Genomic DNA, 144,179 nt, shown 5'->3' with positions numbered 1-144,179 from the left:
CCGGAACACTAATTTAAACCTTCACGATTTTTATACATATGTATTTTAAATTGCAAACGAGACTAGAATCGTGTGTCTAAAATATATTAACACGCGATTAAGTCCCGTTTGCAATTTTAAATATTACATGACCGGTTAATCAAAATCGCTTCCGCTTATTACTTGCTCCACACCCGGTGTCGCGGGTATTTTTTCATATTCCCCACTAACTGGGGTAAGAGGGGTATAAAAATACATCGGGTCGGGTTTACAATTATGCCTGGTTTATGAGTACATTAAGAGCACAAGTGCTTATAACCGCTTTTATTGGAAAATATAAGTTTTTTGCGTTTTATTTTTGCCGTATTGCTGGTTATTATCTTATTAAAGCAAAAATGTTAGTCATTAGTCGCGGTATATAGGGACCCAGTCTGTCTGTCTTCAACCAGTGTGTCCTGCCCACCATGACATATGGTGCCGAGACATGGACGCTCACTAAAAAGGCTGTGCATAAGATACGGGTAGCACAGAGAGCGATGGAGCGCACCATGCTCGGCATTAAACTCCAAGATCGAGTGAGGAATGTCGAGATCCGACGCCGCACCAAGGTGCGGGACGTGGGTGACGTCATTTCCAAACTCAAATGGAATTGGGCGGGGCATGTTGCCAGGCAGAGTGATGGCAGGTGGACTAAAATGTTGACCGAATGGTGGCCGCTATCGGATGTAAGAAAGCGCCTGGCATCCGTTGGCTCGTTGGGTGGACGACATCCGAAAAACTGCGGGGCACTTCTGGATGAGATTAGCCCAGGACCGGGATAAGTGGCGTACACGAAGGGAGGCCTATGCTCAGCAGTGGGCGATTAATGGCTGAAATGATGATGATGATGATGTGATATAGGGACCGACACTGCTTTTGAATGATGCCACATCTTCTCATCATCACAGGTCATCTTCTCACAAAACGCATCAGCATTGCGAAACAGAGAGGATATATTTCCAGTATCTCGGTAAAATGTCTCAAGGGCCTATTTTAGGTAGAATATTATCACTTACCATCAGGTGTGATCGTGGTCAAACGTCTACCTATTCATACTGAAAAAAAAAAAAACATTTTTATGCTTAAGTAGGTAGTCGAAATTTCTTTAAGTTTTTTCTCATGTAAATAAATGAATTACCACCTATCATACATTTTCACAAATATGTGAAATGACAACCAAAGGAAAACAACGTACACTAGACGACAAACATGATCTATCGTGTGGATAGGATAGATGATTAATTGTTTTGTTTTGTGTTTATTGCAAGTCAAAGGGTTGTTCTACAAAAGGGCATATTTGCCAAGTGTGGGGATGACGGATTTGCTTTCGGCATGTGTTTGTTGTTCATGGCAAACAAGCGTGTAGAGCCGCCATTTTATATCAGCCTCTATCAATATGTCTAGCCCAGGAATATATCTAAAAATCTGTGAAAAGAGACTTATGAAAGTTGCATCCACATCGCAATCAAACTTTGTGAAACGATAAAAGCCGATTTATAATATAAAAAAAAAACTTCTATAGCTCGATAGCTCAATTTATACTGGACTTTTCAGAGTTAAGCATAGCTAAGCTAAGACGCTCCAGTATAAAATGAGCTAGAAGTGGATCAACAATTAAAGTCCGTGACTGTACAGCAACTTAAATAACTTTTTTCTATTCCCGTCTTGTTATTCGTAAGGTATAGCGGGATAATTTCGACTGGGAGGTAAATGAAACTGATCCATTTTTTCCATGTTTTACAATGTTTGCATTATTCATTACAGTGTCCACTGATTATTTATGGCACGCGTGTTCAGTGAATACATGTGGAACGCAACAAACGCATGTCGAATGGAAGAAATGGATCAGTTACAATTGGCCCCCCAGTCGGGATTTGCCTGCTGTACCTTAATTAGGATTGTGAAAGAACAAATAATTTATTATACAAAGTATCGCCCGGGAGGCGATTGATCATGGAAACCAGGTCGTGGCTCGGGTCTATTACTCGTTGGTCGACCCGGAAGCATTTTGCTGAACCCTAATCATCAAGCTACATTAGAAAAGGACAACCACTTTGTTTAATTCCCTAATTACACCTTGCTTGCCCATCTCATTCTGACCGCGTCCTATCATTATTTCGCTGGCTTTTGTTTTTCTTAATTAACTTCTAGCTTAAACAAAAGGCAAGGGTTGTGATATGATAACTTTCCGCTTGTGTCGCGGTTGAGAAATTATTTTCTTAAAAGAAATTAAAGACAGGGGAAGATAGTTGAATATTTTTTTTTTGTTTTTTGCTTTACTTGACTTAATGTCCTGTGTCCCCTAGATGGGGCAGAGCGCATCCACAGTGCGTCGCCATCCCGAGCGGTTTTGAGCTTCGCGCTTTACTTCGCTCCAGGTCATCCCTATTGTAACTAAACCTCCGCTCACCTTACTTATTTACTTACTTGACTAACCAACAGTATAGCTAACCCCCCTTTAAATATACCCCATAAATTTGGCCTTCGTCATCGTCTAGTGCGAGTATGTAGAACCCTTCGATGTGAACCGCGATAACCCAGATCCTTTAATGAGTAACGACTATATTTTGAACTCTAGTTATTTTTTAGTTTGTAAATATAAATAACCTGTTGTTAGAATATACTATAAATTGAAACGTTACAGAAAATAGGAAGTTATAATAAGAATAATGATGTAATGTAAATATTTTGGGTTTTTGAACTAGTTTATTGCAGCACTTGTGATATGAATCTTTAAAATATTTTTGTAATCATCCGCTACGCCTTATTAGTGGTCCCGGTTTGGGCAAGGGCTTGCGATACGGTATGGGACCCCTGACCTGATCAAACCACTTTATCAGGATCCTAAGCAAGTAAGCCTGAAGGGCTATCTATCTACGAACTAACCCCCCTTTTGTTTTGTTTCTTTTCCCTAGCTAAACCCCCCTTCCCCAATACTGCTAATAGACCATAACTTCTCGATCTTTCTAATGTTTCAACGAAACACCGAGTAGTCGCTAACTTTTATGAGAACTAAGTAAGTCTACTAACTTTTTTAAGCTTTTGACTTTCCATCAGTGGACGGCGCTCGCATGCCTCTGGACCCTATAACAAACAATCCTTTTATTCCAAAGACAGTTTGTTTCCCTAGCCAATTTGATAGAATTTACCTTGAATAACCAGTTAGCAACACTTAGCGTTCCGCAGCTACACCGAGAGATCAGAAATTGCTACCACAATTATTAATTACACTCAGATAAATTAAGTATTAAAAGATTTTATGAATTACCAGTTTACCACATATTTTAAGATAGTAAACACCACATTTAAAGTCCATTTAATCCATAGAAATACACGCCTATCAATTATACTTCAAGACCAATCGTAAAACAACCCTAATTTCATAGAAATAGTGTGTGACGTTACCCTAATCCTATCTATTTCCCTACTCTAGCATATCTGAACCACAGATCATCACTTACCATAGATCTTGAGTTCAGAATATGCACAAGTGTATCCCTACTAGAACTGTACAGTTCAGCCAGCGAAGCTGAGATAGGCAACCTATAGGCTTGTGTTCTGATCCCCCCCTCTGCGTCCGCAGACTAGGTAGCAGAGAGTAGACCGCCCTATCTGTGTATATATCCAGTATTCTAGGACACACCAACACCAGTCACTTGAGGAGACCCAGCTGCGATCAAAACTTTGTCGTTTAGGTATGGATCAATCACAACTGAAATTCCCCAGCAACCAGCACCATCGTGACCCAGAGCACCGAGTAAATAAATATATATAATACAAGACCTAGCCTCAATTACTGCTGACTTCAGTGAGCAAGGATTACTCCTAATGTCTTTCTTCAATCGCGAAAGTCCTCACTTCCATCTAGCAGCTGGACCTTGAGACCAGGGAGGAATGTTCGCCTTTTGTAAGTATAAAAAAGACGCCAAGCCTCCTCAGACTTGGAACAAAAGACTCCTAATCGCTCCTTTTTGGCACCGTTAGGTAAGAAGCGCTTAGTCGGGCAAACTGTCTGCCCAAGCAATGACCTGGCTTAGTAAAATAGCAAAATATCCCCACAGAAAACTAAATTCAATTTTACTAACACAACTCTTTGTAAAATCACATAAATAAACCGACAAGTGAAATTTCCTTTAATTACTATGATCTGGGCTTAACTTTACAAGAATCACTTCCTATAAAATCAAACACAGACGCTTTCCCAAATCTCAGCCATACATCGACCCAGTCTTTGTATTGCTTAATGACACTTAGGAAATCACAGCGTAGAAACTTCACTATACACGTTAAACTACAAATAACTCTACACTTAATTAAAATGTAACACTACACTATAAATAGAACACTAAAATAACCCCAACTGACAGTAAAGTAATTCCACTACAAGCCTAAGTTCAACTGTACAAAGATATTGTCTTCGCACAACCAAACAGAGACACAATTTCAAAGTTTACAATCACTTAGAATAATTTCCAAGTAAGTACAAACAGAGAAACAATAGCAGAATAACTTCACTCACCAGTATAATACACGATAGCCAGGGACACTGTTAGTCTCGTTGATATTTGAAGAATGACCTGCGACGGCCTGTTCCGACCCTTTTATAGCTCTTTAATCGTGACATACCGTCGACTATCGACGTACCATCGACATACCGTCGACTATCGACACAGTATCGACATAACATCGACACAACATCGACATACCATCGACTATCGACACAGTATCGACATAACATCGACATACTATCGACTATCGACACAATATCGACATAACATCGACATACTATCGACTATCGACACAGTATCGACATAACATCGACACAACATCGACACAACATCGACATACCATCGACTATCGACACAACATCGACATACTATCGACTATCGACACAATATCGACATAACATCGACACAATATCGACTATCGACACAGTATCGACATAACATCGACATAACATCGACACAACATCGACATACCATCGACTATCGACACAGTATCGACATAACATCGACATACTATCGACTATCGACACAGTATCGACATAACATCGACAAAAACCCATTATATCACTCACATAAGGAAAGGTCATAAGTGCTTTGTTTACTAAGTCTTACGCCCTACGCATTAAAGTCCATTTTCTCAGCAAAATAGATGTTTACTTATCAGAAGTAACACCTACATGATTGCACGTGTTTTAGAGAGAGATGGAGATGTCTTTTATTGATTTCTAGTACGTAATGAAACATTTTATGTTGTGGTAAATATAAATGTGCAAATATTACTTCATCATAGGTTTTTAACCAGCTCTGTAGATCAAACTAGAGGTAAAATATCAGATTTCTTTCTAAAAGTTACATTAAATACTGTTTTCTAAATATTTTCTAGAGAGTATGTTCACAATTAATCTTTACCAGTTTTCCTGACCTGTATTTGAACCCAAGATGTAATATTGGAACGCTACTCAGTTGACAGCTGTCAGTGTCAGCATTCCGTCCATGTGAACGTAGCTTGTTGGTAAATAAACTTTCCCAACCTGTTTTGCATCAAATAACAGTGAATTTTATGTGATATAATATGATAAGACATGCGGACAAGTACCACAGTGAATTAATTAAAATATCCAGTGAAATAACGTTGGATGAATGCTTTCCAAGGGTCGAGCAAAGAAGTCTCCAGTTGCCTTGACAATGTAAGTCTCATTTAAGAAAAAAAAACAAGAACAAGACCACGAATCAAATGCTTGTTCTGTCACACTATCGCCTTCGCTTCTGCAGTGATCGTCCGCCGCCAGGACTGCTTAGGGCGGGCACGTCTTCGCTTTCCTTGGGGATTCCAGTCTAGGGCTTGCCTCGGTATGTGGTCGGGGTCCCTTCGGAGCGTATGGCCAATCCAGTTCCATTTGCGGCGTTTGATCTGCTGGTTGATCGGAGTCTCACCGCAGCTGCTTTAGGTCGTCTCTAACCCCGCACGGAATGTTCGGAAAAATCCGTTCGGTCGATTTGGCTGAAAATTGGTAAAAATATAGCCTCTAATACTCTGATTAACTGTGTGAAGTTGCAAGTTTTTGTGTTAAGTGATTTTTAGTAACCTACATGTATGTAGCTCTGATTAGTTAACTAACACAGCAGAAGTAGTTTAATGGCTACATTTGTATTAAATAATTCTTAATTACAATATAGGCTCTCATTAGTAACTTGTCAGCAAGGAATACAGTAGCAACCTGTCCCTCCACCATGAGATTGTCAAATGAGATTCGATACTGAGAACGCGTGATACGCGTAGGTGACATTAGGATGATAATCATTCAAGGCATTAAGTATGGTATTAAGCATTATCAATAATGGATATCACTCTCTCTTCGTATCGGAAAAAACCTAAACCATAAGAATGCTGCAAAGTGACCGTATCTTTCTTGCTCCACTATTGCACGACCTAAGACAGGATCTTCGCCTATACTGTACTATTTATATATTCTGTGCCTATACATAAAAAAAACGTTGCGTTTCGATACTTTCACATAGCCCTTATTCTAAATAAACCCTGGCTCATTTAAGTTTGCATCTATTTCGAGAACTTCTTCGTCTTATTTCCGCGGATGACGCAATGTAATATCTGGAATATATCCTGGAAATAATATCACTTGATAAGTTCAGACGTGACCCCTCAGTACAACTACACCAGGTTTTACTATTGAAACAACGGTATTAACTACCTCGACATTAGGGTCCCCCACATCTAGAGTCTCGCGAGCGTAGCGTCGGGCAACTGTAGGTATGGCAAAGCCTGACGCTTCGTCGGCGCGTCTTTTTCCATGCAGTTGGCCCGACGGTAGCGTCGGCTCGCCAGACGCTAGATGTGGGAGGACCCTAATGTCGAGGTAGTTAGTGAAATGCATCAAGGTATAACGAATAGAAACTTACTGGGTTACGTCAAGATTCCTAAATGCAACGTTTTATTATGTATGGATTGCATTTGATGAAGAACATAATAATGAGAGAGGCGAAGAGAGGTGTAAAAGTGGACTTAGATACCAAGGGTTCAATGCTCTCTTCGCATACACGTTGCAGCAGTTTTTAGGTTTTATCCGATATGAAGAAAATGTAAAGTATCCATTATTGAAAACGTTTAATACCATTTAACGCATTAAATGATTAGCATCGTAATGTAACCTACGAGTTAGTTACTTCTCCACGCTCATGCTTGGACACAATTCAACATTTTCCGTAACGTTCTCAGTATCGAATCTCATTTGAAAATCTCATGGTACCTACTGTATTCCTTGCTAATAACTTACTGATGAGAGCCTACATTTTATTTAAGAAATGTTTATTTATTTATTTATTTATTTATTTATTTATACAAATGTAGCCATTAAACTACTTCTGCTGTGTTAGTTAACTAATCAGAACTACATACATGTAGGTTACTAAAAATCACTTAACACAAAAACTAGTCATTAATTAAACGTGCAACTTCACACAGTTAATCAGAGTATTAGAGGCTATATTTTTACCAATTTTCAGCCAAATCGACCGAACGGATTTTTCCGAACATTCCGTGCGGGGTTCTTTGACGGAGTGGAGCTTTAAGTATGGAGAAAAAAATGTTAATTTTTTTCTTATGTAAATTAGTTATAATCCACAGCTAGAAAGACATTATCATGTTTTTTTAGGTGGTAAAAGTCGAAACCACATTTTTTCTAAAAAGTGTTTGATTCAATTTCAAAGGAACAACCGTGCATAATTATAAAACCCTAGTTATAAGCTACATTGCTACAGCTCACCGGAGTCCATGTGAAACTTTTTATACCTTACTTGTTACCTATTTACCATGTTTCTCAATAAGTATTTACCTACTTACTTTAGCATTTATAGGTACATTTTACATCAATCCAACAGTACCTATCTATTTATAAATAAAATAAAATAAATAAATAAATAAATAAATATTATAGGACATTTTTACACAGATTGACTGAGGCCCACGGTAAGCTCAAGAAGGCTTGTGTTGTGGTTACTCAGACAACGATATATATAATATATAAATACTTATATACGTAGAAAACATCCATGACTCAGGAGCAAATATCTGTGCTCATCACACAAATAAATGCCCTTACCGGGATTCGAACCCGGGACCGCGGCGTAGCAGGCAGGGTGACCCGACTGCGCCAGACCGGTATATATCTTACATTATGTCAATGTAATTCCCTCCCACACCCGTTATAAGCCTCTGCTGCGGTATTTGCCTCTGACACGTAGTCAAATGTTAGTTTGTGGCAACCCTACCCTCAAGCACTAATGACAGGGCCGTAGTTAGGAGTAGGGTGCACTCTAGGTACAGACAGCTGCAAAAGTGGCCCTCCTATAGTTTGTATGCAAAGATTCAAAGGTAAGACGCACTCCAAACGTACAGTCAGATGCAAAAATGATGATGAATGATATAGAATAGAACCGAACAGGTTACAAACATGTCCTATTCCTTTTCTATTCAGGCAACTCGAGCTGTCCGAGCAGATTTACTTTTAAAAAAGCCCCAAGTAAATGAGTAGAATAGAATAGAATAAATAGTTATTTGTTATACAAGGGGGCAAAGTTGTATTTTAACGTCGAGTGTGGAATTAAAAAACGAGCAAGTGAAAGGATTCTATAGTTGAACCATGAGCGAAGCGAGTGGTTCGAGAATAGAATCCTGAACTTGCGAGTTTTTTAACACACGAGAAGTAAAATACATTTGCACCCGAGTGTAACACAAAACTTTTCCCCTCACTATAGCGAGGAAACTAAAACGCAAAAAATGCGTTTATCGCTGCTTCCAGTAGTTCCACAGGTGGTAAATCATCTTTATTACTAGATTCACCTACTTTTATCAATTTTAAAGCATTTAATTTGACTTTATTCAAGGTCAAATTACTTTACCCACTAGTGGATAAAATGCGTTTTTACCCGCTGGTATTAAAGGACAAAACACGTGTTTCCGAGCTAGTGAGGGGAAAATATATTTATTGCGAACCATGGTACACGTACAGTTGTTACATTTCATTAAAATAGAGCGACATGGCGCCCTGAGAGGGCATTGCAAAGCAGTCTTATATCTAGTTATCGTAAAACAAAACAAATACTTAATAAAAGTAGTGTTTCCATATTAGCGAATTATTTTGTCCTAGCCTATTTTTGTATTCAGTAAGTAGGAATACTTACTAATATTTAGGTAGAGTATTTTGCTGGCAGGTGATGAAAGTTGTTGTTGCTATTGATTCTTGAGTTTCATCTGATTTCATATTATGTATATGTATTTTACATGTATTTGTATTAATATTAAGTGTGTATTTTGTGTATGTTTATTTATTATGTATTATTTATGGGTGTATGTATTGTGTCCTAAAAGTACCTAATTGTCTTGTTTTAATTACGTTTTGCACCGCCTACAACTTTTCTGCTTTGGTTGGTTGACGGTGGAGAATGCCTTACGGCATTAAGTTCGCCTTTTGTACGATGTTTTTCTTTCTAAAGATTAAAAAAATAAATAGAATAGAAGTTAGTATGCAAAAATGAGACGCTAATAGAATTTTAACAAAATCAAGTTGAATTTTTATGTCATATGGCAAGATATTCGCAACCCCGATTTATATCTTATACTTTTAAACGAGCAATTCTTGTATATTTATTTACTTATACTTTTAAAGGAGCAATTCTTGTATATTTATTTATTTATATATACCGACGATCTCAGAAACCGCTCTAACGATTTCGCTGAAATTTGTTATGTGGGGGTTTTCGGAGGTGAAAAATCGATCTAGCGTAGCCTCAGATCCCGGAAAACGCGAATTTTCGAGTTTTCATGAGTTTTCTTTCGCGTTAGTAAACGTAAAATATGATCGATAATTTCGCCGCGCGCGCATCGATTCCGCTTAGCTCAGTCGTACGAGGTCGGTCTAATGTACGCAGATAGATCGTAGGTGTCAGGGTTTCGAATCCCGGCCAGAAATTAAGTTTTTGTTTTTTGTCCTTTTTTTTGTTTTTGTATTTATAAGAGTTTTTTTTTATTTAAAGACGTGATATATTAAAATAGAACCGAGCGAAGCTCGGTCACCCAGATATTAAAATAAAAAAAACGTTCAGGAACTTTGAAGCGATTCTTCAAAAATCTAATGCCAGCATCCTTAGTAAGTAGGTAACCTACAATGTCTCAACATATTTTAAACTTAATTCCGCTATTAAATAGTATGCTTATTTCAACGTATAAATTTTCTCATGTAACCAAAAGAATTTGCAATTTATGCTAGCATTCGTAACATATTTCAAAACCAGAGAATGCTTTGTCGACCTTAATTAAACCAGAAATATTCAGTTCGGTTTCACGGGTCCCGGAATAATTCGGGAATCATTGACTTACATGTTACTTCGTAAGGATATGGCATGCTGGGCATCAGAAAATTCAAAAATGGTTCTATCCTGAGAGCATAATAATACTAGAAAGCGAACACGATGATTCAGCATACAGTTGTCGTTCGCATGTACCCAAAGACATGGATGGTGCCACTAGAAGCGTTCATCTACAAGTGTGTGGGTTCAAGAACTTGCGACAGACGTATTCAATGCTAATCACCAGGCATGTCCGATTTCCTTCCTTCTTGTATCTGTGTTTTTTTTTAAATATATATGAGCTTAGTTTTGACTACAGACTACCCAAAGACGTGGCCTACGATGGAGTGAGCTCGACCAGTGGTTCTAGCACAGTGGTTTTACTGTCACATTGTGACATTGCTGTGCACGAATGCGAGTCAAGCGCGCAGTCTATGCGACCAAGTGTGTGTGTTGCGAAAGTTGCGAACTCACCAACCAATCGCGTTGCTGCTTTCCATCGAGGCGCATCAAACACAATAAATGTTTAGTCTAAATCATATGAGTTGCCATATCCTTACTTTTGAAATATTTGACCGGGATACATCAGCGGCCGGGTAATCCCGGTAATATTATTAGTTCCCTTTGTTTTTAGGGATTTTCGGCAACAAAATACCCTTATCGTAATTCAATGCGACGTGAACATCAGAATTGTTTTCCAATTTCTTAATATTGTTACATAGCCCCATTATAGCCATATTGTTACCCGTGTGGTGACGGGTTAAGAATTTCACCACCCCCTTTCTTCCCGCGGGTGTCGTAGAAGGCGACTGTGGGATATGGGTTAAATCGTGACGTAGGCGAGAGGCTGGCAACCTGTCACTGCAATGTCACATTTTCGATTCCTTTCAACCCCTTTTTGCCAAGAGTGGCACTGAAACTTGAGTAGTTTCATGTGCTCTGCTTACCCCTTCATGGGATACAGGCATGATAGTATGTATGTTACATAGGTAATGATTTAGGTGGATATAAATAGAGCTAGCAATTTAATTACAGACGTTTATGGAACTTCCCATACAATAAAATTTAACAGTGACAAACAGTTTGATGCAAGCGGCCCTAAATGAACCACCTAACAAAAACACAATTTACTATTAGGTATACCGGGTGGGCCCTGTAACAAAAGAAAAAAATTAAAATGTAGGATGTACTCCGTATGCTTTTTTCATAGGCCCTGCCCTGTATACAAGGTATCATTATTACTTTGTAATAAACTTTACGACAGTAGTTAACAGTGTCGAGGCAGTGAATTGAGTCGGCCATTATAGAGTGCCTACCGCGATCGACGAAGTTTGCACGGATATCTTTCTCTTTTACTCCAATTAAAGCATAATTGGAGTGACAGAGAAAGTTGCCCACAATTTGGCATTAGGTCAATATCTTTTGCCCCTGAGATCATTCACGTAAATCTCATTAATCGCACTTCTACATTGTCTAAATAATCTACCCTCATGAAATAAAACTATGGAAACGGATTAAATCGGTTTAAAATACATCCCGACGTTTCGAACTCTTTACAGCGTTCGTGGTCAACGGGTGACTAGACTGTGAGTGCGGCCTGTCATATGTGGGACAGACGAAACGAAGCATTTCCACACGGGTGAAGGAACACATAGCGGATGTCAAGCACCGTCGGCAAAGGTCTGCAGTCTCTGAACATGTCATGGATAAAGTCAATCATGCTATAAAGTTTGACAAGCCTCTGGTTCTTGCTAAGGAGAAGCGATATATACCCAGAATGTTGCGAGAGGCCATTGAGATCAAAAAATATCCAAACTTTAATAGAGAGGATGGCTTTACTTTACCACCGGCTTGGGATCCAGTAGTACATCTGATAATGGAACAAGCACGACGAAGTCTGTGAGGCATTTGTGTTGTATGGTGTTGGACATTTGCAGTTTGGTCTTTGTCAATTTTGTGTAGATTAATTGGTTAATTATTTTTTTAACATAGTAATGGTAAATTTTTTGAATATTGTATAACTAGCTTTATTAATAGTGTGTGAACCTGCCTTAGAAATCTATATTATTTGTGGTCATGATTCGTTAATATTTCTTGTATGTGGGTAGCTTTTGCACATTTTAATTTTTCCTCAGTCACCCGTTGACCACGAACGCTGTAAAGAGTTCGAAACGTCGGGATGTATTTTAAATTCATTATACGCGATTTAATCCGTTTCCATAGTTTTATTTCATGAGTAACTATCGCGGTAACCGAAGACAATATTAATCTACCCTCATTTTAGGGTTCCGTACCAAAAAGGTACAAAAGGAACCCTTATGGCGCCGCTCTGTCCGTCTGTCTGTCTGTCACATTACTAAATATCTCGAGAACTATTTATGCTATCGATATGTGAAAAACCCCCGACCGCGACACAGTGGACCGATTGACATCAAATATGGCTTAGAACACTCCCGATTAATTCAGCTTTCGAACAAAAATAACTAAATCTAAATCGGTTCATCCTTCGGGAGCTACGAGCCCATAGACACACACACACAAACAGACAGACAGACACGTCAAACTTATAACACCCAGTCGTTTTTGCGTGGGGTGTTAAAAATCAAAGACGGCGGCCTAAATATCACGGAATACAGGATGTAACATTAATGCTGGTGATCCATTTAAGAGCATAACCAGTATCGAATTAGCGGTTACGAATACCACTTCCTTTTTTTAAAATAAACACCATGAAAATTAAAGGTACTATAGAAGGTAATGTATAAGCCGTAGGATTTATCTTCGGCAATTATGTTACATAGATATATGTATACGTAGATGTAGATTGTAGGTATGTGTCGTAGTCGGCGTAGCACGCGCTAGCACTTATGTGTTTTATTAAACTGTAAAATAATATCCATATCCACAAGAGACGTACCTACACGAAACGTTTTTGAACCCTATATTTCTGATTACAATCATCAAAACATTAAGCCTGCCATTTCAAACATCTAAAATATTGCTCGTTTGCTCAGAAAGTTAAATGACATTTATACCCTAATTGTTTCATTAAAGAAACGGAACTCCCAGAAGTAATGGGTTAACAGATAAATAAATTACAATCAAAATATCTTGTATAACTTATTACGTAACCGTTATTGCTATTGAAGTATACCACACTTTTATAAAACCATAACCGAAAAATTGTCGACAATTGAGGGGGCAACCTACGTCGTGCTACGGATTCTGCAGTCTCGAAAACGACATGACGAGTTTTATAAGAAAATTCATGAACGCCATTTAATTCTAACTTGCGAAATTATCCTTGTAGGAGGGATTGTTGCATTGAGCATTGGTATACGGTACAAATATTAAAAACCTTCTAAAAGGTTTCGTTCTTACTTAGCTCAAATGGTTACTTGCTTAATAAAACAATAAATTAATTTTTTTTTACTGAATACATAGTATCCACACAGGTACTGTCTCAGCTTCTAGGATTAAAAAAAGTCATTCTTAGATTTTTTTTGTTTAAAGTTACAAACCAAATATTTCAAGATCTCCTACCACAGGTACTGAATATCTACTAGGAGGTCCTTATCAATGTTAATTGACCTACAGCACGGGAAGCATGGTCGCGCGATAGACGATAAAATAGCAGGCCGTCCCTATCGCACTATTTGTAAGTGCGATAGGGACGGCCTGATATTTTATCGTCTATCGCAAATGCTTCCCGTGCAATGTTTTAAAAGATGTAAACATTTTTCAAGTTGTTGTCTTCGGTTACCGAGATAGTCACTCATGAATCCACAGTTTTATTTTTCAAGTTCTTTATTTCTCACATTATATTTCAAAATCATTCCACCATCCCCCCATCTTCGTACCATCTCATAGAGTTTCCTTATCTTTGTCATAGCGTTCTCACTTACGAAATTAGTCAAGGCAGATGAAAAGAGGGCCGCCTCGCCTTCCGGTCAACGCCACCCGTGAGGGCAATTGAGTTAGCGACTATTTTATTGCTTTCAATTTGTTCGTGGTCGTATGAAAGACCTTCGTGGCCCCTGTGTTCTGGCACAACCTTGAACGTTATTTATTTTTTGGCAATTTATGATATGGAATGTCATTTGGCTATTGTCCCAGATTAGTAAGAACCTCTTTTTGACACATGACAGTGTCCACAATACGTAAACTCGCGCAACCTAATGAAATTTTAAATAAAATCCTGTAATAATATTTAAAAAAATCGAGTACCTAAAAACAATATTTCGTTTACTTTAAACATAATCTAGCACATCTTACATTTTTGCGGATCTTCGTTAGTGAGTATTTTACGATATTAATTTATCACGCAGGATTTACTTATTATGTTATTTATCATTGATTTTTATTTTTAAACTAGTGCTGTGGCAGTCTGTCATTTCGATTCAAATGACATTTCAGTAAGTTGACAGAAATCGTATATTTGTTTAAGCGCCTCCTTGTACATAGGGCCTAATCGATTCAGCCAATTCGAAATTAATCGTTAGATTTGGCAAACGATACGTCTAAGCCACATCGCAACATACTTCAAAACAAATGTGTCAAAAATGTGAACTTACAAATCCGGGACAATAGACACACAATCGCTTGAATCGCTCATGATTCGTCGTCAGCTTATCGGAGCTAGGTCTCCCTATCGCTCTTCTGGGGGGTTACCATGACGTGCTAAAGCCGTTCAGTTTAGGTTGAGAGAGAGGGACGGAGCTATGTAACTGCTATAGCTGTGTCCCTTTCTCTCAATCTAAACTGAACCTCTTTAGTACGTCATGGAAACCCCCCTGTAGGTATATAAGTGACAGAGTAAGGCTACGTTTCGATCGCCACATACCGTCAACGATTGTCACTTCGGCTAGGCTGGCAGCAGACCTTAAGTTTTTCAGTAACTTACCACTCTTATAAAACCTTTATGCTAGCTATGCATGCTAGCCCTGAATGTGTAAATTTTGTTATTGAACGTAAAAAATATTGCCCAAGCCTAATTACCCACTTAGGATTAAGGGTCCACACCACATCTAGCGTCTCGCGAGCGTAGCGTCGGGCCAACTGTATGGAAAAAGACGCCGAGTCGACGTCGCGCCGACACGGCGTCAGGCTTTGCCATACAGTTGGCCCGACGCTACGCTCGCGAGACGCTAGATTTGGGGGGACCCTAACGATAAGGCTAGGTTTATTCCGTATTCATGTAAATAGATAAACCTTGAGCTACGAACCCTAATAAATCCGTAAATGTTTAAGATTCGCTGCACGCTAATAAACTAAGTCGTCAATTACGTAAGATAAGAAATCTAGTGCCCCGTGTGGTGACGGCTTAAGAATTTCACCACCCCCTTTCTTCCCGTGGGTGTCGTAGAAGTCGACTGTGGGATATGGGTTAAATTGTGGCGGAGGCGAGAGGCTGGCAACCTGTCACTGCAATGCCACAATTTGGATTTCTTTCAACCCCTTTTTGCCAAGAGTGGCACTGAAACTTAGTAGTTCATGTGCTCTGCCTACCCCTTTATGAGATACAGGCGTGATTATATGTTACATGTTTATATGTAAGAAATCTAGTGAAATAATTATACAAGCTTTAAAAAGGGAAATTGTAATTTGTGGCACAAGAGAGCAAAGTTTATATTTGCTTTGACAAAAAATTTGAGTCCCGAGGAAGCGAACTCGCTACGCTCATGATTCTATTACAGTATCATAAGCTTAGTGAGGAACTCTAAAGTCACGAAATTTTATTTACGTTTCGTGACTTTGGTTGTCGCACATACAACTTTTAACCTCAGTAGGACCAACCCTACAAAGACCATAGAAATGTATGTATGGGCTTTGTCAGTCCTAGTATATGTTGTCCTTGGTAAAAAATATATCAGCACAATTACTACAGTCAGCCAGCTACGAGTATATGCGAACCCTGCGTTAGAATATTCGAGTCACGTCAGACTATAAAATCAAAGCGTTTTGGAAGCACGCGTTCCGATGCGTGACCTATGTATGAAACCGATAATGCGATTAACATCAGCTTGGGGTTCTTGTCATGTGGGAGATATACGCCAAAAACTCTGTTTAAAATGTTTTGGCAGTTGGAACTATGTGATATTGTCAAGAAACTTGCCATAGGCCAAAAACACGTATCGGAATACAGTTGGTACACAGAGGTACTGACCAGAAAATTATTATTTATTATTCAAATAAGTTACGTAGCATAACAGTAAAACCAAGGCACTGTGAAACTAAAAAATAAAAACAATAGGTATAGCACATAAATAGTGAAAAAAAAAACATTAAAAACAGACGAGAAAAAAAAAGTCTACACATACACATACATGACTATTGTCCAGAGGACACTGTTTTTATGATGAATGTGATGACAGTTCAGTATAGTATGAAGAAAATAGTGCTAATGAAATTCCACAATATGGCGCGTACTTAGTCATCTTTATGTTCATTATGCGCGATATAATCCGTTTCCCTAGTTTTATTTCATGAGTAACTATCCAAAGGTATCTAACAGAATTTAACATAAAATGAAGAATACATTTTATACAATATTTGTATTTTTATTGTTCGTGTAAAGTATAAGTACCGCTTTTTGCCATCAATATGAAAATGAAAAAACTTGAAGACACATTTCAAGGCCATAAATTTTGGGATAATGGCGAAGCAACCTATAAAAAGATATCCCAAGCAGTTGAAAAAGTTATACAGAATGCTTTATTTGTTTTGTTACAGCCAAAATTATTTTTATATGGCAAGATTGGCAAGTCCTAGTCAAGGTCACAGCGGCGGACACAGGATGTGACCAATTAAGACGACACAGGTGCTTACCTAAGTTTAATAACGGCAAAGACATATACATATAACTCCGTATAGACAGATAAAGTCTAAGAAAAAAACGTACCTCAGTACCATACAGAAAAAGGTACCGTGACTTAGATGGCATTACACCTTTGGGGTACGCTCAGCTAGATGGCGCTATTATTAATATTTGACATTTTAAAACATGTCAAGCTAAGAATATGGGCCAAATTGTCGAAACTGAGGTTCAAAAGTTTCAAGCCTGTGTCAAGAGATTGCAGTCTATGCACTATGCTTACACATTTTACTTCGACAGTAACTCTCTATAATACTCAATCCTCTTTGATAGGTAACGGCTAATATTGACAACTCTCTAACTTCTAAGTTTGTTGTTTTGTTTGAGCTCTTTACAAAGAATATGCCTAAATACCCGTAGCTCCAGTTTTTTCACTGATATTAAAAGTACAATATCCCACGGACTAGTGTTGGGAATGTTGGGATTCGATTCGTACGAGAGATTTTTTTTTTTTGGGTCTTTATCTTTACTTCCAGATGCCGTAGCCGAATAGCATTTCTGCGACGCGAAACGAAAACGAAACGCCGTGAAAGGTAGTCTGGCTCTGTCGCGCCAATCCGCAAGAGCGATAGAGATAGATATCTACGAACGTTTCGTTTCGTGAGCGTTTCGTGAGTGTTTGTGCCCACAGGTGGTTTGTGCCATTCGGCTATTTACTTGCCCAGGTATTCTGAATCGCGGGCAGAGATTTCGTTTCGGGTATATTTTTTATTATATTGGGGACACCTTACACAGATCAACTTAGCCCCAAACTAAGCAAAGCTTGTACTATGGGTGCTAAGCGACGATATACATACTTAAACAGATAAATACATACTTATATATATAGAAAACATCCATGACTCAGGAACAAATATCTGTGCTCATCACACAAATAAATGCCCTTACCGGGATTCGAACCCAGGACCGCGGCTTAGCAGGTACAGTCAACCAATTGGAACCCTAAGCCACTCTACAACCATGTCAAAATGACAAGCAGTAAGAGATTTCTTACAATCTGATTTATAACGTTACTATGACATAGTTCTAATTTTCCAATTGGTTGACTGTACAAAGTATTTGAATCATTTTAAAATCATTTTAAAATGTTAAATATAATAGCTTGATTTTAAAGTAACCTTTGAGAACTAAAAGGATTCCTCAATGATTAGTTGAAAGAGATCTCTGCAGAATCGTTGGAAATCCTTAGCAGATTACCTTTGGGAGCGTAGGATCGGATCCTACCGACTGCGCCATGTAGAATATGCATTGAGAGTATTGAAACGGAGGAACTACTGATCTAAAATAGACGTCACGAACATTCTTCTAAAGCTCAGAGTCTTAAAATTGAGGGGATTCTTTAAAGTAAAGTCTGACTTGAATCTTTACCAACACTAATACTGAGCCCTCAAAGTGTAAGCGCTGGTAGCCTAGCGGTAAGTACGTGCGACTTTCGTTCCAGAGGTCGCGGGTTCAAACCCCGACTCGCACCAACGAGTTTTTCGGAATTTATGTGCGAAATGACATTTGATATTTGCCAGTCGCTTTTCGGTGATAAGAAGGAATACAACATGAGGAAACCGGACTAATTCCAATAAGGTCTAGTTTACCCTTCGGGTTGGAAGGTCAGATGGCAGTCGCTTTCGTAAAAACTAGTGCTTACGCCAAATCTTGGGATTAGTTGTCAAAGCGGACCCCAGGCTCCCATGAGCCGTGGCAAATGCCGGGATAACGCAGGAGGAGATGATGATGATGATGATACTAGATGACTACTGAGCCCTCAAAATAGCGTAGTGACTGTGATATAATTATTTTATAAGCCCAAGAGCTGATTGATGCATTAATGGCTCAATTTTAAAATTGAGGTGAGTCTTTGAGGTAAAGTCTTGAATCTTCACCAACACTATTCAAAGCCCTCAAAATAGCGTAGTGACTGTGATATATTTGATAAGCCCAAGGGCTTATTGTTTGATACTCCATTGTTCCATTTTATGTCGAATTCCCTCAGTAAAATCCTTCGGACTAATAAACGCTGCTTAAAACGAATCACGCTCTTCTGGGTAGTTTCTATATGGTTTAGAATCGTCTGAATCCCTTTTGATATTGAGATAAATCTGTTTGACTGACGTTATTGCCCCTAGTCGAGATTTGCCCCGCTGTACCTTATATTTCAATAACTGTCATTACTCATTAATATATTATCTACCTAGAAGAGGCGAACCAGCCTACTTGGTCAACATTCCGACCTTGAATTTAGCCATATTTAGCTAAATTGTTAGATGATTGGTTGACTTTCAGTATCTAAACTTAATATTTGGGAATACTGTTGGTATTGAAAGGATTTATGTCTGCCTTAAGACTTTTTTATGAAATAAAGTTTTTACCGCTGTCAAATGACCTGCCCCAAAAGTTGTTAATTCAGACATTAAGATGAGAAAAGTTTTTATTTTATGGTTTGAAAGTCTTAAGTTATCATAGGTAAATATCTAATTTCTATGAACATAGGTACACATTCCAACATTTAGATGTATAAGAGCTAAGACATACGTAACTCCGTATAGACGGATAAAGTCTAAGAAAAAAACGTACTTCAAAGCCATAGAGAAAAAGCACAGAGAACCTCCTACAGAGTACCAATATTGTAAATTTTGTGCGCGGTACAAATCACCAGTGCTTGGGGCGCGAGGAGCGGGAGGGGAATGTGTTTAGCGCGCTGCGATTGGTCGTTTCAAGGACGGCGGGCAGTCGCGCCCACAGAATTATAATTAAACCAGAATGAGTAGTTAGGCCAAAAAGTTTGTCCACATGAGAGGTTAAAGTTGGGGCTGGTGTCCCTCTCGCACTTATTACCACTATCAAAATAATTTGAATGACGTCATCACTGTCATCATTTGGGGATACCAGTCAATATTCAAAGTTACTACCAAATCTACTAATACCCAATTAAAGGTTTTTAATAATTGCGCAATTTTTTGGTTTTATGGCTTCATAATAATGACTTACCAATTCGTTACAAGGTATTAATACCCTTGCCTCGATATAATACGAAAATAATTTAAGAAGTTTATAAACTTAGTTATCATACAGGTAAAAATACTACTACTATAGTAATTTTTTAACACTGGTCACACGTGCGAGAGGGACACCAGCCCCAACTTTGACCCTCTCATGTGGACACACTTTTGCTAGTCTGTCAAGAACGCCTTTATGCGCCGGTGATAAGGTTCAATTTAGTATGGCAAAAAAAGTGTGAGCTCAGTCCCTATTGTAAGTCGATGGTCGCGCCAGATAAAAAGGGACAGAAGTATGACTGTCCCTCTACTGTCGCGTAGTAGCCAGTGTAAGTTGACCTATGCCGGCTCTGAATAAATTATATTAAATATGACTTATTTGTGGAATGTAATGCCGTCTGTTTTTAAATTTGAGCTTCTTGTTACCTTTCCACACCATTTCACACTACAGGTGGACATCTTTAAGGCATCAAAATACCCTTTTTCAATTTTTTTATTGCGAAAAACACGCGCTGCTTTCGGATCGGTTACGTGGTCGCTACTGATCGGATCGGGCACGGCGAGCGCCCGCGCTTATATCATTGCAAATACTAGTAAGGCTGCGAGTCGTCTTGTAATGGATGTCTATAGGGGTTGGTCTGTGAGAAAAAGATAGCGTTACACGTTCGGGGGACGCTCGGCTAGATGGCGCTAATATTCATATTTGACATTTTAACATTTTTAACACATATCAAGCTAAGAATATGGGCCAACTTCTTAAATCTGACGTTCAAAAGTTTTAAGCCTGTGTCGAGAGATGGCAGTCTATGCACTGTGATTACACATTTTACTTTGACAGTAACTCGATCCTCTTTCATAAGAGTCAATGTAGCGTATTGTAAGGCCTAACGGCCCAGCCACGACATTGGTCTAAGCGCGACAGCGGTGAGCGGCAGCCATGCGTGCGAATGAAAAGTCCCATCGCTGTGTCTCGCTCCAATGTATGGCCGCCGCTCACCGCTGTCGCGCTTAGACCAATGTCGTGGCTGAGCCGTAAGTGGACGCTCGAAGCGGAGCGTTCAGCGGGGCGCTCATCGTCGTCTCAGGACACTTGTATGAGCTTTAAAGCTAGGAACATACTACGCGGACGTCCGTCGTAAATCGACCGCGACCGCGACCGATCAGTATGCACGGTCACAAAACATCCAGCGAGCCAGATTTCGATCGGACGTCCATGCGCTCAAGGTCACGTCCACGTCCGTCGACCGATAGTTTGCACGGTTATGTGTAATTTCATTGTCCAGATTCCCGTCCGCGGTCGATTTACGACGGACGTCCGCGTAGTATGTTCCTAGCTTAATTGTTTGACATGTACGCCGCACGCTTCACCCCGCTGCACGCCACATATGAGCGTGCACTTGAACTCAGACCTTCTTCTTCTTATAATGTTCGCGTCCCCTGCGAGCCAGATAGTCGGACGACATCAAAAAGACGGCAGGGCCGACCTGGGGGGTTACCATGACGTACTAAAGACGTTCAGTTTAGGTTGAGAGAAAGGGACACAGCTATAGCAGATACATAGCTCCGTCCCTCTCTCTCAACCTAAACTGAACGGCTTTAGCACGTCATGGTAACCCCCCTGGTATAGAACTATACTACTTATACATATATACTTACATTAATATTATAAATGGTAAAGTGTATGTGTCTGTTTGTTTGTCCGTCTTTCACGGCACGAGCGACGAATTGACGTGATTTATACTACTTATACATATATACTTACATTAATATTATAAATGGGAAAGTGTATGTGTCTGTTTGTTTGTCCGTCTTTCACGGCACGAGCGACGAATTGACGTGATTTTTTAAGTGGATATTGTTGAAAGGATGAAGACATAGGCTACTTTTGTCCCTTTCTAACGCGAGCGAAGCCGCGGGAAAAAGCTAGTAAAGTATATGTTCAGCAGGCCTTACAGGCAGAGCTTACACTTAGATCAATACAAAAATTAAACAAGAGTAAATATAGACAGTTTATTAAAATTACAGAGGCGAAATATCCTTCAGTCACAAGTCTGGCAGTGTCACCACCAAATCAGATTAATACAATACATGTCTATTTAGAATCGTTCATTGCTTGCTAGGTATATTAGTCTCAGACTAAATATAAGACCTTAGTTTATACAAGCACAGGCGTACTATCTACGCTGAAAGAGTTAAACTATGTCAAATCTGCAGTGATTGATTGAAAATCATTATGTGCCAATGAAAATCCCACAGAACGGAACACAAAATCGTTGACATCGAACCAAAATTCTACCCTCAAAAAATCCCCAAACATTTTTATCTAGTCAAATGCTCTTAACTATGGTTTATCATTGACCACTGCATCCCTGACGGATTATTTATACAACGTCGTATTAGGAGCGATTGAGCCGACCAACGCATTTCCTATGACTACAAACTATCGCTGCCCGACACTTCTTCATTCCGCAGTTGATAAGTCAAAATATTTTAATAAATTGTGAAAAAAATCCTTAGATTAGTTAAGAAATTAATATTCATAGTTGGGTTGTTACAGGGTTGTCCATTGTCCAGGGTTGTCACTAAACTACGATCCATAGCCCAGATTGACCCTAGGACGCCTGTAACATGTATAAACGAAGGCCTTAGAAATTATTTTTGAATTTATACTATATAATTCTACTATTCATTGGCTACTTAAGTTTCTACATATAAAGACAAGCTCACATATTATATTTAGTTGGCATATCATGGAATAATATTTTAAATTTAAGTAATTTTAACACATTCACTGTCCAGTAACGCGCATACGTTCTATTTCTATCGTACAAAATTACGCCCTCTGGCAGAAAATGCGCGGACCGATATACCATTCAATGTTGATAATCACTACTACATTATTTCTCTCATATTCTTACTCGTATCTTACAAGTAATCGCCTTGGTATAGGAAAATAGTACAGCGGAGTATAAATACACATCGAGAGGTTTAGAGAGGTTTCACACTAGCGTTTTATAGAGTACCTACGCACGGTAAACGCGCATAAAATACGCGTCTGGGATCTAACCTTTAATTATTGTTAACACAATTGTTAAGTACATTCAATGATTAATGGCAATTTCTGACACAAAATTTCTTACAGGATGGTTAATAATAAGTCATGTGTGAAAAAGAGGTTCTTACACTTCTTACAGCTCTGGGACAATAGTTACTCCATACTATACTAAACTGTCACCACATACAGTTTTAAGTTAGTGTCAAGTATTTGAGGATTCTGACGGCACATGTCAAAAAATAAACAATATTAAGACGTAACGTAACACAGGTTGACATTTACCATACAGGTATATAGATAGTGTAAGGCATCGGACAGTTTGCTAGTTTTAATTTCAATAAAATCGGAAACAGAATAACGCCGTAAATCACTTAATCTTCTCTTATAAAATAAACTCCCGGGGAGCCGCGTCTGTCTGTGTGTTCGTGATAAACTCAAAAACTGAACGGGTTTTCATATGGTTTTCACTTATGAATAGAGTAATTCTTGAGGAAAGTTCAGGTATATAATTTGTTAAAGTTTTGTTTGAATTGGTTGAAATATGACGATATTTTCTAATCGAGTTGGACAAAATCCCGCTGGCTGAGAGCTTTAATCGAAAACGCTGCCGAAACCGTTTGAGCTATATCAAAATAATGTATTGGAAAATTGTGTCTCTCTAATAGGTCTACAAAAAAGTCCGCGATGGCATATGTCTATCTTTTACGGATAACTTATTATAACAATTTTTATCATAATCCCCGTGCGTATATATACACCCTGTTTTTATTGAATTCCGTTAACTTCGGCATATAATTAGGTCCATTATAGGTATAACAGAATGGCATAGTTAGTTTTCTTAAATTTTATTTTTTTTTAAACCATACACCTGCGATAGATGTTACTTTAATTGCTGATTGAGAAACGGGCTTTACCATTAAAACTCACACTAAGTGCCAAAACTATGATATGTCAATCGCATATCGAACACACAAAGCCCATTTCTTAACAGCAATTATTGTAACATCTATCGCAGGTGTATGGTGTTTTTCAGAAACTACTTACAAATTAAAAAACACTATGCTATTCTGTTTCCTATTTAATAATGGGCCTAACTACATGCCGAAGTTAACGGAATTCAATAAAAACACGGTGTATAGACGGTCAATTTAATCTTGTCATTAAAAATAGGCGGCAAATTCGAAAAATGTAGTGCTCACCGGCCATTATAGGTATTCATAAAGCGCAACTTTGACGTTGGCGGAATTACCGACATCATCGGTGGAGCCATATAAAAAAATATATTGAAAATGTAGGAGTGAATACCATAGAGTACCCATTTGAATTTGCCATAGAGTAACTATTTGAAATTCGCGCCTTTTTTTAGTGACATGAGTTGCTTGACCGTCTATAACAATATAGGTACGCTTGCATTACGAAACACCCATTTTTCAGCGGGAAGAATGCCTTTTTACAATATTTTTTTAAGTAATAGTATTGTTTTATGAAACATCAATTAGAGATATAATTGTATAGGTAAATTAATTGACGGGTCACAAATATATTTATTTTATACAGTACGAGAATAGGTCCTTTGAGTTATTTTGGCACTAATCTAATTTTGTGAAAAGCCTAAAGATTAGGTACCTTAAGTTTTTAGATATTTCAAAAAATATACTTACTACTGTTTCTATCACAAGTACGTTTTACATGAAAATGCAGAAATATAAAAAATAATAAATATACATACATATAGGCAAATACCTACCTTAAAAACCCAGATGAGGACATTTCATTAAAATGGTCAACCTTCAATATAGGGTAAAATTATGACGTATAGGATTTTATCTAAAAATATACTTCACATAAATAGATTTACATTAGACAGATAAATAATATAAAATAGTAGATAGTATAAATTCAATTTATAAGCATATGTATCAAAATTGTTGAGTAGGTATCTTAATTAGTTTTAAACGTCGAATGATTTCATAAAATAATGTAAACATAAACAATATAAAGTTCTTATAAAAACGTTAAAATCATTAAATCAAAAGAAGTCATCCATTTATTATTATCACAGGAACAGGGGGCAAGCTACCATTTTGTCTATAAAAAAGTCTGACATGGGGGTTCGAAAAATCTTCATTTAACATAGCAACACTTACTTTTCACATACAGAAGTGTCAAAATAGTTGCCACATGCAAAGCGGTTTACATTCGGTGGCGCCCCTATTATTTATATCCATTTTTTTTGCTTGGCTGTAAATATTATATAATACTAGCGACCCGCCCCGGCTTCGCACGGGTACTATACCTACATGTAAACCTTCCTCTACAATCACTCTATCTATTAAAAAAAACCGCATCAAAATCCGTTGCGTAGTTTTAAAGATTTAAGCATACATAGGGACATAGGGACATATGGACAGAAAAAGTGACTTTGTTTTATACTATGTAGTGACAAGCAATTGTTAGTCAAAATATTTAAAACCTACAATATTTTTCGGGTTACATGTGTACCTAAACAACGTTATAATAGTTATATTATAAGTAAAGTAGGTATTATTGCGCAAGGCTTTTCTTCAGTTGCAGCTTGGGCAACTTATTCAAACTAAAGGAATAATGGAAAAATTCACTCGAACGTGCGTTAATTTAAAAATATGTAATATCACTCGCAAATGTTTCTGCATGACAAAAAAAAACAATTTTTTTCAAACTAGGCAATTGAACAGAAATAAAATATATGACAGTTGTCAAGAGGACGCTCAGTACAGTATGAAGAAAACAGTTCAACGGAAATTGCGCAACATGGCGCGTAGATGAATATTTCTGGTCGGCTATATGTAAAGCACGAGTACACCGACATATACAAGTATATATAGACAAACCCAATACAAAACCCATAACAAAATATTACACCAATACGTCGGAAAGGGACAAACGAACTTTATCGGCTTGATAACTTTAGTGAGCGTTTATGAAAGGGGGTAAGTGTATAGCGCACCGCGATTCGGTACAAAATTGTCACTGATTTTAAATTATGTTTACTTAGCGTTAAGTACCTATAAAGTTAAGCTATATACGCCCTCTAGTTAAGTAGTCAAAACTACAAAGATTATTACATATATTATTTAGCAATGTGTGCGTTTAGTTCTTCTGTCTATGCAGTTTATGGTACAGTCAACCACAGTCAAGGAGTTAGCTTTTTCCCGAGGGACTTGTGAAATTAACGAAGGATAATTAACTTTTTCTTTCTTTTTACATAATTACATCTTTTGCAAGTGGGATGAAAAGTATTGTGAGTAAGAATATTGCAAACTCGAATGTTTAAATCGCTCCGGCATTAGTCTCTATACTCTCGTTTGCAATATTTATGAAAAAATTATCTGACATTTTGGTCTCGAAATATGACTAGGAAATACGTTGTTAAAATTATTCGGCTACCTGATGTTACACCATTTATAATAGAAAGTTTAGTTTTAGTATAATTAGGGTTGCAAATAGAAAAAAAAACAAATGTTTTTTTTTTCAGAATTATGAAAAAAAACCAAGCACCATGGTTTTTTTTCTAAGTATGTTTTTTTTAGATGAACAAATAATACGACAATAACGGTTTTTCGTTATTTGTAACGTTTCAATAACAATAACGTACATTTAAATTCGATAAACATTCAGTATACAAACATTTATTGGGGAATCCCCGATGCAGCGTGGAGCGTGGAGAGGCGGTGGTGTTGCCAACAGTAAATAGCGATAACTACTAACTACAGATTGTAAATGTTAGTTTTATAAAACCAGAAATTAAAGTTATTAAATTAAATTTGTTTAATAGCTAACATAAAGTCTAAAAAACCGTATAAAAGTGTTCTAACTGTTCTGCAAATTTTGATATTTCGACCTTAAGAAAAAAAACATACTCCAGAACACAGAATTAGATTTACGTAGAAGAAACAAGTTCATCTATTTGTATGGCGGCCGAGCGTGTTAGATTTTGTACTGAAGTTGTTACTTGCCTGTGATTTTAAATATGTCTCAGGCCCTTGAGTGTTCATAATTTTTGTGTTGTATCAATTAAATATCACGTAACGAGGCATTTTTAATGTTTATATTGACTTCAACTTACAAAAATTTACGCCCGAAAGCTGCAAGCTGCGATCAAAGACGGACAACTCAGTGGATTTCACTGAGTTAATTTGACACGCTAAGTAGATACATTTGCTTGATCTATGGTATATATGACATCTATGCTCCAGAAAAAAACTGTTTTTTTTTCACGGATATTTTTTCAAGCCAGAAAAAAACCTGTTTTCTTTGCAACCCTAAGTATACTTGATCTATTTATTTTCTAAGTACAAGTATATTAATATTACACACAATTATGTAATGTTTCTAAAAAGGGCAAAGATTCTAAGGCATTATGTACTGGTTTATAAGGCTGTAAGGTTGATGGCACTAAGATTCAGTAACTAGGTAATGAGTGATTTTTTTACTTACTAATTTAGACCAGATTTTTCTTATTACTGCATTAATTTAAAAAGCTTTTTACAATAATACTTAAAGACTAGATTGAGTAAGCACCTACTTTTTAAATAATTAATCCTATTAAATGCTACTCTATCAGTTCTATTCTATCACACTACATTTTTCAGTTTATGACAAAGAATGTGATTATCCTTACATACTCGTATTATTACCAAATGTTAAAATATAAGAAACCTAAATTATACAAATATGCATATGAGATCAGTTAACAGTAAGTAACACATTTAACGAATGATTACGAAAATATTTGAAAGCTGCAATCACTTAAAAAAACAGATTAAAAAAATACTTACTTAACAATAAAAATAAATTATTTTATCTGGACTAGAATATTTTTAAATTACACCATCAATAAATTCTAGCATTTTACAAGATTGCTAAGCTAAAACGGGTTTTTATTAGCCTACATGTCTATCTCATCTTACAAGCCCTAGAACTCCAGTCTTTCTACTTATCAGACAAATCCTTTATTAATCTAAAGTACACTCTTGAATATATGTTTCATGTACTTTACTCAAACCCTTTGGCACAGAACAGCCATAAAAGTCCTCTCCAGAGAAGTCAATTATTCCCAATCCAGTTATTTGTCAGCGTGCTTGCACATTATACGTGGACACAAGGGTGCGTGGACGCAGGAAATATGGCTCGCCAGTTGTGGTTGTGGATGTTTGACTTGTCAATATTTTTTGTTAAAATTTGTATACATTTATTTTTATATTTGGCAGGAAACTTCGAAAATTATACCATCTTTTTCTTAGCACATTCATATATCGTTTTTGTACTTATAGATACAGATCTAGTACAGCAATACTGCAATACCAGTCAGGAACAGACAAAGATGTGGTTACCTGTTGCATTCATCCAATTCCCTGGAGTATGAGTTGTAAAAGTGATGTTGGCAACATTTCCACACAATACACATAAATCTTCTTTTCCTTGTTATACATCATATAAAGTTTGTGACCGCACTTAAGATACTTCTCCGCTAGTAGTATCCTGACAGCTTATCACACAAAACTGCATTCGTTCATCAAATCATAAGCTAAAGGACAACAACAACATCTGGTACAATAATTGTACAGTTTTCATCTGAATGTGAAGATTGAAATGCATATTTCGGGTCAAGTTTGTCCAGGTCTACCTCGATGCCTTTCTGGCTCGCCATTTCTAATATGTATCTCTTCATCCGGAGGTCACTGAAACATTTTGGGAAAAGATTGTTAATAAAATTGGTCGACCTGGCGTCGTTCGGTTCAGCAGGAGCTCAGGGTGCTAGGCATGGGGTGGGAGGAGGTTACCCAAACTGCCCAAGACTGGAGTAAATGGAAAAATATGATTCGAGCCCTACACCCCAGCAGAGGGTAAGAGGATGTAAAGAAGAGAGAGAAGGAGAATAAAATGGGTATGGGCAAATAAAATTAACCCCTCGATTGACTAGTCTCGTGTATGTCACTTTGGACACAATTTGGACTTCCCTAGAAAATTTTGGACATCTGCATTCCAGGGGTTAAGCATCATTGTTTTTCTCACAAGAACCCACCATTCTGGTTAATTTAGTGTTCAATCAAAAGCTTGCTACTGAATGTGTTGTCAGGGGCCATCTACATATTAATTATGTCACACAAAATTTCAAGTTTTTGGACCCCTCGTTTGAGATTTCTATATAAAACAAACTTTATATTAATTTTGAGCAATTACAGTTGATATTTGTGTCGCTTAACTTCAAACTTGGGTAAATCCATTCTGTTTTAAGGTTGAATATATAGTTTGATCTGAAAGATAATCAACCTTATAGCAGTATGGATTTACCCAGTTATGAAGTTAAGCAACAAATTTGAAGGTGCGTTTTTTTCTGACAGATGCACACATTTCTATGTAGTAATAGTGTGTGTAATTTTACTTTATTTGAATGCTACTTTTTTTGTGCAATAAGTGAATCACCGCCATCGCCATCCTTCACTTAGGGCCACTTGCACCAACGAAAATGGAGGGTTAACCCGACGGTTAACCCACGATTTTATATGGAATTTGACAGATGACAGCCCACTAACCCTGAGTTAATTAGTTGGTGCAACTGGGCCTAAGACTATTTACTAGACACACGCTAATTTGGGCATATTCTGGTGAGTTGTAATGCTAATCTAGGTGTTGATACTGAAATCTACTACTGGGTGAATCCACGTAAAAGTAACGTGAGTCACAACTTCATTGCGTGTTTATTTGGACTACAGCTGCAAATTAAAGGATCTATGCATATATCGGGAAAGTACCACTTATTTCGAGATAGATTGTCACTTGAACTTGCGTCATGAATAAATGTAACATGTCATAAACATACATCGGGGTTTTGGGAGCGGGAATGATTTACACTAGCCCAAAAATGGTGAAAACGATAAAAGATAAACATTACTTTAACATTTCTAGGTACATTTGGAGCCAGTTACATAGTTAAATATATATTTCAGTAATTCAAATCACTGTAAACAGAGTTACAAATACACGAATTCATTCCCTCTCTCAAAACCCCGATGTATGGTCATAAAATCGTGACTCATGTTACTTTTGCCGCGGATTGACCCAACTAGGTATTAAAAACTTATAATAATGACCATATTTATAAGTTTTTAATACCTTAACTTATAATAATGACCATATTTATAAGTTTATAATACCTAGTTGTAGTGTAGTGTGTAATCATCATTGAATGATTGTGAAAGTTTCATCAACTGCTCACACACAATATGTATTATTAAATAACCAAGCATTTTTTTTACAATTTTTATTTTCTTATTATGAATTTAAAATCTGATATTGCGATATTTACCTACTTTTTTTTTAATTGGAGAGATTGAGAGTCAAGAATATTGAACTTACGCCAAATTCTGGCAGATTGTGATGTTACAAAATACTAACCCTGCCATCATTTATAATCACTCACATTCAAAAAATACATAAATTGTATTGTATTGTAAGCAGTTGAATGTATTTTTATTTTAGAACTTAACTTACCTGATCTTTATAAATATGCAGTATAAGCAGCTACACAAAGCCAAGATCAAAAAAACACCAAAAGTCATTACAATATAGTCTAATATAGTAATTTCCATCATATTATTCTTACTAGCGCCCCAACTGAAAATAACAAAAACAAATGAACATTCGCATTTGTTTAGTAAACAAGAAATCAATACAAAGGTAATCAAGAGATTATACTCACGTTAACGTCGCTAACCATCAAAATATAAGTTACTGAGTATTTTAACGAATGTTTGCAGACAGACTTGTTCGATTTAGAATGAAATATACAAATTTCTCCCTTGTTTATAATTATTATCAGAAGACATGAATGGACGTAGAAAATATTTGTAAATGTAAATGTCAAACTACGGAATGAATGAAAGTTTATCTGTCAGATATCGGGTTGCCATGTACTAAAAACGTTCCGTTTGTCGAAAATACTTCTAACACAGTATTTTTTTAATGTTATTTAATTAATTGAACAGTGATTCCATACACAATAGATAAGATTTTTTTTTAAACACAGAAAATACCAGCATCTTCTACAATAACATTGCAACTCTGCGCTACTTGTTCTGTGGGGACTTTTACGGGTTTTTTCATTTGAGACTTTTTCCCCATCTTCTTCGCCAACACCTTGATACTTTTCTTGAGCTGATAATCTCTAGAAAACGAAAATAATATCAATAGATCTCATTTGGGGGACAATTGTTAGGGATGTTTCATAATTAGCCAAAATACGTTTAATTCCTTTACAAGATACAGAGGTGAATGACTAAAAGTCCAAAGTACTTATATCACAAAAATTGCAAGAGAACGTGAAGGCCGTGAAGTGATGTGTTTATCTTTTTTTTGTGTTTTTTAAAGTCTGGAAATCAAATAACCAAACTTAAAGTACTCCCTCCTAATTTGATTTTTATATTACAATATTTTCCATAATAATAAAACAATCTTACGTGTAATTAATTCGGCAACAATAAATACAGGCAGTCACTGTGCAGGCGCTGGCACACGCAATAAACAAAAATGCGGAAACAATAACGCCGTTAAATATTCTGTCAGCCTCTGCTCGAATCTTAGCTGCAAACAAAACAATATCAAAAATGATGAAATATATTTAAATGAGGACTAAAAACATCAGCGAAATTGATCTCATTTGCACAAATATTAATGAGTCAGATTTACACAACTTAAAGATATCAAACCATGAAAATGTTTGTCCTTAAACAACAATCTTTTAAAAAGCGAAGGTACGCATTAAAAAAATTCTCAAAGAAATCTTTGAAAATTGTCTGTCTGTTATGTTATCCGACTCGCTGACGAGAACATTATTTGTTCGCTTGTATTCAAATGATAACACTTTTAATGTGAATACTAGAAACATATTTATGTATATGAAAGGTATGTGTTATATGTATACATATATAATCCCAGTCATATATACAATACTACAAGGAGGATATTACAAGTCAAGTATGTACATAGCTCTGTATAAACCATTAAATGATGAAATAAATAATCGGGCACTTTATTACTGTTCAGGAAATACCAAATTACTAAGATCGAAAATAGAACAAAATATGGGACCCCTTTCTTTCCCATAAACTTTTTGGTCAGAATTTCGTTAGTCATAAGTTGTTATTCATATATTTTGTGGTCATAAACATCACTAGTCATAATTTTTGTTACGAATAATACTTAATGGTACGAACATTAACAACCCATAATATTGGATGCCATAACCTTAAAAGTCATAAAGTTGATGAGTATCAAATTGAAAGGCATAACAATAATTATCCAGAAATATTACTAGGCATATTTTTTGAAGCCCTACTGATTGTTCTGCATACAGTTTTAAGGCATAAACCTCATAAGTCATAATCTTTGTTACGAATAACGTTTAATAGTTCTAACGTTAACAACCCATATTATAGAATACTATAATCTTAGAATCAAGAAAGTTGATGAATATAACATTTAAAACGGATCCCTTTGTTAGCCAGATTATCATTAGTCATAATTCTGAAACGGTTTCATTAGGGTCACCTATAGATAGGTTAGGTTAGGTTTGTTTTATGGCAATCCTGAAAAGTTACGCGTTTTTGAGAAAAACCAAATTATGACTAACGAAAATGTGGACAATCGATACATTATACCTTATGACTTTATTGGTAGTCCGCATTTACCTCGCGTCCATTAGAACGGAAATAGGACCCCTGCCCCCCTTCTACTCGTTGACGAAGCCGAATACTACAAAAATCAGCATGCAAAGGAAGAAATGGCGGGAAAATCAGTGAGCTCATTGAGTATTTTAATCCTCATTTCTCAGCTAGGTTCGCTAGTTACCTTGTGTCATTCAGAGCAAAAATAGGAGCCCCGCATAGCGGGGCTCCGTCGAATCGCTGGCGGGGCCTAATACTTTTAAAAGCAACATGAAAAAATAAAACACATAACATGTAAAAGACGAAATGGCGGGAAAATCAGTGAGCCCAACGAGAAAATTTTCATTTCTCGGGTAGGTTCGTTAGTTACCTTGTGTGTACCAGACAGACAGACAGTTGACTACGGAACCCCAAAAAAGTATCTTCTGTGAAAAACTAAATTATGACTAACGATAGTGAACACGAACAAACATTATGACTTCAAACTTAATGAAAAATAATATAGATCCCATTGTATGTTATGATTAAAGTTAATGTGGACAGTAATCATTATTACTTGCGAAAATATACTTTACGACAATTATGACAAACATGTTTATTGCTTTCAACATTAAGTCCATAATACAATATGCAATTTGATTATTATGCCAAACAATGTTTATGACTGACAATAATGATGACTTGCAAAAATCTGACCTCCAATTTCTGACATTCAACTTTATGACTAATGATAATATGACTATTAAAAATTATGACTAACAACGTTATGGATTGTAAAAATCGGACTAAAAAAATTATGGGAACCAATAGAGACCCACAAAATATACATGGACGGGTACAACGTGCATTTGAGAGCTTATGTAACGTACTTGCCAAATCATCTTCCTCGGGAGGGATATCATTATCTGTAAACACGTAAACAGTTAAAATTTTAACTTTATACTAAAAACAAAACTGTTTGCTTAATATTTATTTTATTGGTTATTTTTCTTACCTTCTGTATTATACTTCTGTCGTAATGACGTGAATAACAAGTGTATGTTTATTACACATTCCTGAGTCGTGGTGTTAAAAGTAGTTGGGCTGAAGGAAGAAAGTATACTTATTAACAAAAAATATAATCAATATTTGTATAACAAACACACGCTGCGTAACATATGGAAAGTTGCACTAGTAGATACATACATACATAAGTACATACATATAATCACGCCTGCATCCCATAAAGGGGTAGGCAGAGCACATAAACTACTAAGTTTCAAATTTCAATGCCACTCTTGGCAAAAAGGGGTTGAAAGAAATCCAAATTGTGACATTGCAGTGACAGGTTGCCAGCCTCTCGCCTACGTCACAATAACCCATATCCACAGTCGACTTCTACGACACCCACGGTAAGAAAGGGGGTGGTGAAATTCTTAACCCGTCACCACACGGGGTACTTGTAGATACCTAGAAAAAGTCATTTAATTTTCATTTATGCCATCAATCTAGAATTTTTATTGGTTGTAAGGTACTTACATAATTTTATCACAGCCGCATTTTTCCTTACATTCTGTATCTATTGTTATGCAGTCACCAATGTCCATACAGGTCTTCTGAAAATAACAAACCCAATAAAACAGGACTACCGGTCTGGCCTAGTGGATAGTGGTTATCCGGTTCGGTCCCCGGTTTGAATCCTGGGTAAAGACATTTATTTGCCCTGATGATGCCCTGATAGCCACAGATATCTGTTCCTGGGTCATGGGTGTTTTCTATGTATTTAAGTAGGTATATATTATGTATATCGTTGTCAAAGTACCTACCCACAACACAAGCCTTCTTGAGCTTACCGTGGGGCTTAGTAAATTTGTGTAAAAATATCCTATAACACTATTTATTTATTATTTTTAAAACATACATACTCGTATCAGACCTGAATTTATTAGTAGGTTGGCCTATACAACATGGCAATTGGGACTTTGAAACTACAGGGGTAGCTTTTCTATTTGCTATCACACACAATACATTTCAAACTTCAATATTTAACGACATTAAAAATGAATATTCTTTACATACACTTTTATTTTCAGTCGTTGGCAACTCAGCTGCTGCAAAAATAAAAATAATAATGTGTTTGACAATATGTACAAATGGTAAATAATAGGAAAGTATTTACTTTACTTACATGTTAAAGAAAACCAACCACTAATGACAAATGTACAAAATAATATTTGACGACACATAATAAACGCCCGGCGTACAAATACCTACTACAAAAACGAAACTTCTTACTCTGTGATATAATGCTAATTAACTAATAGTGTTAAAAGCACTTTATTTTCACACACTAATATTTTGATAGTAGTATAGGCACATTGACACAAAACAGGCACACGATCGTATGAGTTAAAAGATACTTTTAAGTTTTAAAACGCGCAGTATGTGATATAATTTGCGAAATTTTAACGTTTAGTTAGGTCGGCGAACGAGAGCAAGGGATTCAGGAGAACTAAAATAGATTGGCCTCGAATCAAGACGCCGATTGTTCGAACTGTGTAATATGCGTATAATCTACCTAATATACAGTCCACATGAAACAATTTTAAGTATTTAGATTTTATTTCAATTTATACGTTAAAAAAAGTTTCGATAATGCGAAAAGTGGACTAAACAACAGAGACTTGAATTTCTTCAGGCACGGTGTTGCGTCTTTCTGGTTTTCCCGTTTCTTTATTTTCTTTGCTCCCAATTTTAAGCTTGCTTATGGTTTTTTGTTGCTCTTGTATCTTCTTTGCCACTACTTTCAGGCTTCTCTTCAGTTTATGATCTCTGCCAAAAAAGCAAACATTTTATTTACCCTCATCTTCAAGGCCTTAAATAAATATTCTTATATTACATATATTAATACTTACGAATATTGCACCCAGCAACAATAAAAACATCCTAGAAATACACAGAGGCTTGCAAATCCCACAAAAACTTTGCCCGCATTCATCACATTTTGGAAAATAATCTCACTGCGCATGCGGTTATTTTCTGAAAGTAATGTCAGATAGATTTAATATCAAAACAATAAAAAAATATTCATCAAAGGAGTTCTTGAGAGATATAAAAACTATGTGTTTACCCTCAACGACTGCTCCCAATCTATTGCTTAGAACTTTAAAGGATAGTAATAATCCAATCAAGTTCAATTCGCAAGTTCCAGTTGTACTGTTAAAACGATAAGGTCTGAAACAAGACGTAAATATAATATAACTACCTTTTGCCCGCGACTTCGCTCGCGTTAGAAAGAGACAAAAAGTAGCCTATGTCACTTTCCATCCTTTCAACTATATCCACTTAAAAAACCACGTCAATTCGTCGCTCCGTCATCAATATTGACAAAAACTTAAACTGGAAACGACACGTCGACGTAGTTTGTTCCAAACTTGACGGATTTGTATTTGCTCTAAGGAAACTTAGGAATACGGTATCTATAGAGGCTGCAACAACTGCGTATCATGGATATGTAGCGTCTGTACTTAATTATGGTCTTTTACTGTGGGGTAATTCCGTCGATATTGAGAAAGTGTTCGTTCGGCAGAAAAAATGTATTCGTGCTATAGCCAATGCCTGGATAATGGACACCTGTAAGCCACTGTTTGAAAAGTTTAATATTTTGCCTTTACCTTGTATTTATATAAAAAAGGCGTGCCTGTTTGTAAAAAAACATCCTGAACTTTTTAGGAAGAGGTGTGATGTGTTGCCAGGAAATCAGAGAGCGCAATATAAAGACTTATTATATCAGCCTCCATCACATTCTACTATATACCACAGGAATGCATACAATATGTGTATAGTTATATTTAACAGCCTTCCAGATGAACTTAAGAAAATCGATTGTAAACAATTTAATAGTAAAATTACCAAATGGCTCTCCGAAAACTGCTTCTATAGTGTAAAGGAATTTTTAGAACATAAGTTATTAAACAAATAGTGTAATATTTGACATTGTGCAGATTTCTTGACATTTAACTTTATATTTCATGTTCTATATATGTTGCTGAACTCTACAATTCTTAATCATTAATTCATTTAACGTACATATTGTATATTATTTTAAATTTATAGACTAGTATTAATAATTTTCTGTCAATTCTATTTTTGTATCATACCATTAATAAGTGGATGCCTTTTTATTATGTAAAAAAACCCACTGACTAAATTTAGTACTATTATTGTAAAATTGTGATCTTATATTGTTAACTATTTGCATGTCGTGTTTTCGACTGAATACTGAAACCTATAAAACTTGTTGTCATCCTGTACCATACGTATTCTGGCAAATAAAGAAATTCTATTCTATTCTATTCTATTCTATTCCGTTTTGTCGTGAAAGACAGACAGACAAACCGACACACACACTTTCCCATTTATAATACGTATTAGTATGGATAATCAATCTACAAATTTATATCCGGTACCTATCATATATCATAGGTACCCCAACTTAAACTTACATTGATATATCATCATGATCATATATGATAGGTACCCCAACTTAAACTTACATTGATTTATTGCTATGACATGTTTCTTCGCCAGGTATTTTATCACTGTAATAACATTCTATTTCATCGCACCACCAGTCCACAGAATGCTGAAAATAACGACAAACTAAACCTTAGCTAGTATTTAATTAAGGATACCATATTTTAAGAACACGTATTAGGTACCGTTAATGTTTACCTTATTGGAGTTATTGGTTACCCCGTCCGTCACTGAAAAAATGGTCAGTAACTTTATGCAGTAAAATAATAATATATTATTAAACTTATAATATATATATATTTTAATATAACTTTAAACTTACATACAACATGGGTCCAAAAACATATAAACGAAAAAATCCACATGACTTATGAAGTAGAAGTCAAAATTCAATAGGTATAATTATGTTTTGAAATGAACACGACTGCCTCGCAAATCTGTAGGTCACACAATAACTTGGGAGGAAACACTACATTAGGATCTATGCCTACGGATATGCATGTATATCTTTAGTAATCCACACAAATTGAACCAATTTATGAATGGAGTAGTTACGTTGACTTGTCAACTCGTTTGTGCGAGGTCGATTAACAACGCTTTATACGGTTACTGATTGTGTTTTTCAGGCTGCAGGGATATTTACATTCTTTTTTGGAGGTTTCAAAGTCATGTTAGTTCGGAAATATCATGGGCAATTAGTGATAGCCTTTAATGAGGCGGGACTGCACGGGAGGCCGGATTGTCAGGAAATTTCTAGACTAAAACGTAGTTCAGTACTGCTAGAGTGCTAATAAAATAATATATTATTTATTATTATATATATGTAATTGAGCAAGAGTGTTTAAAAGTTGCTAGAATTATTTTATGTCTATACAAAGAACCATTTAATGGCCAACCATACCTGTCGTTACAATGTTTTTTTATTTATTTCAAGTATCAGATAAACTCATGTTACCAATGGTAGTAAATATCACTAAATGAGCTCATTTGAATTAAAAAATGTGAACTAAATTTAAGTTAACCACTTTTTCGGGCATGTCTAAACGATATTGAAGTAAAACGGAACGTATTGCTTGACATATTTTTTTAGCTGGCAACATCAATAAAAAAAATATTTTAAATAGTATGCGAAATATTTTTGTACAAAATAAATAAAAATTCGAAATGTACCTAAAAATAAGCGTCAATTGTTTATACATATTTTATTGTATTCCATTTTCTATACTTCAATCGCATAGCCGCTACACTCATTCACTCACTTCACAGTAGCAATCTTATTTCTCTTTCTATTGCACGTGAACAGGTGAGTTAGCTGTACGTCTGGCTAATGAAAGTTGAACCCAGTATTTTTTTAAAACAGCAACTCTGGATGTCATATCATCGATAGTCATCTGTCAGTGTGACTGTCACTTTAACGAATTTCGGTAAAAGTTAACAGCGAAATCTATAAATAATAATGAATAACACCATAAAAATTAGTAAAGTAAGTGATGTAAATAAATTAGAAATAATAAAAAAGAAACCATGTTATCAATGTGTTGCCAGCTCCAATTTTTTTGAAATTGCCACGTTTTTTCGGGCTCAACTTTCATTAGCCAGACTCCTAGTAGGGATAGTCTGTCGTGGCAGCATGGCAACGTAGGTGGACCGGACCGTTTCACTGACTCAAGTCAAAAAACCAGTTTATTTACCGACTATATCCGTGGAGTGTCGCTTTGCAAACATACACAATACGCAGAGCTTTTTCGAAACAATTTATTTATTGCCGTCCGTGTTCTTATCAGAAATTAGTTTTTAAGCGTTTATATTTAAAGTTAAAACAAAAGTATTGTAACTTTAATTCAAACTAGTGTCTTTCATACATTTTTAAATAGTGATAGGTGTGTCGCAGCGTGAATTTTGAATCGTGAGTTAATTTGTGTGCACTCACGTGAAAATACAGGTGTCCAGTTGCATGTGTAGTTCAAACGTGTAAAAAAGAGATGTTGATAGATTGCGGAATACATCTTCAATTCGATTGCATACATCAGTGAACTTCGTGTGACGAATTCTTTGCGGACTTTATTGAAAACGTGAGTAAAAGTAACAATCAAATAACTGTATTTTGTAGCGTATAAAGCCGTTCTTAATGAGGGAGCATTAGCGGATTTTTGTATAGCAAATTCTTGTGAGATTTCAATTGGAATTGATTGTCCGAATAATTTTCTAATAGGATATTTTGACAACAACTCGGTTGTTTGGGATTGCGTCAGTGACATTGTGGATGTTTTGATTTCGGCATTCCTTTGTATGAATATCAACCAGTCTATTCTCTATATTATTAGACTGTTTTGGCTTCATTGAATTTCTTTATCTACATTAATTGCCAAAGTACTGCTCATAGCAAATGCCTTATTTATTTTGAAATTAGAATTTTAAGAAAGTTATAACTACTTATTGTATATACGTCAAAGTCAAAAACAAAGTCACTGTCACTAATGCAAATATTTTGTTTCATTTATTTTCCCTGATACCATACTTAAACGTTAAGTTAATGTTTTAAACAAATGAAATTATAAGACAACGAAACAAAAAATATAATGATAAGGTTCATATTATCATGTGGTTAAACCGGTTTTTGATTTACAACTTTTTAAAAGTTTTAGATAGGAAGCTTTTAGTAGCTTGCTGATATCAGAATAAAGTAACAAAGAACTTCAGATTTCAGTAGTTCAAGTTATTCAAGTATTAGCAAAGATTCATAATGATATTTCATTATAATAAAGTTATAGAATTTCAACTTAAGTTTATCGAAATCTGATCAAAGGCCATTATTATAGATTTTTATAGTTTAATCAAACAATTCTTGTAGTGAGCATGTATTATGAAATAATTTAAAAAGCAATTTAAACTGTATACCTATTTGCTGCATCAAAAAAAATCCCTTATGTTTCTGCCACACGTGCCGCTGCTTAGTTTTAAATCAAAATTCCTGGGAAAGTGTTTTAATATTACCTACCAAAACAGAAATTTGTGTGTTTGGTTTTCTGTGACAAACATATAAAAAAGCAATCACCAGATATCAAATTTACTGTCCATATGGCACTGGTCCCACAGCGAGCTAGTAAACTATGAGCTATCTGCTATAAAAACAAAAGATAATTACTCCCATGTCTCTTTTATTTGCACGGGAGTGCTTATCTTTTGTTCGATTTTATAGCCCATAAAGTCATAGCTTACTAGCTTGTGTTGGAACCAGTGCCTATAGGATCTTAAAACATGTTCTGTAAACCCAAAAGATTTAACTAAAATTATCTCTTTTGCTCGCAGATGTCCGTAAGCCCTAATCTGCACCAGTCATCCTGCCACCATTCCTGATGTTCTGGTGTGAGATTGGCTGAGATGCAGCCATGGCGAGCGGCAAGGCTATGTATTCAATAGCCGTTGTTGTGTTCGGCTTCATATGTTTCGTTGTTGGTGCCATAGCGGTGGGGCTGCCGACATGGGGCTATTATTACAGTTGTAAGTATTGACATAGTCATTAATATATCTAATCTTTAGACTGATTATTGGACCTTAGGATCACTTTAAAAAACATACTAAATACTGTGTTTTTTCAATGATTTTTTAAATTTTGGTAATCTTAGAATCTTGAATAATACATATAATGTAATTTTTCAGTCCCACTTTGTTGCTTGCCATAAGGGTATTTGACCAGTTACTTGTATAAAAATACAAGCACATATCATCCTTATGGTAACCAAATAGTGGGATGTTTCACTTAACATCTACACATATTTGAAGCACTGTCGGTGAAAAAAGGCACGTAATTCAAACATTCTATGGGAAAACAACTCTGCACCAATATTTATTAAGATTTACTATTTGGTTCCTATTGGCAGATTGGGTGTGCAAAGTTTTAATCTGGTAAGTATAAAATTGGAAATGCATGAATATGTTAGAATAAAAAAGTTCAAAGATTATGTTATTTAGAGTGGTCCATATGGCAATGGTACAAAAAAGGTAATAATCTTAAACTGATAATAGGTGTTTTGTGACTGAGGTGTTGTTACAAATAACTACCTACTTGTATATGCTTTTGCATAATCTTAAATGGATGTTGGAAATGAGTGTGTAAAATTATTAATACGGATGAGAGCATATAATTTTAATAAAAGGGATGTGCAACCTTAGTGATATTATGCATTATTTTGAAACTTAAAGTTCCATAAGATCTGTTTACATTGAAGATTTTAATTTGATTAAACTTATGAATTGCTAATATTTGCTATTAAGTATCACTCAGGTCTTTTCCCCCTAAAGATTTTTTAAAATATATTAGTGTAACTAATTTGTGTGTTAATTATGCACTGCTGAAGCATATTATGTTGCAGATTTTTAGTAAAGTACTTTTCATTATTATTTATTACTAGTTAGAATTACTTACACACACATTACAAATACACTACTAGGTATTTAAATTATACACGATGGTTACATTAATTCTTTTAAAATTGGTCATTATCATGAATTTTCATACATTACAACAATCTTTCCTATTTTTGCGTTATCCCGGCATTTCGCCGCTGCTCATGGGAACCTGCCCCTTTAGCACAACTTGCCTTGTCGCGCGCGAGTCCATACATCAATCAAGCGCGACTTCTGTGTGGACTGGCGCGCGATATGGCAAGTTGAGCTAAAGGCTCTGGGGCTGGGATTCACTTTTTCTGTTCACTTGTCACGTAATACTAAGAATTGACGTAGGCTTTTACGAAAGCGACTGCCATCTGACCTTCCAACCCATAGGGTATATATACTAGGCCTTATTGGGATTAGCCTGGTTTCCTCATATACATACCTACTTAAATCAGACAAAAAAGATACTATATCCTGCTTAAATGTTTGTTATAAATGTTTGGTTATAAGTGTAAGTTGGTTGATAATAAATGAAATAAATAGCATTCTGATAATGACCAAACTTGTAAATATGTACATTTTAAACTATTAGCCGCACAACTAGATATCCACTAATTCTTTCAGATGATTCTGGCATAGATATCACATTGCAGTGGCCCTCTTGTAAGTACACCCCCTTTAATAGAGATGCATGATCTAAACCTATGTTAAACTTCCTACAATCTTGGTCTGGTCTGGTATACATTGTTCCCAGTACATTATATTTTTTGCTAACATCTTTCTCTGCCATTGCAGCAAAAGAGAAAGATCTTAGCAAATTGCTTATTCGATTTTCGCGGTACACGCTTTGAGCTTTTTAGTGAATCAACTTTTCTTATCACTTGCAGCCGTGTTTATAGTCGAGTTCGTTTGAAACCCTGCCGGTATAGCCGAAATGACAATCGAAACGCAGTCTGACTCTGTCGAGCTAATAAGAAAGAGCGATAGAGATAGCTAGCCACGATATTATCGTAAATGTTTGTGCACTTGGCTACGTGCCCTGGTTTTTTGGTATTTAAACTAACCAAAAATACCATATTTTGACGCGGTAAAAGAGTTTTCCGAACACGATGTGCTGCTATTGTCTCTTGATTGAATAAGAAAAAGAAATAGTTGATTCAACTGTTTAAACCGAAAAACAACCTTTGAAAAACTTTAAAATATGTTATACCAAATATAAAAAAAAGAAACGGCCAATATAGTGGAAGTTTGACGTACTGCAAACACCTACACCCAGCTGCAAAAGTGCATTGTATGATTTGTATGGAATTCATTCATAAGGTGTGTCCGCACTTTTGTAGCTCGCTGTACGTCAAAGCGCAAAGGTGGTGGGTGCACGGCTGAAATGAGTTAAGTTAAATTTAAAATACGAGAATCTGCCGTATCTATATATCTCCATATCTACTTGTTATGATCTAGAAGGAGCGGCGAAACTTCTTCTCAACGGTCTCCATTTCTCTCTAATTAAAAAACTATACACACTTAATACGCTTAACCATTCACGTTCTTCCCAACCAAAATGTGTCTATAATACAAGTGTTCTCCACAAATTACCTTACCTAGGAAATGAAGGCTACGTCTTTGCATTTGGCTAGTCTGTGGCCAAGAGTAAGGTCGGCAACAGACAGTCTTAAAATTCATAATCTGAAAAAACCCCCGAAAAAGAGTTGTACTTTCAGATAAAAAAAACTAAATCAAAATCGGTTCATCCGTTCGGGAGCTACGATGCCACAGACAGACACACAAACAGACAGACAAACAGACAGACAGACAGACAGACAGACGGACAGACAGACAGACAGACAGACACGTCAAACTTATAACACCCCTTCGTTTTTGCGTCGGGGGTTAAAAAAAAGTTGTACCTATACCATCTGTCAGATCTATCTGAAAATTCATAATCTTAAAAAATAAGAGTGCGTGTAGACAGTTGCGAAATTTTATAGAAATCCGTGCACTCGATCTGATTTTTATAGAATGATGTTTATAATTTAAAAAAAAATAGAGATCAAATGTACCAATCTACCAATAGCCTGGTAAAAGGCTCTAAACATGTAAACTTGTTGATGTTTCTACGTAGGTGTCTTCATGCACATAATGCAGCATGTCACGTTAGCTAACGACGATCATTATATCCGATTGTTTACGGCGAAGACGCCATTAAACGTAAAGCAGTGTCCACCTTGACATGCCTTGGTAATCTTTGTATGTTTATAGCACGACTGTTTCAAAGGGCAGGATGTCACAAGTATATTTTTATTAAGTGAATATTATTTCTACTGATGTGTTTGAACAGGAACACTGACATTGAGCGGGGACAAAGTATTCAATGTTTTTTTACGTTTTAGTACGTAATAGGCCTAATAGTTGTCTGATAATGTATCAGAACCAGATGAGATAGCCAAACTGTCATTAAAAGGGTACGCCCTGTGAAGGGCAGTCGGTGATTGAATTATACTGTGCCACGACGCCAGACTGTCGCGATTATTGAGGCAAAATGGAACTTTACGGAGTCTGACGTGACTTTCCGATGACGTCCATATCCGTCTGTGGTGGTTAAAGGCACGCGTCGTGAAAAATAAGCCCCAAGACATTAGGAAGACCAATACGGTCTGTTATTTTAATTAAAATCTATCTGAACGTGTCAAAAAAAGCTAGGTAACGAAAAACGATCATTTTACATACCCAAAGCTGAAATTTGGGGTGCAATGCACAAAAAGAACTTTATAAATACTTTCAAGAACTTGATAGGTTTAGTAGTTTTTGAGAAAAATATTTGATACTTTACCCGTTTTTTCATTGTAAATTTCCATTTGAATACTTTTGTTAAAGGGTGATAGAAGCCTTAAAATGCACTGTTGTGAAACGGCTCACCGGATACCTTACACAAGCAATAACATAGTTAAACTTTGGCGTGGTGATGCCAAATGTTTTTATAAGCATATTAGGAAAGCGCGGCAGGCCTAGGGTTTTTTAAACCTTAAATTTTGCAATTTTTTTCATTATATCCAAAAATAATGTGTGTGTGTGAATTTTATTACGTTATTGGTTATCATCATGCGAGCCGTTTGCTTGTTTGCCACTGACGTGTCTTTACAATAACATGTCAGTTAGCAAACACGGTTATCGAATAAGTACTTACGGTTGACTAGTTAAGTGACCGGCCACACCAGAGCGTCGCGTGTCTCGGGGCGCGCAACGGACGTCCGCGCCACGCCACCTGAGTGTAATTCAAAAAACGTCTCCTCAGTACATTTTGTATAGGAAGGACGTAAGACAAAATGTACTGAGGAGACGCTTCGGTACCTAAGAGGCTTTTAAGCAAACCTACACATTTTTATACCCAATGCACTATTGACCTGACCCCACAAAACATTGCATTAATCTGCATACTTTAAACTCTCCGTTAAAAACATTATTTTTAACAAACCATAATGCACTAAACAAATACTGGTGATTTATGAAGTTAAGACGTTTTTCGTGTTAGGTTAGAGGCTTTGCGTATAGAGGTGAAATCACTTTCTTCACACTCACTAAAGGTAGTATGCTTGTAAAAACGGGTCAAAAGATCTAAGAGGTAACTTTATACTTAATGAGCAGTGGTAGAAAGTGGAAAATGGGTAACTGTATGAGACACTTAAGGTTCCGTAGGTTAAGAGCTTCTACCATGATTTTTAGAATTGGTACGTTACTCGAAAGACTGAAAGTCATGGAAAATAACACATATTGTATGGAGAAAGTAAACAGCTCCCCAAACGGCTGCTTACTAGAACCAAACATTTCCTAGATTTTCCGTGATGTTAACTCTATCTATTCCAGTAACGTATTCTAAGGCACCGGCCACATCAGACCGTCGCGTGTTCGCAGTCCGCGCCACGCCACCTGAGTGTAATTTCTCAGTACATTTTGTATAGGAAGGACGTAAGGCGCGCCGCCAAGCGGCGCGGCGCGCCCCGCCGCCGCCACGCCACCTGGGGCGCGTCTTACGTCTTTCCTATACAAAATGTACTGAGTACTCTGAAGCGGCGTTCTGGTGTGGCCGGTCACTAAAACGTCAATAACTCATGATTTGAGTACTCTTCTCTTAGTCCTGAGCGTAAGTCCGTTTTCACATTATCCGATCGGATGTCGGAAGGATTTCAAAGGAAAAATACAAGATGGCGCCTGTAATGTATGGGATATCGGTCCGACATCCGATATCGGATCGGATAATGTGAAAACGCACTAAGTGTAAGCGAGATGATTATTTTTGATTTCGAGAGATAGATTAGGTAAGCGTAGCGTACCCGGGATCGCTGCTATCATGACTTTTAATTTAATGGTAATTTTTACAAAAAAAGTGTAAAATTCATTTTTAGCAGTTTTAATGATTTTAAATTTTTGTGCATAAATCTGAAAAGTGCGTTTTAAATTTATGAACACAGGTAAAAATATGTTTGATTTTAATTCATCCACGTAAACACTTCGCACACACATTCCCAGCGGATGTCACTTTCCAGCCAGTTTTCTCCCCATCACACATCGTATGAATTAATTTAAAACCAGTGAGAAACGTGTACATTGTATTTAAATAAAAAATGACCTGTAGTAGTGTTAGTGCCCTCAGGCGAAAAGTAGGACACATCGCGAGACGGCGTGACTGTCAGTTAGTAGGTATTTCTTTTTTTCCTTGAGTCTGTCTAGAAATAGTTCTGGTGGATAATTACTACGTGACTGGCTTAGTTAATGACGTATAATTGGCATAAGAATCAGTAACTCAAGTTGTCAATGAAAAAGTACAATATAATTTTATAGTATAATAAACGATTAAACGAAGCTAATAATAATTGCTACATTTTTCCTTGCCTTGTTTTTAAATGCTTGTGTTTAGCCCGATTGTAGTGACGGGTAGAGATTGCCTCTCATAATGTCTACCATTTTTCTGTTCTGTGCAATAAAATGGACTTTTGTCATAACAAAGCAAAGCTACGATGAGTAAACGATATTAATTCATAGATTTGCGAATTGTTTATCAGAACAATTCAGTTTCGCGAAAAAAGAATAGTTTATGCTCATTCCTTCTCATATCAGAAACCGATTTGCTTGCAAAATTCGACCTCACTTAACTGTTAAGCAGCTAACAAAAGCTTCTAATTGTATAAAATGTATAAAATAAAAAGTAACTTGTAACTGCCTAAGTACTGTGCTAAAGTGCCCTCGCGCGGTAACTAGGGCAAACCGCGCGATATACACGGTGTACTGTTACTTACCTTTCTAGACCCTAAGACAAGTCGAAATGAAACCAGAGTAGTGTTTCAATAAGTAGCCCATCTTTAAAGCTACATGTTAGACTGCGCGTAGTGTTTCAATAAGTAGCCCATCTTCAAAGTACGTATGAAATTGTTAGGCTGCGCAATGGACTAATAAAATCAAATGACATTCACTCTCTGAGGCCCTGACAGGCAAGCACGGTCGCGTGATAAACGATATAACATCATGGCGTCCTTTTCGCACTATTTGAAGGTGCGATAGGGACGCACTGATGCGATAAAGTTTATCCAACTAGTGTGATGCGCCCGCTGGATTAAAATAATAAAGCTCGCCGGAATAAAGTTAATGATTAGTCGTCCATCAGCCTCGTAAGCCTAAAGCTATATGGCGGTTGCTCAAATGATGTTTTAAATGTAATTTTGTAAATAAGGTTACTTAATTAAAGTACCTGTTTCCATTAAATTTTCAATTGAGATTCTGCATGCTGCTGGCTAGCTCACGGTCTGAATGCTGATACTAGCAATAATATGAATAGCGACATAACCCCTTTAGTGTTTTTTTTGCTCCCACAATGTTGTAGATGACTTTTAACTTGCGTCTCTCCGTCCAAAACACATATAAGTAAAATTGAGACAAGCGTATTTTTTTTACTCTTAAGATACTTTACTGTAGCTTCTTCATGTACCAACTATGACGGAAAAACATTAACGCAATCGCGAATGATTTATTTGAACCAGGTTTTATAGGCTATTGTTTGAAGATTCAATTAAAAGACGAATTAAATCTATAATTGTAAAAATGGTACTTTAAGTAGAGTCTATATAACCCGGTAATGGAGAAGGTGGAGCATTCTTCCCACGATAGTTCGTTTTATGTTCAAGTTTTATTCTTTTATGATCTTCTTCAATAAATGATATCATTTTTATCTGTGGATATTTATCCAGAGGAGAATCTCATTTTCACTTATTTCGCATTTAACTGTCTCTAAGCATCTAAGCACAAGGTATCGGACCACAAATATGCTAAAACCATCATAATTTGCATGAAAATCACGAATCTCACTAACGTTCTTAAATTTGCACTATAAATCGAGTATTTAATTGAGCAATTATCTAATTATGTTACATTAAGTAGAAGCATTAAAAAACCCATAAGCAAGCGAAATACGCTTACGTCATTTAGTGTCCAGCGCTGGTAGCCAAATGCACAAACGCTCACGATAATATCGTTATTGTAGCTATCTTTATCACTCTTCCGTGTTGGTGCGATAGAGACAAACTACGTTTCGATCGCCACGTAACGTCAACGATGGCCTCATCGGCTAAGCCAGCAGATTATGAGCGCCTTCGCCTATAAGGTTGTTTTTTCTCGAGTTTCTCCAGTCTCATCTTCGTGCTAATCCTACTTACACCCACTTTTAAAATCTTAAATGCTTTAGTATTACAGTAGTTTTTTGAATGTATCAAGTATCCAAAGCACGATGCATTTTTAACATGGCACGCCTGCCGTCCCGCCAAACGGGTTATTGACCTCAGACCTTTGTCACAGAACTTGTAGCTTATGCCTTCAACTGGGTCTTTTACCGACTTCCGACGATGGAGGTAATGTTTTCCGTGTGTATGCTAGCAAATGCTAGTAAATATAATCATATATAAAACTCTTAATGTACCTAAAGTCAGCAGTTACCAGTTACAGACCATAAACTGGTCAACAAGGATATCCACACATTGCACAGACCACACATTGCACAGACCGCGATATTGACAATTGTGTGTCTTACAGCCGAAAATAGGCAATATTTTCGATTTTATAAACCCCCTGTAAAACCTAGGCTTAGAACAGAACGTATCCGATGGGTATTTAGTATGTTTTGCTGTTTTTGCTGCAACACCATTAGCAAAAAGCAAAGATTTTAAAATTCCGAATGTTTCGTGTATTTGAAGTTTCTAACTTTATTAACCCATTCGTAACTTTTATTTTAAAATTGCGACCGTATCTCATAGAATACAATTTATACAATACAATAGAACATCGGCTTTGAAAAGGCGGTCAAAGAAATCAATACCTATTTATTTTCAAATCTCTGCATCACTGCCTGATACGGCGTAATGAAGTTTAAACGCTTTCCAATAAGCCTTCTGTGTAAGAAAGCTATCATTATCTTACGATACGATGGAACATTATAAAGGTATTAAAAATGTATACTTTCTGAGACTCTTAATACCTTTTATCATCACGGAATCGTGATTTTTAATACGACAGTTCATTAAACGCCTACACTTAACCGGTTCTGTATATCATTTGGAATGTTATTGATTTGATTACTGGTATTCGCGCGATGTTTAAGAGTGAGTAAATGTCCATTTGTTAATATTGCCTTGGCTCATGAAATAAAAGTGGAAACGGATTATAACGGTCCTGCGTTGACCACGAATTCTGTAAATGTTCTAACGTCTGTTACATACTTACTTAATATACTTACAGAAGACCATTGGTAAAAATCATTGATGCTCCCCTGGCCTTGATTTTGAGGACTTGTCCTTTAAATCTAAAAGACAAAAAGGATAAAAAGATATATTTGAAGCTGAATAAGCTAAATTCAGTCATTATGACTACAATTTTAAGGTCTTCGACTGTCGGAAGGCCTACCATCAACTTAAAAATACATATACCTGTTCTAAGTAGTCATTGACTTCGTTGAAAAGAAATTCACAATCTTTTGAAGTCGTGGACTATTTTGTTAGGTAGGTAGGCAATACAAGTTTATATTGCATTTCGTACTCCAGTAAAACATCTCATTTCATTAACACAACTTCCAATATCCTCTATACGCGACAATACAAAAAGATATCTCATTAATTCAGGGGTAATGTACCATCCTCAACACTATACGTTTTCAAACTTATTGCCCCGGATTAAAGTAGACTTCAACCATGCTGCGAGCAAATATTTTGCGTGGGAGCCCCATGGTCCTAAATACACGAGCAAAGGTACAATGCACTGGAACAAAAAAAACTCAAGATTCATACGGCGACAGTGTACGTGCTTTGAGTTTCGTACATTTTAGGTGCATTAAAAATGGCGACTACGTTTGAAACGTTAGCTTTTTTTTTACTGTAACACATTATTACACTTATTACAAGACATACGAAATTTCTCCAATTAGATTTTATGTTCTGGCGTTAATTAATAATTTATTTACATGAGAAATTGTATATACCTACTTATATTGAAGCTAAGACTTAAACATACAACTTAATAACAAACTTAAATCTAAAGATAGGTTCTTTAGGTATTGTAATTGTAGTTGTACCAAAGATACTGGTGGCATTTCCTCGCTATATCGGAATATCCGCAATGCCGATACGCTGATCGGTAATGCTACCAGCTCTTTGATCAACAGATACATCAGCCAGTGCGATTTCTGCATAAGTTCTGACATAGTTTTAAGCACCATGTGGATGATGCCTATGGAAGTATGGAATGTTCGTGAAATTAGTAAATCCAGAGCATATATTCCATCTGTAGCTTCAATCACTATCTGCTTCGAGGAACCCTAAAACCAGATGGAACCGCTTATCTTTCATCGGAACTGAACCTTCGTAAACGAAATCCACCTGGTTATGTTATCTCGCATCCAAATTTTTCTCTCACAGTGCTATAATAGAGTAACTGTTGTTGATGTTTGCCAACGCGTATCGAGCCATCAATGGACAACATGACAATGCCATTTTTTGTGACTGCAGAGATTAGTTAATAATAAAGACTACTTCTCGGCGCGATAGGCGATTATGAAGCTTGCGCGGAATCCGTAGTGCTGTAGATAAAATTGTAGTAGGATTCACATTCCCTTGAACTTCGATATCTCGTGTACAAATCCCTTCTTCTTCTTTGTCGTATCCTCATGGCTGAGGGACGTGACGAATGTGGACACTCTTCACCAGTTGTCTCCACGCCACTCGATCCTGGGCCCAGTGCATGCTGGCCTGCAAAGTGGTCTTTGTCACAAACGTTATTCTGTCTGCCCAACGTGTGCCTATGCTTCCACTTCTTCGCTTCCTTGCCATGCGTCCCGTGATTGTGAGCTTCTCTAGACAACAAGTATTCCTCGTTATATTTTTCTTAAACTGTACGAGCAAAGAATAATCCATGCTTCTTGGCGTATTGCGCTAAAATATAACAACTTAAAGGAGCTTAGCTCTGCGAGGAAATTAAGGAGACAGTGGACGACCTTTTACTGTCTTTAAACTGTGGAAGCTGGATTGTTTTTAAAAGTGTATTTTATTTTAACCATAGCAATGGTTTTCAATTTTTCCGGTTGATTCCTTATTTTAGAAGGTAGGAGCGAAATACAAATTCCATACAAGTATATAAAAGCTTGTACCTTGTATAACAGCCAAAAACTCTAATAAAATTTAAAATCAAGCAGTTAGTATTCAGAAAAAAATAAAAGAAATTAAAATTGCAAAGCGGTCCTTCCTTTACAGTCCTTATTATGCACAAGTCTCTACCGGCAGCCATTGACCTTAGATGCCTCGCAATATGAAGGTCCAGCTTTTTCTTTATGCCTTTTTGTTCCGGAGTTAGATGGCGTCTTCATTGTTCGCGGCATTGATGCCAAATGAACTGTCAAGTGTCAATTTGTTACGTTTTGTTGGCCACGGGGACATTATGCACTATTGATTATAGCTGCATAATTACAGTTGTTTTAATTTTTAACAAGCAAAAACGTTACGTACGTACTATTAAGCTTAGAAACATTAGAATTAAAAAATCTCAAAAATACTGTCTCGAGTGAGACTTGAACTATCCGATGCCGTGTGTTCATATTTCACCCAAGTCAATAATTTTACTACTTTTAAATGTATTATGTACGTGCCTTAAGGAAATGAAAAGGAAATTAGCAATTACATAGAAGACAAGATTTATTATGCATTTCAATTGTCAACTAAACATTATTTTTACTACTAGTAGTTAGCTAACAAATATTATCCATAAAGAAACTTAATGTGGCCGTTAACTACCTGTGGCTCCCACTTCGTATGCAGGAAATCGCACTTTTTTCTCTAAGTCAAGAGAGTTCTCAACAGGGGTGCTTGTAAAAACCCACAGATAACATGTTTATATTGTTTATAAAGACACCTATGATATGGCAATTTTACCGCCTTGTGCTCAGAGCATTATATCTGTGGCCTTATTGCTATCAAGAAGGGAAAAAACCTGTCTCGCTTTATTTTCTGTTCATAAGCAAAAAAATTAGATACTATTGATAGAATACTTAAGAAGGCTTACAAGAGGACGGGTACAAGATCTCGCGAGTTACATTACAATGTGGCATTTGATCGGCTCGCTGAATTGGATTGGATAGAAACTTAAAGTCCGTAATTTTACTAAAAACAAATGAAAGTTCGCGCGCCGTGTAAATGGGCAAGGAAAGGATTAGGGAATCAATTTGGCTCTATAGTATCACCCTGATGTATTATCCATCCAAGAATAAACATTGTCTTCCCTTAAGTGCAGGCAATAACGTATACCAGAGTGCATTACACCGGGGCGTAACTAGGCTATCGGTTTACCGGGGCTCCTTGAAATCGTAAAAATTTATCGCGGAACTTAACGACTTATTGTTCCTACGACGCAACCTACTGTTATGTTATTAAAGCCCTAAGCTGTAAACTGAACGGCATTTTGCTCACGAGTAAATAAGTACAGTTTTACGGTTGCTAAAGAGAGTCAAACTGATGCGTCCGAGCCCAAACTCCCAACCCAAAGTCAATCTTCGAGTATTCGACATATTTTGAAATACCTACAGCATTGAAACTTGTTATTTAACTAGTTTTAAGCCTATTTTAATGTACATTATAAACAATAACCTAACCACAACATTTAAATTTTGAAAAACCCCCGACCGCGTAGTAGACCGATTTTCATGAAACATGGCTAAGAACACTCCCGACTTACTCAGCTTTCAGACAAAAAAAACTAAATCCAAATAGGTTTATCCGTTCGGGAGCTACAATGCCACAGACAGGCAGGCAAACAGACAGACAGACACACACACAGACAGACAGACACGTCGTTTTTGCGTCGGGGGTTAATAAAGCCTAATAAAATCATTATATCAGTAAAGAAAGATACACGATGATCCGACACGATAGGCCCATGGTCTTCAAAGGGTTTGCCAAAATGAAGCTGAAATATTGTTAATATTATGATAAAATTTAAAAAAAATCTCCGTTTTCTAATTCGTTGGAATAAGCTATTCCCACTTTAGGGAAGAGCCAAGTATTTTACGATTACTTTACCTACTGTTAAAATTATTGCCACACTTATATTTTTTGTATAGTTTATAGACTCTATTGTTTTCTTGCGCAATGGGTTTCAATTTCGTTGATTTTATATTTAGTTTGTAACGGACACCGTTAGTTAAGCTAGCGAAACGCAGTATTGTCTTTATCGCAAGCGACCAAAAAGCACTATTATATAGTGGCATCTAAAGCCATCCAGTTAGTGCTGATCCTCAGGTCAACTGACACTGGTTACCTTAAAGTGAATAGTACCTTACCGTCATCCTCCCATTCATCTGATCATTTGTAATCCTAACCATAGAAGGTGAATCCATGGTCAAGATGACAGTGTTATGTGTTGTAGAGTGTCAAGGGGTTTCATTCCATTGACAAGTAACCAAGAGCGACAAAGCTCAGGGTTATAACTGAGAAAATTATATCTGTCACTCTAATAGTTACTCGTTAGCTCAATTTGAATAAAAAATAAAGATTTTAACTTCTGATTAGCAGAAACGTCTGCAATCGATGCCGTTAGGCTTAGAATAAATTTAAAAGTGGAAAATGTCTGCAGATGTCGGCAGACATTTTCCACTTTAAAAAAAAATAAAGATGTCTGTGCACACAATTACGCTCTCCAATGAGAACGATTTGGATTATTTAGATTGATGTTTGATCCGTATCTCTCGTTTACTCTTTGACATTCTCGGTACAATACAACAATACGGTATTGAACAAGTAGGCACAATTTTTGTTACTTAGGTTTTAGGTATGACCTTAATTTTCTGCTCTGATTCAAAGAATTCAAAAGATTCAAAACCACCTGACCTGAAGTAATATTGGTTCCATACCATGAAAATCTTTAAAACAAACAACGGTCTGAATAATATGAATATCAAAATCATTTGAGCTAAAATACACCGTCTACGTTATATTGGTTGACTCAAGAACTCCGCGCGCCGACGCTCGCGCATTCATATTACGGCCAGGTCGGATCTAACACGACTTATCTGACAGATTGATCGTCGTGTACGGTACTAAACAAAGAACGAATCATACCTTCAGTAGGACGACTCTTATTATAAGCTTCATACTATACAACTATACAGTTTCAATGGCACGAATCGTATTGCTGTAACTGTATCAAACTGCTTTGGAAACTTCCAGATATCTAGTAGTTGTTCAAGTGTTTGTATTACGTAACTAAGGTCGAAGGTTTCGTAGTTACAGGGTCAAATAATATTTGCGTAGGTGTAGGAAGTAGTGTCGTCAGTGAGATAATCCTAATGTTAACAAAGCTTAATTGTGATTACAAGGCTCACTTTACAAAAACATTGTCTTTGATACAGCGCTATGGTAGATTAAAATCTGCATGAAACCTGGAATAGCTGTATGACCAACCTGACGACCAACTATGAAACGATTCACCCTTGAAGAGTCCAGTGACGCTAAATGAGCTAAATCTTGATGCCACTTTTACTAATGCCCGGTGTCTAGTATGTCTAGATCTACTGTTGCTTCTACTCGTGTGGGAAGTGTGTCTACAGCACAGTCCTCATCTCCCGTCCTTCATGAAGATACGACGAAGAAGAAGAAGAATTACATGACAATGGTTAGGATCGGAGGCCCATTTGCAACGTATCGATGGACTTTCAAAGATCGAACTTTGATGTCTTTCATATTGATCATAAAATGACTAAGCTCGAATGACGAAATAGCCAAATAACTAGCTATAAAAACGCATAATGGCATAATTGTCGGTCATCATGAAGGTAATTAACTCGTCGCATCACTTGAACTATTCTGACGTGAAAAGGTGACGGCAAAAGGTTGCGACCTCGAAAGGTCTCTAAATTAGTACGTTACGAGTTCAAGAGATAATAGAATGTAAGATAAGTAATAGTGGGGACGTTTATCGACAAAAAGAGGCCAAACCTTTTTTTTCTTGACCAAAGCATGAAACTTGGCACAGTTGTTCCTTATATCAAAATAAGCCGATTAAGATCGGGAGCCTTCGGGAGCCTCCCCCCTGGGGCTCGGGAGGGGGGGTCAAAGTACCGCTTCACCCGGCTTGCTTTGAAAAATTCTAACATACCCCGTTTAGTTCATAGGTATCGTTTTCGAGTAAATCAATAACGTAGAATTCATTTTTGGTACTAAAATTATAATTTAATGGTAAATAAAATAAAAAAAATGAAAAGTTTGAAATTTTCATCTATGACTTACAAATTCAAGTCATCATAAATGTCAAACTGTTAGCTTTTTCTACAAATAAAAAATATGATATGAAAGCCTATTTAATATAGATTATGAATAATATAACTTTTACCCACCTTTACTAAAGTTAAGTTTCATAAAAAAAACCTTTAAGCCGCGCGGCGTCGGGACGCCGCGAGCGTAATTTTAAAATGCCTTTATTTTAAAAAACTCTATTAGAACCCGTTTAGCTATTAGGTCATGTTTAGTATCATTTTCGAGTAAATAAATAACGTAGAATTTAGTTTTGGTACTAAAATTACCATTTAATGTTAAATGAAATAAAAAAAAATAAAAAATTCTGTGAGTTGCAAATTCAAGTCATCATAAATGTCAAACGGTTTGCTTTTTCTATAAATATAAAAATATGATATTAAAGCCTATTCACAAAGGATAGTACGCGTTCACTTTCATATATTTGATCGCCAGTATCAGAGGTGTGTTAATGCATAAATAGAAAAAGATTCATTATTATTGACTCCGGTGTCGACAACGGCAACACTCAGGTCGGACCACACGATCTAAAGACCGACTGTACCTGTTATTTATTCATTGTAGTGAATCCTGTAAGAAATTTAATTAATAGTATTTTATACAATCGTGATATAATACAAAACTTTTCAGTCGAGTACTATGTGTAGTACGGTACGAGAGTGAAAAGCTTAATTATATCACTATTGTATACAATACTTTTTCTACGAGTCATCACCTTCATCATCAATGGACGGAAATATCACCATTCATGCAAGTTAAAATTAATGTCAATAGAGTCGTTCACCGTTGTATCAACATCGAATTACCTATCAACCAATTGTTTGTAATAACCGTCTCTGATTGGCCGATAACGCGACAGATAAAAAAAATGTGTTTCAGATGCAGGAAAATTTGCCAGGTATCGCAAATTAGTATAGAAATTGTATGAAGTTCTATTTTTGAAATTATTATAGTTAACGAATGTCAATTATAATGAGCTTATTATAATTGAGTCGGAACTGCCATAGAGTATCCAACACTGAAAAGTTAGCACTAAGTTTAGTCTGTGGTGTCCTAATTAACAGATTACTCATACTCATACTATACATTCCCTTCACAGAGACATAGCTGGGTACATATGGAACTGCATAAGGAAGGCTCTACCCTCTTTATGCAGTTGCATCGGTTTTTGCAACCTGATTTACATTTACATCTTGTAACTTCTAAGCATATACTGGCCACTTCAGTGTTGCCTGACTGGGATGGAAGGAAGAAGGAGACGAATGGGTACCACACTACCCATTCGTCTCCTTCTTCCTTCCATCCCCAAGAAGACGGACTTGGCAAATTTTGGTGTGGCACCAACGCCTGACTCCAAACAAGAACGCCCTGAGTCCCATTTCTCAAAACTGAAAGTTACAAGTTACAAGCGGAAGTCTCTTTGCAACTTGTCATATTAGACATGGACAACCAGTTGAAAATTGTAACTTGTAGCTTCGAGAAATGGGCCCCTGGTACACTGTGCGCAGTATATGCTGATGCAAGGCAGCCTCTGAAGGAGGTATGTTCTCCAATTGTCGATCTTTTCTGGTACCTAAAGAGGTAGGTACTTCGACCACTCATTCACCGTTACGCAACGACTTGGTCTGAAACAATATGTGCATTATCATTTTAGAGTCTACAACTATCAAATTACAACTTTTTGGTGGATCACGTAACCTTCAGTATTACCCACTTACGTTACGTATCATACAAAATTATTACAAACTTTAGTAGAATCTGATTTGCCTCTGATATTGCTCCATCTTGTAATAGTTTGACACCTTGGGTGGCCTGGCTAAGTTTCAAAATCAAAAGAAAACGTTTCTAGATTAGACATAGTATGGGATAGGTACGATAAACGCAGCTTGAAACGATCAACAAGGGAGAAACATGGCCACTCAAGGCTTCAAACTATTACGAGATGGAGCAATATCATAGATAGGCTAATCATATTCTACTAAAGTTTGTAATTATTTTGTATGATAGGTAAGTGTGTAATAGTGAAGGTGATCCACCAAAATGTTGTAATTTGATTAGTTGCAGAATCTGTTTAAATAAAATGACAATGCACATATTGTTTCAGATCAAGGTCCTTACGGAGCAGTGAATGAGTGCCGGACACAGACCAACCCCTATAGACATCTATTACAAGACGACTCGCGGTGGCCAGCCTTCCTAGTATTTGCACTGATATAAGCGCGGGCGCTCGCCGTGCCCGATCAGTATCGACCAAGTAACAGACCCGAAAGCAGCGCGTGTTTTTCGCACAAAAAAATTGGAAAAGGGTATTTTGATGCCTTAAAGATGTCCACCTGTAGTGTGAAATGGTGTGGAAAGGTAACAAGAAGCTCAAATTTAAAAACAGACGGCATTACATTCCACAAATAAGTCATATTTATAATTTATTCAGAGCCGGCATAGGTCAACTTACATTGGCCACTTACGCGTCAGTAGAGGGACAGTCATACTTCTGTCCCTTTTCATCTGGCGCGACTGCCCGCCGTCCTTGAAACGGCCAATCACAGCGCGCTTAACACATTCCCCGCCCGCTCCTCGCACCCCAAACACTGGTGACTCGTATCGCGAACCAAATATACAAGACTGCCACTCTATAGGAGGTTCTCTGTGGTGCCGGAAGAACCTCTTTACTAGAAAAGATCGACACTTGGAGAACATACCTCCTTCCGAGGCTGCCTTACTTCATCATATACTGCCATTTGATTTGTCTAAGACTGGGGCTAAAGACATGCCAACCACACCCTTGCTGCCGACGCATTAGGACACCACGGACTCCACTGCCAGTCTAGTGCTGGCCGAATTTTGTGACACGCTGCACTTAACGATTTAATCCGCAAGGCTCTCGGCACAGCGAACATACCGACAACCCTCGAACCTGTCGGCTTGTCAGCAGCAGACGGAAAGCGGCCTGATGGTTGCTCGCTTTTGCCTTGGTTTCTGGGACGACCCTTGGCGTGGGGCGTGACCTGTGTGGATACCTTGGCTCCGTCCAACGTCTAACGTTCGGCCCAGAAACCAGGGACTGCTGCTGCAAAACGCCCAGTTTAAACGCGCAAATATGCATTTTTAAAAAACAACTACATATTTGCGGCAATTGCATTTGAAACATTTGGACCATGGTCATCAGACACCAACCAGTTCGTGAAGGAAGTTTCCACCAAACTTGTCTGGGTGTTTGGTGACATAGGCATAGGCTTTTACATCATATTTTTTATTAAAAGAAAAAGCAAACAGTTGACATTTTTGTTGACTTGAATTTGCAAATCATAGATGAATATTTTTTTTTATTTATTTACCATTAAATTATAATTGTAGTACCAAAAATAAATTCTTTGTTATTAATTTACTCGAAAACTATATCAAACATGACCTAATAGCTAAACCGGGTCTAATAGAGTTTTTAAAATAGAGGTATTTTAAAATTACGCTCACGGCGTCCCGACGCCGCGCGTTGTAAAGTAATTTTTTTGTGGAACTTAACGTTTGTGAAGGTGGATAAAGTTATATTTTTTATAATCTATATTAAATAGGCTTTCATATCATATTTTTTATTTTTAGAAAACGCAAACAGTTTGTCATTTATGATGACTTGAATTTGTAAATCATGGATGAAAATTTAAAATTTTTTAATTTTTTTAAATTTTACTTACCATTAAATTATAATTTTAGTACCAAAAATGAATTCTACGTTATTGATTAACTCGAAAACGATATCAAACATGACCTAATAGCTAAACGGGGTCTAATAGAGTTTCTAAAATAAAGGCATTTTAAAATTACGCTCGCGGCGTCCCGACGCCGCGCGTCTTAAAGTAATTTTTTTGTGGAACTTAACGTTAGTAAAGGTGGATAAAAGTTATATGTTTTATAATCTATATTAAATAGGCTATCATGTCATATTTTTTATTTATAGAAAAAGCAAACAGTTTGTCATTTATGATGACCTGAATTTGTAAATCATGGATGAAAATTTCAATTTTTTTACTTTTTTTTATTTTATTTACCATTAAATTATAATTTTAGTACTAAAAACTAATTCTACGTTATTGATTTACTCGAAAACGATACCAAACATGACCTATTAACTAAACGGGGTAAGTTAGAATTTTTCAAACCAAGCCGGGTGAAGCGGTACTTTGACCCCCCCTCCCGGGCCCCAGGGGGGAGGCTCCCGAAGGCTCCCGATCTTAATCGGCTTATTTTGATATAAGGAACAACTGTGCCAAGTTTCATGCTTTGGTCAAAAAATTTAAGGTTTTGCAATAAACTCCCCAGCTATAAGTATAGATGAGAGATTGTAAGATGTTTGACTTCGCTATGTTTTTTCTAGTCCAAGTTTTGGTAAAAGTTGTTCAGTATAACAATTGTAGGATATTATATTGACCGGGATATAGACCGCGATAACCTTTTTCATTTTTGTCGAGCTCCCAATATTTCGACGCAGTTGCGTGCATCATGATCACGGAAAACTGACGAAGGCGGGTGGATGTCCATGTTGATGCGTAGACCTACAGCTTCGCGCGCGTCGGCTGCGTTCACTTTCAGCGTTACCACTGGTCGCATTCAAACTCTTAATTGTAGGATACTAATAAAACATCATTTTTCTGTATTCATTTATGTCGTAAGTGATTAATTCAACATATACCTTTGTTTCTGTTATCCAACGCGATGTGCTCCAGTTAATTTAAAGCTTTACGATAAGAACTTTACAGCCTGTTTGAACGAATTCATTATTAAAATAACGAGATTTTCTTATCAGAACTTGATAACCTACTGAATTAACGAGAACTAATCTTGATTACTCTTGTGACTTCATCGCGTATGATTCCGTATAGTGTCCGTGACATCTTGCATTATGATATGATACAGAAGAGCGTGCAGATTAAAATATTCGTCATACGATTCTCGGGTTTATTTTTGACTTTTACGTCCGAACCACTATCTACTGTTTTGGACCCAGGGGGCCAGGGGCAACATTACAGTAGGTACATACAATCAAATGTTTTACATCCAGAATTTTGGAATAATTTCACTAACCTTAAGTGCGATGTGCATAAAAAAACTTGTTTCTCTCGAATTGCAGACTCCTTTTTGTAAAAAAAAATTCTATCGACGTAAAAAAAAAAACAAGAATTATCGACTGTACATATCTTGTTTTGAACTCTAATTCTGATATTTTATACATAATCCCATAGGCAGTTACTAAATAGTTACCTATCACATTCTGTGTAGATTATCCGACCATATTGACACCTATACAAGGTACTTAGTTACCATTAGCGTTCCGCAGAGAAGTAGTGCAAATTGAATTTGTGCGCACAGAAGAAGTCGTGACGATACCCCACTGTTTTCACTTAACAGACGACACGAGGGCACGAATTCGTAGAATATGTGTGTTCTTAATGATAAATCCAACTAACTAGCCTCCCGAGTAGGGCTGCCATCCGTCCGGGTTTCCCCGGATTTGTCCTAGTTTGGAAGCCGTCCGGGGTCCGTCCGGGCGGGGAAACAAGAAGTGTCCGGGGAAAACCCGGACACTTTTCACGTAAGGGGGCAACTCATTGAATTTAAGTATTTATCAGCGAATTTAAGTTGGCTGATTAACTAATATCCGTTTACATAATAAAAAACCGGCCAAATGCGACTCGGACTCGCCCACCGAGGGTTCCGTATTCGTACAAACGTTCAATGGTTAAAAAAAACTTAGTTCATATATGTAACTCTAATGATCTGTCTAGAAGTATAGGTACTAATGAGCATTATTGTGTACATACTATATATACCTCTCGGTGAATTCTCTAATTTGCGCGACCTGTATTGTGTGATGGTTTTTCAGGGATAATTCTTCTGATCTTAACCGATTTCGACAGTTTTTATTTTATTTGAAAGATAATATTTTAGGTAAAATCTCGTATAATTTTGAAATATGATATGGATGTATAATATGTATATGCAAGGGTGGTAAAATTGAAAGTTGAAATTGAAAAGTTTTTTGTCAATTAAAAAAACAGTTTCCAAGATACACACTCGATTTAATTTTTCCTGTAGGTAATATATAGCATAAAGCCAATGTTTCGTAAAATGTTTACAATTTTTCGTTGGTAAACTTCGGAGATAAGGGGGCCGGGGGAAAAACGGTACTTTTTAAACATTTTCCTTCAAAACTCTTTTTTTTTTCTTCAACAAAAAAATTATAAGAAATAGTTTTGATAATTATGTGCAATTTGAGCTCTTTCTAATTTGACCTAGTAACTTAGTAACTTAAAAAAAAGACAATTTTTTTTTTTTTGTAAGATTTTTTTTTTGTTATTGTTATTGCAAATGTGCATTTTCGCGAAAAAGATTCTAAAACTGTTTTTTGTAAAATAGGTAAATTTCACGTTTTCCCTACTCAGAATCAACGAGCCCTTTCGATCCTACTAGGTAAAAAAAAGCGTCCCAAATTTAATTCTTCCACTTCGTTACCATTTTTCAAATACTTTGTACAGCGATTACAAAGTGGAAAGTACGCAAAAGAATAGAAAATTTTGTGACTACTTTTTTTGTCTCCTGTTTTTTGCCCTAGATAGAAAGGGCTCGTTATTCTGAGTAGGAAAAACATAAAATTTACCTACCTTAAAAAAATTTTTTTGGTGTTTCTTCTCGCGAAAATGCCCAAATTACACATTGTGTGAAATTAAAAAAATAAATGGATGAAAATGAAAGGTCATGTTTTTTAAAAAAAAATTCTGACTCGTCCGGGGAAAAAATGCGATTTACGCCAAATGTCCGGGTTTTTTGTATCTTTGTCCGGGTTTGGCGAAATTCGAGATGGCAGCCCTACTCCCGAGTCTTGACGATTTCAAAATTTTCCGTCTCATTTTTATTTTTTGCTGATTTTGAAGCTGTTAAATTGACAAAGGGTCAAAAAAAGTGAAGATAATTGAGGCCTTTATATCTACAGTACCACCAGATCCAGTCCTCTGCAAAGCGGACTGGTTCTGGTGGTGCTGTAGATGTAAAGCGCGAGCGTACCTGTAGCCTGTAGCCCACCGTTAGAGAACAATAGCGGCAGATGGGGGGGTTGTTTTAGTGGGTAGACTTGGGGTCTCATTAGAAAAAAGGCCTTTATATATATAGAACAGCTATAATATAATAAGTAAGTAGGAGAGAGTTTTTAAGACCATACCTTGAAGTTGGGTGGTTTTGTGGTACCTACTTAACCTTAAAATATCTAGGCTAGACTAGCATGTCTAACAAAGGCAAATCTTAGTCGTGCTTTAAGATAATGTTAGGCATTAGGAAGAGAAATATAATGTCAATGTTGCACGTTGTTGTCCTTTCTAAATAGGCGAACCCACAACTTGGTTTATCATTCACTAAACGTAAATATATCTCCTGTTGTCTTTGCCAGTCGCTTTTCGGTTAATTCCAACAACTAGGCCTAGTAACCCCTCGGGTTGGAATGTCAGATGGCAGTCGCTTTCGTAAAAACTAGTGCCTACGCCAAATCTTGGGATTAGTTGTCAAAGCGGGCCCCAAGTTCCATCCATGAGCCGTGGCAAATGCCGGGATAACGCAAGGAGGATGATAATGATGATGATCTCATGTTGCCTTCGTACAACTTGCATGGGCTTCATTTATTAATGAAATAGATAGATATGCTAATTTGAATGCCTAAATTGTAGGTAGCGTACTAATCTAAAGTAAAATTCAGATTTTCTTACCAGCAGCAGTAGTATAAAAGATTTTTTTGAGTAAGAAAATGACAAATGAAAATGATTTTCTCGTCCTTATCTCCAATAAGAAGTAGAAAGCAGCGCTTGCTGCTAAGAGCGCCGATTCCAAGCAAAACGTCCCACTTTCTGACTAGCCATAAGGACAATTCGATGACAGATTATGAGGTTTTTATGGTAGTTAAGCTTCAAAGTGCGACCTTTGACTAGACTTCGACACATTTTGTTCTACCAGAAACGGCGAAGATATTGCCTTAGGTTTATACAGACTTGTTCTTTTATAACCCTCGCTAACCCTCGCCTAGAAAATACTCGCTTCATCATCGTTTTAAGCGCTCTCGAGATAATATTACACTGGTCTGGCCCTAACCCACTAGCCCCAAGTAGTCGGTGAGCCTTATGACTTGCCTACCTACAGCTATCGGTGAATGTCAGGTACCTTTGAACTATGCGGCGCTAAAAATAGATTGGTAGCCATTGATTGAGACAAATGAGCGGAAGAATGCGAATTAAAATCCCATCTTGATTTGATTTCATTGGGTCATACGGTCAACTCAAATTAATGGATACTTTGTCCCAGATACTCCTTACTATATAACACTTGCGAGCAGTTAGACTACTGTTCGCAACAATTCCTTTATTGCTTCTGCTGGTTAGATACTTCATACTTCTGTCTTTAAGTTACAAGACAAATCTTATAAGATAAATTACACCAAACCGTGTGTTACCATTGCCGACGTTGATCAGTCTGTTAATAAACTGTGGTTGGCATCACGCTTGGCCTTTAATTATAGGTAACTTGCTGAGTCAATAAGTAGCCTATCGTCACTACTTTTAAAAAAACTTGTATCTTCGTCTGTCAATGAAAAGAAAATTGTAGTAAGTATGTATGGAATGCATATAGACTTACTGCGTTTTAACTTTGAGGAACAGTGTGAGATACGAGATTTTTTAAAAGTAGTGACGCTATGTCACTCACTCTCCATCCCTTCAACTATCTCCACTTAAAAAATCACGTCAATACGTCGCTCCGTTTTGCCGTGACAGACGGACAAATAAACAGACACACACACTTTCCCATTTATAATATTAGTATGGATTTATACAGGCATTTTATATTTTCGCTTGTTCTTGAAAAACAGCTGTACGAGTATAGCGTTATGAGAAATATTTTCACATTACATCATTTACATCAATCATCAATTCATCAGATGCCTCTAGTCAAGACTGATGTTGTTTGTCCGACAAAAATATTTTAGGCTCCTGGCTTACCTCAAGGTTATTTCAGATGTAAACATATTTTGCATGATCTCTTAGACATGAAGGTGTTAAGATATACTTTATTCATAACATAACATGCGTAAGGAGTTTATGTAAGACCAGATCAGGTTACGAAGTACCTATACATGTTCTGAGCAAATAATAACGTCCTACATATTCCTTAAATTAGTAAACGTTAGGCAGATAATTGATAACGGGTTGAAAGAAGACGAAATTGAGATATTACATTGACATATAGCAAACAATATAAGTACTGCCACCAGCAAAACACAACAAAGTTCGGGAAAAATTCGGACACGATTTTATTTGTAGCCATAAGAGTGTATCACATATGTATTTGCGGCCTTCAGAGTAACAATCATATTGTTGTATTATTGAACTGTACCTATATACGAAAATCTCTTTGACCCGAATACATTACTAGATTTCGTAACGCTCATTTCAATGGGCTTTTAACGTGGAAAACACACTCGCTTTCTACTCACACATATCTATGAATGATGTAACGGTACTTTACCTTGACCGAAAAGGGCCTATTCTCAAATCGGTGACATCATACTGCCGAATACTACTGTTTGTTTACAGAGTTGACCGATCATAAAGCTCTATTCAAGATTTTTTAATTCGACGTCGTGATATTGATAATTGGTGACGCACTATTCTGCCCTGCTAAGCCGAGTGGCGCTATCTCAACCAAATGATTTTGAAAATGGAACTGTCAGCTATAGATGCTTAAGTATAAGTTAGCTATGGATTTTCGCTTGAGATAGCGCTTTTTAGCTTAGGAGTTCAGTATTATGATTGTCAGTCTGGCTAGGGAATGTTGACTGTTGAGTGTTGGCCCTAGTATCTCATTATAATAACCACAGATTTTTTTTAATCACTAAATCAAATGTCAATGTGACTATCACACCAATGATTTTTGATAGACAAACAGTACTTATGTGCTACAGGTTTTTAGAATATGCTGCGTTTTTGTAGGTTTACTTGTAGCTCCAGTTTTGAATCGTGGCTTTGGATTGTCATAGTGTAACGTAAAGTTCGCTTGATACCATGTATAGAAAATCTATTACAAAGGCAACAATATTTCTGGCTACCATTTTAACTACTTGAATAGACCCGTTATATCTTAGATGGCGTAATATGGTAATAATTGACAAGGTCGCCGATGATCCTTTATGGGTAAATTCAACTTTACATAACGAGGGATCTATAGTTATTTGTTATACAAGGGGGCAAAGTTGTATTTTAACGCCGAGTGTGGAATTGAAAAACGAGTAAGTGAAAGGATTCTATAGTTGAACCACGAGCGAAGCGAGTGGTTCGAGAATAGAATCCTGAATTTGCGAGTTTTTTAACACACGAGAAGTAAAATACATTTGCACCCGAGTGTAACACAAAACTTTTCCCCTCACTATAGCGAAGAAACTACAACGCAAAAAATGCGTTTATCACTGCTTCCAGTAGTTCCACAGGTGGTAAATCATCTATATTACTAGATTCACCTACTTTTATCAATTTTAAAGCAGTTAATTTGACTTTATTCAAGGTCAAATTACTTTACCCACTAGTGGATAAAATGCGTTTTTACCCGCTGGTATTAAAGGACAAAACACGTGTTTCCGAGCTAGTGAGGGGAAAATGTATTTACTTTATCTGTTATGATTTTAACCACGCACGTGAGACTTTGATTCTCAACTCAAGATACTAAACAAATAACAATGCTTTATTTAATGAAATAAGGTATACATTCAGTTAATAAAACCATTTTTGTGTGGGATAACGTAATCTATTGTGCTCTCGTATATGTCTTTTTGTTCGTCTTTGCTACAAAGGTACGAGTAAATCGTTTTTTTTAATGTGATCTCGACAATTTGTTTACTTAGATGAGGCACCATTGTAAAGGCTTCCATTTTAAACACATAAATTGAATAATAAATGGTTGTGTATCAAAGTAGGTACATCTGATGACTATGTATGGTTTGCTAATAAGACAATTAGCATTCCATGAGCAATAATTGTTTAGCTATCACAGTGTACTTTAATGAAGGTATAACGGTGTACATTATGAAAACTAGCCGTAATTTGTAAATAGTAGTGACTATTAATTAGATTTTCCGGTTTAATGGATTCGAGTTGGCAATATTTGCATGATTATCTCTAGCCCATTAAACATTTTTGCATGCTATTTATGGCATTTACATATGCCTTTGATGTGCCATCGGAATGCTTCCAAAAAAATTTGTAAGTTTGATATTGAAACTTAAGATAGGTAATTCTTATCGATTGAAATTTCAGAGAACTGTCCGCATCTTACAAATCTGCATCTGTAGTTTATGCTTTTTCAAAAATTAATACGCGAATGCTAGCATGAATGACATCCGGATGTGCACACTAGGCTTAAGATTTTTTTTTGCGTTTATCTAAGTCTCTATGAATATGTTACATGATAGCGAAAAATGTATGTAATTTTTTTAATAATCGTTTTACTACGCTGTTCAGTTTCTCCATACCAATAATATCATATTCCGCAAATTCTTCAAAAAAATTCTTACGTTAAACCTCTTTGTCCATAGTCGAGAACCCGAACTACGACAAAGGCTACTTCGGGCCATGGCGCATGTGCAAGAGTCTTCTCTACAACAGGGAGAAATGTGGCGACGATGTCTCCAAATTCCGGCCATCGAGTAAGTACTCTTTTCAGAATATCATATTAAGGTGTCACCAAAAGCGAGTTTGCGCTATGAACTATCGTATCGGCGATAGAAATAACAAAAGATAGTCACTCCCGTGTAAATGAAAGAGACGTGATGATAGCGCGAGCGAGTTATATTCGTCGCCCTGGTGGGACGTGGGACCAGTGCGTTTGGCAGGGATTGAAAACCGCTGTTTTCTTAAGGCTCGAATAGTTTCCCAAAAAGTTTTCCGATTCCTTGGTTAGAGCATATTCCCATTTATAATTCTCACTCTAGAAGCTGTGAAGGCTACTGTTGATGTTGCTTTTCACCGATTCGATGTCAAGCTAACGAAGAAACAAAATACAATTCAATTTAACGTTTTTTCCATGTCCAATATGTCCATTAGACCCATGGGAAATTGGGAATGGAGGAGCTAGGGATTAGCGGCTTAAACAGCCGTCTAAAAAACGAAAGTACTTCATTCCATCATAATGAAAAAATAACAACAGACCGGTTTTACCTCGAAAGGTATAATCATTTTGAAAATAGGGTGTCTTGAAACACGCTTTTTACGCGATCGTCTAGACTAGATGAAGTGGATTGCTTAATATCTACTGATCTCTTTATAATGGATTTTATAAACAAATCGTCATCCATAATCTATAGTTTCCGTCTTATTATTTTAAAACGGATTCTAGTATAAGTTCGTATAATCATATTTTTTAAACCAAAACAATAAAGTTCAAAAGGAACCGGGATACATTTTCTATAAGTTCTATTATTACATTCATGTATATTAGGCTGGGCCGTTTATGTATGAGAATTATTTTTTTTTCGAATTTCATGACGCAATACCTGTCAAAAGTTGCGGCTTGGAATGCACATTTTAATGATATAATTGGTTTTCAATAATTTTAATGTCTTGAGCCCTCTACCTGCCCTCGAAAAATGAAATTTTACCGATTTTTTCAGTAATTTTGAGTAAGTTGCTACTTTGACTAATGATGCGAAATAGAATACTTTTTGAAGCTACGAAATAAATAAAAGTCTGATTTATAATAAAAACATAACGTTTTTATTATAATTTTTAAGAAAAGATACAAAAATCGATGCCATACAACACAACAAATAAACAGAATTTCGTTAGTTTTTGACACTTATTTGAATCAAATTCGGTATGAGATACCAGTGTATTTTTAATTAATCCATCCCTGGCCAGTTCTCCTATAACACTTTCAGAGGCTTCAGTCACTAATTTAACCATTCTTTCAACCGCTTGCGTGTGGCAAGGGTACTCGTTTCTGATACTAAAGTTTTATCCGTTCTTCCGTCAAAGTAAATACTTTTTAGTGTAATACTGCTCGATTCTTCTTGTCTCCAATCTTGATTTATTAATTTCTCTATGGATTTTATTTTTATCAATTATTAAATTCCTGTACTCCATCTACTAAAACTGTTGTGGTGAGAGCTGCAGCTGTGCGTGATGACAATCGATATCGATCGCATAAGGTCGCAACAGTTGGAAGTGAGACCAGGTTGTAATTCTTCTGTTTTAGATCAGTGGGTACAGTTGCAGTGTCATTTTGAAGATCGGTATTCGATTCAGGAGTGTTTTTTGTGTCCTTTCGCTGAGCTCGGCTAGTCACTGGCTTTGGCAAAAGTACATTAGCGTCGATAGAACTTTGGCCTTGTTTTTCGTTCCTTAACATCCTATTTTGAATTTTCTGTGTCTCTATCTTATCTGTATTGCCAATAATCATTTTTCTTTCACCTCTTTGATCCACTAAAAATTGAATTTCTTTCACGGGTACTTTTCGTTCTTTCGGGCAACTGCATTTTTCCTTACACTTGCAAGAACTTATGTCAAACAACGTAGTCAGGCAATAATACTTATAGTTATCCCATTTTTGTTCGAATGAGTTAGTCTTTTTAGAAGTAGGATACCTTACTTGTCAAAGGTATTTTTGTCAAAATGGAGTTTCAGCAATTGCCTGATACGGTCTTGAGAAACTGTAGGGAGAGACGCGTTTTTCCAAATAAGGTGAATTTCTTCACTTACCAATTGGAAAATGTCGGAGTGAGCAGGTTGTTTCCCGTTATGTTTCATCTTCAATTCATGTCTCTTCAGTAATATACACTTAATTACCTAGTGAGGTAAATAAGCCTAGTGAGGTCTGAGCTAAATAATAAACAGATCCCTACAATAAGTGTATTGTAGGGATCTGTTTATTATTTAGCTCAGAGAACGTTCCAAACATAGGGCAAACAGTTTCACTCCGTCGTGCTCCGGCGAATCCAAATAAAGGATCGTCACTCATTTTTATATTAAATATAGAACTATTATAACTATAAAAAGTAAATATCAGGTTTAAAAATACTGTCTTCGTACATGAAATCCTATCGCAATACACCGTACAGTACTTATAGGTTTAGAGAAGTAGAGCAAATGACGCGTCGTTACTAGTGGTTTTAAGCCAAAAATCACGTTAGAACAAGTACTGTTGAAATGTTGTGAACAGGTGTAATCTTGCTAGAATGTTGTTAATTAGTGACAGTATCATATACCGCAATAAGAAAAAGTCTAAATATATTTAAAAAAAATAATTCTATTAAGTATATGAAATTAAATTTAAATCCAAAATTGCACTTTTTTTTTAAATACAAACGTCGGTAGAGGGCTAAATATACGACATGGGATTTTTTAAATTATTTTTACTGCAATGTGCTATTTTTTCTGCAACTTTTGAGGGGTCTTGCGTTGCGAAATTCGGAAAAAAATTCAAACGGCCCACCCTAATGTATATTGCCCTTGAGCTACTCTTGATTTAACATCAAAGTCGTTCAGTGTCTGCGGAATTATAGATATAAATATCTACATATGTGGTTAACCTTAAGGGATTTAATAGCGTGAGAATTAATTGAGTCAAGTCGTGGAATGATGTTTTAAGTTTTGAACTTGCTGAAAAGGCTGAGTGAGACAAAGCCTGTGATACACATGCCTGGAGCTTGCACAACTGCCAGTCGCATTTCTACAGCAGTTCCAAGTCCAATTGGATTGATTAAAAATTACCTTTATTTAGTTTTTGCACGTAGAAATATCAATCACAGTTATTGTACAAATTAATTTAGCATGACTGCCAAATAAATACGGCAACTGTATTCAGTATTCACACTTTCATTTTGGATTTACCGTTATAAAGTATATTATCTTTTTGTGAGAATAATTATTTTGCAGCGAAATCTGATTCGTTCTGCATTCATTCTTGCGTATGGCTTTTAGAACGTTTTTAGGTTCTTGTGAATAAGAATGCCTATAGAATATTTTCCAGAAAAAAATTTTTTTAGTTAAATTTGAATGAATTAAAAACAATTTTGTTGAAATAAAACATGGTTCTAACCTTCTAACATAATCAAATGTAACGCAAATCAAAATAAAGCAACCATAACGGATTGTTCTGTATGTCTAGACTAGCCGTGTAAACAATGATTTCATATCAAAGTAATCCTTACGGGTTTATATGTATACATATTTGTTGTTCTTTTTTAACATTTGACTGTTTTTAGAAAGCATAACATCGTGCAATGTAACCCGATCCAATCCCAGAACTCTATAATTAGGCTATTTTAGAAGACGTACTATCACCGTTCAGTTCCCAAGTTGCTGTTTCTGTTGTCATCCGTAAGCCCTTATCCCATTCATTTAGCGTCGGCATATCACGTTTCTTCCACACCTCTCTCGCCCATCGTCATGCATTCACATATTTTCATTTCTTGTCATCATCGTTCACACAACTATTCAAACTTCTCATTACTTTCCTCTTACATCCGGCCACATTTATTCCCACTTTTCCCTTCACATGATTGGATTTACTTGAAATAGATCCATACTAATATTATAAATAGGAAAGTGTGTGTGTCTGTGTGTTTGTCCGTCTTTCACGGCCAAACAGAGCAACGAATTGGCGTGATTCTTTAAGTGGAGTTAGTTGAAGGGATGGAGAGTGACATAGGCTACTTTTTGTCTCTTTCTGACGCGAGCGAAGCCGCTGGCAAAAGCTAGTACTTTATAAAACTGCAATGTCTTTGCGTAATCAATAGTGAACCGTATCGTACAGCTATACATTTTAAACTATAATACCTTATTCTAGTGTCTTTTCATTATAGACCGTACTGTCAACAAAATATAGTTGATATCTTGAAAGTAGTTGTCAAAGTGGATATGCTAATACTATTCCTGTTTCTTTAATCGATTCCTTCACAACCCCTCTGGGAGCACGCCATCGCCAGCTCCCTTAGGTTATGGGGGTGTAACACGTGGAAAACTGCGTTTTGTATTTAGGTCAAGCACTAAATACCACGATACAACCCTCCGTTTCCAAAATAGAAACAAATGTAAAATTTTCGTGTTGTTGTTTTATGAGTTTAAAGGCTATGCAGTGCAGCTCATCACTGACAGTGACAGGAATAGTGTCTTATCTTCTGAACTCGGAAAGGGTGACATATTTTCCTTATACGTAAGATGACGTCGGAGCAAAGCGTAAAAAAAACTCACCCTTGCCGATCTCTGCTTACTTGTCGCTAAGACAGCCGTATGGTTACTTGTCGCTGCTCTAACGTGGTATAGAAAAATCTTAAGGGCATCCACAGTTCACCAGTTCATCGAATAATGTCGGCCTGTCCGTTGTTCAGAATATTACTTTTTGACAACTACCTAACTGACAATTCGATATCCTGAGGGCCCATTGTTGTTTCAGAGATAGTCAACTCACCGACAATTTTTTTGGAAACATCTACGATACATAATCGTCAGTAGGTATACAACTAACTATACATACAGCGATGTCCTTGCCACATTTCATAGCAAAGTCTATTGAAGTGTTATCCAATTACAAAACGATTTACACACTTATGAATATTTGATTAGCAAGCTTGTAGTTCACAAAGCAAATGCCTAACGCTGGAGGCTAACGAATAACGTGTGTACCTAATCAGTTATGAAGCCATACTTCCTAGTTATCTTTTTAATATTTCGTATATTTGTGTCACTTAACTCCAAAATTGGGTAAATCCATTCTGCTATAAGGTTGATTATCTTTCAGATCATATTATATTTTTTATATATTCAACCTTAAAGCAGAATGGATTTACCCAGGTTTGAAGTTAAGCGACACATTTATTTTCTTAATAATCCCTTTAAATCAGCCGGAGAATTATTAGACATTTCAATATTACTGACAGAACAGACGGCCGACGATTGAGACGCAGTCTGGCTCTGTTGCGATACTATAGAAAAGCGATAGGGAGAGCTAGCCACGATACGCTTACGAAGCGTAAGCCATTGTGACGTTGGCTAGGTACCCTGATAAGACACAGACAGGTGTGTCAAGAATTTCGTATTGTTCATTCTTACATTTTCTAAGTTGTCTCCAGCTCATAGCTATTAACCAAATACGTAACAAATTCCACCATAGATGATGTTGTTTTTAAAAACAAAACACCATCAATTCGACTGACGGACGTGAAAGATAATCGTGAAATGGGTGCCTTAACAACAACAAAGGAAAGTATAGGGCGTTGTCTCCTAAAATAGGTCAGCGGTTACCGTTTAGTCAAATGTAGTATCACCGACCCATGACAGATGGGCCTCCGTTACTAAAAGATGAACAATACGTGTACACAATCCACAATCTAGTTGATTTTTATTTAATACACCTTCTGTGTTGCAGAGCACGCAAAGTAGCGTATTAGACTACGCATCACAGGATGATGGTACATTTTAAGCTTTACTAAGATATGCTATGTTATGTCACTATATGTACGAGTATAACAGATCAGACCCATGCCATTATTGCCTCTGTTACTAAAAAATGAACGTGTACTAAGCTAACCTTTATTGAAAGTCAGCGGGCCAACCAATGCATATATGTAAATACAATTTCAGTAATAAAACTAATAAAAACGGAACATCATCGTGGCGTTGCGTGGCTAGAAATGAATATAGCTCGTATTTGACATTAAGTAAGGATAAACAGACTATTGAGCGTTCAACAGTACACAGTTGCCAGAAAAAAATGCCCAAAACCATATCGACATCATCATCGACTCTTGTAAAAAACAGGTCTGCGAAAATTTTAAACCTGTCAAAGAAGTGTTTGAAGATGTTGTCATTCAACTAAAAGATAATTTAATGATGTTATATATTTAATACCGACTTACAAGTGGAAAAAAGACACACTATACAGAGCTAAATGAAAATTCTTACGATCAACCAAGACCAATTTTCACAGCCTGGATGATGTAGAGATACCCCAGATAATAGCCCAGAATTTCCTGGTTTACGGCGGCGCAGACAAAAATGATAAAATATTGGTATTTTCCACAGTAATGAGTAGTAGAACAATGGAAAATTCAATTGATCGACCTGTTCAATATTTCGGAGATGGCACTTTTAAGCGCACTTTTTTCATTACACATGGATATCGATAGCAGCGAAGAAACAACAAATGTAATTACTGTCTTATCCAGCCTACTACCGAATAAAGAGACGAATACAAGGAGCGGCGAAGAAATAGTTCGCCAAGCAGTAAATGCCGCTTTTATCCACGGCATATTATTAATGTAATGATGCATCATTAATATTTTAATAAATGCAGTAGACACACCTGAGCTAAGGCGGTTACAGAGATACATGAACCAGACCTGGTTTTGATGCCCTATACCCATATGCTGCACAGATGAAAGACTTCGAACCACGAATAGCGTGGAAGCGTGGCACCGTAGGTTGAATACCCAAACCCAACGCTTATTTTATTTCTGCAAAGAATGTGCAGAGAATCCATTGAATCCAAGCTGATCGATCTAAGATTAAAAAGAATTTGTTCAATTCGAACAAGAGGAAAGACAAAATATTTATTATGAAATATGGAGAACAATTAAAGAATTTGGAAGAGGGAAGAATATCACCGCACGAGTTCTTGTCAGCAATGTCTAGGCTTTTTTAAAATTGTATTTGTAACGTAACAGTTATTTTAGTTTTAGTTGTTTTCCCAGCAGTTGTGCTGCAGACTCCGTTATGAAAGAGGCTTCCGAGCATTGGTCGATTAAACATCTGAGAGTTATACCTGAACCAGTTTTCGACTGAGCTTGAACCAAAGCCGTTGGCAAGAAAACTTGACCACGACTGGTCGAAAAACAAGTTGTTACATTATTGGGCTCATCACACAATGATGATGGAGCTGTTGTTGCATGGGCAACAATATCGCCTTCAACCGATTGATTGGGTTTGACTTGAGAATCGGTTGCTTGAGTGTTCGTTTTTGGGTGCAATAAAGAATGATGTTTGCGCTTGCAAATTCGGCATCTAGTAGATTGGCGACAGGAATATACGTTGTGACCTGAACCTAAGCAATTAAAACAGAAATTACCAGACTGGATGAAATCACGTCGAGCATCAACATCGATTTTAGAAAATCCTTTACAATTACACAATTTGTGATTCTCAGAACAATAGCCACAAGAAACTTCGGTTACATGATGCACTTTTAAGTTAGTAGTACATGGTGCATTGGGTTTCTTTGGAACAAAGCTGGTCTTCGATGATTTCCCATCCAAACATTCTAATGCCCTAAATCGGGTTTCTAAAAAATCTCGAAGTTGGTTGAGTGCGGGCAAATCATCAGAAGACTCGCTAACCTTAAGTTCCCACTGTTTCCTAGACTCGTTGTCTAATTTCAGACAAATGATATGAATCACAATTATGTCCCATGTAGTTGTGTCGATGCCCAAGTTGCTTAATCCATTTAGACACTCATTCGTAGTATCCAGCAATTCTTTGAGTGCATTCGCGGACTCTGTCATAATATTCTTCTGACTCATGAAGCGTTTGAGAATGCAGTTGGAAAGATACTTCTTATTATTGTAGCGCTTTTCTAATTTCTCCCAACATGCGCTGTAATTATCTTGCGTGATCTGTACGTGACGCAGAAGCTGTTCAGCTTCACCAACCAAATAACCTTTCAGGTAGTGCAATTTTTGAACGTCGTCTAAATCTCTGTTCTTATGTATGAGCGACGTGAATAAATCTCTGAAGCTAGTCCACTCAGAATAATTGCCAGAAAACGTAGGAATTGAAATCTTCGGTAACTTGACCATCACTGACTTGCCTTGCCCAACATCCGACTTATTCTCAACAGTGGTAGGCTCAGTGCTCTTAACAGGAACGTAAATATTTAGTTTGCTTAAGGCAGCCTTTAGGTCCGACTTATAATCCGTGAATAACTCTTCCGCATTAGAATATATGTCTTCGGTTATATACTCGGTGAACTCAAGTGTACTAGAGTCTTTAATGATTTGAGTATGAGTTGTCATAAACTGATTCCATAAAGATTCTAAATTTTCTAATCTTGTTTTGAGGTAATCTGCAGAGTTAAGTCGTTCCTTGGGTGATTTTTTAAAGTTACTTTTTGCCTTATCAATTCTCAAGTACAAGTCCTGTTGCACTTTTATAAGAGCCTCCATAGTGAAATTTTCTAAGTGTTTGGAACTTAGTACAATCTAGGCAAAATTGGGCGTGGATTTCCCGTCGTTCCACTTTTTTCGAAACTATTCTAAGTCCAAACTTGCTAAGAATTTTCTAAGTCCAAACTTGATGAAATTTTTCTAAGTCCAAATTGCTTGAAATTTCACTAAGTTTTTGACAGTTGCACTACGTAATAATTTAAAGTACTCACGGTTGTCACTTCACTACGTCACACATATAATCCGCTTACGTCATACTGTTGCATCTCACCGCTGACGTCACACGTTGCTTATGTCACACGTTGCTCCGGGACATAGGCTCTTCTTCGCCTTAACACCACTGGTAGCAATCCACTACCCTGACCGGCGTCCGGTGGCCCGAAGATTACCGAATCCACTAGCCGAACTATCCGGCTCGAAGGACCATGTAAAAAGGCCCAAAAAGAAAACACTCACACTTGACTAAACAATAATGTATTAAATCAATAGAGGTATAACTGGTAGAAAAGCTTGACTATGGTTTGTTTCCTTCTAGACGTCATGTTTCTCGAAAAAATCTTAACACCGCGATCTAGCTTTTGTGACACTCGGTACAGCGACATCTAGATGGAAATTTGACAACTAAAAGTAACAGAATCCAAATGTACTACGAAATACATACAGAGGTTAGACACTATAAAGAAGATGTTTTTGTTTTAAGCTGTTAAGTCATTAAAAATAAAGTATTGCAATAAATGTCTGTACTATATATTCCTTTTTCTTTACCTACTTTTTGAGATCTTATATGTGCGCTACCTCGTCCCCCTAAAAGCTCAGATCACCTGGGTGAATTAGGTAAAACTATAAATATACTTAGTTCACTTCTTTAAATTAAACCAGAATTTAACAAACGAATACATGAATATGGTATGTCGTATAACTGTAACTAATGTAACTTATCGGAATCCAATGTTAAATGCTAAATAAACAACTTTTATGAAATTAGGAAGTTTACCTGCCAAGGCTGTCCATCAAATTCGCAGTCTAGTTTGATCTGCGTATAGTCAACTTCCTTAACATCAATGTTGCGTATGAAGTGTGGGACACTTTTCACTTAGGGCCACTTGCACCAACGAAAATGGAGGATTAACCCGAGGGTTAACCCACCATTTTATATGGAATTTGACAGATGACAGCCCACTAACCCCGAGTTAAGTGATTGGTGCAAGTGGGCCTTATCAGACTAAAGACAGTGCCTAGGCTGTCAGCGCAGTTCTGTCAGGTTGTTGAGTGTCATTCAACTGTCCCTTTGATTCAAATCGATATTGCAGAAGGGTGTTTCTAGCTATAACTTGGATTGTCGCAAAATTAAGTAGCCTTAAAGTGCTTGTTTATCAAAAACTTTATTTAGAATAGAGCTAATATAATAAGTATTCTACTAATGAATGAAACGTTGCATCTTTCCTATACCAGTGAGAAAACTGATGTATGGAGCGAGCTTACCTATACTTGCTTGTTTCCTTATGGTTGCATTTCATTTTATATCATGACTAATACTTTATATGAGTCAGATCATGTTTGTCGTTTTAATTGGCTAGAAAATTGCAAGAGTAGGGAAAAAGTAAGGGTTCTTCAATGAATTCAAATTAGCAAATGCGTGACCAGTTCATAATTTACCCTTGCTGTTTATAAAAACTATAAGTGCTGACTTTTCAGTGTTGGATAGTCTTTGACACTTAGTCAACTATAATATTTCATTACACTTCACTTTAGTTAACTGAAAAAATTTCAAAAATAGAACTTCATACAAGTTCTATACTAATTTGCGATACCTGGCAAATTTTTCTGCATCTGAAACACATTTTTTTTATCTATCGCGTTATCGACCAATCACAGACGGTTATTACAAACAATTGGTTGCCAAGTAATTCGATGTTGATACAACGGTGAACGACGCCATTAACATTAATTTTAACTTGAATGATGATATTTTTCGAAGATGATGACTCATAGAAAATGTATTGTATACAATAGTCATATAATTAAGCTTTTCACTCTCGTGCCGTACTATTAGGCCACTCAGCAAGCTTCGTGGCCTAAACATGGCACTCGACTGAAAAGCTTTGTATTATAATTATAAAATACTATTAAAGTCTATATATAATATCACGGTGCTCCTTATCATGTTTTATTCAATGAAATGTTCTTTGACACGGTTACCATTAAGAACCTTTAAACTATGCCAAGTATTTCGTTCTCTAATATTTGGAAAGCTGTTTAAACTGTGTAGTAAACATTGAACAGAACACCAGTTCAATACTCGCTGTATTATTCTTTTCAGAATGTAGTAAATAATGTAGCAACTATGTTATTAATATTAATTGCTATTATATTTCATATTAAAGGAATAGAATAAATAAAAGGATATTTACTTGTTTATCTGAACTTCCGATGCAATCTAAGTGCTATTAAAATTTATTTATTCATTCATTCATAAATTATTTCCGTTTAACTGTTCATTCGTTTAATGTTGCTTTTACACCTCGACATCTGAATTTATTGGAGAACTAATTTGCAATATCATGAAAGAGATTTTCACATCATAACCTTACCTTTAACACCAATAGATAGAAATTTATGATCGCTGTCTAATAAACATCTCCTACTTAATCGATGGAATCAGGCGTTACTTTGCGGAAATCCATGTTAATCGTAAACTAGAACTTTCCTTTGCTAATCCGCGAATAGATAACGTGCAAGTCAATCAGTGCTAACCTGTTATAATTACTTGCGTATTTTTTACATGCAATTAATTTTCCCACCCTCCCACCGCAAAAATAAAAATAAATACGCAAATAAATATAACAACCCACCACCAAAAATATAAAACAAAACACGTGTCGAGTTTTGTATTTTTGGTGGTGGGTTGTTATATTTATTTGCGTATTTATATTTATTTTTGCGGTCGGAGGGTGGGAAAATTAATTGCATGTAAAAAATACGCAAGTAATTATAACAGGTTAGCACTGATTGACTTGCACGTTATCTATTCGCGGATTAGCAAAGGAAAGTTCTAGTTTACGATCTCCTACTTAATTTTACTAATAAGTAATATTATAAATGCCAAGGTAGGTAGATCTTAATATCTTTATCTTGGTTGACTAAGTAATAAGTCTGACTATTTAAACTACCAGTTCATCTTAGCAAACGTACTTTGTCTGCAAATAGATTTCATGATAAATGTGACTCAAAATGTTATGCCGAATATTCGAAAGAAAAAGGGGGCCAGAATCTTCGGTAGTAGTATAAGGGATTTCACTAGCCTACGTTCCCATCCCTACCCTTCCAAGATGTCGTCAGAGATCAGCGTCGCGTCGCATGTATCGATTGTCATTGATCATGAGATTTTCTCTTGTATTTTAGGTTTCCTTTATTTCAATAAACTGTATTTTTTATTTATTGTTATTATTATTAGTTACAGTATAGGACTTATAATTAAAACATATCCCTGCAAAACTGCATCTACAGTTTGTCTGCAGGTATGAGTCTCTATTTAGCAGATATGTAGATTAAACTACTTATGTATGTACTTATAATTTAAACAATATTAATTACGTATTTAAACACTTAAATGACATTTACACGTTTGTAACTGTCATTTAAGTGTTTGCAAGAGGTACAGTTTTAATGCGTTTTTAAATTTTTTCTTATTTGGCTCATGCCTAATATTCTCGGGCAGACTATTTAAAAAGTACGGAATTCTTTTCTTTAAAGTTCTATCACCAAAATAGTTATTAACCCGAGGGACTTCAAATTTCCTCGCTGTTACTGTCCTTGTATTATGCTTATGATCTTGATCTGCTGTTTTTACTCTAACAGCAGTACTAGGTCAAATCCATCACTATTCGAGCATTTCTAATAAATATACCAAAATAACTAACACTAATAGTCTAAATAGTCCTTACACCCTGGCGGGTGTTGCCTCTGCGTGTGTCCCATGATACGGGCAAGGGCAACATCCGCTCGGTGTACCCCTTACATTTCATTAAAGTGTCGAAAGGGCCTCTACGTGTTGGCTTCGGCCCCGCGCACGCCTCCCAAAGGTCCGGAATACCATTGTTCCGTGATGGGAAAGACATACTAATATTAGCTTTTTCTTGTGATTTACTACATTTTATTGAACAAACTCCGCTAGATTAGGTCAATTGCCCAAATAAACTTAGCTAATTAGATTCGTGATGTATTAACCGCACCTTAGTCTGGGCTTTCCGGGGACATAATAAATCGTTATGGGTTTGTTTATGAGTTACAGTTTCCCGTTTTACTACCTTGGAAGGTTTACATTTAAAATTATAATACTTACATCTTGCAATTTTTCCGTTGGGAATTTTTTTTAACGCATCCTGTCTTGAGGGAAACTTGACGGGATGAACGTACTAACGTGTGATCATTGGTTTTAAAATGTACCTATTTTAAATGTCGTCAAGGATTTTAAATTCTGATGTGATTAAAATATAAATACCAATGACATGGTCTATAGAACAGTTACCGGTTATAATAGGATATCTCTCTCCGAAGGCCGCAAAAATATCTGAGACGGTCTTAATAAGACGAACAGTATATTAATGCTGATAGCTGAACCATGTTCAAAAATCAAAAAGTAGTAGAATTCTTACGATTTGATCTAGCACGCCAGTAGATACACAGGCTCAAACTTTGAGTAGGTACCAAGCGCGCCATCTCAAAATTTTTGCCTACACCTAGCATGTCCTAAAGTAATTGTGTTCATTCATGGCGAACACAACACCCTATTGAAATAAAAAATAACACAAGTACTATCTTTCTCACACATCAGAGCACGTCGTCGTCCGCATAAGCTGACCTAGCCGAAATGACAATAGTTGACGCTGGACGCCGATCGAAACGCAGTCTGGCTCTATCGCGCCAATACGAAAGAGTGATAGAGATAGATAGCTACTAAAACGATATTATCGTGAGCGTTTATGCATTTAGCTACGTACCCGTCTGATAACCGCTATACTTTGCAAATCTCTATCACTCAAGTAACGAGCTATAGTCATGTTATAGTAGATCACGTAGATCGGTTGTCGGAATTGGCACGTGACTTATTTGCATTCCGGTGACGGCATAACCGAGAAAACCGATAGTTGCATTGAAACCTGTTTGTACTAATAATCTAAATATATAAAAGAAGAAGCTGACTGACTGACTGACTGACTGACTGACTGACTGACTGACTGACATATCAACGCACAGCCGAAACCGCTGGTCCTAGAGATTTCAAATTTGGCACGTAGGTTTCATATGTAGTGTAGAGGAGCACTAAGAAAGGATTTTCCAAAATTCACCTCCTAAGGGGGTCAAATGGGGGTTCAAAGTTTGTATGGAGAAACAAGATTAGTTTGACTATTTTATTCGAAACTTCACAGGAAGATTCCTTAACACATATGACTAAATACGTGTTTCAGGTTTTTTGAAAATTTAACCCCTAAAAGGGTGAAAAGGGGGTGATAAAGTCAAAAAATCAATATGGGTATCGTTTTTATGGTTTATCGGGTCGCTGATCACGATAAATACAACGTTTTTAAAATCTAACGAGGCGGAAGTGAAATACCTTCTCCCCTGTTGTGGTGCAATGGGGTTTAAATATCAAAAATATATATAAAAGAAGATATTGACTGACTGACTGACATATCAACGCACAGCCGAAACCGCTGGTCCTAGAGATGTCAAATTTGGCACATAGGTTCCTTATATAGTGTAGAGGAGCACTAAGAAAGGATTTTTCAAAATTCGCCTCCTAAGGGACTCAAATGGGGGTTCAAAGTTTGTATGGGGAAACAAGATTAGTTTGACTATTTTATTCGAAACTTCACAGGAAGATTCCTTAAGACATATGACTGAATACGTGTCTCAGATTTTTTGAAAATTTGACCCCTAAAGGGGTGCAAAGGGGGTAAAGTCAAAAACACAATATGGGTATCGTTTTTATGGTTTATCGGGTCGCTGATTACGATAAATACAACGTTTTTAAAATCTAACGAGGCGAAAGTGAAATACCTTCTCCCCTGTTGTGGTGCAATGGCGTTTAAATATCAAAAATATATATAAAAGAAGATATTGACTGACTGACTGACTGACATATCAACGCACAGCCGAAACCGCTGGTCCTAGAGATGTCAAATTTGGCACGTAGGTTCCTTATATAGTGTAGAGGAGCACTAAGAAAAGATTTTTCAAAATTCGCCTCCTAAGGGACTCAAATGGGGGTTCAAAGTTTGTATGGGGAAACAAGATTAGTTTGACTATTTTATACGAAACTTCACAGGAGGATTCCTAAAGACATATGACTAAATACATGTTTCAGGTTTTTTGAAAATTTGACCCCTAAAGGGGTGCAAAGGGGGTAAAGTCAAAAACACAATATGGGTATCGTTTTTATGGTTTATCGGGTCGCTGATTACGATAAATACAACGATTTAAAAATCTAATGAGGTGGAAAAGAAATTTTGTCCCCTGTCGTAGTGCAATAGGGTTAAAATATCCAAAATAGCCATAAGAGGAGCACTAAGAAAGGATTTTCACCTCCTAGCATGATAATTTGACAGGGGCAAGAACAGGGACAGGGACAGGGACAGGGACAGGGACGGGATAGGGTTAGGGTTAGGGACAGGGACAGGGACAGGGACAGGGACAGTAACAGCGACAGGGACAGCGACAGCGACAGCGACAGCGACAGCGCCAGCGCCAGCGACAGCGACAGCGACAGCGACAGCGACAGGGACAGGGATAGGGATAGGAATAGGGGACGGGGACGGGGATAGGGATAGGGGAGGGACGGGGACAGGGACGGGACGGGGACGGGGACGAGGACAAGGATAGAGATAGGGACGGGGATAAGAATAGGGATTGGGGTCGGAATAATCGGTCGGCAATCGATATCTAGGCAGTGTAAAATGCAGGTGGCTCAGTGGGAAGGGATTAGTAAGTAGGCATCGGCAAGTATCCTGCATCCGTGATAACTATTATATTCAATGTGCTGTAAGAAGATCGTTGTTTGCTTGCCTTTTATAAGTTTACGTTTGCAATAAGTATAAGCTAAATGGAAAAAATTGTAAGCGATAATGCAAGGAAGTACTTTTTACCCTACCGACCATAGCGTCGAGATACTGGCTATGTGGGTTGTATGAAGTTTCCCGAGTATAAATATTTATATAGGAAAATACATACATATTCGTACCTACTACCTACGCTGTGGTCGCTGTGTAACAATTCTACAATCATTGCAAGAATTTCTTTTAAAACAATAGTAATATGTGTAAGGTACAGTCAGCCAATAAGCAGTGTAAGGTTCTTGGCTGACCGTACAGCAAATAGATCAGTTACAATGACCCCCCAATGGAAATAATCGCGGACAGATGTACCTACAAAGAAACCTACGGATCCAAATGAAAATCTTATTTTTTGTAAACGTTTCAATAAGAATACTTTTATTACGCGGGCGAAGCCGCGGGTAAAAGCTAGTACTCAATATAACTGGACTTTGTGTTTGAAATAAGGTAAAAGAATAGGACGATGGTAAGAGACTTTTAAAAAAAATTATAAATGGGCTTACTCTTGGCCACAGACTATTAGCCAAAGATAAAGACGTGGCCACGATGGCTCACGGTGGAGTGAGCTCGCCCAGAAGACGCCTGTTCACCCTAGATTTGAAGGTTGTCGGGTTATATGAGCTCGGAAATGTAGCCGCCGGCAAGGAATTCCACTCCTTTTGTCTCATGACAAACTTCCTGTAGATGTTTAAACAACGTTATTTACAAACTTTACACTTCCCACAGTCTAATAAAAAGGCAGAAATATTTGTATACTCACTTTCACTGATTCGTACCGATTTATATAATCATTCAGTTAGGCCGATCAATGATGTTCATCCCAAGTGGGTTAGTTTTACTCTAAGGGAGTTATGTAAGACAGTTTCCTTTCTGATATTGATGACACGTTTTTACATAATTGATAAAAGTAACATAGTTAATTAATACACGTTAATAAACACGGCTCATTACATTATTATGTTTTCCTGTTCATACTGATCTCATGAAATATTAAAAAAAAAAATTTACTTTATCCTTATACAGATGTTCAACTTTAACAATTCATCACTTAATTTTAGGTAATTTCTAAAAAAAATTTAATTCGTCTTAGCCCTGTTTACTCTTTTTAAAAACCTTATAATAAAAATGTAGTCTGAGAAGTTTGTAGTACATGATACACGTATTATAAATTTACCAGTTTCAGTATTCCAAATTCTCCAAATTTTACAAATAAGATCGACTAATCCAGCGCTATACGCGGGTTTTCCTAAACGTGCATCAGAGAAAAAATCGTAATTAATTTAGTAAGTTTTCTAAAATCCAGTCTTATAAGTATCAAGATAATAAGATGCTCTAATTGAAACTTGAATTAAATATATTTATTAGATAACAGAAAGTGTAGTATTTACCGACTAAAACTATCAATTTTACATTATTTTGACGTTTTTCTCGAAAGCAGCCTTAATTATACGCAAGCGAAAACACAGAATTTTTACCATTCCTTAGGAACACGCAATAAATAAATAAATAAATAAATATTATAGGACATTCTTACACAGATTGACTGAGGCCCACGGTAAGCTCAAGAAGGCTTGTGTTGTGACGCAATGAATGCAATGATGTGTGACTAACTAAAGCCGATATTAGACTATCATAGAAATATTATCATAGACAACATGCCGTCCTTTTTCTTCACGTTGAAGAAAACGGGAGGCATACAAACAAACCTATGATCTAAGATATATTTATTATTATTATTATTTGTTTGTCTTTTCCAGTTCTCGGGACCATGGGGTCCCGGACTTTTGGGAGGCGTGCGTGGGGCCGAAGCCAACAGCGCAGAGGCCCTTTAAGGCAGTTTAATTTAAAGTAATGTGACACTAGCCGGCGATTGTCCCTGTCCGCACTATAGAATGCACCCAAGGACAAGCCCCGGTTAGTGTAAAACTATTGCAATGAAAAGAAACAAATTATACTGGGCTATTGGGTTGAAATGTTAGTGTGCTAGTGACCGGTCTATGGAAAGGTCTATGGCACCTGCCTTGATCATATGTTTTAAAAACACGAAAAAATAGGCAGGCGGTACGTGACTCGCCAACTCACTATATGGGTCCCCGAAAACGGCCGCTCGCACGGAGCGACAAGGGGACAACATAGCGTGAGCGGCTCAGGGTGTGGAGAGGTGTGCGCCGCTTTCTACCCAGTCTGTACGAAACAGCCACTGTGCCAACTCGCGTCTTATGCATATTTCACTTCCACCCTGCGAGCATATAGCTCTGGCACCCCACTCTGGACGGCCGGTTAAGGCAAGCCAGAGGTGAGAATCCTGCGGCCCCTGCTCAGTGTTCACTCCAGCCGGCCAGTGAAGGCAAGCCGGAGGGAGGAGCCTGACCGACTCTCGGGGGCATGGGACCCAAGGGACGCCACTTCCCATTCAACTCGCCACAAGCTGCCCTGGGGGCTTATTATTATTATTATTATGAGCCTATTGTGTCCCACTGCTGGGCAAAGGCCTCCCCCCTCTTTTTCCATTCCTCTCGGTTTTGTGCGACAACTGACCAGTCTCTCAAAAAGGAGTCTAAGTTATCCCGCCATCGCCGACGAGGTCTGCCGGATCCTCGATTTGACTCGAGAGGCTCCCACTGCGTGGTATTCTTGGCCCATAAGTCATCCGGCATGCGACAGACGTGGCCAGCCCAGTCCCACTTTAATTTGGCCGCTTTCCGAGCCACATCAATTATATTTATGAAAATATAAGATATATTTATGAAAATGTAATATGGGCCTTATCACAAATAGCAAATAAACACTAGTTACGTATTTATTTGCCATCCATTCAACAAGGTATTTTCGGGAACGTGACCGCACAGTATGTTTCATTAGCACATGACATATCTGACACTTCGTGTTCTCATTTGGCATGTCACGAAAGCCTAATTTATTTTGTCATATTAACGCATTAAGGGAAAGTTTAAACAATTTTAACTTGTTGAATTTTTAGCTTATAAATACTTAAACTGAAATAAATGTCATATACAAAGAAAAAATGACCAAGGCCTCCAAGTCTAGTTAGTCTTCGCTTCGCTAACTCGTAATCACATGAGTTGATTCAGTTAGGAGATCGAACTAGTTTCGGTTCTATCTCAGAGATGGCGGGGGGCGCCTTAGCCTTCGATAATTGTGTTATATTAATACTTGAAAATTTCGACCCTTGCCACCGTGACCGAATGGCCGAGTGGTTTGAGGCATCCGTCGCGATAACGGAGGACGCTGGTTCGAATCCAGCTTTGGACACTTGGAGGCCTTGGTCATTTTTTCTTTGTATATGACATTTATTTCAGTTTATAGTTAAAATAGTAGTGTGTCTACTAAAATACAAATTAAATTATTTTCTATGAGGATAATTTAATTTGTTCTAAGAATTATAAATACTTTCCATGGTATTGCGACTTTTGAATAAACGTCATGCAGGTTCTGTAACTATAGGCCCTATTCGAACTTTAATATACCTCAAAAATTAGTCCTAGATACGATAATACGGAACAGATACTCCAGTGTCACATTTTGTCTCGTATGAGCTAAATTTTTGACTTAATTAAACTTCCAATCAGGCAGTATAGTTACAGAGGAGCTCAAGATTACGAGCTTGTCCAGAATGTCTATAAGGAAAGTTAATCGCTTGACGACGCTTTACTTCAATAAGTTTATAATTCAGCCTATGATGTGACAGAGCTAATAAATTTGCCGGACGTATTTTAAGCCTCTTTTCTACAATAAAAGGTGTGTTATCGCGAGAAATCTATGAGATTGAGATCCCTCGTTAAAGAAACGTCACCTACGCTCACGTTCTGTATAAACAATTACCTACACATTGTTTAATTATCTTCGTTTAAATTCACTAGGAACGTTTAAGATTGGTCAGTTTCTACATACCCTGTACGGAGTACGACAGGCGTCAAAAGGTGTCCAAAGCGTGGTTTCGAAGCGTGAAAACCACTGCCATCTAAGATTTCAGTGGTGACTCTGGTGACTGACTCACCACCGTATCACAAAGTTACATCATTTCACATTGAAAATAAAAGATTCTATCTTTATTCAGCGACACGCCATCTCTGACACGGATGATCATTATCATATCTGTGTAAATAGGTTTGCTCAGGTAATTACTGATGGCATCATCTATTGTTTGCGCTTGATTCAAACTTCATTATTGCCGGCCCCAATTAATCATTTTACATTGCTTCTATATAGAAAATAACACAGCGGTCTCAAGTTCTCGATAAACGTGACGTTTCATCAGAATCGACAGCATTATCGGTTGTTAATAAGATATATTTCTGGTGATATATTTGCAACCAACAATAAGTTAACCCTCTGCTTGAAACCTTACATCTCACTATCTACGACAAAAAAACTATACGCTTGCAACAGTTGCAACAAATGTAACATCTATTTCTTTATTTATTTGACACAAATATTGAGCCTAATTTTTCACAAAAGTTTACATGACAACCAAATGCTCGAAAGCTTCGTTGTTTTATAGTTGCTGTATATTCCTGTATTGATCGTCAATTTTAGGTCAACCAACGACGGTTCCCGTAGGATACACGGTTGATTTTCGTTTCTGGGTCATGCATTGTCATTGTCCGTTTAAATATCAAATGTGATAGAAACACATTCGTCTGTTACAATTTCACACATGAACAATTGTGTATCAACAAAATAAGAATATAAATTTCCACGAATTTTACTTTTACTGATGACATGATATGATTTAAATTTTCAAGCTTTCCTACTCCGTAAAATCCTATACAACAGGAACGAATACACGAAGCTACTTAAAGTAGACACTGTAGGTGTAGACTAATGTCTCTATGTATATATGTTTGACGACCGGTCTGGCGCAGTCGGTAGTGACCCTGCCTGCTGCGCCGCGGTCCCGGGTTCGAATCCCGGTAAGGGCATTTATTAGTGTGATGAGCACAGATATTTGTTCCTGAGTCATGGATGTTTTCTATGTATATAAGTATTTATATATTATATATATCGTTGTCTGAGTACCCACAGCACAAGCCTTCTTGAGCTTACCGTGGGCCTCAGTCAATCTGTGTAAGAATGTCCTATAATATTTATTTATTTATTTATATCAGAGGTTCGTAGCTACAAACTTTTTCAACAAACTTCTTATCAAAAAGCATCGGAACGAAAAATGCGTCAGAAATTCTCATCGTTGTGTGTAGATTTCTATAAAAGAAACAACCCCTACATTCCCTTATGTGCATTACATGTACCTATGCCAACTAACACAAAAACGCGAGGTAGCGATTACAGTCAGACAAAAACTATCCCTTAACAAAATAGGCTCGTCTCATTTGGGTAAGCCCAGTCAGTATTCCCACCACACCGCCGACAGCCTAACGTGTCAAGCAATTACTTTATCTAAATGTTTCTAGAAGAATGCGATTGTTTCTGAACTCGATACGTGGAAGTTTTGACGCGACTGTGTTTTGTTTATCGCTCGGACGCGTTTCCACGGTGTAAGGTTGGTGTGATGTTTTCGAAACTTGCACTGTTGCGACAAGATATTTGCCTCATTTAAGTTCTATGTTCACACTTTAAGATCATTTTAGCAGGTAGGTCAATGACCTGCTGTCAGGGAATGGAACATAGGGCCGTGGGGGTACGGGTATTGCGATATTTCTTCAAACCTTTGTGCGAAGCTCAGCGTGTGATGTGTATCGCTCTAATTAAATAAACCCACAATCTTTTAAGTAACCAACGAGAACGAAACAAAAGACGAGAAAATGAACCTGCAATTACGAAGTTGTTACATTAACTTAATTTGTGGTATTACCAGTCTTAATTTAATTAACAGTTGGCCATCAGATCAGATCCATTTTCATTATTACTTACACTGAATAGTCATCTATTACCATTTTTTCACGAACATTCTGTTTTAGCGCCTACATACCACTTTAGTTTTATTGCTATTTGTGGGAATAAACAGTGAAACTCTTCTTTGTCAAATTCCATTCATTTAATTACAGCCTACTGGCATAAAGGTTGTTTCAGACGCAAAGAATCACAGAAATGTTATCTTAATCAAGAACGCTCCTTTTACCACGTCCGATACGTGTTTGAAAGTAGCGACAATGTGGAGAGTCGTATGGGATCCTTCGCACGTGCCACTTTACACTGTCTCGCGGTGATAAAACTATTTTTTTTCCATGTCAGTGACAAGCGAGAGTACAGCCCACCAAGTATATGTACACTTGCCTTTTTCTGCACTTATTAAATATTTATAATATTTGGATATTATATAATTACATCGGAGGGGTGCTGACATACAGTGAGTGTGGTCATACATTCTTTGCGAAAATAGGCTACGTCAGCCACCTGAGAGCGGGTCCATATTGGATCATATAAAATTATTGTTTATACCGATTTGTGCTCCGAATGATCATTTCTCATAATTTTACTTATCATAATTTTGTTCCATTATTATCAATTGTACTACTATCACTGTTCATAATAATCATTTAGCCGAAAATTTTTAATCATAAATTCTATACAAATATTTAATAACATTCATAATTTTGTGTTTCAGAAAATCATTCATCATACAATTATTTAAAAAGTTTTGGAGAAGTTCTATGAAAAGTTTGCGCCATTCATAGAAGCGCGCTTGGAGCTTTTACAATGACATATACAATTTGCATTAAAAAGTCGTTTCTGGTTTGATCACGGTCAACCTAACACGCTCCTCCTCGCTACGCTCGTCGTCGCACCTAACTGGACTGTCACATGTGATTTTTTTCTGTTAACAATAATATAACGATAAATTATATTACTCGCAATCGTTATGACCAATAAGTATATAAGCATTAACATTAGTATAAAATGTATTTATGATAAATGACATTATGAACATAAGTCATTCGAAGTTACGATAGTTATTAACATAAAATTGTTATAAGTAATGATCATTATAATGTAAATTGTATGAGAAACATTTTCGGACTACCAATAATCTATATACCAATTTTATATGAACTTTGGCGCACCCCCTGAGAGCTCATGACCGTAGCTCTCAATAGCCATTCCAAACCCGATCGCTGAGGCCGAAACCGGCCGAGACAAGATGATGATGATGATGATTATTGTTGTCTATCCACACCACAAGGTTCTTTAAGTACTTTCTTAGTCATCTACAAATAGTTTTTTGGCCTTCATGATAAGTTTATTTACTAAGGTTTCGATTTCTAGCCATCTCTGTCCAAGGCTCGTTTACACGAGCAAAGGTAGTTCACATGGCAGCGTTGCCATGTGTTCACGTAATGCGACAACAATGTCATTGTCCCCCTCCCCGCTGCCTTGTTACATTGGTCCCGTTGTTGGCAAGCATCCTCACTTGCTGTTCAACGAGAAATTTTAAAACATTTTTTTTTATTTTGTGTATGTGGTTTCCATCCATAATTGTAAATCGGTAAACTGACCTGACCTTAACGGTAACGTTGAGAGTGCGAATCAAGTATAATAAATAATATTTAGATGACTAGCGGTTTTTTTATACATACAAGCAATGTTTTAGTTATTGGATACTGTTATTAGTTATTACAGATGTATTGCGAAAAGGTTTTCCTTCGTATTTTTCCGGAAACGTTCGTGTTTGACATGCTAGTTCAGACAGTGTCAGTACTAGGGCTCCCGGTCGTGACCGTGTATCGTGAACACGTAGCCGTACGCACGTTGCCGTGATACACGGCAACGGATTTCTGGTTCGTTCGTCACGTGAAAATAAATCACGTGAAATTAGGGTACGTACGTTCGTAGATCCGTCCGTACGTACGTAAGAATTCACGTGACACGCCCGTTCGGTCCGCCAGCGGCGTTTCATGAGAGAAGATAAGATCGGATGCAGTCTCTATAAGTTATGAATAAAAATGTAGGTATCGTGAGGTTATATCTTAATTACTTTTGAATTAAAATTTATATTCAATACTGCGGTTTTTCAAATATTAATATGTAAGTAATAAATAAATATAACTAAATAAACGATCCGGGGTTTCCGATAGGCTTAATTTAGAAGTGGTTATAAAAATACCAACGATATGGGTAGGTAACCTTTTGTAAGGGTAACTGCTAGATTTGGTAACCGTTTCAGATAAAGTTTCCTTCCAGTCATTTGAGTTTTTTACTCTATCTAAAGGTTTTCAACAGTTATAATTCTAAATTCGACTTATTATTAAATAACCACTGTTAGCATTGTCTCTACGCTACAACCGACGCTTCGAGTACAAATTCAAAAAATGCTTATACTTTCACTAAAATATTACTTTTATGTTTATTAAAATGGCACTATACCATGACTATACCTTATCCTTTGTTAAGCTTATCTGTTGAGTGGTTGTGGTTGAAAAATACCATGCGTTAACGTGGTAATATGGGCTTAACCGTGCACCGTGATACCCTTGAATCTGCTTATTATGTGTCTGCAATGTTCGTTGACAAAAACTCTCTAGTTACCCTCTGATTAATAAGATTTAATAGGAAGATAAGTATCCACGGTACCATTCAATTATTGATGCAAGGAGTAAGAAATTTGTCAATTTAGTATAAAAATTAAGAATGTGACGATAGGATGACATCCACGGAAACGTAATTTTAACACATACCTAGTTAATAATTATGTTATACATTTTACGCGAACTTACTTAACTGTTATAGCCACTATTTAATTAGGTAATTAGTGTAATTACGTTATATAGTAATAAGATTGATGGTAGTAAAAAAAGTCTACTTTAAGAGGGTTCAAGGCGCAGGATTATCATTTTATTAAGATGTAAACACTGTTTTATGACTGATATATTGTTTCAAAAATAATAAATAGGCACTGCTTAATAAAGTGAGCTTCGTTATACTATTTACATGCAATAACTTTAAAATTATTTTTTCATGGTATTTAAACTTAGACCTTTGCTGCTTTCATTTACTTATTATGGATTACACCTATTTAAAAAATTGACTTACTCGTTTGATGTCGTAACAGTAACAGCAGATTTCAAATGAACTGACGTCAAATGCCTCGCGATAGATCCTGTAGTACCATGACGACACGGAAACTCATTGTTTGTCCCACAGAACTAAATCAAGATAGAAGGAAAAAGTGTATCTACTTCGCGTGCGGAAAAGTTAAATAGCGAGCGACATTGTTCGCCGCGCAAGTCAGTCTGCTCCCGACCGCTGCCCGCGAGTGACATACAGTGAAAAATACAAAATGGGTCGGTATTCGATAATTAACTGTTCAAACACCACCAATAAAAGCAAGGGTGTTAAACAAAGTGTTTCCTATCATCGGTAAGTACCATTTGTCCTAAAATATTTTTTATTAAATAAAAAAAACGATTTTCCTATTTTTATCATCAAAACATTAGCTGACGTACGGCCGTCAAACTAGTTTTCCATTGCGGCTTTAATTTGACGAGTCCGACTTAGCGTGCGTTTAAAACAAGCGATATAAAAAAAGGCTATTCAAACTGTCGAGACAAAGTGAAGGTAGATTTGTTATTTTGTTCGTCGAACTCACGTCGAACTTAAGAATAGTGGTGCACCACGGAACTACATATATCGTCATGTATGCTGCGATTTCCTTATTCGATTTAAATCGATTTTGCGAAGCAGTGGAAATTATAATTATGTTTTTATATTGTTATGACATATAAAGTACGAGTGAAAAGTAAATTAAACTTTAAAATAGGTTACAGTTACGGTATTAACGTTGAATTTGTGGTCGGCAGAAAAACAAATACAAACATAATACGCTCTATATTTATTATGAATAAAAATAACTCTAAAAATGTGTTAATGGTTAATTATATTTATAAATTACTAAAAGTTGTAACAAATAACATGAGGATAATGCTGTGAGTACATGGTCGATTTTCTTAAAAATATTACGAAATATAACTAGTATTAATACCTACCTACTAAAATCTTTGTTCTTGGCCTTAGGCAAATTATATACCTACTAGTGAATTGTTTGTCATCACACGAATACAGGTATATACTTACTTCATTTCACAACGAAGATGAACATCCGATATTTTTAACTTCGGCGGGCATCCCGCACGCAAACTCCACAATCGATCGAATGGGTTACGCGGCGACAACGTTCCCATCACTAAAGTACACTCGTGACGTCATAGGCTCGACACAAAACGTTACACGCTCGGTTTCGCTGTTAATCGCCGAGCATTTTCCTTCTATCTTGATTTAGTTCTGTGGTTTGTCCGATCCTTGCAGAGACTACATAAAGTTGAATCTCCGACTCTGGTGGCATATCTCCACACCAAACTTTTCTTCGTTGTTAAGAGTTTCAAACATTAACAGTAACAATACAAAAAATTAACAAAACAACAAGACAATAACTTTTAAATTCACCGCTAAAGTAAAATGTCAAGGCCTTCAAGTGTTGATCAACTGGGATCTTACAAGTGACTAATTGAAATAAACTAAAATTCTAAACTGCCCCATCCAGATTAAATAAAAAATCCTAAAATGTAAAAATAACACATCGCTCACTTCACTCAGCTTCACGTACAAAAGGCTGCTCGTAAATTTTACTGTCTTTATTACCACGTGGTGGAACTGCGCTTATTATTTGCAAAATACCACCACAGTAAGATAGCTGAGCTCGTTCGTCAAACAATACAGTGCTATAAAGGAATATACTATCTAAAAGTATTATTTAATGTACCGAAACTGATAAGAACTGCAGCTGTCATTTTTTTTGTCTTAGCCGTGGCCCCGCGCACATGTGTGCATATTTTTTGCCTGGAGTATAATAGTCATCATAAACTTGCTCTTTTGTTCACCTACACTCCTGTTTGTCTTGTTTACATTTAAGATTACGTTATATGCTTACATAAGAGCAAGCTTAAATATTAATTAATTAAAGCCACTTGGTAGGTTTTCATTTTCATACATAATAAATGAAAGAACAAATGTGAAAACCTTAAGAATAACATAATAATGCTTGACCAGAAATATATGGCTAAGCGTCGTGTTGCTGAATTTCATCAGAACTATTGTCCCGGATCCGTAAGTTCACATTTTTGACACATTTGTTTTGAAGTACATATGTTGCGATGTGGCTAAGGCGTATCGTTTGCCAAATCTAACGATTAATTTCGAATTGGTTGAATCGATTAGGCCCTATGGACAAGGAGGCGCTTAAACAAATATACGATTTCTATCAACTAACTGAAATGTCATTTGAATCGAAATTACACTCTGCCACAGCACTAGTTTAAAAATAAAAATTAATGATAAATGGTTTAATAAGTAAATCTTGCGTTATAAATTAATATCGTAAAATACTTACTAACGAAGATCCGCAAAAATGTAACATGTTTTAGATTATGTTTAAAGTAAGGGAAATATTATTTTTCTACTCGTCGATTGTAATCTGTCAATTAGGACACCACAGACTAAACTATAAGTGCTAACTTTTCAGTGTTGGATACTCTATGGCAGTTCCGACTCAACTATAATAATATATGTACTTAATCTCATTATAGTTGACTTTAAGTTAACTGTAATAATTTCAAAAATAGAACATCATACAATTTATATACTAATTTGCGATACCTGGCAAATTTTTCTGCATCTGAAATACATTTTTTTTATTTGTACGCCACAAATAAAAAAAATGTATTTCAGATGCAGAAAAATATATCGGCCAATCAGAGACGGTTGTTACAAACAATTGGTTACTAGGTAATTCGATGTTGATACAACGGTGAACGACGCTATTAACATTAATTTAAACTTGCATGAATGATGATATTTCCGTCCATTGATGATGAAGATGATGACTCGTAGAAAAAGTATTGTATACAATAGTGATATAATTAAGTTTTTCACTCTCGTACCGTACTGTTAGGCCACTCAGCAAAGCTTCGTGGCCTAAACATGGTACTCGACTTAAAAGCTTTGTATTATATCGCGATTGTATAAAATACTATTTTAAGTACTTGATTTTTTTAACCATTATTACAGGATTTTACGTTTTGTGGACGCTGTCATGTGTGAAAAAGAGGTTCTTACACTTCTTACAGCTCTGGGACAATAGTTACTCCATACTATACTAAACTGTCACCACATACAGTTTTAAGTTAGTGTCAAGTATTTGAGGATTCTGACGGCACATGTCAAAAAATAAACAATATTAAGACGTAACGTAACACAGGTTGACATTTACCATACAGGTATATAGATAGTGTAAGGCATCGGACAGTTTGCTAGTTTTAATTTCAATAAAATCGGAAACAGAATAACGCCGTAAATCACTTAATCTTCTCTTATAAAATAAACTCCCGGGGAGCCGCGTCTGTCTGTGTGTTCGTGATAAACTCAAAAACTGAACGGGTTTTCATATGGTTTTCACTTATGAATAGAGTAATTCTTGAGGAAAGTTCAGGTATATAATTTGTTAAAGTTTTGTTTGAATTGGTTGAAATATGACGATATTTTCTAATCGAGTTGGACAAAATCCCGCTGGCTGAGAGCTTTAATCGAAAACGCTGCCGAAACCGTTTGAGCTATATCAAAATAATGTATTGGAAAATTGTGTCTCTCTAATAGGTCTACAAAAAAGTCCGCGATGGCATATGTCTACCTTTTACGGATAACTTATTATAACAATTTTTATCATAATCCCCGTGCGTAGCCGGGGAGGGCCGCTAGTTATATGTATTGTATAAAAATCGAAGCAAAACATAAATATAAGTTTAATTCATATGTAAAAAAAAATTCGTCCAGTATTAAGTATAGGTATTAAGTGATAATATTTTACTTACCAGTATCAAATAACTATTTATTAGTATTACTAGTATTATCAATTTAGCTTAATAGTGTCTTATATAAAAGTAAAATTATTGAATTTGTGCTTAGATAATCACTGGCATTACTGCTTTGCCAACAGGTTTCATTTCCTATCTCAGTGCTAATCATTACAAACTACACTTTTAGATTTCTCTCTAAACTGAGTTATATCACGTTTTATTTATAGTAAATCTAAGTCACGAATAACGTCAAAATATGAAGACAGATTGTTGTGGCGATAAAGACAGAATAGCCCAGTATTGTATTTTACGTTCATAGGAAGGTAGTTCTCGAGAAAGCGGTTTCGGGTTAACACCATTCGATATTAGATCACAAATCACAATCTTAATGCTTATGATTTATATTTATGACAAAACAGAATGAATCGATCTTTGCGAAATTATGCCATAAAAAGCTAAATCGCATTGATACGCCCGAGAATACAGCAAAATACTTACTGCCGGCCTAGCCGAAATTATAATCGTTCTAGCGACACTATTCGAACGCAGTCTGGCTCTGTCTTGCCAATACGAAAGAGCAATAGAGATAGCTGGACGTAGCCAAATAAATGCACAAACCTAGAGTTCGTAGTCAAGAGTACAATCGTTCACAATATCTACCGTATCGTAAGTATTTATCTCTCTCTAATCTCTTGACATTGGTGTGACAGAGACAGTTTCGTATCGTTTTTGCCACGGAGCTTCAACGATTGCGCTCTTGGCCACGGGCTCTGAATCACTAACTAGCGCTACTACAGGAAAAAACAGAACGATATTATCTTAGTAACTTGAAGATAATAACTATCATCCTACGTTTAAATGTACCTACAGTACACACAAATGTACCTACAGTATTACGCTACAGTACACCTGTGGCGTAAATAACTAATTGACACGTGGAAACTAGTACAATAATTCACACCACTTTTAGAGCTTGAAAAATTAATGAATGAATCGATAAAGAAAACTTGTTTGTACCTTTTTATTTACAAACAAGTAAACATATGCTTGCAATGTATAACATAACGGTTCCATGCGTCCTGAACTATTATTTATCTTAGATTTTCTTGCATTTTTCTAGGCAATGACGTCTTTGGCATCTACAGGAAACTTTTCTGCGAACATGATATTAAAAGCCCAAAATCGACAAACAATAATGACAGGAGATATACGGAAAATCATGAGTTTAAACAACTTGCCCGGTGCTCAGTAATGACACTATTGACAGTTAAGATTCAAAATAAAAGTCAGAGGAACAATTTAAATATTACTTCCATAAAAATACCTATTTCATTCAGCTAAATATTGAACTTGCAACTCTTGCAACAAAATCCATTCCAACCCATCAACTGGGTCGCAAAATGCAACTATAATTAACAAACTCACTTACTGTATCTAATCATCATTTGTTAACAATAGCCCGTCCGACAATGACGCGACATATACAGAACTGCAGTATAACATACTTGGCATACTAAATAACCTAAACACAGGTGTCTCGCAGATTACGATTCACTTCAACACAGTCGGCCATATTGGGGCATCATTGTTGCGGTATGTTCTTATCAGATATATCTAAGTGGCCGGGACGCGCAAAAATATCTGAACACGCTTTATCGTCTTCGACAAATAGGATTGCCAGATATGGTCGAGATTTGACGGGATTCTCCCGATTTTTGTCATGTCGTCCCGACTCCCTACAAAATAAGAAATTTCCCGAGATCACTTACCAAAACATCAAACAAAATCGAAACGTTGCTGCATCGGCGCCGGGAAATAACAAGAAATATTCAATGAAAAGTTACACTTAAGGTGAATACCTACACTCATTAAAATTTGTGATCATCATTATCATTTTTAGGGTTCCGTACCTCAAAAAGGAAAAACGGAACTCTTATAGGATCACTCGTGCGTCTGTTAGAGGTGTGCGCCGACCGGCGTGGCGTACGCCGCCGATCATTTTTGCCACGCCGACGCCGCCGATCATTTCACCGGCGTGAAATCGGCGTGAGAATTGAGCGGAATTTAATTCCCAATTTCTGTTTTGTTTTTCTGTGCTATTTAAAATGAGGACGTGTGCGCCGATTACAAAATGATCGGCAGCGGCGTTTTCCAAAAATCGGCGGCGGCGGCGTGTTTTCGGCGTAAATTTGTCGTGACCTTGAATTTCATTTCCATTGAAGGATTTATTTCTAAATGTCCTTGAATCTGCAAGGTACTCTTTCATTATGAAGGCCTTAGGAAGCTGATAAAGAGGCCTTGGCATCGAAAGAGCACACATCTTCAGCACAACCATAGGGATTCTATCGTGCCCGGTCAATTTATGAGTGTCGAGAAAAAAAGCTTTACACACAGAACTGTGGCACTGGAAACGGAGGTCCGGAGCTCTCGTCATATAAATTTGAGTTTGATGCAGATAAGTTATCCAGAAAATTGGTTTTGTTTTTTGTGTCGTGCAGCACTGATTAATTTCCCATGTATTTATATTATACCCGGATCGGCAGGCCAAAGTAGCAACTGAATGGTTACCGTACTATCGCAGCCAGGCCGGCAAAGACCAAAAAAAGGGATAAAAGGACACCTCGAAGCCTTACCTAATAGTTCTTAATAGTTCTACACACAGCGGGTATTTTTCGAGGAGTCCTGAAATCTTGAATGGATTACATGGTAGTCATCCAGATAGATAGAAGATCCAACAGGAAAAGACCTTGGCTCTGGTATTCTCGTAAGCGCTGAAACCAAATGTGTCAAGCCGTATGCCAGAGCAAAGACGTACACCGATCTCCCCTCATGCTGTTTTTTGCTTGTCATTAAAAACTTCATACCAAAGTCCCTCATCTTTCTTACTCCTGAATAAATATTTTATTCATAGTTAACTTTATTAGGGAGTTGTAAAAAATATTGCATAAAAAGTCCAAAAATGTATCCAAATACTAAGTTTGAGCAGTTTAGTAACCACCAAGGACACGCCGTTTAATGACGGGAGGCGGCGGCTTGGCAAAAATGCCTCGGCGGCGGCGCGCCGGCGCGTCGCACATGTTTTTCAAACAAGCCATATACCAAACAGCGCTCTGAAGCCCGAAAGGGTAAATAAAATTGACACAAACGTCATTAACCCAACAAACTAACTTCTGTAAAGCATCACCATGCGAGTTCATATGAAATTAGTGACAAATTTCGAGTCAAAAACATCATAGAAACATAAAATTGCCTCACAGGACCCATGATAAAAAGTTGATTTATGTACTTTGTAACGCAGATTATAAAGGAACCGTTTTTTATTTTATTTTACTTGGTTTTAATTATGACGCCGATCACGCCGATTACGCCGACGCCGCCGGCCATTTTTGACCCAGACGCCGCCGCCGACGATTTAGCCATCGGCGCACACCTCTATAGCGTCTGTCACAGCCAATTTTCTCCAAAACTACTGAACCTATTTATTATTAGATTACAGGAAAACCTATTAGAAATCTACAGTCAAGCGTAAGTCGGACTTAAAAGAAAAAAAACACTAATTGGGAATTTCATGGTTCAGTTACTAAATCTCTTGAAATTGTGTGAGCGCGTTTGAATATTACATATAAATTTATTTCTGTGCCGTTTTTTTTAAATTGTTTAAAATATCGATTATTCACAAAAATTACTTAAGTGCCTACAAAAAAGGAGACGCTTAAGCCCATCTTGTGGTGTACTTGAGTTGGAACCCTTGCAACGCGAGTAACGTATGCGGAATGAAATCTGGACAAAGTTTTGATACCGTACAGAGTAAGTACCTAAATAAATAAACTAAAATAATGTATAAATGCCAGATTAAAGTTTACATATCTGTAGTTTAAACTGGTAAGTTTCATGAGTATTGGATTCCTTTTCTCGAAATTATGGTCAATCGAGAAGAACGACCTAGCGAAACTGTTTGTAATTTCTACATACCAATTTTCTGTGGCCGAATGCAAAGCCCGAGGAAAGTTTTGTAGGGAAGGTTAGAAGCTAACAGTCAATTTATAATATTTTTGCGAGTTTTCTGGGAGAGATTTGATTAAAAGAAATGTCGGCCCCCTAAGGCACAAAATCTTACAGAGAGCTCGAGACAGCATTCGAATGGGGCAGCGAAAGCGATAAAAAATATCTTGAAGACATGAGTATCGATACACTTCAAAAAAAGTTAGGCCTATAGTCTTCAAAAATAAAATAAAAAACTTTGAAAATGTCGCTACGCCGTTTAGTCAAAAAATGTAAAAAACAGCTGTTTTTGCATTTCTAGGTTTATGAATGTTTAATGTTAGGTTTAATATGTCGAGTAAATGGAATTTCACGACAAGAAAACTATTATTTTGAGAACACTAATGATTCTACGGACAAGAATGTAAAAAATATCGAGCATACGAAGCTTCTTTAAAAAGTTATCATATGGAAGATAAATTTGGACCTTAAAAATGCTAACATTGGTTTTGTCGACACCGATGGAGATAAAGTATCACAAGTTCTGTTAGAAGCCTCACATTGGCGAAAACTAACTCTTTTATTTATTGATATTCAATACATAATTAAAATCACGAAAGATATCAAAAATAAACTATGTTATATTAATTTTATAAGACATTAAATTTTGTGCAGATTTCATTCCGCATACGTTACAACTCGCACTTGGTCGGTTTTTATTACGAAAACGCGTGGAAGTATCGAGTTGGGTCAATTAGTAAATTACTAATTTGATTTTATTTTGCCTTTCCCGACAAAAGTTTCAAAATCCCGATAAAATGTCCTTTTGTCCCGGTTTAGGGGCTATTCGATCTGGCAACCCTATCGACAATACAGGCGTGTTCAGATATTTGTGAGCACCTTGACCGTTCCGATATATCTGATGGCGACTCTACCGCTTCGTGTGAATGTTTCCTTATGGCTGAACGGTGGACGATAAGTGCGGATAACGTGTTTAAAGTATACATCCGTTGCTTGCGGTGATATCCTTGTGCGTATGTGTGTCCACGACGTCCACGTGTAGTTTTAACATACCGAAATGGAGCAAATCGTTTATATAATCTAGCGTTACAAAACTGTTTAAAAAGTTATGCCCAAATCCAAAAATTACGATACAAGTGGGGAAATTTCAAACGAGTGGCAATAAATTAAAACACAACCAAAAGGAGTGTTTCAAATCGACAGGGGTTTCGAATTCCTTCTTAGCACGTGTATCGTACGACGTTTTTCAGTACATATAACCCTTTGAACTCTTTGAAGTTTCGTCCTGACAAGAAATGTAACATTTGTTAGTCGTATACCTCGAAATAAAAAAAATCCTTGTAGCTTTTCACCTATTCGCGTTTTGCCGCGATAGCGTATTTTGTTGTAGCGTGGCGTGTAATATCGATGATATATTTTGTTACTCGCATATATTTTTAATAGATTTTTACAACAGTAGCAAATTTTGATGTAGCATTATTATCAGTAGCCTATTTAAGGACTGTCCACAATAAAAAGTGGTCATACATAACATGATAAATCTTTCTTCCTGAATGCACATTTTGAAGCAATTTTATATTTTGATAAATCTATATACATAAACCTATATAATCATTAAGTGCCTTATAATGCTTTAGTATGTACGAGGTTTCGCCGAATGTATACCATCAAGCATTTAATTTCTTGTACAGCGTTTTTTAACAACCTTCACACGCTTCCTAGCACAATTTCATAATTTTACTTATATTTTTATAAGCTATTTTACACACATTAGAATGTCATCTTAGCAAAAAAATACTTTTTGAAACTCATTTCGACTTTTGGGAGTCAGGAAGACTTTCTAATCTAAGCAGTGACAGTTTTTGTATGGAGAGCCAAAAGTGTCAAAAAGTCGAATTCAGCAAATCTCAGTACTTTCTTAATCTGATTACAATCAGAAAAATGATTACTATTGTAAAATCAGTATGTAATAGGGTATATTTTGGCTAATATAATTAAACATTAAAAAATATTTCTAACAGGAAATCTTAGTAAAGACTGCACAAAAAATATTGGTATCATGAGATACCTACTGCTAAAATTCATAGGCCACCTAAAGTTATAATTTGTTTGTATTTTTATTATATAGTTTGATATCTACAAATTATTTGAAAAACATGCTGCTTGTAAATTCTCATTGTATCAAAAAAATTACCATGTTATGTATGGCCACTTTTTATCGTGGACAGTCTTTAGTTAACCGCATATAGAAAAACATTAAATTTTGAAAAACCCCCGACCGCGACATAGTAGACCGAAAACACGACGAAGGTAGTTTTATATATCGACACGAGTTCCGAATACATCTTAATTTGTTTTTGATTATTATCGATACGTGTGTATAAGCGAGTTATCAACAGCTAGTATAATAAATATTAGATTAACATGAGATTTTTAAAGTTCATAAGTCAAATGAAAGTAACTTCTCATATTACCAGCTTGTTTTTTGTTCATTGGCATAATGGGATCTAATCTGCCATGACTCGCATTTTCCTCTCGATTCTTAAGTCAGAAAAAATACCTATTCAATAGTAAAGTCTTATAAACTTATGAATTAACCAGTACTATTTATCGCTAAGATGCTTAGTCATTTGTGGTGTATAGATGACCGGCTTATAATGGATGGTGTCCCTGCTTGTTAATCCGATGGCCCTGGCTTCTAATCCCGGAAAGGCATTTTTGTGATGAGCACAGAATCTACTCGTATGTATTTGTCCCTAAGTCATGGAACATGGATTGCATGTATTTTCGTATTCGTATATACATAATAGGTTACTAGCTTTTGCCCGCGGCTTCGCTCGCATTAGAAAGAGACAAAAGTAGCCTATGACACTCTCCGTCCCTTCAAGTATCTCCACTTACCTATAAAAAATCACGTAAATTTGTCGCTCCGTTTTGCCGTGAAAGACGGACAAACAAACAGACACACACACTTTCCCATTTATAATATTAGTATGGATGTGTGAGATGTGTCGTTGTTTGAGTACGGCCCCAACACAAGGTTTCGTGTGATGCCGGCATCGAAAAGAATACTACCACCCCATCTCATCCCGTGGGTGTCTTACTGTCTTATCAGGCGACTAAGGGAAATCGACTGATAGCGGCAGATAAGGCACATGAGCAAGGTTCGCCTGTATCCTTCGCGGGGTCCTTGCTTACGGGAGCAGTGCACGCCGCCACCAAAAAAAACAGCTTTCTTGAGCTTACCGTGGATTTTATTCAATCTTTGTAGATTGTCGTAAAACTCCTGTCCTATAATTATAGAATCCTGTGCAATACTCCATAAGCGTTGAAGTACCATCGAACACAGCTTCTGTTGTAAGACGCCCTTGCACTAAATCTAGGGCTATACGTTCTGAAGGCCGACCTAAAAATAAGCTTCCAGCCGATTTTACGTGCTCTGTATTAATAGGACTAATATCAGATACACGCGTGTAACATGGCATTGATGAATGAGAACTAGTAAATAGCTACTGGGCAATTGGGTAACTTTTTATTGTATGTAAAATTATCGACATGGTACAAGAAAGAAATGTTGACTAGTTTTTTTTCTATTACATGATAATAGTAACTAAATATTGCGATAACGCAAGAAAGAAGACACAATAACAAGCTTGTATTTTACAAAAAATAGTAGTTTTTTTTTTGTCCACGAGCAGTCAAATTACCTACATTGCTAAATCTGTTATATTCGCTATAATTTTGCCCAACCGTTACTTTTTCCATCAACCAAAATCACGCCATCAGACCTTATCTCGGCATACTGAATCCTAGCTACAATGGTATGATTTAGCTCTGCATGCCTCATGTTATAGATCAGGGTCATATGATTCACTCAGCTCTCAGTAATCTAATCAGATGCAATTAGGGCTGCCATATGAATAAATGGAATAACCTCACAAATTCCAGACATCTACCAGAAAACTGCAATGACTCTATGAATGCCGAACAGCGACTTTCCCGACATCGTTCACTATTTAAAGTTACTGGCACAGCAATGTTAAAATGCCCATTCATGTCACAAATAACCTTCCTTAAGTCCAAACTTTTGGTTAGCTTTGCAAGTCTCCCAGCAATCTCGACAAGAATTAAAAATCTGGATTAATTTGATTGACAACCGATTTATTTATTGATTTCCGTTAATTTCAAGGAAAGGTTCTTTAAAAGATCTAAGATATGGCAACCCTGTATATGCAACGCGCGTGTCACCTGCCTTGCATTGCAGCACATGATGTTACTGAGCGCTAATTAGAAACCACAGCATAAATTCGCCATTGGAGGACCTTACTTCTTTGCAACGAGGTATAGATTAACTCGGTACGGTGGTACATTCACCTCGAAGAGCGCTAAAGTGTTACAAATGTAGGTACTTATACCGGAAAACAAGACACAAGTAATTAATAATAACGTGTAACGAAAGTTTTACAAGTAACCAAAGCGTCGAGTCAGGGATCTAACCATCTGCTTCCGAGGTTTGCAGAAGACTCTGTTGGAATATTGTATGTACCTGTGTTTACCTACTTACGTGAAATAACACGAGTATTTAATGTCCTTAATAAAAGTTTTGAATGATTCAACACAACGACGCACAACGACCAGTAGTGTATCTTTCTATATAGACATATTAAATTCCATTATTGACACTTTTTGAACGAAATCAAACATGGCATATATTAAATGACCAAAAAAGCATATAAATCATTAAATTTTTACTTATTTTTACCATTAATTTTGATCTGGTGTACTTTTGCTCGAGCTCCCGATATTTCGACGCAGTTGCATGCATCATGATCACGGAAACAAAAAGGTAAAATCACGGTCATTATTCTTAGTACACGTAGTCAATGAGACCTTTAAACAGCATATGTGATGAAAATTTTTAAACATGCCTGCCTAAGAAGAATCAGAATATACTTATAAATTCTCTTTGCTGTTTATAAAGATACGATCATAGCTGAGCAACATACCTTAGAGATACTGAATGAGTGATTGATAGCAATATATGCGTAGTCTAGTCATCTTGTGAATTACAATACGTCTGGCGCCTGCAGCAATGCATGGTTTGAATGATTTTACCATGTATAGACTTACTAGACAGGATGCAGCTAGTTGTGTTGTAGTTGTACTCACAAGTCTCACAAAACATAAATAGTAGTCCTTGGTGACATATTATTGAAGTGAAACTGCTAATGCAACTTCAACTGACAGCGTTAAACGTTTAACGCTCAGTGTTACCAACACGAATTTTGACAAACAACACTCTAAGAAGTTTCGCTACTTCCGCGCGGAGGGACTCCACGCATTATTTTATTTATTAAAGTTGATTAAAATGTGCCCTTGATAAGAATATGTTTCTCACCGTCATTTGGCTCAAATTTTGAACAGCTGTAACTGTATATTATATAAAAGGTTAAATCAACATGTAGCCAACAGCAGAAGTACAAAAGATTTCACGGTAGCTTCCAAGAAACAAAGAGTCAACGAAAAATAGAAGTCGAATCGGGTCAAGAATATCTCGTCGACTTTAGCAACATGTAAATAAATTTGTAATCTCCTATATCTTAATTTCTGTTTAAATAGAAACCGTTGCAGATGAATCTTAAATATTCTAGCTGATCTAGAAACTTAGCATTCTAGTCATTCTAGTACAAAAAACCCATTAGAAAAGAAAACCAGAATCCAGCCCCAGTTAACGACATCTAGTCTTAACGGTACCTCACCTAATGTGTTTGCAACTTTTGTTAGCCAGGCTAGTAAACGCCAACTGGTCTAGACAAGCGTTTCCCAAACTTTGGAGTCTCGAGCGATTATTGAGTAGGCCCAAAAAATAAGTGCGTCCTAATCCTAAGACTCCTAAGATGAATGCAAATGGATATTGCAGACAATAAAATAGAGATGAAAAAAGTCAACTGAAACAATATGAGTTTTTATACTGAATAAAAGAAAAATGGAAAAATTCACACCTCAGCTAGCGGCGACCGCGAACCGCGACCTTCTGGACCACTGGACCAGTCAATGTTTTAATTTTTCCTTATGTTACTGCTTGGTAAAAAGTACATCATAAAACAAATAGAAAATTTTAATCTTATGTACTTAACTACGTTACCAAAGTTACAATATCCTCATGTTAAGATGGCTAAGTGCGTTTTCACATTATCCGATCCGATATCGGATGTCGGACCGATATCCAATACATTACAGGCGCCATCTTGAATTTTTCTATTGAAATCCTTCCGACATCCGATATCGGATCGGATAATGTGAAAACGGTCTAAGGGTAGGGTCTACCCCGAATTTTAGTTTCGTTGCAGGCGTATTGGGTTGCAGTTCGTCTTTATAGGCTCTTCAGAGGTGGGTCGGATCCGAGTCCACTTTGACAAACACTGGTCTAGATAATTCCATGGTCGTGATAAACCTCACGACCATTAGAGAGTTTAGTAAATAAATGTAAGCAGGAACCATAGTTCAGCAGACACGTTAGCCGGGCGGCATTTTTGCACGTCTTTCTGAGTCACGTCTTGCAGTATCAATGGTAACTGCATTTGATTTAATACTTGTATAATTTATTGTTGAATCATCGGTTATGCCCCTTGGCTTATGTGTTTTGACGACGATTTTATACTCTTGTATTGTATTTTACTTAAAATATTGAACATAGGACTCACTGAAAAAAAATTGCAGCATCCCTACTAATTTACAACTGTACTGTCATTTACAATTCGAAAAAGAGACCAAAATAATTATCCCAGTAGCATTTACATTTAGAGACTTTTGTTGAGGTAGAGAGAAACAGACAGGATCTTTAAATGTATGACACTAGGAAATTCTCCAATCATCAGTTAAAAAGTATGGTTTCGTACATTTTATATATCTATTCTATTTGAGAAAGTAACTGACTATTACTAACTCAAAAATCGTATTAACTTTATGACAAGAAGTGCAGTAACGTGACACTAAACACTGTATCTCCATTTCCTACTTAGTCCATCCTCGTTCTATTTACTAATGACATCATCAAAACAATAAAATTGACATTGACATTACTACGTAAATGGAACCAACAGCTTGTTTACCACACTCGCACATACACTACACAATATATGTATAAGATAAAGATATAACCGGTTCTCACGCGGAATCCTTATTGAAATGCACCTATTCGAGTAACGGTTTCTATAATAAAGTTGATGATATTATCAGTCTGAGTCTGGTTTTGCGTTACCAACTTCATTATAGACGGGAAAGTATCGGGTTCCCGGAGGAAATATGAGACTGCCTGTGCTGTAAGATGCGGAAGTTCATTGTTATCAATTTGCTAGGTTCATAAGGCATACCTATAGTATAGAATAGATAGAGCAGCCTAATATTAAAACGCGGGCATACCATTAGCTGTGGATTATGGAAATCGGGTCTGATATTTTTGAGTCGAAGATTATGGCCAGAAGGTGAGGTCCACTCATCTCTCACTCGTTACGGACGGTAGGTTGGAACTTGGAACTGATCTAGTTTATTAGGTATTTTATTAGATCCAGATTACTTTTAACTGTGATTAAAGACATTAACGTCGCATCCCTGCATTATACCTATCTCAATTTAGTAATAGGAGCTTAGTAGGTCTCCGCTTAAAATTCTGGAGCATCTTAAGAATCGTGATAGATATTTATCGCCAAAAATAGTAGGAATCTAAACAAATTCTATTCTCCATTCGATTATTGCCAAATATACCGTTAATAATAATAAGTTATTGTCCGAACTAGACCCCAAACCAGTCCAGCATGACGTCATTTACTCGGATTTGGCAGCACGCAAACTATAGGTTTCATTAAAATTCCACAAGACTGCAATTTATAGATACCTTTGCTTCGCTAAGCCTGCAGTAATAAAATTAATGGTGTATTAGTGCTTATTTTAATGACTAAAATATTATAGGTAAAGTTTTTTCAGAATAGGCAAATAATATATTTTTCTGATAGAATACTTTGTAACGATCACGGAAAGGTGGCTCTTTTATTATTATTTCGTATTTAATTATCTTTTTTTAAGTGACCGAAATGACGTTTGTGAAATTTAATAGCGGATGGGGTGACAAATTGACAATGCCTTTGCACGTTCTAAATGTATGAATTAAGAAAAAAAACACCAATGACAGTTGATATACTTGATATCGCTTCTTTTTTAATTGGGGTGTCCATCGGATTGGCCTAGACTGGACACTAGAAATTGGGAATGGATTGTAATTCTACCTTACGACTAAACTGAGTATGTAGTAAAGGCTACCGTTACTTTCCGACTCATCATCATAACGTAATCCAAGTACATGCTGTTTCTCTAAGGAAAACCGTCTAAAATAAGGAAACTGCGAGCATTAACGTGCATATACAAGAAGCGCATTTCCTTCAACCGTTTACCTTCAGTCTTCCTCGTATCTACACGGTGTATCAGAGATAATGGACAATTACTTTATGACTGATGTCGTCAATGTCATGCTATTGTCTCGGTGACCGCTACTCGCTTTTTAATAGTATGACATGGACATGACATTAGATGATGTTTAGGTAAAGCATGAAATACAGGAATGCGGTAATATACGTACATATATAATGTACATTATATATGTATATGTTTGGCGACCGGTCTGGCGTAGTCGGTAGTGACCCTGCCTGCTAAGTCGCGGTCCCGGGTTCGAATCCCGGTAACGGCATTTATTTGTGTGATGAACACAAATATTTGTTCCTGAGCCATGGATATTTTCTATGTATATAAGTATGTATTTATCTATTTAAGTATGTATATCGTCGCCTAGCACCCATAGTACAAGCTTTGCTTAGTTTGGGGCTAAGTTGATCTGTGTAAGGTATCCCCCAATATTTATTTATTTATTTATTATATAAATGGACCATGCACTTTACATATAGCTCGTCCTAGCGAGTTCAGTTTAGTCTACGAACAAAAATATCTTAACACGACTCTAATATTATGAGCATAAAGCGCGTTCTGATTTTTTTCGTCCGTGTAAAAAAATATAACTGAACGCGACAGTACATCTCAACTGTTATAATAATGCCAAAGAGCCAAGAATTGCCTGGATTAATAAGAGGTCTTGCTGTTGCACAAGTTTAAAAACATACCTTACCTTAACGCCAGACTGATTGCCTGCCAGAAGTATGTTGACACGTTGAACTACATATTTGTTTAGTTAGTATAATAAGCCAGTAAATGTAGCTCTGAATGGACTGCCATTAGGTTATAAATAGATTCTAAGTATCGTCTTAATGTTAGGGCTTGTCTGCAATGAAATCGTGGTCTCAAATCTCTAATGTAACCGGGTTATGGTCATATCGTCATATGACAATAACATGTTGTGGCTTGACACTTGATGCTATACCACAGCATATTTTAAGGCTGTAAAACTTGACCATTATTTATCATTGAATGTTTCATTCGGTTGTTTTCCAATCTCGGTTTAGCTATCTATAACACTAACTAGGGCGGTATTTGAGCATACTCCATAACACTAAAAAGTGTCATAAAACTATGACACTTCTTAGAGACACTGCAGGACAACCTCAGGAGGTTTGCTGCTTCATAATCAATGCAGAATTAGCGTCTAGGAATACCTATGGGACATCATTATAACTTAAATATGGAACATTATATGTATACATAGTATATAGTCCTTACCAAACGGTAAGGACTATATACTATGTATACATATAATGTTCCATATTTAAGTAATCATACGCCTATGAATCGGTAAACACCGATTCATAGGCGTATGATTACTATTTCATCCTTTAAGGATAACAGACAGACTGCAAGCGAACAGTCGCTGCAGTTTTCACGCAATCATAGAGGTGTATAACTGTATTAACTGTATAAGTGTACTATCCCTTACACATTAATATTATGCCTTAGGATTGAAAACATAAGCTAAAAATAGCCATCATAAATAGACTAGCCTAGTCTAAGTAATTTACTATTATGTAATTTGTATGCAAATCAGCCTGAGCTAATGCTTCGCTCTACATTACTCAACATTACTTACTGTCGACTGTCGCAAATGATCTGGGACATGTAAACACTATGGCCAGCCTTGAAATATGACCCAAATATATACTCACATTATCCTCTTCAGTGCACGCGAACACTGTGGACTTAGCTATTTTTTTTCAGTCAAAAAGTTGAGACAATTCTTTCGTGAAAAAGTAGGTAAGGACTCAGACGCAGGTCATTTAATACTCTTTTGAGATGTAAAATCCATACGCATCGGAATTCTGGTAGAAAGCCTCTTCCAATTTTCACTTTCAGTCTTTACTAACGAGCGATTCCATATTATGTGCCTCGATAGTGATGGATGTGATTTGACCCTAAAAGAAAAAGGCAAATAGCTTTTACTGCTCATTCCGGTCACTGATATCTTTGAATGGAATTTCGAGGCGATCATAAAACTGCTTATTCATTACCGTAATAATAGATAATTGGCGCAATTTCGTACAATTAGTTTGATATTCTTCTTAATGACTAATAAGCAGGTGATGTCTAAATGTAATGACGCATGGGATTGCCCTGACTACTTACCTACCGCAACCTTACGGGTAACGCGTGTCATGCATATTGATATCACTTACTCAGAATGCCTTAATTCGATTCATAGTCCTAAGAGTGCTGAGAGCCATTTCAGTCGACAGTTTGGCGTAGCCCTTAACGGTGAATTCTGTAAGAAAACATAAACATCTTATTTCATTAACAATCTCATTAAAATGTTTTAAAGTAGGTACTTCAATCAAGGATCGAAAGTGAGTCGTGACTTAAAACTTTGTAGTTCAAGTCTGAAGTATACGTGGTGAGTCATTTAGTGAAATGAAGTAAGATGAAAGTATTTTCGTGCCCCGCTCAGTCCAACTTTGTGTTATTCAGTGTCTTGTTGTGACTGATTTGCTGCAAATAAAAGTGAAAACTGTTAAAGGACTGGGATCAAAGTGTTTAAGTGATTTGTGCCAATTTGGATATTGAGAAAATGTGAAAAGGTCTGTTGTGAAATTTAACCTTTGATTGCCTTATCAGTAGAGAGCGGATCTCAGGTAGCGGTCAAAAGGTTACCTGATATGATTAGATTCAGGGTCAATTTAGTTGTAGGTTAACTCTTTAATGCAGTTTTAAGTAGATTACGTATTTGTTCCAATTAATTCTTCCTGTTGCTTGTGTTACCGGACATATTATTTTTTGTGCATAGTTTAGATGTCAAGGCTAATTATCTTCTTCATAAACCTATATTTAATAAGGTTTACAAGAGGTTGCTCTAAGAAAGCTTTGTTAAATTCAGTTCTTTATAATAAAGAGACAGATAGTATCAACAGTTTTATGGAGGGTATGTAGTTAGATGGTAGGGAGGGACTTGGTTTGTTTGTTAGCTTTGACAATTGTTTATTATGACAATATTTTTTGAGTTATTAGACAACTTTCCCCAAGAACCCCAAACCTGAGATTCTCATACCACCGCTTATTTATAATTTTAGAAGGAATACTTTTTTAACAATTGCTATTTGTCTATTTCCAGCTGCGGTCCACATAGCGGGCGTAGTCGGGGCGATCGGTACTTCTGTGCTCGGCGTCTTCTGCGTGCTGTCGGTTCTGCAGCTCGCCATGATCTCGTCCAAGGAACGTGTCGGGCTCAAGTACTCCACCCTCGTGATGCTGAAGCTAGCGCTGGCGCTATTAGATCAATGTAGGCCCTAGGACAGAACCCTGGGGGACTCCGTATGTTACATCTACTGCTGTCAGTCTTGCAGCTCGCAATGATCTCGTCCAAGGAGCGGGTCGGGCTCAAGTACTCCACCCTCGTGATGCTGAAGCTAGCGTTGGCGCTATTAGCCGGTAAGTTCCGTAGGAACAACGTAGGCCCTAGGACAGAACCTTGGGAGACTCCGTATGTTACATCTACTGCTGATCGATTCTCGAAGTCTTGCAGCTCGCCATGATCTCGTCCAAGGCGCGGGTCAGGCTCGTACTCTACCCTCGTCGTGACGTTAACACGGGCGCTATTAGCCGGTGATTTGCTTAGAAACAATGTAGACTAGGACAGATCCCTGGAGGACTCCAAATGATATATATATGCCTTTTAACTTATCACGTATATAGTAAAATCTACCTTGACTCTCAGGGTTCACTCTTGCAAATAGGTAGTCGCTTGGCAAATGTTATGGGTTTTCTCTTTTTCCAGCCCTTTTTATCTTAGATTGGGCAGACAGACGGTGTCAAATGCCTTCTTCAGGTCTAGAAAAATAGCAAGATATTTTCTTGTTATCGGTCTTTTCAGATTAAGATGTGCGAAAATGACCTGAAAAAACAGACTGCACGAGTATATATGTAGAAAATATAGGAACCCTTCAAATAATTTAGCTCAACACAACAGTGTTAATAACATATGGATGAATGTGCATTTCAGCGTTGCTGTCCATAGCCGCGGCAGGTCTGTTCGCCGTGCAGGGCGATGACAGAGGGTTCAGGGTGACGAGAGGAGAGGCGTTCTATGTTCAGGTAACGTTAATTACTCATATGCAATGTTCACACCCAGTTAGTTTCTTCTAGCAACCCTACTTGTGCTGTGTTGAAATGTTTCAGCTGAGATACCTACAATATCACTGAATGTATGCGAACAGTAACGTACCTTCCTTGAGATTATATTCTCGGCATAAACTTATGTTAAGGAAAACAGGCATACAAATAAAAGGCATCGTTTCTTTTATAGAGCAAAGGATTTGGTAGACACAGAATCCGTAGAACAAGTCCGTTGTCTTGTAATTCGATCGTATTTTCTGGTAGATGTCGCTAGGGCCAGTAGGGCCATGTTTGGTGCAAATACTCTCTGGTTATGGATGAATTCTTGGTGGCTCTATTGGCAGAGCGTTAGAAAAGTGTCACCAGGAGTGTATTTTATACTTTTAGATTTATTCTAAGCTTAGTATTTTCGTTTCCATGTATTGAGTTTCTGCTTGTTAAAATAATAATAATCCTATTCGTAATGTTACAGATCGTCTGCATAGTGATAAACTCCCTACTGTTCATAATGTCGGTGTACGACGCGCTGTTCACCCGACGTAGCGGCGGCGACCCCACGCACGAAACAGATTCCACTACCATTAACAACCCCGGCTTCAAGGAGGGCCGAGGTAAGAAATCCATACTATTCTATTGGACGGTATATTCATATTTGATCGGACTTCGAACTTTTCAACGAAATGAGTTGAATTTACATCTGCGAGTTATTGCAGCAAGTTTTGAAACAAAGGTATATGCAAGAATGATGATTATTTATTCTCAAAATCACAACAATAGCAAAAACTTACAAATAAACACTTATACTAAAAACTTACAAATAAAAGATTTGACCCAAGTCGTCACTGGGCAAGGTGCCCAGAAGGCTGGCCGCATTGCCCCGCTGGATAGCTATACTGATCCGCTGAGCAAAATACTGGCCAGCGCTCTGGTCACCAGATGCGTCTATGAGCTCCTTATAGAGGCGATGCACACTAAGCCCCCACGGCCCTCTAGGGTGATGCAGATATTTTCCACTCACCTACCTAACTATTGTATATTGCGTCTCAAAACATGCAGGTGTAAATTCAGCTTTAGCAAAGGCACAGCGCGACAGAATCATGATGGGTCGTCATTCGAAATCCTCGTGGGCAGACCTCATTAGGTAGGTAGTTTGGCACAACTCGCGCGCGTAGTGTAGTGTGTCCAATTGTCCATAAATTTAGTGCGACTTCAAGTATGATCTCGCAAGTTTTGCTAGATCACCTGAATGGGTGTATCTCGCGGTACTTCTATGATAAGCTTACTGGTGGATGATATTTTTTCTCCTAGTCGATTTAGGTCATAGTGACTGCATTAAATCCTTAGGTGAGAGAACTAATTTAATTTCTCCGTCTGACTGCAGTTGCCAATCTTAGTCTGCAGTAAATACTAAATACTGGTCCGGATCGAGAGCCTAACGAAAATCTTCAACCTTTGACTGTTTTCTTACTTGTCTTGTCCGGCCAAGATAAGTTTGCAAATATTTTAACCCTTCGTCTGTGTTTGATAAGGATCCTAACATAAGACTTTAAAAATGTACATCAAGTTAATTTTTTTTGACAATTTTTTGACACACACAGGCGAAGGGTTAATAGCCCCGCCTCTGCAAGGGTTAAGTAAAGTAAAATCTCACCTTTTCATTTCCAGGCATCTCAATGACGGACGCGTCCGGCAAGCCGTACAGCAGCAACGGGCACGGTTCAGTCGCGTCCATGAACACGACCGCCACCACGCTCACCGGCGCCTCTGAAGCCTCCACCATCACGCGCTCGCCTCTGCGCTCCTCGCTGAAGAAACCTAGCACACTGAACCTGGTCTTGGGATACCTAACCCTGGCTATTCTGGACATTCGCCGCCTCTGAATAGGAATGGGAGTCAGAAGAAGGTGCGTATACAAACGCATAGTACGGAGGTTTAGACATACAAGGATTTGACCATATTGTATGCAATGTGAGCATTGAATAAACACTTAAAAAATGTTGCACCAAGTTCGAACTTCTAAGGGAGGCATCGTGAGGATTATATGGTAGTTGCATTAAGGATTTGGATCGCATATACAGAAGCAAAGTACTGAGGTTTAAGAGACGCGAGAATTTGACTGTATGGAATATGTGAAATGCCTAAAGCCTCGGATGATTTTAGGTATCTACATAATATATTATAATGTTTAACCCTTAAATGCATAGTGATGTACATATGCATCATGCATTTTTGACTCTATTGACAGCTTGTCAAAGTTTAAATTTGAATAAATTTTTGTCAAGGTCATGCATTTAAGGGTTAAACTAGCTCTGCATTTGCACCGACTTGAGGCGACAAATAAGATCAAATGTTAATAAAATAAAGGTGGAGTTCGGATTTAAACTGCTTCGTTGTTAAATCATGGCTGTTGCATTTTTCGTCATAATCGCGGCAGTAATGCAACAGCGAGGAATTATTTTATCGAAGACATTGATAAAAACAGCAACTGTTTACAGTCTGTAGTCATCCAAACGTCACCTTAACGAAATTATGCGTATGTGTGGCGCAAAAATATACAATTCGACTTGAAAAAAAAAAGTGGCAAGCGGAGTTCTGTCCCTTACGGACAACATTACTGTGTTGCCACCTTTTTCTTTCTACTATTTCTTGTCTGACTGTTAAAGGACTAAGAAAAACTACAAGGACATTGAATTGTTTAGACATATATTTAGACCAATTTTTACGCTAATCAATAATCATAAATTTTAACATCAAATATTATTTATTTCATGACTTTGATATAAATCCACACTCACAGAAAAAATACAACAACAATCATACTAAAACCTGAAAAAATAAAAAAATGTATAAATGGATAAAATTCAAACCTTAGTTCTAAGGCAAATGAAACTTGTAAATGTCACTGGTCTTACCTGACTTAAGTAATTTAGAATATTAGCTTGTAAAATATGCAAAACAAGATATTTACTTATATTTCTATAATGCACGCAAAATATAGGAGTGTTTTTGGACAACAAAGCCATATTATGCGAAGTGTGTTATACTGAACAACTTTTACTATGAGATCAACGTCGGTAGAACAATGTTCCATAGCAAAACTTGTTCAGGCCACGTAGACAAGATGTCAATCGTTGACGCTCAGTGACGTATGTTAATTGTCTCTCTCTTCCGTATTAGTGCGACAAAGAGAGATAACTACAATACGCTACTTGTATAAGCAGCATGTATTGCCTAGCTTGTACAGTCACCGGCAGAAACATCGTACAAAAAGAAAGCTACATAAATATGTGATAAGCTCTTATGGTTCTAGAAATATGATTGTATCAGAGATCTAAGCGATCTTCTTTTTGTGCGAAGTTATTGCCGGTGACTATACCATACGGCTAAGGTATGAATACCTTTATACAAATATTTAAGGATGTCTCACACTAGAACCACACCTCGGACACTGGCGATCAAATACATGAAACAGGCGCGTTCCTAGCACACAGTCTAAGCTCGTGTAGGTGAACGGTTACTATGCTTGTATGAGTGAGATATGACAGGCCGACTGTTCGCGTTTTTGACAGGCGGTAACTGTGAGGTAACCGAGACGGGTGGGCGGTTTTACAGCGGGGAGCGACAGTGGCTATACTGTACGATAGTACTCTTTATTATACTGTGCTAGAACAGAACGGGACGGACCGACGTGTCATTTCTATAGAAAATATCGGTAGCCGGGCTATCGCGCGACTCCTATAGAATTAGACAGTACGTTTCAGCGTTGGTCACCGTTCAAATCTGTGTTTAGATTAGACGTGCAAGTTATTACTGCAAGTTTGAAACAGAAGTATATGCAAGAAAGAGATGCAGACATTTGCCACTCACTCTTACCTATAGTTGCGTCTCAAAACTTGCTGCAATAACTTGCTGGTCTAAACTCAGCTTAACACCTTCGCAGAAACAGGAACCCGCCGGGGCCCATTTCTCAAAACTGAAAGTTACAAGTTACAAGCGGAAGTCTCTTTCCAACTTATCATATTAGACATTGACAACCGCTTGTAAATTGTAACTTGTAGCTTCGAGAAATTGGCCCCAGGGGCCCGTTTCTCGAAAGGTACAAGCCTTGTATTACAAGCGTGTTTCCATGACAACCCATACGATTTGACAGTTCGCGCACTTATAATACAAGGCTTGTACCTTTCGAGAAACAGGCCCCTAGGCACTCGTGAACTTTGTTCAGATGACGGACAACCCGCTGAGAGGATTGTCGCCATATAAGCGGGCGGTTATAGATAAAGTCTGGTCATTTTTTATCTGGTAGTGAATATATTTAAAGAATATTTTATGCGGGGTTACTCACGTGTTAAGTCGATATAACGTTCGACATGTTTCGATCCATTTCCGAGGATCTTTCTCTAGAGTAGCGACCCCACCTTTACATGTGGAGAGCGCGACGCATACTGCGGGCGCTTGCTCTGCGTGCGCGGCTGCTGAGGGCGGGTCGAACGTTATATCGAGTTAACACGTCAGTAACCCGCTTAAAATATTTTTTGAATATGAGTTTTATAGTTAAAATTGGTAGTGAATATATTAAACGACATTATAAATATAAGTAAATATCAAGCATCGCACACACTGTGATGTAGATATCAGTTAGCAAGTGTTAAAGCACGCTTCAGGAATTAAGAATCTCTACATATCTCACTATTTACATTGTTTTATACTGACTTTATTATAGCAATAAACTATTTTTTTAAATGGAGACCAGATTGCTTTAAGAACATAGGTGACGACATATATTTCTAGTCCTCATTTTAATGCCTGGATATTAACATTTTGGAATTATTCTTATACGATTTGATGTATTTTAAATGGCAATACCGAAAAAAGAAACCAACGTTCAAGCTTAACAACTACGTCAAATTGTATTACCTAAAATATTTCTCATGATGTCAATATTCAGGAGAGAAAGGACTACGTATGTATGGAGATTATATCGTCCCCTTTCTTCGTGATGGTGCTCACACACTGGTCTTAAATGTTATTATAACATCGTGTGGCAGGCACAGCGTGATCGCATTGCCATTACGCTGTCCCTGTCACACAGTGTAAATATGTATACATTTATAACAGCCGGTGTGGGGCACCATAAGGTCAGTCAGAACGAATCTCTTTCTATGGTACTATATAACGAAGTGACCCGTTTTTATGAGTATTTTCTTGAGTGTACTTTATATGAATACGACCAATGTTAGACAAATATCATGTAAAATAAATGCAGCCACATGGTGTGGTTATCATCAGAGGCATAGTAAGTAATAAAGATCTTAATAATAAGGCGACATTTTATAATTGTCCGCCATTTTGTGTAGCGTTTGACGTTATAGTAACGCCATCTTTTGAACCGATACATGATAACTGAGCTAAGAGCATTTTATGGAATTGTCCATATCAAGTGTGTCGTTTTATAAATATTCTTTACATAAATATGTGAAGAAAAGGAAAAATTAATCTTTATTATTTACTATTCTCTGTTGAAGTCGGAAAGTTTCGCTACTATTCGAGAGAAAATGTATTGATATAATTATAAAATGAATGTCTTTTACAGTCGAATAGTTGTGAAACTAAAATAGCCTTTTAATTTTATACACAATTTTATATACTTAATTACGTTTATGTATATTTTCGTGAACAAAGTTCTTTTCTATATATTGTCTACGCGTGTACATAGTATAACTATAACAGCACAAAGTGTTGAGAGAATGTTTTATACATATAGCTTGTTGTATATTTCTATGCAATTCATTTTATCACTTAACTATAAGTTTAGTTGCAATATAAAGAAGACTTACCACGATGAATTTAAGGATATTGACCCGCCTGTGTCTATCTCTTTCGCACGTATTTAATTACGTAGATATATCTCGCTTAGCTGTGCGAGCGAAACAGAAATATAATCATGCGTGTGCGATAGAGATAGAAATAGACAGGTCAATGCACGTTCCTCTCGGTAAGTGTTGGTTCTTTAGACAAGTCTACTTTTATATAAGCGTTAGTATTACACAGTATTGTAAATATACATTCCTAAAATAAATAAAACCCACCAGGCTTGTTGCAAGATCGTCACGTAATTTAGGGTAAAACATGTTTTCGTCTTAACAAATACTTTTTGACTCTTTTTACCTTGAATGTAGCTAAAAACTTAACAAAATCCTTCTTGTACTAGTATAATATTCCACTGCTATTAATTATTTTTAATAGCTTCTTCTAATTAATCTTATCAAAACTCAGCATATGTAAAACCCAGAATATAAAATAAGGTATATTCGTGTTCAATTAGATCTAAACACTTACGTGAGCAAAAATATCTAAACAAGACTAATATTACGAACCTGCTCGTGCTCAGTTGTTTTTGGTCCCGTAGATGTGAAGATGTAACTGAAACTGACTATCTGTGCCTTATTTTCATTTGGGATTTTAAATATTATGCTTTCCAGCACAAGGCCTTTAAGAATAGTACGCTACAACTATTCTGACGACTAAAGATGTTTTTTACGTAACAATGAGGATGTGTTCAGATATTTTTGGTCATTTATTAGACGCCGAATATACGAGTGTAAATAAATTGCAAATACAAGAGGGACTTTGCTCAAGTTATTTACCCATAATTTACCTAAATAAAATTAGACTACTTAAATTGTGCCTTAGGTACTCAAAAATGCAAACGTGCCTTCAACCCCTAGCCTTTACCCTATGGTTGTTGCCTTGTAATATTAAACCTAAAATATTTGTTTTCGATAATTTAGGATATTAATTTTCTTTATCCGTCCAAACTCTGGTCTTAAGATTAGTTGATATTATAATAGTATATTTAGCTATAAGCATGAAATGAGTGGAATCAAATTTTTTATTATTGTTAAATTTGTTGTTGGGAGTTCACTACATCGTGTCATTTACGATGACGCTCAAATTAGTCAAATATAACCTTAAATAGTATGACATTTAATACCTGATCAAGCGTCATCGTGAATGACACGATTTTCTAATGTTTTATATATGTACCAACGCATGAATTTCAACTTAGTACAGTTTATGTTGTGAAGCAAAATATTATATTTACGATATATGTTTTCCTTCTTTCAAGTTTTGGTGTAAAACATTATATTATTTGAAAATTAAAACTTGATCCTCCTGAACGTGTGGTTTTATTTTATCAAAACATACATTTATTTCTAGAAAAGATAAAAAAAAAAATATATATATATATATATATATTTTTTTTTTTTTAATGTTTAATACAATCCTTTTAAATACAAAGCCTTCTGAACACCTTCACATACCACTCTCATATACACCGTGTTTCACTTAACACTAAAAACCTGAAAACAGTTTGTTCAGAATCGAGAGTAGAATCGATTCAGCTATATCTTGAGGGGGGTAATATTTTCATTTAAATTTGTATTATTAGTTATTTTTTAGTCCTGTATGGAAGTGAGTGCTGGGCCACCAAGACGAATGATGAGAGAAGACTGCATGTGAATGAAATGAGAATGTTGCGATGGATGTGTGGTGTGACAAGACTGGATAGGATTCGGAATGACTATATAAGAGGAAGCCTGAAAGTAGCGCCAGTGACAGAGAAATTGAGAGGAAGTAGATTAGCATGGTATGGGCATGTAATGCGGAGGGATGAAAGCAATGTTATAAAACGAGTGGTAAATGTGAAAGTGGATGGATACAATGGTAGTGGAAGGCCTAAGAAAAGATGGATGGAATGTGTGAACAACGATATGAGAGTGAAAGGTATTAGTATGGAAATGACGGCTGATAGAGAGAAATGGAGGAAGATGATCTGCTGCGCCGACCCCAAATAATGGGAAAAGGGCAAGGGAATGATGATGATGATATTAGTTATTTTTTACGTGCCTGTATATTGTATGTTGTACTCGTAAGACAACATTGTGTATATCGCATATCGCATTGCTAGAGGTTGTTTACCTTTTTCAGTATTTGGGGTATTAATACTGGCTGGTTACTTGGACGATTAATTTTTCGCTACGAGTTTGACGTTGTTTGTCAGTTTAATCTTAATGTTTATCATAAGTCATAATAAATTGAACTCGTACCTAATTACAACCTTGTCATTTTAAACATTGGGTTTAAATTTGCTTACTGCGATTACCTGTCCAATTTGAAGTTTACTGTGACAAAGCTTTAAAGTGTTTTACAGTGACATCTTAGCTGTCTATTGGTAAACCTTATGTCGTTGCAGTAACGTACACAAATAAATAGTTTTGTGGTTTGTGATGGTAGTTAGCAATTATTTTATTGAGTGTAGAGCTAAAAGTCAAGTAGAGCTGTACAGAAAATTAAAAATTCAATTTAAAAAAAAGTAACCATCAGATTAAAAGATGAATACTCAAGATGAGTTTAAAAAAATAAAAATCAGTTGGGGTGTCTGAGGTTTTGAGTGTTACCGGAAACACGGTGTACATTCACGCTAATTAGTTTTTGTCCTTGTGGTCAACTCCACCAATGTATTTGTTGTACAGCAAGGAGTATTATATTATTTTCAGTACAGATGGTGTTTTTTTACGCACTAGTGCGAGAAGTGGTTCATTATATGGCAGGTCGAAACTTCGGAGGTCCATCTGTACTGAAAAACGTCGTTCGATACACGTGCGAAAAGGGAATTCGTAACTCGTGTCGATTTAAAACAGTTCCTTCGGTCGTGTTTTAATTTATCGCCACTCGTTTCGAACTTCCTCTTTTTCGCACTTGTATCGAAATGTACTATTTCAGTACAGATGGTGTTTTTTTTACTCACTAGTGCGAGAAGTGGTACATTATATGCTAGGTCGAAACTTAGAGGCTCATCTGTACTGAAAAAGAGTACGATACACGTGCGAAAAGGAAATTCGAAACTCGTGTCGATTTAAAACACTCCCTTCGGTCGTGTTTTAATTTATCGCCACTCCTTTCGAACTTCCTTTTTTACGCACTTGTATCGTAATGTACTATTGTACAGTCTTAACCCTTAATTTGGCAGACATAGAAACATTAAAAATACCGTTTTTTTTTGTTGAATACTATTTTTATGGGTCATAAGGAGCCCCGAAAAAATAATGAAAAAAATCATAATCTTTCAGTTTTTCAGGAAAATTATGTTCGGTGTGGCGAACACTGCCAGCTAATCAAGAATTAAAAGTGTGAAATAATTTGCTGTATAAATGTTAAGAAACATACAAATTTTTCGTAGAAAATGAACATAAAAGTATTGTCTACACTTTGTGTGCCCTTTTTGTACTTTGTGACCCCGAAACTAGACCTCCTTCGTAATGTTGACACCGAATATCCAATACTCTTGGACACGGTAAGGGGAATGTCCTGGAATTTAGGCGTTATGTTATGTCAAATGGGGTTTTATATGCGGAAAATGCGCAAAACTTCTTACTGGGGTTCAACTAGACGAGATTATGTTTACTCAACTCGGATACCTGCTCAAGAGAGGCATCGATTTGAGACACAAGTTGCATTCTGCTTTCCAAAACCTGCTCACGATAGGCATTTGCACGACCTGTGTACTGGCTATCATCTGTGCTGTCATCCGCATAGCAGCAATAGATATTGCTAGTTTCTAGCTTATCATTGATATGAAGGATGAACAGGGTCGGTGATAGGATAGATCCTTGGGGTACACCTCCGTTAATGGGCCGGTTTTCTGAGTATTGATCGTCGATGAAAATTGAAATGCTTCACCCAGGTAGAAAGCTGGCGACCCACGTGCAAAGCCTTTCTGGGAGCCCGTACGAGGGTAGCTTGGGGAGATGCGTCTTATGATAAACTCTATCAAAAACCTTAGGTAGCGATATCTAGGCTAACTGCCAGTACCTCTCCCTTGTTCTCAATGGCGGTGGCCCAACTATAAGTATACCAAAAGATCACCATCGCCACGACCATGGCGGAAGCCGTATTGCCGGTCACTATAATCTGGTGTTCTTCAGGTACGCCAAGAGCTGGTTATTAACCACTTACTTCATTGCCTTGGAGAGAAGAGAGGTTCTCTCATCTGGGCCTCAATGGGCCGTCGGTGTGTAGGGTTTGTGCGATCACCCTTCTTTGCGGTTGGATGGACTGAAGCAGTCTTTCAGGATGACGAGCATTTACCTGAGCAGTATGAATGCCAAAAAACGCGAATTAAAACTGGGGATAAGCTCCGCAGCGCACGTTTTCAGCACAATAGCTGGAATACCCTCAGGCCCATTGGACTTATTGACACCGAGGGCAAAAAGTGCATGCCTAACTACACTTTGAGTGAAGCGAACCTCGGATGAGAGTATTGAGAATTTTTTACTTGGATGAATGATAATGGATGAATCTACTCTTAGAAAGTATTTTTGGGGAAGAGGGAAAAAGAAAAGGGGTCTGAATCCTCGCTGTAGGACCTTCCTGATGCACATCCATCGCGGTTCAACTAGGGAATGCAAATTTGGCTTCGGTAAATTACCGGTAATTATATTCCAAAACCGGTTTTTTACCGAAAATTAAATTTTCTTAAAAATTACTACAAAAAGCACTTCTTCCGCAATTTCTTCTTAAATAAACACTTATAGATCCTTCTGGTAAACACTTCATTTAGCAAGAATTCGTTTTCTCCGCGAAAACGAATATTTTTTGTGTCATTGCTATACTATAGTGTGGTATTGAAAGGATGTCTGTTATATCTTACCCACTGTAATACGTCGACAGTTATAGGTGCGAGAGGGATGAATGGTTGTCGTTTCATAAACGTACCTATGTCTGCCGACATGTTTCGTGTCATATGGAAACCCATCATCAGGCATGAGTTCTCGCAGCGGCTAGAGTCTGTGCATTCCAGCCTGCACTGTGTGTGCCTGCATTGTCGGTTCCAAGATAAAAAATCTGATTTCTATAAAACCAACAACTGTGGAATGTGGACAATCACTATCCACAGTTGGTTTTATAAACTCCAAATTTAGACCCCGAATGAAGGATAAGACCATTAATTCACTCATTATGACATAAATATTTGATAAGCGTTAACGATAAGACCCCCTCCTCCTCGCATTGGTATCTTCGTTGCTGAGGGTCGGTCGTGAAGTCCCAATAGAATCAATTTTATTCTGACTTTCTGTTCCGGATCTGAAGTTGGGTGTAGAGGGTGGAAGGGATCTCATCTGTCCATGTTGTTGGATTGCGGCGTCTGCGACCTCTGGATCCTTAGCCATCACCCTTGCCAGTAATGATTAGTTGCTCAAGGTTGTGGCCTTTTTCCCTCCAAAAACTCCAAAATTCTACGTAAACGTTGATACGGAAAGCAATCCAGGGTATTTGCAAAATCTTCATCTAGCACCACATCTCGAAAGCGTCAATGCGGTTGCAGCCTTTTTCAGACTCCAAGTCTCAGCTCCGTAGCTGAAAATGGAGAAAAATAGAGCGCGTAAACCAAACCGGTTTTGGTTTTTCTAGAGACATGCGGTTCTTAGGAACCAATAATTATGGATATAATCCTTGTAGCTGCGACTCTTTTGGCCATTCCTATGCGTATTCTGATTTCTTTTTCAGAAGAACCGGTATTGTCGATGTTTGCGCCGAAGCATATGAAGTCATCTACTGTTACTGGCCTAAGAGCATCTGTGTGTTGTATCTACCTACCACAATCCACCACCATGAGCTTGGTTTTTACTGTGGTTAATCTTGAGATCCATTTCCAGACGGATGCGTTCCATTTTACCGGTGATATCAACCATTTCCGCTTCACTGGCGGCCAGAAATTGGTGTTATCTGCCTATCGAAGATTAGTTATTTTAATAGAATAGAATAGAAACACTTTATTGACAAACTGTGTACAAAAGATAGCAGGTATGTATAATGTATATAGTATAGTCCCAACAGTTACCCGACATGGGCGTGCAATGCCCACCAATTTTTTGGTGCCCACCAATGATGATTCCTGCCTCCCAGCTTCCGCAGGTTCTTCTGATGATATATTCACCGTACGCAGGTGACGGGAAACCTTATCAACACCTTTCACAAAAGTAAAAGGGCTCGATGTTTCTCTGTCGATTCAGTTTCCTTTTTCAACGGAGTTTCAATGAAAGCTACCAATTATGCTTGATGTCAAAACGATGCAGTCAAAGGCTTTGCTATAGTCGATGAAGCAGAGGATCATCGAAGTACTGAATTCGTAAGCCAACTCTCTCAATGGACGTACATTTAGGATCTGTTCGCACCTTTGCCCTTGACGAAACTTGCCTGTTTTTGCGGGATCTGCCAGTCCAGGATGTGACATAACCTGCTGTGTAATAGCACTTTTGTGGCGTGGGATATAAGAACCAGGGTCCTGTAGTTGTCCTTTACAAATACGTGATATTTCAATAATCTGTGATGATTTCTAGTGTCTTAGTTGATTTTATCGAAGATGATTGCTAAGTAATTGTAAGATTTAGCATCTAAAATGTATTTATTGTTTGTAACAAAGACATAAAACCTGCTTTTTTCAAGATTTCATTAATAATTTTTGTCTTTTGAAAGTGGTAGTTTAATGAACACTACTAAAAAACTACTTAAATATCGATTTTGACGGAAAATATTGATTTTTCATGAAATAAAATAAAAACCGGGAAATTACCGGTTTACCGGTTTTGGCGACGCTATATCGGTAAATTACCGGTTTTGAAAAACGACCGGTAATTGCATTCCCTAGGTTCAACACGGTAACGCGGCGAGAACAGGGATAGGTACTTTTGCATCGGGATGTGCGTAATTAGGTTAGAACTTTAGCTAATCATTTTTTTTATTTAGACGTCATATTAATGTAATTTAATTTACTTTTGTGCTCTTTTGTGAAATAAAAATTTGGTATAAGGTCCACCGATAAGTTGGCAATGTTCGTCACACCGAACATGCAACCCTGGAATTCAAACACTGCGTAGCTGGCGGTGTTCGCCACACCGAACATGCAACAAACCTACTATTTCACTGTGAAGATGGCAGTGTTCGGTACCACGAACATGACTTTTTAAGTGTCACTGTCACTAAATTAAGACTTACACTAAACTAGAAACTCTTTAGTACGATTAATTACCTCATTGGTAACCGATAAATGTCGTTTTTATTAATGTGGCACCATAAAAATCTAATAAAATGTCATAAATAACTTGATGATAATTTGAGTCGATGATACTACACTGTTAATTTCTCCATCTCATGAAAAGCAAAACTGTACCTACTTGCGACTTCCTTGTGTACCTAGTTCCGGAGGTCGCAGGTTCGAACTCCGGCTCGCACCAATGAGTTTTTCAGAATTTATGTGCGAAATGTCATTTGATACTTGCCACTCTTGCCAGTCGCTTTTCGGTGAAGGAAAACATCGTGAGGCAACCGGGCTAATCCAATAAGGTCTAGTTTACCCTTTGGGTCGGAAGGTCAGATGGCAGTCGCTTTAGTAAAAACTAGTGCCTACGCCAAATCTTGGGATTAGTTGTCAAACCGGACCCCAGGCTCCCATGAGCCGTGGCAAAAATTCCGGGATAACGCAAGGAGAATGATGATGATGATGAAAAGCAAAACTGCACTAAATGATTTATTCGAAAAGTTAGGCAAGCCAAACACATTTTCAGCAGTAGAATTTGAATATTTAGAAGAGTTTTTGAAACCTATCGCATCAGCTCATGACTATCTCAAGGGAGATAATTGCTACTACCTGCTGCAACCACAATCTCCGTAAATGGGTATACAAATCGTCATCACACTGACTGTGGCGCGTCAGATCAGACAAACAAGCACATAGTGGAGGAATGCCCTATGACCGTTAGCATTAGAAAGCTGAAATTTGGCACCAATAATTATGTAGGTATATCAATCGGTTTTACTACTATATTAATGTTGCAGTTCTAACCTAACCTAACTGAAATTCTTGACAAAATGTTTTATTTGTTGAGGTCGCAGTTCTAACCTAACCAAACCGACTCTCTTAACAGCATTTAGTATGGGTGGATATTCTGATTTTAAGAAATATGCCAAATACAATTATGCGAATTAATTTTATTCATAAAAACAATCGGCGTAAACAGAATTATGCGAACTTATTTTCGGACAATGTGTTATTCGTATTATTTTCGATTATGAAAAATAAGTTTTCTGCCAAATTAACATTCGGCGAAAATCGATTATGCGAAGTCTGTTATGCGAAAATCGTTTCGGACAATTAAAGTTATGCCAAATAGAGGGAACCCATATCAATCACGCCGACAAAGTGGTAAAATAATATTTTTTAAGAAAAAAAAACCGCCGCCTTTGGGGTTCTGGTGAAAGCTACTTGCGAATGTTGGATTAGATGTAAAAATGTGTAGGTATTTTTTTAAACTGCTTTTAATGCTTTAATTATTTGATGGCAACAAAAATCAATATACGTATACCGTTAAGGTTTGATGAGTTTCCTCAATTCCTCATGAATCCGATTACAAGAAATCGAAGCTTGACAAAATTTGACTTGAAAAGTCAATATGCTTAACAAATACAACTAAATAAATGTTACTGTTCTCAACTTAAATGCATGCTGTTCTTATAAAAATACCAAAGTCACTATGAGTGTGCCGTTCAGATTTGAGGAGTTCGGTTCTGACCATCGTCTGCAGTTCCACTGCACCAAATGTCACTATTCTGGACGTAAGTGCATGCTGTTCTTATAAAAATACCAAAGTCACTATAAGCGTGCCGTTCAGATTTGAGGAGTTCCGTTCTGGCCATCATCAGCAGTTCCACTGCACCAAATGTCACTGTTCCGTACGTAAATGCGTGCTGTTCCTTTAAAAACACAAAAATCGCCATATTTTTGCCTTTCAGATTTGAGGAGTTCCCTCGATTTCTCCAGGATCCCATCATCAGAACTGGGTTCTGAGAAAAATCGGACCAATCTGTATGCTTATAATAAAAAAAAATTTCAAAATCGGTCCAGTAACGACGGAGATATCGAGGAACAAAGAGAGAACCACCTTCTTTTGAGAGATTTGAGGTGGCGGTTAAAAAATAATGCACATTTCTGGTGGCCTGGCTACTTTACTCATTAAAAATGTTTTTGTGAATTGTTAATGTCAATTATTATATACTAATTATGATGTTAGCAGAGATTATCAACCCTAAAAAGTTTGAAATTAATTGTATTTATCTATTACGACAAGAAAAGTAGGTGTACTATGGTTTTGAATGACCACACACTGTAGATATAGTTACAGTGTCTGCACCATGGGGTCCATGGGTATTGCAAGGTGTTTCAGATATCCAGATGCCGCTCCCCATTTATTATACGAAAATGTAGTACCGTCGATGAGGAAGTGGAGGCGCGTCAACCAGCCTCCGGTGCCGAGAACTCTTACAGATTTTGCAACGGCTTTGCAAAACTACACTCAGTATCATGAACTATACATTGATACGGTACATGCAGCAGTGGGCCATGCTGTAATCTTAGGCATGCCAGGATATAGAGAAATCCTGGCAGCTGCAGACAATATATTGGCAGATGGCACATATAAAACTGTGCCCGCCGGCCCGCTCGCCCACCAATTGCTAACCATTCACTGCACAGTGAATGGTAATTATTACCACCCGGTTATAGCTTTAATGCAAAACCGCCAGCGACTGCTGTACTCGGCAGTGTTCGAGAGTGTGGGAGCTCGCGGGACACCCTCGGCCGATCACGTAATTACGGATTACGAGCAGGCCCTGCAAGCAGCTTTGGGGCAGACGGCTGGCATCGCCCCAGTAGGCTGTTACTTCCACTACACGCAGGTAATTTAAAATATAACTTTTTTTAATGATTATTGTTCCGGTCTCTGATCATTATTATAATTCCGTCAGGCAGCTACTGCTGGTACATCTAAATCATACTTCACCTTGCACAATTTCACCTCTTAGACAGTTTGTCTAGTCTATTCTTAAATGGGTTCACAACTTCAGAGGGTAAATGAAGCATTGTATAAATATGAATTTAAAAAATGTGATGGTGAAGTATCTCTTACTGATAGTTCACATTGTTTATTAATTTCAGGCCTTAATCCGGAATGCCAGGGGGCTAAACATACCTGTGAGGCCCAACACTACAGGGCTAAGATCCCCAAGCGACGACACCATGCTTAGCCCAACCCAATCGGCGCAGCTCTTGATGGATACTTTCTATCCTAAGGATAACCCTGCGCAGGACGATCAGGGGCACAAACAAACCAGAAGCGAAGCAGAAGCAATCAGGAACCGAGTAATGAACTGGGCGCTGTCTGAGGAATTTATACCTTTTACGAGAGATGAACTGTTGACAGTCATTCAGGGAATGAACCCGAAAAAAGCGCCAGGGGAGGATGGAATAACAGCGGATATTGCCCGAGAGACAGACAGGGCCACACCACTACTGCTCGAAGTGTACAATAAGTGCCTCCAGACACTCTACTTTCCAAGAGCCTGGAAGCAAGCCTATATCCGAATCATCCCAAAGCCGGGGAAAGATGACTACGACATACCCAAGGCACACAGACCCATAGGACTGCTTCCAGTTTTAGGGAAAATCCTCGAGAAAATGGTAGTAAGAAGGCTCACATGGGAAATCCAAAATGGAGAAGGAACAAACCAAAGGCAGTATGGGTTTGTACCCCAGAGGAGCACGGAGGATGCACTCTACGACACTCTCACGTTTATCCATAACGGCCTTCAAAATAAACAACTGGTTGCCCTTGTCTCACTGGATATCGAAGGGGCCTTCGATTCTGCATGGTGGCCAGCGATTGTTGTCCAATTGAATAGAAAGAACATCAGACATCACACAATGGGCATGCTGTGTAGCTACCTCAGAGACCGAGGAGTTAAGCTGGTATATTTGGGGGAGGAAGTACAAACCAAAACAGAGAGAGGCTGCATCCAAGGCTCTATAGGAGGACCAACGTTATGGAACCTTCAGCTGGACCCGCTCCTGGAGGAAGTAGACCACAAGTTTAGAGATGTCCAGGCTTTTGCGGACGACATATTGGTGATGGCGAGCGCGGACACGATAGGGGAACTGGAAGTCAAAATAAACGAGACCCTAAGACTGGTGGAGAAATGGGGCCAAACCAATAAAATGAAGTTTGCTCCACACAAAACCCAGGCCATGCTAATCACTAGAAAGCTCAAATATGACAAGCCAAAGTTCCAGCTTCAAGGCACAATACTTGAACTCTCTGATCAGATAAAAATGCTTGGCCTTACCATTGACAGGAATCTAACCTTCAAACCCCACCTAGAGAAGGTGGCTATCAAAGCTATTGGCCTATACAAAAGAGTGTCACAGATGGCCAGAGCTCAGTGGGGACTTAACACGGAGATCCTCAAAACAATCTACGTCTCAGTGGTGGAACCGACAGTTCTTTACGCGGCGGGTGCGTGGGGAGGTATTTGGCGAAGAGCCTACGCAAGAAACAGGCTACACCAACTAACGAGGGCTTTTGCAATTAGAATAGCAAAAGCACACAAGACAGTGTCCATGGTGTCGGCCACCCTCTTGGCAGGGATACTCCCTCTGGACCTAAGGCTTAAGGAGCAAAATGACCTCTATGAGATTAAGAGGGGTAAAAGCCTGCCTTCATTACCGGATCGATATATGCAAAAAAAGAATCCATCCCGCTCAGCTGCCACACCCATCGGAATGACATCGCCTTGGTTTTGGCTATATAAACCAACTCCAGGACCTGGAACAAATCGAACAAGAAGCACTACAATACTATACAGACGGCAGCAAGATTGAAGGAAAAGTGGGAAACGGTGTTGTATGTCTCAGGGAAAACGAGGAGATCACAGCTACAGGATTCAAGCTGTCAGACTACTGCACCGTGTTTCAGGCAGAAATGATGGCAATTCACCAGGCAGTAGAAATGATCTGCAGTAGGAAACAGCGAGCGTACATATTCTGTGACTCAAGGGCGGCCCTGCAAGCCATAACGGACCCGGAGTCGCTGAACCCCATAGCGGCAGAGATCAGGGCGAGACTAGACACACAGAAGAGAGACGAGAACCCCATCAGTTTAATGTGGATCAAGGCCCATGTGGGAATGCCGGGCAACGAAAGGGCGGACGAATTGGCGAAGAAGGCGGCTCTGACAGACAAACGAGAGCCCAGATATGACCGTTTCCCTCTGTCCTACGCAAAGCGAACCATCAGAGACGACACCTTGGCGAGGTGGCAGCAGCTGTACGCAAGTTCAGAAACCGGCTCCGGCACAAGACTCTTCTTCAAAGAAGTAAGGAGGGCGAAGAAGATCCTCAGCGAACTAGACACTGACAATATAAGGTCGCAGATCCTTACGGGACATGGTGGGGTAAGGCAATACCTGCATAGATTTAAGTTGGCCCCCTCCCCATGCTGTGTTTGCGACAACACAGTAGTGGAAACAGTCGTACATATAATAACAGAGTGCCCTAGGTATGACTACCTAAGACTAGAATGTGAACACAGCATGGGTAGAGCCATTAGCTTAAGTAATCTTGAGGAATTGGTCGGGAGTGATGACACCCGACAAGTGTTTTGGAGATACGCGAGGGTGGTCATGCGAAAGGCTGCATTGGCAAACGAAGCGAGGCTAGGTGGGACCCAAGCCGGGAAGCAATAAGAGGACTAGAGAGCAAACGATCTGTTGGGTCAGTAGCAGATGCGGCCGTAGGATACTAGGGCTCGTAGTTAGAAGTAGACCTGGAGATTGTATTGCATGCAAGGTAGGATCAAAGTATCACTAGTTGAGTGTAGTGTAGCGCAGCGGGCAGCCTACACCTAAAAGGGGCAATACAATAAAGAAAAGGAAAATATTAATACCAGTATTGTTGCAGAAATGGTGTGCAGCGCCTGTGAGCCGGAGGTTCGGGAGCTTGGGAGAATCATCACCGTGGTTATGGCGGCGCAACAAGCAGAGATCGAAGCACTGCGAAGCCGTAACCAGGTGCAGCAAAACCTAATTTATCAGCTGCTCAATCCGGCAGCCCGAGCTGTGCCGCTCCTGGCGCTGCGGGCCCCGGAGGCGGCTCCGCTGGAGGAAGAGGAGATGGAACAAGCGGACGAGGAGAGGAGGAGCTCTCCAGAGACACCACTGGAAGAACCAGCCGGGAGACCAGTGGTGTCCCCACCGACGAGTGCACGCAAGGGGACCCCATGTGAACGAAAGTCGTCCACCGGGGAAAGTTCGGACACTTCATCCTCTTCGTCTTCGTCCGGGTTAAGCTCGACGAGACCGGTGGGCGCGGCTGGACCCTCTTCTAGTAGAGAAGAGGAACTCCAGGGCGTAGCCCATCGGACTACCGCCGAAGAAAATGGCAGTGGTGGGGTGGGGGAGGAGTCCGAGGATCCGTATCAGGACTCGGGAAGCTCATGGGCTCCTTCCCCAAGAAGAGACCCCGAGTCCGACTCGGACGCCACAGCGTCGGCGGCTGGCGACTCTCCTGCCACAAGGAGGTGGAGAGAAAGAGAACTGTTGGCCAGGGGCCCAGCTATTACCGGGGTCCAGAGGGGGAGGATGGACCCCTACCAGCAGTGTGTGTTCTGTGGATATTCCACGAAATCTAGGAATATCCACAGACACCTAAACCGTATGCATAAGGGGGACCTGGGGGCCCATGAGAGTAGAAATATTTTTAACTATTACGCAATCCTCAGGACCCCGGCTCCCCACAGATTCTGCCCACCCAGGTCCATCCCCCCCCCCCCAAAGAATATTGGAGAGGGTTGTCAATTTGAACCTGGTATGGCTGGACCGGGATGGCCTGAAAGGCAGACCCGAGTAGTTATAGGAAATTAGTAGTAATTATAGCTATAGGAAATGATTGTTAAAGATTATAATTAAAAAATTAAAGTTAAATGTCAAAAAACAAAAGAGTAAAACTAAATTGTATGATTGTGAAAAACCGTTGTAAAATGAATAAATGTTTAAAAGTTAAATAACAATATAATATAAATACAATGTATTAGTGATTAGATAATTGAGAAATATATGATTGTAAAAGTTAAATAGAGATATAGGATTGTAAAAGTTTAAAGTTAAATTGGATTGTAAAAACAAATGAAAACTAAATGAATGTAAAAGTTAAATAGAGATATAGGATTGTAAAAGTTTAAAGTTAAATTGGATTGTAAAAACAAATGAAAACCGAATGAATGTAAAAGTTAAATAAAACTATAGTTTGATTAAGATGTATTAGTGAATAAGAAAAGAAACGATAATTAAAAATAAAAAAGAATCAAGTTTTGAATAATAAAAAATCAAAAGTAAATAAAAGAAGGTGGAAGGAGGAAAAAAAAAAAAAAACACTACAGGGCTCAGGCTGGTACGCCTCTACTGCGCGCTCAAAGTCACTATAAGCGTGCCGTTCAGATTTAAGGAGTTCCGTTCTGACCATCATCAGGAGTTCCACTGCACCAAATGTCACTGTTCTGGACGTAAGTGCATGCTGTTCTTATAAAAATACCAAAGTCACTATAAGCGTGCCGTTCAGATTTGAGGAGTTCCGTTCTGACCATCATCAGCAGTTCCACTGCACCAAATGTCACTGTTCCGTACGTAAATGCATGCTGTTCCTTTAAAAACACAAAAATCACCATATGTATTCAGATTTGAGGAGTTCCCTCGATTTCTCCAGGATCCCATCATCAGAATTGGGTTCTGAGAAAAATGGGACCAATCTGTATGCTGATACATTCAATAAAAAAAAATCAAAATCGGTCCAGTAACGACGGAGATATCGAGGAACAAACATTAAAAAAAAATACAGAGGAATAGAGAACCACCTTCTTTTGAGAGATTTGAGGCGGCGGTTAAAAAGTGGAAAAAAATATTTTGTTAGGGTACCCCTCTTACATGTAAAGTGGGGACTGATTTTTTTTTCATTCCAACACCAACGAGATATTGTTGGATAGTATTTAAAAAATGGATAAGGGTTTACTAAAATTGTTTTTTGATAATATTAATATTGATTCAAACTTTCACGATTTTTACACATATTTAAAATTGCAAACGGGACTTAATCGCGTATTTACTATGTTTTAAACACTAACCTCCGACGTTTCAAGGACGGCATTGTCCCCGTGGTCTCGGAGCAGACTGGCTGAAGTTGACATCAACATCTTCTAGCTGTACGAGTTTTTCGAACTACCCGCACTTGGTCCTGACTACCCACTTGAACAGTTTGTGCACTAGGGATGTCACCTTGTCGACACACAACACTCACGATATTCGGTTTTTCAACCTGCGATATTTGTTTCTTCTTGCATTTACTAATAAACACAGTTGTAAATTTATCATCTGTGCCCTTGGAGAATGCAACCTGTAAGCGTATTAGAAAAAGGGTTAAATTTTGCAATGACGTCAAGACGGGTTCCGTACGAGACTGTTATCTGTGGGGTTGAGGAGGCAATAACGCGTAACAAGGTGCCGTCGGGTGATGCGGATGCATTAAGACAGGATGTTGCCGTTATTCTAAGGAAAGCCAAATTACCGCAGAGTAATATCACTGCGGAAGAGCGTGCGGCCCTTGAGGACTTGAGGAGAAATGAGGACATCCTGGTTCTTAAGGCTGACAAGGGTAACGCCACTGTAGTGATGGACTCAGCGGACTACGATAACAAGATACGACACCTACTGGATGATGATCTCGTTTATAAGCCTGTGTCGTACAATCCGACTGCCAGGGTGACTCGTCGCATTAGGGCTGTCATCAGAGACTACAGAGAGTTGTTCGACGAAGATGTTTACAATCGTTTGTACCAACCCAAGATTGTACAACCACCTAAATTGTACGGGCTGCCAAAAGTACATAAAACGAACGTGCCGTTGCGGCCTATCGTAAGTCAAATCTCTTCTCCTACTTACGATCTTGCGAAGCATGTCGCGTCAGTGTTGCAGCCGCTGGTAGGTGGTACCTCATCTTTTGTGAAGGATTCTCGACACTTTATTGACATCCTCAAGGATATAACTTTGGAACCTGATGACGTAATGGTGAGTTTCGACGTCGAGTCACTCTTCACCAATGTTCCGGTTAAGGAGTGCCTTGAAGTGGTCAGAGGGAAACTGAGCGATGGTGGTATATCAGAGTCAATCATGGTGTTGCTGAGAAACTGCTTGGAGGGTAGCTACTTTTTGTATAATGGGAAGCATTATCTCCAGATCGATGGTGTTGCCATGGGTAGCCCTGTAGCACCGGTTTTGGCAAATATCTGGATGGAGCATATCGAGGCCAGTATAGACCTGCATCCTTGGGCAGTGAAGTTGTGGAAGAGATATGTGGATGATGTTTTCTGTGTTATGAAGGGTGGAAAGCAGGAAGTGGAGCAACTACTCCAATATCTTAATTCGATTCATCCTAACTTCCTAAGATAAACTTCACATATGAATTGGAATTAAAGCGCAGTTTACCTTTTCTAGATGTCAAAGTGATTGGTCAAGTCGATGGAACCCTGAGACATACTGTGTACAGGAAGCCAACACACACTGATAGATATTTGAATGCATCCTCTCATCACCATCCCCGTCACCTGCAATCACTGGCGTTTATAAGATTGATTGCAGTTGTGGTAGTTCCTACATTGGTGAGACTGATGAACAGAGCACGCGACTTGTGTGACCCTGAATATTTACAGAGCGAGATGTCGCATATTCAGGAGGTACTTAGGTGGAACGGGTATGGGGTGAGAAAGTGGCAACCCAGACGAAAAGCGAGAGTGAAGCGCCCTGATGTCGCCAGGCAGCCAGCATTTTTACCTTATGTCAAAGGAGTAACGGATAAGGTTGGCACGGTACTAGACAGATACTCTATAAAAACGGTCTACACCCCTTTATCCAAAATTGCAGGAAGCCTGAGGTCCCCGAAGGACGTTATTCCCTACCAGTCACCTGGCGTTTATAAGATTGATTGCAGTTGTGGTAGTTCCTACATTGGTGAGACGAAACGTACCATAGCGGAAAGGGTCAAGGAACATATCGCAGCTGTCAAAAATCGCCAGGTGAACAAGTCTGCCGTTGCTGAGCACTTGCTACAGTCAGGGCCTAACCATTGGATTGAGCTTCACAACCCTAAAATTCTCTCTACAGATCGTGGGTATTATAGTAGAAAAATACGTGAAGCCATTGAAATTAAGAAGTATAAAAATTTCAATCGAGACGAAGGTTTTAATATCTCATCCACATGGAACCCGGTCATTAGTAAATGCAAGAAGAAACAAATATCGCAGGTTGAAAAACCGAATATCGTGAGTGTTGTGTGTCGACAAGGTGACATCCCTAGTGCACAAACTGTTCAAGTGGGTAGTCAGGACCAAGTGCGGGTAGTTCGAAAAACTCGTACTTACAGCTAGAAGATGTTGATGTCAACTTCAGCCAGTCTGCTCCGAGACCACGGGGACAATGCCGTCCTTGAAACGTCGGAGGTTAGTGTTTAAAACATAGTAAATACGCGATTAAGTCCCGTTTGCAATTTTAAATAATATTAATATTTTCGGAAATAAACGAAATATGAAAAAAAACACAAAAGTAGAACATTATAAATATAGACTTTCTAAGAAAATTGTTTTGAACTTGATAGGTTCAGTAGTTTTTGAGAAAAATACGGAAAACTACGGAACTCTACACTCTACACTGAGCGTGGACCGACACGCTCTTGGCCGTTTTTTTTTCTTAATAAAGCCATACGATAATAATAATAAATTGCTACTATGGTAAACTTTTACCCACATTGATAACTGTTAAAACTAAACTGGAGCGACTCAAATTCCGCCAATTCATGAAGGGAAAAGTCAATAAATATGGGGTAAAATTATATTTGTTAACGGACCAATACGGTTGCGTACTAAAAATTGTAGTGTATGGTGGTAAATGCGACCTAGAGTTAGGGGGTAAAAATCATGTAAACAAAGTTGTCAAACATCTTTCACAGAGGAAACTTGGCGTAGGGCATGCGGTGTACATGGATAACTATTATAATTCGGTTGAATTGGCGGAATATTTAGTAGAATGTAATACATATGTCACAGGGACCTTACGCAGTAACAGGAAGGGTAACCCAACAGAAGTAATAAAAAAGAAATTAAAAAAGCAGGAAAAGTTGGCAATGTTTAATGATAGTGGCATATGTGTTACAAAGTGGAACGACCGCCGAGATGTTTTAATGATTTCGTCGGAACATAATAGTGAATTTGAAAACTACACGGGTTCAAATAATGTGACCAAGACTTTCCCGGTTCGTACTTCAGTCAGTACAATAAAAATATGGGCGGGGTCGACAAGCACGACCAAATGATGGCCTATTACCCTATTATAACCCCGAGCATAAGATAAGACCTTAAAATGGTATAAAAAATTGGGAATAGTTATATTCAGCACCATAATGTGTAATGCGCACTCTATACAATGTGACAATGTGCAACTTCCAACTACCCACCCCGTTCCGAAATCATAACTCACGGCCGTCATTCGGGAAGGCTCAGCAGAATGCGATCTGCCTCCGAGCACGACACATCGCGCGTGTGCGTCCCGAACTGCTCAAATCCGAAACCTTGGAAGGGTGCCGTTTTACACCCACCAAGTCGCGAGTGGCTTCCGAGATCAAGCCCCGAAACACGAGTGAAGAAGTGAACAGTGCACTGTTATATGGACAATTACAAGGACTTGCTGTGAGTACCACCCCAATTCCTATCTCTCATCCTCAACACATTGTCACAATTGGTGGAGGTGCGAAACCCCGAATTAGGTCTAATATTTTCTGTTTGGCATTATTTAGGGTTAATTAGTAATAAGATGTCCGATACGGAGGAAAAATATAAAAAAACCGTTACTCGGGTGTCGGACATGTTTAAATATTTTAAATCGTTGAATTTGGAAAATTTGAACCCGGCTCTGAATCAATTACAGGAAAAGATTGATTCTCAAAATAGTCAAATTTTAGAGTTAAAGGAACGAATTAATACAATTGAGACAGGAAGATCGCATACTTCATCGTCGAGCCAGGGCGGTACAAAGGTCGAGTCATGCGCGGCCGCGCCCGTGCCCGCGCCCGCGTCCGCTCCTGCCGCGGTAGGCGGACAAAATAGGGTAGATAAAAATAAGTTAAAAGTTTTGCAAAATATGCTCGCGGAGTTACCCGTTTGTGATGGCAAAGTGGCCAAACAGCTGATTAAATTTATTGTCAGTATCGATAAAATTACTCAACTCGAGTTAGTTCCCCAGTCCGAGTATGTGACCTGGATAATGACCAGGACAACTGGTTTTTTGGCAGATTGGTGGTTCCGTCGAGCAGTCGCCTTACCAAGCTGGCAAGATGTTAAAATTTTGATTTTAAACGAGGTTCTTTCCCCGATACATATAGAAACCTTAAAAAATGAAATGTGTTTGCGTTATCAATATGAGTCCGAAACGTTATTAGAGTTTGCGCACTCAGTAGTAGCGGCGGCGAAGGCGCTAAATCTGGACTGGTCGGAGGAAATTTTAATGCAAACCATATTAAGTAGGATTTCTCCTAGAATTTATTATTACATTAAATGTAATCCTATGGATATAAAAAATATGGTACATTTAGCGCAAATAAGTAGCGAAGTCGAGGGCGCACTTTTACGAGATAAGTTACATTCACAAAATTCGCATACCTTTTATCAAAGGAATCAGTTAAATGTTGGTAATAATACGTATCGGCAATATAGTCAACCGGCGCGGGAGTCGAGTGCTCCGTTTTCGCGCGGGAGCCGGTTAGCACACGCGAGCGAGCGAGAGGGCGGTGCAGGCGGGTCAGGACTATCTAACGCGAATATACCGGGGGCAAACGTTCACTCGACGCCGCGCGGCCCACGTTGTTATGAATTCAATTTCTACGGTCATTTAGCGCGGGACTGTGAACAGCGTCGTAGACGTTTACAGTCACAACCAAATAACGCGGGAAACGCGAACAGGGAGTAAGCAATGATACCCACCTTCAGCTTTCTCTCGCGACAGTCAAGGAAGGTGGCAAAATAAGTAGTAAGTTAATTAATAAGCCGTGTTTACAAGTAGTTATATGTAATAATATTCTTACCGCGCTAGTGGATACAGGTGCCTTTCGGTCATTTATTACGCAAGACTTAGCGGATAGGCTTAAGGGTCAGCGTAAGGTGGTTATGTCGCCGTGCAATATTAGATGTACGACCGCGAAGCGTCAAACTTTTACAGCAACCGAAGTTATAACTGTATTGATTTCAATTGATAAGTTGACTTGGAAATTTGACTTTATAGTAGCACCTTCGTTAATTGCACCGGTTATATTGGGATGCGATTTTATTAACAAAACAAAACTTGTTCCGTACACGTTTTATGGTTACGTGATTTTTCAGTTTATGCCGCATTATAAGATCCCTTTGTTAGAAAATGAAGAGCTACAACGTATGGTAGAATTTAATAGTATTCAAATTGAGGACGAAATAAAAGGAAAAATAGAAGAATTAATTAAGAAACACAAGGACGTGGTAACTGAGAAATTAGGGAAAACAAATATTTTGAATTATGAGATTAAGCTTACTGATAAGGCCCCAGTTCGCTCACGATTTTATCCCTTGTCGCCCCCGAAAGCCGCTGAAATGGAAGCTCATATTAATCAACTTCTTGAAAAAGGTATTATCGAGAAATCGAGCTCTCCGTATGCGTCACCAGCCTTTTTAGTCGACAAAGCCAGTGGCGGTAAACGGCTGTGTTGTGATTACAGGGCCGTAAATAAGAAGATTATTTACGACAGTTACCCAATGCCATCGATTGAATCTGTTTTCCAGTACTTAGGCGGGGCTAGGTATTTTTCAATAATCGACCTTAATAGCTCATTTCATCAGATACCATTGAGTGATGAGTCCAAACCGATTACAGCGTTTATATCCCCATTTGGGTTATTTCAGTACAAATATGTTCCATTTGGGCTCTGTGTAAGTCCGCAATCGTTAAATAGAGTTGTTGATATAATATTTGGTGATATAAAATATAAATACATAATACCATTTGTAGATGATATTTGCGTGTTTTCAAAAGACAAGGAATCGCATGTGAGACATTTAGACGAGGTATTGAGTAGACTGGGCAAGGCAGGGTTAACGGTCAACCCAAATAAATTAAAACTATGTAAAGAGTCAGTACAGTTTTTGGGATATAATATTAGTTATTCTGGTTTAGCAGTCGACCCCGATAAAATAAGCGTCGTTGTGAACTATCCGGAACCGAGAAACTTAAAACAATTGAAAACCTTTTTAGGGATGACAAGCTTCTACGCTAAATTTATTCCTCGATATTCGGAACTTGCCGAACCGTTAAATTTGTTAAAAAAAAAGGACGCCAAGTACATTTGGGGACCTAAACAAGCTGAAGCCTTCGCGCGCTTGAAACAACAATTGGTTTCACCGAATGTTCTAAGGTTTCCCGATTTTTCTCAAAAATTTATTCTACAGACCGATGCATCTGGAACAGCTCTTGGAGCGGTTCTTCAACAAGAGGTAGACGGGGCCCTGGCGCCGGTATGTTATGCGAGCCGTACGCTGACGAGTGCCGAACGTCGCCAAACCGTTTACGAACTAGAGTGTGCCGCCGCTGTGTTTGGGGTCACTAAGTTTAAACAATATTTAGAGGTCGCGCCCTTTGAACTGCAGACAGACAATGCTGCGTTGTCCTGGCTTTTTGAACACCCTAAACAGATCGGGAAATTAGGGAGATGGATACTTCTTCTTTCTAGGTTTAAATTTAATATAAAACATATTAAAGGCAGTTGTAATAACGTAGCCGACTGTTTGAGCCGTATGTATGAAGGAACAGAAGTAATCAATTGTTCTGCGCTTCAGGAATATCCTGTTACTAATGATTCACTTATAAGACATCAGGTAAATGACAAATTTTGCAATGAATTAATAATTCAAATCAACAGCGGGACTAAAGTGCCAAAATATAAAATTAAAAATGAGTTATTGTGCCGACAAATAGGGAAAGCGAACAAATGGCGAATAGTATTACCTACTCATTTAAAAAAAATAATTTTGAATTATTACCATGATCAGGATATAGCGGGTCACTTAGGTATAACGAAAACCATAAATAGAATTGCCAGTATTTTTTGGTGGAAGTCATTGTACGCGGATATTAAGGATTACGTAAGGTCGTGCTTGCTTTGTCAGACGGCAAAACCATTAAATAAGAAACCTGTCGGTTTAATGTCATCAACAATACCGACCGAAACGTGGGAAAGAGTTTACATAGATTATAAGGGACCATTTCCGACATCAAAGAACGGGAACAAATATATTTTGGTTATTATGGACGGTTTCTCAAAGTGGGTCCAGTTGATTCCGGTACGTGCAGCGACCGCCGCTAACACGGTGCGCGCGCTATCCAGGCTCGTGTGGGCGAATTATGGACCACCGCGAAATGTTGTATCTGATAACGCAACACATTTCACAGCTGATGTATTTAAGGAAATGTGCCAGGCTTGGGGAATTAATGATATTAAAATATCTCCGTATTATCCACAGGCGAATTCAGTTGAACGTGTGAACAGAAATTTAAGTGTTATGTTGAATATTTACTGTAGGAAAACAAAATCTGTATGGGACGAATCGCTACCAAACTTTCAGCTTGCGCTCAACACCGCAGTTCATGAAAGTTCTAATCGTACACCATCATCTACTTTTCTCGGGCGGGAAATTAGGAGTCCTTTAGTAAATAAGTGGGAATTGGACAAAATCATTTCTGACGGTAGCATATAAACTCATAACGATAATATAGTAGCTCAAAATTTAAACATTGCACATGCCAGACAGGAATATTATTACAATAACCGTCGGAGACCAAATATTTTTAAGGTAGGGCAACAAGTACTCGTAAAATGTTTTCCGCTTACAAACGCCGATCGAGGAGTATGCGCCGCTTTCTGTCCACGGTGGTCAGGACCATATACAATTAAGAATATTACAAATGGTCAAGCCACAGTAACTAAAACGAATTCGAATAATTGTGTAAAAAGAGTCAATATTTCTCAGTTGAAGCCATACTGTTCAAGATTAAGTGGGGGGGGATGTGACAATGTGCAACTTTCAACTACCCACCCCGTTCCGAAATCATAACTCACGGCCGTCATTCGGGAAGGCTCAGCAGAATGCGATCTGCCTCCGAGCACGACACATCGCGCGTGTGCGTCCCGAACTGCTCAAATCCGAAACCTTGGAAGGGTGCCGTTTTACACCCACCAAGTCGCGAGTGGCTTCCGAGATCAAGCCCCGAAACACGAGTGAAGAAGTGAACAGTGCACTGTTATATGGACAATTACAAGGACTTGCTGTGAGTACCACCCCAATTCCTATCTCTCATCCTCAACACATTGTCACAACAATAAGTATGATGGGAAACCATTGCCCTTATACGATTATAGACAAACGATTATTCGGGCATTGGTTTCGAGCCAGCAAAGGTGTAACAGACTCCCGCCTACTCTTGTCGACCGCCACGCACCTTTCAAAATACCCCTGGATCCTGTATCAAAGAACAGAAAAAGGAAAAGATGTGTGTAGTGTTGGAAAACCAAGAAGGTGAGAGTAGACACGAGAGACTATTGCCCAAAGTGCCCAAAACAGCCAGGACTGTGTCGTCTATTGTCAGGGGTTATGCTTTGTAGAGTTTCACAAAAATGTGTTATAAGAGTTTTAGTTACCTAAGTAGATACATAATCATAGCTTTAGTTTTATTTATATACTTTTAATTTTTATGTATTAGTATGTGTGTTGTTATATGTACTTAAGTGCTTAAAAATAAATATTTTGAATGAAACTTTACCTTTTTTATTTTATGTCCCACAAAAAGAATTAACATACAATTACCTTTCCATATTTATTTTAACAAAATAAATATTATACAAAAGTCTATCAAAAAGAATATTGGCTAAACAAAATTTATGCATGACGCCATCCAATATGTACCACTTCATGAGCGCGCGATACTGCGCACCGCAGAGCCACTGAGTAACGCGTAACGCCACAATGGCGTGACACTGCGACAAGTTTGAATGGCTCTGGCCCCGTAGCCGAATGGCATTTCTCCGACGCCAAACGAAAGCGATACGCCGCTGGCTCTGTCGCGCCAATACGCAAGCGCGATAGAGATAGATATCTACTAGCGCTTCGTTTCGTGAGCGTTTCGTGAGCGATTGTGCCATTCGGCTAGCCACCCAGGACCGCTTCGGCCTCAGTTTCATTTCGTCAACTTCTTAAGTAGTTCTCATTCGCATTTGGTCTACTGTTCCGATTCGCCAGCATTCCTATATCGTCACTTTCTTTTCTCGCCCGCTTTCTTACGTGGGCCACTGTAGTAACTTGGTTATATTCCTAATTAGACTACAGTGCCGATTCGTCAACACTCCTAATTCGTCCATAGTGCTTACTCGTCAACATTCCTATTTAGACCACAGTGCCAACTCGTCAACTACATAGCATAGTAATAGTACATCATCATTATCATCAAACTTATCTTTATGGTTAAGGACAAGTCGGCTGCCCTACGCAGAAATCAAGTATCTCAAAATTTTCCAAAAAATGGTTTTTTACATCATTCGATCCATTTTTTTCAAAATACATCTTTCAGTATTTTTTTGAAATTTTTATAATGTATATTTTTCAAAATACAGAACTTTAAAAAAATCAACTATCTTTTTTTAACGGGGTATTCTACGCTAAAGTCAAGTATCTACCCCATTTCTATCTTGAAATCGAGTATCTTGCGAAAGATACTTGCAATTCATATTAGATGGCTAAGTTACTTGACTTCAGAGTTGAAATATTGATATTGATTGCGAAGTTACTTGACTTCAGCGTAGAAATATTGATATTTATTGATAAGTTACTTGACTTCATCGTAGAACTATTGATATTGATTGCGAACTTACTTGACTTCGGCGTCTATCATTTTGTTATGATGTCAAAAGCTTGTAATTACTCAGTTACTTTATATATTTCTACCTGACTTATTAAGTAGGAATTGGATTTAAAAATAGCTGCTGTCCATGTTTTTCTCATAATTATCTGATGCTTTATTTCGTGCATGGTATAAAATATTTTATTTTAACTACAGTCAAGTTCCCTATTATTATAATTAAAGAAGACTATAACTTTCATTATTTTTTTCTGTCTTCGAGTATTTAGGAACCTACCTACTGTACTTAATTAATATTGTGCGTTCCACGGGAAATCGCTTTCGAGGTTTTTTTTTGTTATTTAAATAGTCTCTTACAACATAAGTAATTAAGTTTAATGAGTATTTTTGAACTCTTCCTGACAGAAAAACCTCTTAAACCTATAATCTTAAGACAACTTGCATTCAAACACAACCAGAGCTTCTTTTCCGTGGATTACTCCAATATTGCATTTATATTAAAACCTAATTTACACAAGCATGACATACACTACATTAAAGGCATCTATCTAAAATGTATACATTGTATACATATACTAGTGGTCCGCCCCGGCTGCGCACGGGGCTATCATAAAAAAGGTTATAGTAATTTGTCCTTAAAAGATAGACATATGCTATTACGGACTTTCTTGTATGTCTATGAATAATACACAATTTCGCCATACATTGTTTTAATGTAGCTCAAACAGTTTGGGCAGCGATTTCGATTAAAGCTCTCAGCTA

The 144,179-nt window shown here is 37.5% G+C and overlaps 2 protein-coding genes across 5 annotated transcripts; one reads left to right on the top strand and one right to left on the bottom strand.

Moving 5' to 3' along the window:
* Positions 1-28,523: 28,523 nt before the first annotated feature.
* Positions 28,524-38,108, bottom strand: LOC125235898. 3 transcript variants are annotated; one of them, XM_048142527.1, is made up of 13 exons: positions 37,846-38,041; positions 37,722-37,753; positions 37,544-37,632; positions 36,118-36,221; positions 35,903-36,026; positions 35,176-35,819; positions 35,067-35,098; positions 34,527-34,603; positions 34,003-34,091; positions 33,878-33,913; positions 31,803-31,926; positions 30,838-31,510; positions 28,524-29,024 (listed from the first exon to the last, which is right to left on the bottom strand). In XM_048142527.1, exons 6-12 carry the CDS (start codon positions 35,231-35,233, stop codon positions 31,363-31,365), a joined length of 564 nt encoding a protein of 187 aa, XP_047998484.1. In that variant the 5' UTR covers positions 35,234-35,819; positions 35,903-36,026; positions 36,118-36,221; positions 37,544-37,632; positions 37,722-37,753; positions 37,846-38,041; the 3' UTR covers positions 28,524-29,024; positions 30,838-31,362. The 3 variants fall into 3 exon arrangements, with proteins under 3 accessions (XP_047998484.1, XP_047998485.1, XP_047998486.1); XM_048142528.1 differs by lacking the exon at positions 37,722-37,753 and having other exon boundaries at positions 30,838-30,960; positions 31,046-31,510; XM_048142529.1 differs by lacking the exons at positions 28,524-29,024; positions 30,838-31,510; positions 31,803-31,926; ... (2 more) ...; positions 34,527-34,603; positions 35,067-35,098 and having other exon boundaries at positions 35,243-35,819; positions 37,722-37,772; positions 37,846-38,108.
* A 1,058-nt stretch (positions 38,109-39,166) lies between these two features.
* LOC125235976 lies at positions 39,167-116,032 on the top strand. Of its 2 annotated transcripts, XM_048142644.1 has the most exons (8): positions 39,167-39,595; positions 40,833-41,024; positions 42,543-42,581; positions 67,353-67,463; positions 111,506-111,667; positions 112,391-112,485; positions 112,979-113,117; positions 114,172-116,032. In XM_048142644.1, exons 2-8 carry the CDS (start codon positions 40,913-40,915, stop codon positions 114,384-114,386), a joined length of 873 nt encoding a protein of 290 aa, XP_047998601.1. In that variant the 5' UTR covers positions 39,167-39,595; positions 40,833-40,912; the 3' UTR covers positions 114,387-116,032. The 2 variants fall into 2 exon arrangements, with proteins under 2 accessions (XP_047998601.1, XP_047998602.1); XM_048142645.1 differs by lacking the exon at positions 42,543-42,581.
* Positions 116,033-144,179: the final 28,147 nt, after the last annotated feature.

The sequence above is a fragment of the Leguminivora glycinivorella genome, chromosome 18 (assembly GCF_023078275.1).
Source record: "Leguminivora glycinivorella isolate SPB_JAAS2020 chromosome 18, LegGlyc_1.1, whole genome shotgun sequence".
NCBI lineage: Eukaryota > Metazoa > Arthropoda > Insecta > Lepidoptera > Tortricidae > Leguminivora > Leguminivora glycinivorella.
Note: the sequence above shows the minus strand (reverse complement) of the source record. Positions and strands in the feature narration are given on the sequence as shown.

Excerpts from the sequence above, each read along its gene's own strand:
- LOC125235898 (XM_048142527.1), bottom strand. The coding sequence starts at position 35,233 with ATGTGTCGTCAAATATTATTTTGTACATTTGTCATTAGTGGTTGGTTT. Across the intron at positions 33,914-34,002 it reads ACAGAAGTATAATACAGAAG|ATAATGATATCCCTCCCGAG; the intron begins GTAAGAAAAATA and ends ACGTGTTTACAG. Across the intron at positions 31,511-31,802 it reads TGTTGCCGAATTAATTACAC|AGATTATCAGCTCAAGAAAA; the intron begins GTAAGATTGTTT and ends TTCGTTTTCTAG.
- LOC125235976 (XM_048142644.1), top strand. The coding sequence starts at position 40,913 with ATGGCGAGCGGCAAGGCTATGTATTCAATAGCCGTTGTTGTGTTCGGC. Across the intron at positions 112,486-112,978 it reads GAGAGGCGTTCTATGTTCAG|ATCGTCTGCATAGTGATAAA; the intron begins GTAACGTTAATT and ends GTAATGTTACAG. Across the intron at positions 113,118-114,171 it reads CGGCTTCAAGGAGGGCCGAG|GCATCTCAATGACGGACGCG; the intron begins GTAAGAAATCCA and ends TTTCATTTCCAG.